The sequence below is a fragment of the Erinaceus europaeus genome, chromosome 11, assembly GCF_950295315.1.
Source record: "Erinaceus europaeus chromosome 11, mEriEur2.1, whole genome shotgun sequence".
In the NCBI taxonomy this organism is placed as follows: Eukaryota; Metazoa; Chordata; class Mammalia; order Eulipotyphla; family Erinaceidae; genus Erinaceus; species Erinaceus europaeus.
In genome coordinates this window covers 105,540,104-105,684,282 of record NC_080172.1, presented here as the reverse complement: position 1 = coordinate 105,684,282, position 144,179 = coordinate 105,540,104, and the positions used below count along the sequence as shown (strand labels likewise).

Genomic DNA, 144,179 nt, shown 5'->3' with positions numbered 1-144,179 from the left:
ATTATCTAACTCATATGTATTAACAAGAAATATATTAGTCAAATTTTCATACCCAATTGCACATCAGCATCATCAAACTTTTTCTGCAAAGTTTTGTTCTTTCTCTTCTTTTTTCCCTCTTTTCCTTTCCCCTCCCTCCTCTTCCCTCTCCTCCCCCTCTGTCCATTGTGCCATGCCCCCAGCTGCACCCCCACTCCAGATGAGGTTTCTAAGAAATGGAATCAAGTTGTAGTCTAACCTAATAGTTCTCTGAACACCTTGGTTTTTTTATATACAAGTTAACAGGAGTGCACATCAACACCATTTCCACCACCAAAGTGAATGTTCAGCTTCACTGTTGTTTTTGACACAAATTATCCCAAAGCAAATGCTGTATCAGTGAATAGTTTGATTCTACCGCATGACTCTGAGACTCCCCCAGATCAACTGAACTGAGTAAGAAGTCACAAAACTGTCCCCCTGTCTTCCCTTTCTGTGCCGGTTTCTCTCTGTCCTATCCAACAACAAGACAGCAATAACAACAACAAACAACAAGGGCAACAAAAAGCCTCTGGGAACAATGATTCATAGTGCAGGCACTGAGCTCCAGCAATAACCCTGGCGGCAAAGAAGAAGTCACACAGCACACATCCTCAGACACCCCACCTATCTACTGGCTACCTCGGTTTCTCAGGAGTGAAAAAATGCCCATCCCTAGATGGCAGCATAGCTTCCCCTTCAGATAAATCTTCTGCCCCTTGCAACACCTCAAAGACTGCAACCTCCCAACACCCACTTTTTTTTTTTAATTTTGAATTATTTATAAAATGGAAACACTGACAAGACCATAGGATAAGAGGGATACAATTCCACACACTTCCCACCACCAGAACTCCGTATCCCATCCCCTCTCCTGATAGCTTTCCTATTCTTTAACCCTCTGGGAGTATGGACCCAGGGTCATTATGGGGTGCAGAGGGTGGAAGGTCTGGCTTCTGGAATTGCTTCCCCGATGATCATGGGCGTTGGCAGGTTGATCCATACTCTCAGCCTATCTCTCTCTCTTTCCCCAGTAGGGCAGAGCTCTGAGGAAGCAGAGCGCCAGGACACATTGGTGGGGATCATCTGCACAGAGAAGTCCGGTTGGCATCATGGTAGCATCTGGAACCTGGTGGCTGAAAAAGATTTAACATATAAAGCCATACAAATTGTTGATTAATTATGAACCTAAAGGCTGGAATATTGCAGATGAAGATTTGGGGTCTCCATTTTGGAAATAGCTAATAGGTCTATTTTAGATATATTCCAAAGGGCCCATGACTTTACTAGTTTTTGCCTGAGCCTGGCCTCTGATATGCAGGTGGATGAAGGTTATTGTCTATCTGGGGAGATGATGTCATGGCTGGAAAAGGGGTTAGAAAGCTGGATCAGGGAAGATAGTAGCTCCCAAATATGGAGAAAATGTATAAATATTGTTGACTATAGACCCTAACGATTTGATCTGGGCCCATAGACAGCACAGGAGCCTATGTAACCTCTGCATCCCTGTAGGTCCAAACCAACACCCACTTTCTCACGCCAGTTCTCTCTCCCTTCCCTTTTTCCCTTTCTTCCTCTTTCTGTCACTGAGGCTTCACTACTCTGGGCTGACTTTTCCAAGTAGAAAGAGAGACGGTGAGACTGCACAGTATGAAGTCTCTCCCAGCAGTGTAGTTCTCCCAGGAGGTGTACTAGGGGCTTGAACCTGGGCCACATCACACAGAATTGCAGACATCCTACAAGCTGAGCTATCACTCCCACCTCCAATCCGGGTCTTTCCGCAAAGTTAAAGGTAGTGTTTACAGTAGTGTTTATGTCCGTCTTCGCTTGACGTGTACAAAATTGTGCTAGAGGTGTTACGTCTTTTTTATTTTATTTTATTTTTAATGTAGTGCCTCTCTCTTCCCCTTGCATTTTTTCATGGTGCCTATTAAAGCAATCCTGCACCAAATGGTGATTTGGTAATTTTCCCGCAGTGCATGTAGATAGAGTGAAAGCAGAGCACATGATAAAGAGCAGCCTGCCTGCTGGCTAGCCTCCCCAGACAGACTCCACTTCACACACCACACTTCTATAACAGAAACTGAAATTTTAGGGACCAAAACTCCACATTCCACACAGCTAACTAAAATGCATGGTGTCTTGCTGGATGCCAGGCACCGCGCCAAGCCATAATGGGCAAAATGTTGCTTCTTCCAACAATTATCTAGGTAGAAGCTGTTGTTATACTCATTTTTTTTTAATAATTATTTATTTATTCCCTTTTGTTGCCCTTGTTGTTTTATTGTTGTAGTTATTATTGTTGTTGTCATTGTTGGATAGGACAGAGAGAGATGGAGAGAGGAGGGGAAGACAGAGAGGAGGAGAGAAAGATAGACACCTGCAGATCTGCTTCACCGCCTGTGAAGCGACTCCCCTGCAGGTGGGGAGCCGGGGTTCGAACCGGGATCCTTATGCGGGTCCTTGTGCTTTGCGCCACCTGCGCTTAACCTACTGCGCTACAGCCCGACTCCCTGTTATACTCATTTTACAGATGAGGAAAACTAATGAAACTGACATTTGAATGCAAGAATCCTTAAAATGATTGTTTGACACATGCTTTCAACCCGGAACCCCTAGAGTCTTATTAAATGTTAACTTCTGCAAAGCTTCCCCCGGTTTTATATGTAAGCAGGCAGTCACATCTTTGCCATTGGATTAAAGTTTCTTGGTGCTACAGCTGGAGCATTGGAAGTAACTTGGATTTTTTTTTTTTTCTTCTTTTTAAAAACCTCAGTCAACTGAACATGAGTAAATGAACAACATAAGGCAGCTGGGTAGGTTCTGGGATAAGAGGTGTCGAGTGCAGAGGAGGAAAGGCAGCAGGGGCAGGCAGGGGAACAGAGAGCTTGCTCAGATAAGTAGTCCAGGGAAGGGAAGGGAAACAGGACGATCAAGGTCAGGGGGTCAGGCAGTTAAGCACATATAATATAAAGTGCAAAGACTGGCACAAGGATCTGGGTTTGAGCCCCGTGCTCTTTACCCGCAGTCTGGAAGCTTCACGCATGGTGAAGCCGGTCTGCAAGTGTCTATCTTTCTCCCTCTCTACCTTCCCCTCCTCTCTGTTACTCTTTGTCCTATCCAATAAAAACAGGGAAATGGCTGTTAAGAACAGTGGATTCATAGTGCAGACACAGAGACCCAGTGATAACCCTGGAAGCAAAACAAAACAAAACACACCTATGGACATCTAATCTTTGACAAAGGGGCTCAGACTACTAACTGGGGAAAGCAGAGTCTCTTCAACAAATGGTGTTGGAAACAGTGGGTTGAAACATGCAGAAGAATGAAACTGAACCACTGTATTTCACCAAATACAAAAGTAAATTGCAAGTGGATCAAGGACTTGGATGTTAGACCACATATTGGCAGAACTCTTTTCCGAATAAATTTTAAAGACATCTTCAATGAAACGAATCCAATTACAAAGAAGACTAAGGCAAGTATAAACCTATGGGACTACATCAAGTTAAAAGGCTTCTTCACAGCAAAAGAAACCACTACCCAAACCAAGAGACACCTCACAGAATGCGAGAAGATCTTTACATGCCATACATCAGACAAGAGTTTAATGACCAACATATATAAAGAGCTTGCCAAACTCAACAACAAGACAACAAATAACCCCATCCAAAAATGGGGGGAGGACATGGACAGAATATTCACCACAGAAGAGGTCCAAAAGGCCGAGAAACACATGAAAAAATGCTCCAAGTCTCTGTCAGAGAAATGCAAATCAAGACAACAATGAGATACCACTTCACTCCTGTGAGAATGTCATACATCAGAAAAGCTAACAGCAGCAAATGCTGGAGAGGGTGTGGGGTCAAAGGAATCCTCCTACACTGCTGGTGGGAATGTCAATTGGTCCAACCTCTGTGGAGAACAGTCTGGAGAACTCTCAGAAGGCTAGAAATGGACCTCCCCTATGATCCTGCAGTTCCTCTCCTGGGGATATAGCCTAAGGAACCCAACATATCCATCCAAAAAGATCTGTGTACACATATGTTCTTGGCAGCACAATTTGTAATAGCCAAAACCTGGAAGCAACCCAGGTGTCCAACAACAGATGAATGGCTGAGCAAGTTGTGGAATGCTACTCAGCTGTAAAAAATGGTGACTTCACCGTTTTCAGCCGATCTTGGATGAACCTTGAAAATTTCATGTTAAGTGAAATAAGTCAGAAACAGAAGGATGAATATGGGATGATCTCACTCTTAGACTGAAACTGAAAAACAAGATCAGAAAAGAAAACACAAATAGAACCTGAAATGGAATTGGCTTATCGCACCAAAGTAAAAGACTCTGGGGTGGGTGGGTGGGGAGAATACAGGTCCAAGAAGGATTCAGAGGACCTAGTGGGGATTGTATTGTTATATGGGAAACTGGGGAATGTTATGCATATACAAACTATTGTACTTACTGTTGAATGTAAAACATTAATTCCCCAATAAAAAAAAAATGGAGCTCTGGTGGTGGGAATTGTACCCCTCTTATCCTATGGTCTCATCAATGTTTCCATTTTATAAATAAATAATTAAAAAAAAAAAAACCCAAACAAACAAACACCATCAAGGACAGAGGTATGAAACTGCGTGATCATTTTTTTTATAACTTTTGTTATTAATAGTATTTACAAGATTGTAAATTTACACCACACCCACCACCAAATTTCTGTATTCTCATCTTCCCAAAGATAACCATCATAGTTCTTGTAAGTCTTACAGTTTGCTTGCTTTTGTTTTGTTTGAATGCTTTGGTTTTTTTTTTTTTTTTTGCAAGTTGCATGATCTTTAAATAAACTATAAATGTCGCTTCTTGGACTGCATGGAGTAGGAGACCAGTGGGTGGGAGCAGCAGAGGTCAGGTTGTAAGAGTCTCAGGTATAAGACATCTTAAATTTATTCTGCAGAGTTGGTGTTTAAATAACTCAAACACAAATGTAACATAAGAAAACTGATGCCCCCACCCCCATGTCATAGCGTTGTCAGCATTCACCATTAAAGTACATACTGTAAAACATTAATTCCCCAATAAAGAAATTAAAAAAAAAAAAAGCACATACTACAAGTGCCTTAACTGTGCATTCTTCTGTCATGGCATTTACCACAGTTCTCACTCCCAGATGGGAGCAGTATGTAGAACTGTTGGAAGATGAGAGCCAGATTCAGATATGCCAGTGAGAAGTGCTTGAGAAGGAGGGGCTGGACTTGGGGAGAAACTGCTTGGATGTTAGAGTTGAGTGAAACAAATGCACCAGGTTGACTTCTGGCTCAGGTAATGGTGGATAATGGCATTTTTTTTTAATTTTTTAAAAATATTTATTCCCGGGAGTCGGGCTGTAGCACAGCGGGTTAAGCGCAGGTGGCGCAAAGCACAAGGACCGGCATAAGGACCCCGGTTCGAGCCCCAGCTCCCCACCTGCAGGGGAGTCGCTTCACAGGCGGTGAAGCAGGTCTGCAGGTGTCTTTCTCTCCTCCTCTCTGTCTTCCCCTCCTCTCTCCATTTCTCTCTGTCCTATCCAACAACGACAACAACAATAATAACTACAACAATAAAACAAGGGCAACAAAAGGGAATAAATAAATAAAATAAAAAATAAATAAATAAATAAATAAAAATTTATTCCCTTTTTGTTGCCCTTTTTTTATTGTTGTAGTTATTATTGTTGTCATCGTTGTTGGATAGGACAAAGAGAAATGGAAAGAGGAAGGGAAGACAGAGAAGGAGAGAGAAAGATAGACAGACACCTGCAGACCTGCTCCACTGCCTGTAAAGCGACTCCCCTGCAGGTGGGGAGCCGGGGGCTGGAACCGGGATCCTTAGGCCGGTCTTTGAGCTTTGCGCCATGTGCGCCTAACCCGCTGCGCTACCGTCCGACTCCCCAGATGACCGCATTTGAGGAATAATAATCTTTGAAGATGGTACAGGAAAGGGGTTAACCTGGGTCGCCTGCACATTACTCCCAAGAAAGTTCTGCCTGTAAGATTAGACCTTGTCTTGACTCCTGGAGAAGAACGTCGGAGTCCCAGTTATGTTCTTACCAGTGAGAGTTTTGTATGCCTGAGGCCATGGGGCATGCTGGACCCAGGTGGTTGTGATTTAGGGCAAACACCTACTTTTCCCCTGTGCTGAGGGCATCTGAGCAGCTAGGGTCAATCACCTGCGTGTATCTACCTGACTCCCAGTGAAAACCTCATGTGAGTGTCTCTGGTTGGCGGGTGTGTCACTGTTACAGATTTTCTGACTCTCTACTGAGTGAAGGTACATGGACACCTGGTTTCTTCTGTGCTTGTAGGTTTTGCCTATGGGCTTTATCCTTTTGCTATAATTGATACAGTCATGAACAGCAGCTTTTCTGAGCCTCTTGAGTCCTAGAGAATCATCAAACCTTGAATTGGAACAAGAGGTTGTTCAAAATCTTGGTCTCTGAAGCCCCCACATTTATGTGTTCAGTAGGCAGTTGGAAATATGTATTTAGAAATTAACAGACGGGGAGTTGGGCGGTATCACAGTGGGTTAAGTGCACACTGTGCAAAGTGCAAGGACCGGTTAGGATCCCGGTTCAAGCCTCCGGCTCCCCACCTGCAGGGAAGTCGCTTCACAGGCGGTGAAACAGGTCTACAGGTGTCTCTCTGTCTCTCTTCCTCTCTATCTCCCCCTTCTCTTTCAATTTATCTCTGTCTCTAGCCAATAACAAATAATAGAAAAGGAAATTAACAGACAAATCTGGGCTCATTATGAGAGCTGAAAATTAATACGTGAGGACTTCTGAAGATACAGAGAGAGACCTGCAATTCTGACTACACAGAATGCAAAGACTCTGAGCTAAAAGGCCAGGGAGTTAAAAGTAATTATCAAGGGGGTCCAGGCAAATGCATTTCCAGTTGAGTGAACACATTACCATGAACAAGGACCCAAGTTCAAGCTCCTACTCTATACCTGTGGGGGAGGGGGGGGGGCGGCAGGCTTCACAAACGGTCAAGCAGGGCTCTCCTCTCCCCCTCCCTTCTCAATTTCTCTCCCCCATGAAATAAAAATAGTAAGAGGGAAAAAATAGCCATCAGGAGCTGTGACTTCATTCTGCAGGTACAGAGCCCCAGTGATAACTCTGGTACCAATAATTTTTTAAAAATTAATTAGCAGGGGCCAGGTGGTGGTGCATCTGGCTGAGTGCACATCTAACAATGCTCAAGGACCTGGGTTCAATCCCCTTATTCCTAGCTGAAGGAGGAAAGCTTCACCAGTGGTGAAGCAGGGTTGGAGGTGTCACTCTCTCTTCTCCCTTCCCTCTTAATTCCTCTCTGTCGCTATCCAATAATAAGTAAACAGGAATTAGAAGCTGCCATCGCTCATCCTTAGGAAGGAGAGAATTTCAAGGAAGAGCAGGCAAAGATTGAATTTATTAAGAAACATCAAGTTTGCAACCTGTCAACACGCATGTCTATTGGAGAAGCAATTATAGAAGCCAGGCCTTTTACCTTCTGCACCTCACAAAGGATTTTGATCCATACTCCCAAAGACAAAGAATAGGAATTCTTCCAATGGAGAGGATGGGACACAGAACTCTGGTCTGTGGGAACTGTGTGGAATTGTACCCCTGTTATCTGCACACCAGGTCTATAGCATAGCTCATTTACAAAGCTGTTCAGTATTCAATAATGGCTGAGAATGATTTCTCTTCCTTTGAAAAATTTCACTCTTGGCCTTGAACTTTAAAACAGTTGAAACAAAACTTTACTCCTGCCAAGCCATCTTGCTGCTACGTGGCTAGGAAAGTTGGGCCACTCATCCACTGCTGACAAACTGGTACAGGACTGACAAGGGCTAAGTATGACCATGTGAATGAAGGAAATTCACCACTGAGACCACTGGTTCAGTAACATACAACTAGAGTGCCACTTCACAGTGAACTCAAACAGATTGAAATCTCTCTGCTGTTCTGTGCATTAGAACCACTGAGTTATAACACCTGCTGGCTGATTCTGCATCATTGTACAGGATAGTGTCCTTGGACATATTCACTTCTATAGTTGCTTCATAGCTACTCATAAAGACTAATTCCACCACTCCCGTAGTATTACTGACTACTTGGATAAATAGCTGGGTAGTATCTGTAATGCATCAAAAAGTAAGCAAAATTACTTGCTGCTTTTTTTTTAAATAATTGATTATTGATGTTCTCAGAGTCCTCAAATCTTTGAGTAAATATTTTTGCCGGGTAGTCTTATAATAGTCTTAAGCAAGTTTGTTTCGTCCGAGTGCATTTCTTCAGTTGTAGCAATAGAATACTCCCCCCACCCTTTATATTGCATAGAGACAGAGAGAAGTTGAGAAGGAAGGAGGAGATGGAGATAGAGGTAGGTAGATAGAGACCTGCAGCCCTGCTTCACCGCTCATGAAGGTTTCTCCCTGCAGGTGGGGACCAGCGGCTTGAACTGGGGTCCATGGGTGCTCAACCAGGTGCTCTACCACCTGCCCCCATCAATGGCAAACTATTTAATTAACTAGCCCCTGGTAAACAGCCCCCTGGGAAACTTAGTTAGGGTGCAGCCTCATTTCCCTTTGTGTGTGTAAAGAACAGTTCTGCCATGACATCCAGGAGGTGGCATAGTGGTGGAGCTCAGGACTTGCAGGGGTGAAGTTTCAATTTTGATCTCCAGCACTGAATATTCCAGAGGGATGCTCTGGATCTCTATCCCACTAATAAATATTTATTTTTTAAATCTTCCATAATAATATTCTCATTTTAACTTCTCTGGTCACTGCTCGGCCATACACTGGAAATACTGTGAGAAGTACTGATCTAAAAACAACAACAAAAAAAAACAATACATTGTATTCTTTCAATAAGAAACTAGTTACAGTCAAGTCTTAATGCTTGCAAATGAATTCCTTTTAAGATGTTATTTAGAGCAAATTCAATCTTGTCATTCCCACACACTTACATTCGTTTTCCTGAGAGCATTAGAAAGGTGTGTACAGTGCACGTGAATGCCATCAGATTCAACATTGGTTTTAAAAAAAGGACCAGAAACCTGGATCTGGGAAGAGAGTAGCTCCCAAATATGGGGAACGTGTATAAATGCTGTTGACTGTAAACCCATCGATTTGATCTGATCTGGGGCCCATATTGAGCTTCCTGCCCCACTAGGGAAAAAGAGATACAGGCTAGAAGTATGGATTGACCTGTCCAGCGGGGAAGCAATTCTAGAAGCCAGACCTTCCACCTTCTGCATCCCACAATGACATTGGGTCCATACTCCCAGAGGGTTAAAGAATAGGAAAGCTATTGGGGAGGGGGATGGGATACAGAGTTCTGGTGGTGGGAATTGTGTGGAGTTGTACCCCTCTTATCCTATGGTTAAGTCAGTGTTTCCTTTTTATAAATAAATAATAATAAAAACATTAACATAATTGGAAGAACAAAAAAAACCCTTCAGATTAGGGCAGCAAGATTGTTTTCAGACAAAGAACCACTGTTGTAGCTCTGTGGAGCCCTGAGACAAGGACCTACTCTAGACCTCACACATCCCTGGACCCCAGGCCGCCAGTGGGCTGCTGATGGCAGTCCATTTTGCTCCAGAATTAGGTGGCTCTCAATCTGTGGGTTGAAGTTTATTGTTTCTGCTTCAGGGTCACAGGATAGACATCCCATTGAGGTTTGAACGTTGTTAACACTTTTCTATGACCTGAATGAACTTCTCTGCCTGACTTACTGCTCCTGAGTCCTGGATAGGGGAAAGAAGTCAGCATGAAGTTCTCAAAGCCAAGAAGTCAGATGTGCACTGGATTTATACTTTATACTAGAGGCAAGCCGTGCATGCCAACTTCTTGGGAGATACTCCTTCATGCTACAGTGGGGAGTATGGGGCTGTGGTGATGACGGTTATAGTGTCAAAAGCAACCCTGCCAATACAGCTTCCAAACCCTTCGCCCTGCCTACATACAGAGGGGACTGGAGGGGCATTTTCTTATTCACCAGCACAGAATCCACAGAATCATATTCAAGCTGATAGCAGTGATGTGCAGTTGCAAGTGTGAGTTTCCAAGGTTGAGCTCTGCCACTGATATTGCCAGAGTGACGCTCTGGTTCTCTTTCCTGCTCATAACTAAACCTTAATATACACACACACATATATATATGCAAGGGGGCCAGGTGTAGTCATGGGCCCGCTCTTTGGAATATCATTAAAACAGGCCTACTAGCTATCTCCAAAATGGAGACCCCAAATCTTCATCTGTAATTTACCAACCTTTAGGTTCATGATTAGTCAACAATTTGTTTGACTTTGTATGTTAACTCTCTTTTCAGCCACCAGGTGCCAGATGCTACCATGATGCCAATCAGACTTCCCTGGGCAGACAACCACCAATGTGTCCTGGAGCCCTGCCCCACTAGGGAAAGAGAGAGACAAGCTGGGAGTATGGATCGACCTGTTAACGCCATGTTCAGTGGGGAAGCAATTCCAGAAGCCAGACCTCCCACCTTCTGCACCGTAAAATGACCCTGAGTCCATACTCCCAGAGGGTTAAAGAATAGGAAAGCTATCAGGAAAGGGAATGGGATACGGAGTTCTGGTGGTGAGAATTTTGTGGAGTTGTACCCCTCTTATCCTATGGTTTTGTCAGTGTTTCCTTTTTATGAATAAACATATATATATATATAGGTGATGGCACACCTGATTGAGCCATGTTACCATTCACAAGGACCTGGGTTCAAGCCCCTGCTCACCACTTACAGGAGAGAAGCTTCTCACAAGTGGTGAAGCAGGTCTGCAGGTGTCACTCTGTCTTGTTCCCTATTTCCCCCTCCCCTCACAATTTCTCACTGTCCTATAAAATAAAAATAAAGATGGGTGGGGGTAAATAGCATAGTGGTTATACAGAGACTCTCATGTCCAAGGCTCCAAAATCCCAGGTTCAGTCCCCCCGTACCACCATAAACCAGAGCTGAGCAGTGTTCTGGTAAAATTAAATTATTAAATTAAATATTATCACGAAAGCAGTGGATCCATTATGCACATACTGAGCCCCCCGGCAATAATCCTAGGAACAATAAAAAAAAAATGTTTTTAAATGTAAAAGAAAAAGAAATCATGGGTGGGGCAGGGAGACAGCATTATGGTTATACAAAAAGACTTTAAGCCTGAGGTTCTAAAGTCTCGGGTTCAATTCCCCACACTACCCTAAGCCAGAGCTATGCAGTGCTCTTGTAAATTAAAAAATTATAAAAAATCATATTCTAACTGAATAAATTTTCAGGAGATGAACTATTTATTGTATGTCAACTTGATGTCTTGTTGGGAAATAGGAGTTAGCTCTGATTCAGTTTTGTGGAATTTTTCTAAGTGTGCTATTCTTCTTCTCTCCCCAAAAGCGAGTTAATATATTGTGCCATCTGGATTCTCTCTCCTGTCACTATCATTAGAGAGGGAACTTGGGGGGCCAGGTGGTGACACACCTGGCTAGGTGCACACATTACACGGCATAAGGACCCAGGTTCAAGCCCCTGGTCCCCACCTGCAGGGGGGAAAGCTTCATGAGTGGTGAAGCAGGGCTGCAGGGGTCTCTCTGTCTCTCTCTTTGCTTTTTTCCTCTTCTTTAATCTTTCTTTCTTTGCCTCCAGGGTTATCGCTGGGGTTCAGTGCCAACACTAGGAATCCACTATGCCTGGCAGCCTGTTTTTTTCCATTTTATTGGCTAGGACAGAGAGAAATTGAGGGGGGAGAGGAAGATTGAGGGCTTGAACCTGAATTCTTACTCGAGTCCTTGAGCTGAACAAGGTGTGCCACCACCAGATCTGTCTCTTTCCTTCTCTATCTTAAACTCCTCTCTCAAGTTCTCTTTGTCTCTATCCAATAATAAATAAATAAAATTATTTAAAAATAAAAAAATCTAAAAAAAAAGAGCAGGAACTCGGTGGGCACTGGGGGGTTTGAACCTTGCTCGTTGCAATGTGTACACTCAGCTGGGTGAGCCATTGCCTGGCCACAGCACCTTTTTTAATTGCTAGTAGTATTTCATAGAGTATATTTCACATCACTTCCGTGTCCAATCACCTGTTATACTTCTTGGCTATTGTGAATAAGGTAGCTGTGTCCCACTGAATTAGTATTTTCATGTTCTTTGGATTTATGTCTAACAGTGGTATGATGGGATCATAAAGTATTTCCATTTTTATTTAAGACTTTTCCAGTAGTCCGGGAGGTGGGACAGTGGATAAAGCATTGGACTCTTAAGCTTGAGGTCCTGAGTTCAATCCCCAACAGCACATGTACCAGAGTTATGTCTGATTCTTTCTCTCTCCTATCCTACTCATTAATAAATAAAATACTTAAAAAATACAGGAGGTGCAGTTGTTTCATACAGAGAAGTTGAATTCTCATCTAATGCGTTTTCCACCAAGGCTAGTGCTACTGTGTTTAATGTCAACAACAGTTGGGTTCATGAGCTTAAACAGGGCCTTTCACGAGTCATAAGAAAAGTCTCATTTCAAGTGAGTATCTGAAATAAGGAGGAAAAATAAAACCAACAATATTTACAAAGAGTTCATATCTAGAATTTTTTTTGCCCCTGGCTATTGCATGTCACCTTAACCCACCTGCTCCCCCGTTAGTCATCTTCAAATATTCCTGGTTGTTGTTTTCAAATTTGGAGAACTATCTCCTCCTGCCCATGTGAACTCCTGGAGAAAACAGGTTGGGGAGGGGGCAAGGGCACAGAGAACTGATGCCCTGGTCCTTCAATTGGACCCATCAAAAAGGTTGGTCTGTCTTTTAGGAGACTATGAATTAAATGATTCAGTACTCTTATGTCTGAGTATGGGTAGGAGAAGCTAAGGTGCACAAAAAAGATAAGAGAGAGGAAGAGAGAACAAAAGAAAGGAAGGAAATGGAGGAAGGAAAGAAGGGAGGGAGGAAGGGAAGAAGGAAGGAAGGAAGGAAGGAAGGAAGGAAGGAAGGAAGGAAATGAGGGAGGGAGGGAAAAAGAGAGGGAGGAAGGGAGGAAGGAAGGAAGAAAGGAAGGAAGGAAGGAAGGAAAGAGAGAGAAAAGGCATGAACTATGTGTGTTGATGACTATTTTCTTATGTACTTGCTCAGACAGGTTAAAATTGAGTGACCATTTTTTTTTTTGTGAGGTTCAAGTACAAATATCCGCTTCTTGCAGGTGACTTTTGTTCCTTAACTGGGTTCAGAAGTTAACCTTAGAAATTAATGCAGAAAGTCTGATAATTCAATATTTATAAAGGTTCAGGGCAGAATCCTTATGAATAATCCCTGAGAAAGATCATTATCCCACCAGTTCTGAGAAATATAGAGAGACTCTTAAAATCAAATGACTCCTTTGCCATAGAAGCAGCCTATTAAGTTGTCTTATTTTGAAATCCCAGTGTATAAAGTGTTCAAACCACTTCTAAAGGCATGTTCATCGCTGTGGTGGCATGTGAAGAACGTTATGAAAGAGAAACAGGTTCTAAATGTGTAAAGGATAATGGGCTCATCCTCCCACTAGAAATCAGTGAAAGCAGAGCTCTCGGCATCTCCTGCATGTGGACAGGCATGTGCTGGAATTATCCTAACAAAACCAGTCCTTTCCCACCCCCCTCTCCATTGTTACCGGTCATCTCTATCAGGAACAACAAAACAGACCCTTTTGTGGGCCCCCATAAGGCCTTGCCCTCAATTTGGATCAACAACGGTAGAGAATGTTCCATCCTCTGAAGGGAGACTGGACAACTTACACTGTGCTCCACCTGAGGATGATGGGTCCTGATATTGGGGCAGCTTGGAACGTCCCTACTCATGACCACAGAATGTGAGCTCAGATCTACAGGGATGCAGAGGTCACATAGGCTTCTAAGTTAAATATGGGTCCCAGATCACATCAGATCAATGGGGTTTATAGTCAACAATATTTATATACCTTTCCCATACTTGGAAGCTACTCTGTTCTCTGATCCAGCTTTCTGGTCCTTTTTCCAGCCATGACATCATCTCCCCAGACAATAACTTGGATCCACCTGCATATCAAATTTCAGGCTCAGGGGAAAAAAAAAAAAAAACTAGTATAGCCATAGACCCTTTGGAGTATAACTAAAATAGGCCTACTAGCTATCTACAAAATGGAGACCCCCCCCCCCCAACTCTTCATCTGCACTACTCCAGCCTTTAGGTTAATTATTAGTCAATAATTTGTTTTGCTTTATATGTTAACTCTCTTTTCAGCCACCTGGTTCCAGATGCTAGCATGATGCCAGCCAGACTTCCCTGGACAGACCTCCACCAATGTGTCCTGGAGCTCTCATTCCCCAGAACCCCGCTTCACTAGGAAAAGAGAGAGACAGGCTGTGAGTATGGATAGAACTGTCAATGCTCATGTTCAGCAGGGAAGCAATTCCAGAAGCCAGACCTCCCACCTTCTGCATCCCACAATGACCTTGGGTCCATACTCCCAGAGGGTTAAAGAATAGGAAAGCTATCAGAGGAGGGGATGGGATATGGAGTTCTGGTGGTGGGAACTGTGTGGAGTTGTACCCCTCTTATCCTATGGTTTAGTTAATGTTCCCTTTTTATAAAAAAAAATAAAATAAAATAATAAAAAATAAGCAATACCAAACTTAAAAAAAAAATAAAGAAAATAACAGTCCTTTCCCATCTCCTGTTAGACATGGTGCAGGACAGTTTGCTGACAAAGTCTAGTGAACAACATTTCAGCCCTAACCCTGTCATGGTCAAAGCTGTGCTACCATAGAATACATTGTCTGACTTTTCTAAGCCTTGGGTCTCACTTATTCAGAAGACCATCCCAACTCAAAGTTTTGAGACACTGTCATTACCTGGGCGAAGGACCATCTGGTTCAGTGCTGAGTCGTGTCGTCACTGAGCGGCCAATATTAATAGCTCAGAGACATCATCACTGGCTCAGGAGACTCAAAACTGCTCCCTCAGAATAGGGCTTTCATAGTTAGGCAAGTTGTCAATGAATCCTGGCCCCACCACACTGGAAAGCTTTAGTGGAATGGTATGCTTCCTTCTTTCTGTCTATTTATTTCTAACTGCTCCAAGCCAACTTAATATATATATATATATATTGGGTGGAGTGGGCGGTAGCACAGCGGGTTAAGCACACATGGCACCAAGTGCAAAGACCAGCGTAAGGATCCCGGTTCAAGTCCTGGCTCCATATATATATATATATATATATATATATATATATATATTATGATTCCACTCATAGACAACAATTGAAAAAACAAGAACAGAAGGGAAAACACAAAGCAGAACTTGGACTGGAGTTGTTGTACTGCACCAAAGTAAAAGACTGGGGGGAGGGGCGGTGCTTAGGTCCTGGAACATGAGGGCAGAGGAGGACCTAGTGGGGGTTGAATTATTATGTGGAAAACTGAAAAATGCTACACATGTACAGACTATTATATCTTACTGTTGACTGTAGACCACTAATTCCCCAATAAAGAAATAATTATATATATATATATATATATATAGAGAGAGAGAGAGAGAGAGAGAGAGAGAGAGAGAGAGAGATGGAGAGAGGGAGGAGAGACAGCAATTAAAATTTGGCCAGTGCCTCTGGGGTCCCAAGCTTGAACCAGGTTCATCTGCAAGACAAAGCAGAGGTCATGTCCAAGTGGGCTAACTTGTTGGCCACTGTCTCTTTCTATCTGAAGATGTTGACCAGACAGGCGAAGCCCTGGTGATGATGACAGAAGGGAAGGATGGGTGAGGGAGGGAGGAAGAAAATGAATGTTGCAAATGCTGTTTCTAAGCTCTTCTCAGTCTCCCAGCACTTACGGAAGTATAACCAGCAGGTAACATTACTGTTCTGTTAGACGTGAGCAAATCGAGATTGCACAGCCCCACAGGGTGTTGTCACCTACTTACTAGTCTAAATACGTAACTCATGTTGCACAAGAACCCAGGCCTTTAACTCTGAGTACTGGAGATTCCTACCACAAAGGAACAGAAGCAGGAGAAAGGAGGTGGAGGAGGAGAAGGAGGAGGAGGAGAAGGAAGAGCAGGAGGAGTAGGAGAAGGAAGAGAAGAAGGAGGAGCAGGAGGAGCAGGAGGAGCAGGAGGAGGAGCAGGAGGAGCAGGAGGAGCAGGAGAAGAAGGAGGAGCAGGAGGAGGAGGAGGAGCAGGTGGAGAATCAGGAGGAGAAGGAAGAGCAGGAGGAGGAGCAGGAGGAGCAGGAGGAGCAGAAGGAGGAGCAGGAGGAGGAGCAGGAGGAGCAGGAGGAGGAGGAGGAGCAGGAGGAACAGGAGGAGGAGCAGGAGGAGCAGGAGGAGGAGCAGGAGGAGGAGGAGCAGGAGAGGAGGAGCAGGTGGAGAAGGAAGAGCAGGAGGAGGAGCAGGAGGAGGAGCATGAGGAGCAGGAGGAGGAGGAGGAGCAGGAGGAGCAGGAGGAGAAGCAGGAGGAGCAGGAGGAGAAGCAGGAGGAGCAGGAGGAGCAGGAGGAGGAGCAGGAGGAGGAGGAGCAGGAGCAGGAGGAGGAAGAGCAGGAGGAGGAGTAGGAGGAGGAAGAGGAGGAAGAGGAGGAAGAGGAGCAGGAGTTCTGGTTCTAGGAGTTCTCTTCTGTTGGAAGCTTCCCTAATCATTAGCCTTCTGGGAGTATGGACCAAAGTTATTTACCGACTGCCGAAGGCGGGAGGTCCGGCTTCTGTAATTGCTTCTCCACTGGACATGGATGTTGGCAGGTGGATCCACACCCCCAGCCTGTTTCTAGCTCTCCCTAGTGGGGCAGGGCTCTAGAGAGGTGAGACTTTAGGACACATTGGTGAGGTCATCTGCCCAGAGAAGTCAGGATGGCGTCGTTGTAGAGCCTGCAACTTGGTAGCTGAAAGGAGGTAAGAAATAAAACAGGACAAATTGTTTAATAAACAGGATGCAGAGAGACTCTCTCTCATGCCTGAGGCTTCGAAATACCGGGATTAAGCTCCCGCATTACCATATGCCAGAGCTGATCAGTGCTCTAGTTTAAAAAATATCAGTAGGTCTGAATTTTGAGGGCAGGAGATCCTTGGATTTTGGTCTTCCTGTCTTTTCTTCCAAGGAGCCAATTCCAAGGGGGCTATTCCTTAAATAGCATTGCTCTGATGGCCATATACAATCCTGGGGATGGAAGAAAAAAATATTTTAGCAGGCCAGGAGATGGCGCAGTGACTAGACTTTTGGAGTTAAAAAAAAAAAAAAAAAAGAGGTTCCTAGGTTCCAATACTGCTTGTGCCAGAGTGGTACTCTCTGGTGTCCTCTCTCTCTCTCTCTCTCTCTCTCCCTCTCTCTCTCTCTCTCTCTCTCTCTCTCTCTATATATATATATATATATATATATATATATATATATATATATATATATATATATATATGTAAATAGATCTGTTAAAAATGGGGAAACACTTCAAAAGTACTTATTTCGGGTGAGATTACAGCTGTTTGTTGATGGTTTTCTTTACTTTTTTTTTTCAATGAATAAACATTACTTTGAGGACTAGAAAAAGTCGATACTAAACAATTATGAGTGACGGAAATTTGAAACTAGAGGCAATAGGTGGGTAATGAAAAGCTAAAACCCCCAAAACCATGTCAAGAGACCACCAAGGAAGACGATTCCAAGACTGACTCCCAGCTTCAGGGTCTCAGCTAAGCGCCCTGCACCTGCACAATAACCCCACGAGAGGGCGCCCGGGCACCTTGCGACTTGTTGCTTGTGCACAGAGGCGGGGCCTTCGAAGCACACCCACAACCCGACCACAGAGCACCCAGTGAACACCATTCCGCCCTGAGCACGCAGACGGGCCACCTCCTTGCAGAGGCCCCACCAGTGGTCCCACAATCGCGGGTGGTCGGACTGCCTGCGATCCCCCTGCCCGTAGCTCTGGCTTCTCCTGGGGACTCTAGCCTCCCCCCAGGTCACCTGAGTTGGGGCACGTTGCAGGGAAGGCATGAGACTCCGTCGGCCTTAGGAGTGAATGCGTCTTTTTCTGTTGTTTGTTCCTTTCAATTTGAAAAACTAGGAGAATAATATACATAGTAATATATGTCCTTGTGAACTTTCCAAACAATGCACTTTAAAAATCATCTCACCTCACCGACTTCCTCTCCTATAGCTTCTTGGGTTTTTTTGTTTGTTTGTTTGTTTTGTTTTTTGTTTTTGCCTCCAGGGTTATCTCTGGGGCTTAGGAATCCACTGCTCCTGGAGGTTATTTTTTTTCCCTTTTGTTCCCCTTGTTGTCATTATTATTGGTATTGCTGTTGTTGTTGTTGGATAGGACAGAGAGGAATCGAGAGAGAAGGGGGAAATAGAAAAGGAGAGAGAGGGGCCGGGTGGTGGCACACCTGGTTGAGCACACACGTTACAATGCGCAAGGACCCAGGTTCGAGCCCCCGGTCCCCACCTGTGGGGGAAAGGTTCACAAGTGGTGAAGCAGAGCTGCAGGTGTCTGTCTCTCACCCTCTCTATCCCTCCCTTTCTTCTCGATTTCTGACGAAAGAAAGAAAGAAAGAAAAGGAGAGAGAAAGACACCTGCAGACCTGTTTCACCTCTTAAGAAGCGACACCCCTGCAGCTGGGGAGCCAGGTACTTGAACTGGGATCCTTACTCCAGTCCTAGTGCTTCGGCCGTGTGCGCTTAACCCACTGCGCTACCACCCGCAGCTTCTATTTTTAATTTTTTTAATTATCTTTGTTTATTGGAGAGAGAGCCAGAAATTGAGAGGGAAGGGGGAGCTAGAGAGGGAGACAGAGAGAGAGAGACCTGCAGCCCTGCTTCACCACTTGTGAAAGTTTCCCCACCTACGGGGACTGGGGGCTCGAACCAGGTCCTTGCACATTGTAACATACACTCAACCAGGCACACCACCACCACCCAGCCCCTTGTATTGAGCTCTTAATTGCATACATATAGATATAAAAGGTATGGTGTAGGTATCTGTTTGTCCATCCTCTAGTCTGTCAGTGTGTATGTGTATGAATCTGTCCATCCATCCATCCATCCATCCATCCATCCATCCATCCCCCCACTCTTCTATCACAACCCTGAAAGAGTATCAATCAAAGCACAAACAGGGAGACCTTAAAAACAGATGGAATTTTCAGCAGAACATTCAGAGAAGAATTCTTCTAATACTGCCACCGCAAAAAATATCACTGTTTGTGAATGTCTCCTTGCTTAAATAAATCAATTAAAATATATATATATATATATATATATATATATATATATATGAAACAAGGAAAAAGGGGGGCACAGGGTAACATCTGAACTAGATGTGTTCTGTTGCAGCAATGCCTTCTTGGTCTCTGGGAGTGAGGGGAGGCAGGAGAGAGTTGAGAAAGGATTGGGGGGGGGGCGGTGAGTTGATTATGTGAATACCGGAAGGACAGTTCTGCAATTCGGAGCAAGCAAAACAAATATTTTAAGAGGCACATTATTATTAAGCTGCTTATTTAGTGCTGTGGCTGTGATTGTTTATTCTTCAAAGTGATTGGTTATATATAATGCTAGAATTTTTGTTAAATTACAGGAAGTTGGTTAGTAGATGCCTCTTGCCAATTTTAGGAACAGTTTAAATTTTGCTTTTGCTTTTCAGAGGCAGAAACCAGAAGTGATCCAAGTCAAGTTATTCCTGTTTGTCTTGCAAAATAAGCTAAATTAAGCTTAGCTGCTGAGAGTGAACTATTTTTTCCCCCTCTGTTCAGAGAATATTCAAGTTGAGCTCCTTTTGTGTCTAACTTTAGTGGCAATAAATGGAATAAATAAATAAGACCTCTGTATAAACCTTACTTTTCCTATGGACCAACTGTTTCCAATAAATTCATATTGAGTACCTCACTGCTCAGTATGACCAGCACAAGAAAAGAGGATAAAAGGTGGGCATCTGTAATGGTTTTTCCACTGAACATGGGAGTTGGTAGGTTGATCCATACTCCCAGCGTATCCCTATCTTCCCCTAGTGGGGCAGGGTTCTGGAGAGGTGGGGGTCCAGGGTACACTGGTGAGGTCTCTGTCTGGGGAAGTCAGGTAATAACCCAGAGTCCCTGCTCCAAGAGGGATAAAGAATAGGAAAGCTTTCAAGGGTTGGGGGGGATGGGATACGGAACTCTGGTGATGAAAATTGTGTGGAATTGTAACCCACTTATCCTGTGGTCTTGTGGATATTTTTTTATTTTATAAATAAATTAGTAACAATTAAAAAAGAAAAAGGAAAGAGGATAGAGACCAGATGGGGCCAGCTCTCAGGGAACCCAGATAACTCCAGGGACGCCCAGAGTTTTACATTTCACCTACTAATTCCATTCTGAAACTCATTTGGTGAGGGATGTGACTTTATCTTTGCCATGCACTCTTCTTTCCAGGTAAATTTCCTGAAGAGGGAAGGGGAGCATCACAGCTTCATCCTGAGGTGAGGAGGCTGGCTCAAGCCTGGCGCATGCACAGAGCAAAGCAGGAGTACTCCTGAGGTGTGTAACTTTTAATTGGGTCAAGTAAGTTCATTCAAGGAGAACCTCTCAAAGAGGGTAAGACAGTTCACTGGATAGTGAGTTTGCTTTGTCACCTGGGCCACCCAGGTTTACTGTACTGAAGGAAAGTTTTGGTTTGTGGTGTCTTTCTGTCTCTATCTGAAAAATAACTGACCTGGAGTGGTTTATGAACGCTCAGTGATGGCAAAAGCAAACACAATAAACAAACCTATCATCTATTGGCACTACCCTTTGCTCTTTATTTATTTTTTTAATTTTTTTATTATTTATTTTCCCTTTAGTTGTCCTTGTTTTATTGTTGTTGTAGTTATTATTATTGTTGTTGTTGTTGATGTCGTTGTTGTTGGATAGGACAGAGAGAAATGGAGAGAGATGGGGAAGACAGAGACGGGGAAAGAAAGATAGACCTGCTTCATCGCCTATGAAACGACTCCCTGCAGGTGAGGAGCCGGGGCTCGAACCAGGATCCTTACGCTGGTCCTTGCGCTTTGCACCACGTGTGCTACCGTCTGACCCCCCTATTTATGTATTTTCTAATTATTATTATTATTATTAGCCTCCTGTTACTAGGGCTTTGTTCTGGCACTATGAATCCACTGCTTCTGGCAGCCTTTTTTTTATTATTCAATAGGACAGAAAGAAATTGAGAGAGGAGAGTAGATAGAGAGAGAGGGGGATAAAGATAGACACCTGCAGACCTAGTTCACTAGTTGTGAAGTGGCCCCCCCTGCAGGTGGGGAACCAGGGGCTCGAACTGGGATCCTTGTGTGGGTCCTTCTACTTTGTGCACTTACTGGGATCCTTGTGTGGGTCCTTCTACTTTGTGCACTTAACCGGGTGCTCCCCTACTTGACCCCTCCTACTATTTGCTTTTTAAGGTCTTCTTTACTTTTATTTGAGAAAGAGAGAGGGAGAGAAAGAGAGAGAGGCAGACAGACATAGAGACATAGAGAGTAGAGGTCTGCTCAGCTTTGGCTTACCATGGTGCTGGGGACTGAATTTGGGACCTCAGAGTCTTAGGCATGAAAGTCTTTTGCATAACCACTATTCTGTCTTCCCAGCCCTCAGGCACTACTATTTAAAAACCGCAAAGACACATTAATAACAAAGAAAAGGACATGAGCTCAGAATAAGAAGTAGTCTTGAAAATGTATCATGAGAGGGAGGGAGAGAGCCAGACTATCACTCTGGCACATGTACTGCCGGGGATCAGGACTTCACACAGGCAAGTCTATCACTGCATCACCTAACAGTCTAAAAAAAAAAAATCAAGGGGCTGGGTGGTGGCACACCTGGCTAAATGCACACACTGTGTGTAAGGGGTTCAAGGCCCTGGTCCCCATCTGCAAGGGAAAGCTTCACAAATGACGAAGCAGGGCTGCAGGTGTCTCTCTGTCTCTCTCCCTCTCAATTTCTGGCTGTCTTTATGCAATAAATAAATAAATAAGATATTGTTTTCATTTTTTTCCTTAACTTTTGCTTTTTTCAAAGTGAAACTGCAGGTGGGGGTAGATAGCATAATGGTTATACAAAGAGACTCTCATTCCTGAGACTCTTAAGTCCTAGGTTCAACACCCCCGTACCACCATAAGTCAGAGCTGAGCAGTGCTCTGGTGTTCCTCTCTGTGTCTTTCTCGCTCTTCATCTCATTCAAAAATAAAAATAATGATAATAATAAAACACTTAAAAATTTTTTTAAGTGAAAATTGTACCAACTTATGTTTTTGACCATTTTCCTGTCTTTATTCTTTATCTACTAGAGTATGACAATGGGACTATTCTTTTTTTCTTTTTTTTTTGGATGCAAGGAATTTTTTTTAATTTTGATTTATGTAAAAGGAAACACTGACAAAAACTATAGGATAAGAGGGGTATAACCACACAATTCCTACCACTAGAACTCTGTATCCCCTCCCCTCCCCTCCCCTGATACCTTTCCTATTCTTTAACCCTCTGGGAGCATGGACCCAGGGTCGTTGTGGGTTGCAGAAGGTGGAAGGTCTGGCTTCTGTAATTGCTTCCCTGCTGAATGTGAGTGTTGGCAGGTGGGCCCATACTCCCAGCCTGTCTTTCTCTCTTTCTCTAGGGGGCAGGGCTCTGAGGAAGTGAGTCTCTAGGACACATTGATGGAGTCCTATGCTCAGGGAGGTTTGGTTGGTATCATGGTAGCACCTGGAACCTGGTGGCTGAAAAAAGAGTTAACATATAAAGTCAAACAAATTGCTGACTAATCATGAACCTAAAGGCTGGAATATTGCAGATGAAGATTTGGGGTTTCCATTTTGGTAATAGCTAGTAGGCATAGTTTAGTTATATTCCAAAGGGCCCATGACTTTACTAGTTTTTTTCCTGAGCCTGACATCTGCTATGCAGATAGACCCAAGTTATTGTCTAGGGAGATGATGTCATAGCTGGAAAAAGGGCTAGAAAGCTGCATCAGGGAAAAGAGTAGCTCCCAAATATGGGAAAGGTGTATAAATATTGTTGATTGTAGAACCCATCAATTTGATCTGGTGCCCATATTCAGCATGAGAGCCTGTGTAACCTCTATATCTCTGTAGGTCTGAGCTCACATTCTGTGGTCATGAGTAGGAACATTCCACGCTGCCCCGATTTCAAGACCCATCTTCCTCAGGTGGTAGATAGAGTATATTATCCCGCCTCCCTTCAGAGGATGGAACATCCTCTACCATTGTTAATGAACTATTCTTACATTGTGTTAAAGTCATCATGCTGAATGTTAACTGACATTGTCAAATGCTCAGAGCTAAATTTACACTAATCCTGTATTTATATATCCTAGGGTTCTATCCTAACCTTGGACATACTTTCCACTTGAGAAAAGTATATGTATTTGTCATTTCTGCTGGTCTGGAGTTTTGAGTACATTCTTTTTTTTTTTTTACTGTTTATTTTATTTTATTTTTTAATTTTATTTTAGAAAGGAGACATTAACAAAACCATAGGACAAGAGGAGTACAGTTCCACACAATTCCCACCACCCGATCTCCATATCCCATCCCCTCCCCTGATAGCTTTTCCATTCTCTATCCCTCTGGGAGCATGGACCCAGGGTCGTTGTGTGTTGCAGAAGGTGGAAGGTCTGGCTTCTGTAATTGCTTCCCCGCTGAACACGGGCATTGACTGGTCGATCCATACTTCCAGTCTGCCTCTCTCTTTCCCTAGTAGGGTGGGTCTCTGGGAAAGTGGAGCTCCAGTACACATTGGTGGGGTCATCTGTCCAGGGAAATCTAGTCGGCATCGTGCTGGCATCCGGAACCTGGTGGCGCCTTGGTCTCACGTTTAGAACACCTCCTTCCTTGTCCCGCTAAAGGCCAGGATCTCTAAGGCTTTCTAGCAGTTGTTGTCAGAGCTCATGCTGGCAGCTGCTTTCCAGTCACCATCTTGGCTCCGCCCCTCGAGTACATTCTAGATCACTGAAGATCCTTTTTCTTGCATTTTTTGTTAGCTGAAGGCAGTCTGCTAGTGACCATACAGAAAACTGAGAGTTTAGGTGGCATATTTTTTGGTCTAGCTTATTTTCCAAATTATAATAGTTAAATTTGAAGAAAACTATGTTTTAAAGGTGGGTCCTACTAGCCAACAGGTTCAAAGGAGGGGCAGGTACAGACAGAGAAACAGTAGAAACACAAGGGGAGGAGAGAAACAGTAAGAATCCAGTGCCAAGACAGAGCTGCCACATACACACTGTCTTTAGCCTTTCCTACTGCTGAAGCAGATAATAAGGCCAACAATCAACTTCCTGCCTTCTGAGAGCAATCAGAAGGGCAGTAACTCACCCAGAATCTGAAGGGCTGCCTGTCTCTGCCTGTAAATGGCTCCCCATTATGAAATGCCTCGTTATAAAGATGATGAAGGAGGCAAGCGTTTATCCGAGCACCAGCTCCACTGTATAATAGAGTAATGAGAACTTCAGCCTTAAATATGATCCCCCCCCCACACACACACACTCCCCTCCCCAAACTTAACATTAACTGATGATAAAGTAATCAGCCAGGGAAAAGAAAAGCTTTTAGTTGTTTTCTCTTATCTTGAAATCAAGAGATTTGACCCAGGCCCTGGATGTCTGGGGAAAGGATACATTTGCAGCCTTGAATCTCTACAACTGCAATTTCCAAGGAGCCTCTTACCAGAATGTTCTTTGTAGAGAATGTACACATCCGTGCTTAGTCAGGCCTCATCCTCACTGGAATCTGTTTCCTCATTCTTTTCCGGTTAAGCCACCCCAAACTTGTGTCTATAGCTGTTACGTAGACTCACACTCCTGATTCGCTATCCTCAGTCTGGCCTTCTCCCCAGATCTCCAGATACATAGTTTTTGCCTAAGCACTCAGCATCTTCCACCTGACAGGCTCCTTGAACTCAGTGGATCCTGGGTAAGGGATATAGCAGAATGGCTAGGCCTGCGGCTCAGAGGTCCCACAGTCAACCCTGATGTCACCATAAACCAGAGCTGAGTGGTGCTCTGGTATCTCTCTATATGTATATATATCTTTCCTTCTATATCTCATATATATATATATACACACATATATATGTATATATATTAATGTATCTCAAATCAAATGTATCAGTTTTTATTTCTTTGCTTCACAGGGACAAAAACACTAGGTCCTCCAAATTTTGAATCTTCACTCCTGTCATAAGGGTTTATTACTGTAGCTACTTAGTCATTCAACATTTTGGTTTCAATACTTTTTTTGGTTTGTTTGTTTTTTACCAGAGCACTGCTCAGCTCTGGCTTGTGGTGGTGCTGGGGATTGAACCTGGGAACTCAGAGCCTCAAGTATAAAAACTATTTGCATAACCATTATACTGTTTGCCTTGATTTCAACGCTTTACTCTCTAGGTTACCACAAGTATTCATTTAAAGAAGTGTCTGTAACTATGACTATAGACTGGTGGTGGGTTTCGCTACATGTATCTGATGTGCAGAATCACATACAGAGTCATCTTCTAGTGAAGGAGACCCCTTGAAGATGTGCTTGTTTTTTGTTGTTGTTGTTGTTATTCTTTTCTCCCAATTCTGTAAAAAGAGACAAGTACGTGGCAAATGAGACAAAGTGAGTCAGTCCCAAGTGCCCGATACACAGTGATTTCTCATCCTAGCTCTGTGAGTCAGCTTGTCTCCCCGCAGAATTGCCAAGATGTGTGCGCCTCCTTTGCACCATTTCTCCATTTCCTTCCGCCAATCTTCTTTCTCCCTCTCTCCCTTATTTGCCTGTGAGCTCATGCTTGTCAGTCCAGACTCAAATGCAATGCCACGCTTGGCAGATCACAGCATCCTGCTTGCTCCCCGGTGTGAGGAAATGTACTGAGATGACTCATTCTTACTGAATGACATATTTCTTTTCTCTGCTAAATTCTGAGCTCCTGGAAGGCAAAGTTATCAGTGACTGCTTCTGTAAACTTTGTATTTCTTTTTGTGTTCTCACTCTGGCCCAGAGCACTCACAGAAGAAACGTTTCTTAAACTTGTGAATGTTGATAATGACTGCATACAAGTCTCTCTTCTCCTCTCTCAGACTGTAGGATTAAGAGTAGTTTCCAAGTTAAAACTGTGTCTGTGTGAATTGCTGGAGGAGAAGACAGAGAGGGGGAGAGATAAACCCCTGCAGACCTGCTTTACTGCTTGTGAAGCGACTCCCCTGCAGGTGGGGATCCGGGGTGCTCCAACAGGGATGTTTACGCTGGTCCTTGCACTTTGTGCCATGTGTGCTCAACCTGCTGTACTATTGCCCGGCCCCTACATTCCTTCTTTTTTCTATGCTTCCCCTCTCTCTCTTCATATATATATTTCTCATCACTGGGGTTTCACTACTCTGGAAGACTTTTTCAGATAAAGTCAGAAACAAAGAGGCAGAGAGAGAGAGAGAGATCCCACAACTCTGAAATTTCCTTTAATGTAGTGCAGCCTGGTTTTGAACCTGGGTCTTGCACAGTGCAGTATCCAAGCGAGCTATTTTGCCACCTCATGAGTGGTCCTTAAGAGGTGCTCCAATAAAAATAGTCAATGAACATTGAATTTGTTACAAGAGAAGTGAACTGCTAAGCCTCCAAGCCTATTTTTAAAGATTTGTCTATCATCTATCTTTATTTTGTATTTTATATGTTATCATTATTTTAGATATTTTATTTTATTTTTAATGTTTTTATCTATTATTGGGTAGAGAGAGCAGTTGGGAAGAAAGGCAGAGAGAGAAAGAGACAGAGAGACACCTACAACACTCCTTCACCACTCACAAGGTTTCCCCTCCCTGCATGTGGGGACCAGGGTCTTGAACGTGGGTCCATGTGTACTGCAATACATGTGCTTAACCAGGGGCGCCATCGCCTGGCTCCTAATTGTCTATTTGTACAGAGGGTCGGGCAAAGCATTTGCATTGCCGTATGTGGTGCCAGGGATTGAACCTGGTGCTTCACAGATACATGTCTCTCACTTCAATCCTGCATTAACCTCTCATTTTCAAAATGCTTACAGGAAACCTGTAATGGGTATACATTATTTTTCCTACCTTAGTCAACATAACTCAATTTGACTAATATGATGAACTTCAATGATGACTGTGATTATGGAAACTAAGTTCACAGAGACATAAGTTTTGTAAGCTTCTGTTATGTCTACTCCTTAGAAGCAGATTCATCTACCTTTAAATTAATTACTATAATGAAATTTCCATGAATTGTTCATCTGCTTTCTATATTAACATTTTTCAGACTGAGATGAGAAATTGGAGCATAGGAAAACCTACCCTTTTCGTTCTTTTAAAAAAATTTTTAATTAATTATTGGATAGAGACAGAGAGAAATTGAAAGGAAAGGTGGAGATAGAGAGGGAGAGAGACAGAGAGACACCTGTAGCCCTGCTTCACCACTTGTGAAGCTTTCCTCTTGCAGGTGGGGACCACAGGCTTGAACCTGGGTCCTTGTACACTGTAATGTGTGCACTCAACCAGGTGTGCCACCACCTGGCCCCTCCCTTTTCTTTTTAAATATATATATTAGTGATTTAATGATGATTAACAAGATTGTAAGATAACAAGGGTACAATTCCATACAGTTCCCACCACCAGAGTTCCATGTCTCATCCCCTCCACTGGAAGCTTCCCTATCGTTTATCCCCTGGGAGTATGGACCAAAATTGTTTTTGGGGTGCAGAAGGTGGGAGGTCTGGCTTCTGTAACAGCCTCTCCACTGGACATAGACACTGGCAGATCCATACTCTTACAGGACTTTCATTCTAATATAGTCAACAGCACGAAATATCCAGTAAGCCCCATTTATGTTCTCAGATGAATAACTGGAACTGGTTGATTTCTTGACTAGGTAATTTTCTGAGTGGTGGATTTAGTCAGAGAACTCATATTCTACTGAATCTTTTTTTTTCTTTCGGACCATTTATATTCCTATTGTAAACTGTCAATGCTGCATTTTTTTTTTCATCTTATTGGAAGGTTAATAGTTCATAGTACAGTAGTTGACAAACGGGTACAATTTCTCATCTCTCTGTGAGTGGTGTTTGCAAAACACTCTCGCTCCCAACTTGGGTCCTTTTCTACCATCATGCACCAGGACCCCAGAACTCCTCCCTTCAAACCCCCTGCCTGTCCTCCTGCAGAGTCCTTTGTCTGGGTGCAATACACCAAACCCAGTTCACGTTTTATTTTGTGTTCTCTCTGTCCTTATTTCTTCAGTTCTGCCTATGAGCGTGATCATCTAATATTCATCCTCCTCTTTCGGTCTTATTTTACTTAACATGATTCCTTTAAGCTCCCTCCAAGACACGACAAAGGGAATGACTTCATCATTCTTAACAGCTGAATTGTGTATATATACCACAAATTTCTTAGTCATTCATCTGTCATTGGACATCTGGGTTGCTTACGTCCAATCTCAAGGAAAACAAAACAAAAACAAGCAAACAGACATAAAACCAATGGGACGACATCAAACTGAAATATTTCTTTCCACATGGCAAAAGAAACCACCACACAGAGACCCCCTCACAGAATGGGAGAAGATCTTTACACGCCATACATACATCAAAAGGCTAATAACCAGAATATATAAAGAGCTCACCAAACTCAGGAAAAAAAAAAAAGGTCCCATCCAAAAGTGGGGAGAGAATATGAACATAATAATCACTAAAGAAGAGATCTAAAAGGCCAACAGACATATGAAAAAATGTTCCAAGTCATTGATTGCTAGAGAAATGCAAATAAAGACAACAGTGAGATAGCACTTCACTCCTGGGAGAATATCACACATCAGAAAAGATAGTAACAACAATTGGAGAGGTTGTTGGGGCAAAGGAACCCTCCTGTACTGCTGCTGGAAGTGTAAATTGATCCAACCCCTGTAGAGAGCAGTCTGGAGAACTCTCAGAAGGCTAGACCTTGTAATTTCTGAGGAACCAAACACACCCATCCAAAAAGATCTGTGTATATGTTTATAGCAGCACAGTTTGTAATAGCCAAAACCTGGAAGCAACCTAAGTGTCCAATAACAGATGAGTGGATTAGCAAGTTGTGGTATATATACATAATGGAATACTACTCAGTTACTAAAAATGGTAATTTCATCTTCTTTACCTCATCTCGGATGGAACTTGAAAGAATCATGTTAAGAGAGATAAGCCAAAAAGAGAAGAATGAGTATGGGATGATTCCATCCATAGGCAGAAGTTGAAAAATAGCAACAAAAGGGAAAACACAAAGCAGAACTTGGACTGGATTTGGTGTGTTGCGCTAAAGTCAAGGACTCTGGGGCAGCTTAGTATCCAGGCCCTGGAACATGACAGCCAAAGAGGACCTAGGTGGGGGGTTAGAGTGTTATGTGGACAACTGAGAAATGCTACACATGTACCAACTGCTGTATTTCACTGTCGACTGTAAACCATTAATTCCCCCAATAAAGAAATAAAAGGAAAACCAAAGAAAACCAAAAAAGCAACCCCACCAAAACAGAGAGACTCCTTATGGAATGGGAGAATGTTTTTACATGCCATACATCAAACAAAAGGCTACACAGTTTTCGCTTGTTAGTTTTATAGGACAGAGAGAAATTTCGAAGAAAGAGGGAGATGGAAGAAAGATACTCGCTGTACTTGCTTCACTGCCTGTGAAACTTCTCCCCCGCAGGTGGGGAGCAGAGGCTTAACCTGGGACCCTTGGGCAAGGCAGTGTATGTGCTTAACTGGGTGCACAACTACCCAACAGGCTACAGAGTTTTTAACAGATACCTTCCAACAGTTCAGAAGCTGAGATATCTCCCAAATGAGTCAGACAGTCCACAAAGTCATGGTAGCCAGCCAGATATTTGTTTATTATTATTATTATTATTAATTATTATTATTTTAGCAAAGCACTTTTCAGCTCGAGTTTATAGTAATGTGGTGTGGAGGATTGAACCTGGGTCTTTGGAGCCTCTGGGATGAGAGTATTTTGCATAGCTATCATGCTATCTGTCCTGCTACCAGACAGGCTCATTTGTTATCAATGCATTTATTCCGCTTAACTGTTTTATCCTACCTGTTCTTCTTGCTGTGACTTTGCAAAAATCCACAGCTTTCTCCACTGTTTATATTGTTCCCTAGATATAAACTTTAAGGGGGCAGGCAGTGGCACACCTGGTTGCTTGCATGTGCTACAATGGCCAAGGACCCAGGTTGAAGCACACAGTCTCTACCTGCAGGAGGCAAGGCTTTACAAGAGGTGAAGCCGAGCTGCAGGTGTCTCTCTATCACTCTCCCTCTCAGTCTCCCTTCTCAGTTTCATTCTGTATCTTTCCAGCAAATAAATAAAATCAAAAAACATTATTAAAGGGGATCGGGCGATAGTGCAGTTGGTTAAGCGCACGTGGCGCAAAGAGCAAGGACCGGTGTAAGGATTCCGGTTCGAGCCCCCAGCTCCCCACCTGTAGGGGGGGAGTCGCTTCACAGGCGGTGCAGCAGGTCTGCAGGTGTCTATCTTTCTCTTCCCCTCTCTGTCTTCCCCTCCTCTCTCCATTTCTCTCTGTCCTAGCCAACAACAATGACATCAATAACAACGATAATAATAACCACAACAATGGTAAAACAACCAGGGTAACAAAAGGGAAAAAATGGCCTCCAGGAGCAGTGGATTTGTGGTGCAGGCACCGAGCCCCAGCAATAACCCTGGAGGCAAAACAAAACAAAACCCAAAAAAAATTATTAAAAAGAAGCCAGACTAGTACTTTTATTTTTCTGATTAGTGAGAACACTGGCGATTCCTCCACCACTATCAAGATGTTCTAGGGCTAAGTTTTCTCACGTTTTACAGTATGCAGTGTCTTATTTGAAAATACTATTCTGAGTCCATTCACTTCACTTGATCAGGAAGCACAGATCTTGTGATCTTAATGCCCCTGCTCCCTTCCCCCTCACTCCGTAACAGGCTCACATTGGGGTAACACATCCTCAAGGGGGCATAGAGCTGAGCCTTTGAGTGTGCTGAAGGGGAGGAGACCCCCAAAAGTCTAGTGAGATGGAGTTAGGGGGAGGTGGGGAGGCAGAGCATTCTTTCTTTCTGCAACACTCCCCCCCCCATCTCAAAATGAAAAGAGGAAATTAACCAATTTACTTTGCACTGAGGCAATTCAGTGAAATTCAAGTGTTTATCTTGCCAATTTAGTTGCTCTCTTGTACAAAATACTTTCTAGGTCATTTCTAAACTGTCTGGAGATTGTCTTCTTTATGCTGTTTTTTGCCAATTTAATTTGAAATTCTCTCTCTCAGTTGTCCCCCTTCTCGTCAGGAAGAAACCTTTACAGATTTCTCTCTGCGGAAGATAGTGTCTACACTATTCCTTTTTCTTCTCCTCTGAGTGAAGAGGCTCACTCAAAATAACAATGGTGACTAGTGGGTTGAAACTAGGAATTCTCCCAAAAGGCTATTCGGCAGTTACCCAGGTCCGTTTCCCGGAAGGCTTGTAGTTTTTCAGAAATGTAGTAAGAGGAGAAAATTGGGAGAAATTATAGTCAGTGGAGTCCTAAAATACCCTGGAATATCTTCAGGCATGATATCATGGAAATTTTTCCAGCTCTTTGAAATTTATCCCAAAGTTCTATATATTATAGTGTCTGGCACAAAGCATATACTTGATATTTATAGGATGAATGAATAAACAGACTTCTAGAATGAAATAAACAGTCGATAGATACAAGAGATAGTCGCTGTACTTTATTCCCCAATGTTTTGATTTGAAAAGTGTCTTTATTTGGGTGATAGTTTCTTCTGCTGGGCAAAAGCTTTACAATTTAATGTCATCCCGTTGGTTTATTTTTGTTTGAATCTTCTTTACAATGAGATTTATATCATTAAAGATGCTTATAAAATTTAGATGGAAAAGAATGCTGCTGGGGCCAGGCAGTGGTGCACCTGGTTAAGTAGACACATTGCAATGCACAAGGACCCAGGTTCAAGACCCTGCTCCCCACCTACAGGAAGAAAGCCTTAGAAGTGGTGAAGCAGGGCTGCAGGTGTCACCCTGTTTCTTTCCCTCTGTCTCCTCCTCCTCTCTCAATTTCACTCTCCATCCAGTAATAAAAATATAAGAAAGTAAAAAAGAAGAGTGCTGTCAATATTTTCCTCTAAGTATTTGATAGTTTCTGGTCTAACATCCAAGTCCTTGATCCACTTGGTGCTTACTTACTATGTGGTAGTTCAGTTTCACTCTTCCATTTGTTTCAACTCAGTTTTCCCAACACTACTTATTGAAAATATTCTCCTTTCTCCACTTAATAATTTGAACTCTCTTGTAGAAAATCAGATGTCCATAGTGTGGGGCTTATTTCTGGCCTCTCAAGTCTATTCCACTTGTCACTGTGTCTGTTTTTGTTCCAGTACCAGACAAAGAGACTTCTTACAGAACGGGAGAAGATTTTTACATGCCACATATCAGAAAACAGGCTAATAACAAAAATATATAGAGTTCACACCAAACTCAGCAAAACAAAACAAAAGACAAAAACAAACAAACAAAATTACCCTATCCAAAAATGGGGAGAGAATAGTCTCCAAAGAAAAGATCCAAAAGGTCCAACAAACATGGAAAAATGTCTCTCTCTCTCTCTCTCTCTTTCTTTCTCTCTCTCTTTCTTTCTTTCATTTCCACCAGGGTTATCACTGTGGCTCAGTACAAGCACTATGAATCCACAGACCCTGAAAGCTATTTTTTCATTTCTCTTTCATTTTCACTTGACAGGAAAAATAAAAACTGAAAGGGAAAGGGAGATAGAGAGGAAGATAGACACCTGGAGACTTGCTTCACAATTCGCAAAGCATCCTCCCTGCAGGTAGGGAGTGGGGTCTAAAACCCAGTTCCTTGCGGTTGGTGATACATGCACTTAACAGCACTAACTACCAAAAAAGTATATTTCTGTGATTGCTGCCAGAGGTTGTGTGGTGCTCTTCCATCTGAGATAATGGTGACTTGCTAAGCCAGTGAAGGGTGAGATTCCCTAACCAGCGAGATCTTTTTTTTTTTTTTTCTCTCCAGCTGTGAGACACAAACTACATCACATACTTGTTCAGATCATGAACTTTGGGAGTCCCACTGCCTAAATTCAGATACTAGTTCGCATCATGCCTTAGTGTGTGTATTTAATCAACCTGGCCTGTTTCTTTGTAAACTAGAGATGATAATAACTGAGATTATCTGTTGCACAGGTTATTATGAGAGTTACATGAACAAGATGATTAACATACGCTGAACAGAGTCCACAGCTGCAAACTTTCTAGTACATTTAATGAGTCTGTCCCCCAGCTGACGTAAGTATTACAAATGTTTTCTCCAACTAGCCTATAAAATGATTCCAATCCATTGGGAAAGCCATCTAAATTTAAAGTAGCATACCACTAAATTATCAACCATGTTGAAAAAAAAAGAAAGAAACCTGATTTTAGATGGAAAACCATTCAGCTACTTGTATTTTAATTAGATGTTGGGAAATTGTGCAGATGTGGTTGAGTTAGGCAGGGCCCACAAACCACCCTCTGCTAGTGTGTCCAGTCCCTTTATCTACATACCAATCTTCTGCTTTGTCTTATAAATGACTAAAGGTCTTCTCCCCACCACGTTATCCCCTCAGGGTATTGTTAATTCCCGCCAGCTAAAACCATAGCAACAGTAGCTAAGGAAGTTCCCAGCATGCCTTTTTCTTTTCTCCAACCCCTTTCCTAACCATCTCTGTTCTGACTTGCCACTTCCAGTTTTATCCCATAAAACCCACTTCTGTTTGTGGTTTCACTCTCTCTTTTCTCTCCCTCATCCTGACCTGGAGAAGGGCTGGCATGCAGAGTGGGAGGCAGCCATTGTGGTTTGGTGCCATGTGGCTTAACCCGCTGTGCTCACACCGGACTCTGGGACGCTCCTGTGCGAATGAAGAATTGTATTACCATGCTGCCACAAGTTCCTGGATTCTCTCTCCCGCCCACAAAGCTAGCCTGGCAATTAGAAATGTCTACAGAGGCAAATTAAACTCCTTAGCAATATTATCCTAGATTGGCTGTGTCAATAGCACCTGGTGCCTTTAATCCCTTTGGGTTATTATAACCAAAACAACATGTTCTGGCTGGCTTAAACAATAAACACTTATTTCTCAATAAACACTTAGTTCCATCACACTGGCAAATAGGATTTCAGCACTCACATATTTGGTAGAGATGCAAACTCTCAGTTCATTGCACTTGGGTACTTGTAAGGGTAGACACAGATATCACCTGCAGGTGATTCTGATGCAGGAGTGAGTTTGAGAGTTTCTTGAGTTGTTCTAGGGTAAGGTCTTAGAACATGTGTTCCTAACTAGCCCCCAGCTGATGCTTCAGTGTGAAGATCACGTGTGTATTTCTCTCTATGTAGGCTATAAGCCTCTTCTACAGGGGAGAGGAGCTAAGACTGACAGCTTAGAGATCAGTTACCTCTTTTAACCAGTGTGCCTGAGTACAGGAGGAGAGAAAATTAAAATGGCTAAAATCAGGGAGCCGGACTGTGGTGCACCCAGTTAAGTGCACACAGTAATAATGGCAAGGACCCCACAAAGATCCCAGTGAGAACCCCTGCTGCCTACCTGTAGGGAGACATTTCACAAGTGATGAAGCAGATTCAGCTGTCTCACTTTTCCTCTCTTCCTATCTCTCCCTCTTCTCTCAATTTCTTCCTGTTGTACTGAAAAAAATTTAAAATTGGATGGGAGGGGGATGGCCACTGGAAGCAGTGGAACTGCATTGCAGACACACCGGCCCCAGCCATAATCCTGGAAGCAATAAATAAATAAATAAACTAAAATGAGAGTGAAAAGAAAGAGACTGAATGGAGAGGGAGTCTTGTGAGCAGAAGCCCCCACAGGCAGGATCGGTGGTCGTCACTGGCCAGAGAGAAGGGCAAAGATTGACTAGTTCAGATTAAGTCAGATCATGGAGAAGCTACTTCAGAAGAGAAATGTCGACTTGGTTCAGGAGAAGGACAAGAGGCCACAAGCTAGTAATAAGGTTAGTTTGGCCAGATCTAAGGAGGGACAGACCGAGAGGAGACTGCCACTGGGAATATTACATAGGTACCAACTAGTGTATTTTACTGTCGGCTGTAAACCATTAATCCTCCCATAAAGAAAAAAAAAGTATTTGTGTAGGAGTGGGGAGGGGAGGAGAATCAGAGCAACTCTGGCACATGCAACACAGAGTTCAAACACAGGACTCATGCTTTTAAGACCAGTGCTCTAGCCACTGCACCACCCATCCTGGACTGCCACCCATAAAATCACAAATGACGTAAATTTCTTTTTTAGAACCAAGATAGTGTCTAAGCAGTGATCTCAATCCAGCTTTTTTTTTTTTTTTTAAGAAAAATAATGTTTTCACTAACTAGAAACAATATACATGCTTCTACTTAAAATAAAAAGCTTAGTTTGAAACATTTCTGATAGGAAACCAGATTCACTTTCCTCTTTTTTAAGTCTCTTTTTTGATACTTTTCCTATTGTCTTTTTGTTGTTGTTAATTCTTCCATGTTCAAAATTTTGGGAGGAGATTGTTTTGTTATTAGAAAAAAATTCTCTCCAAAATCTACTAACTTACCAATTCAGATCTTGTTCTAAGACCACAGTGAGTGCCATGCAAGCCAAGGGTGTCTTTTCACAGATAAAATAAAACTAAGATAGTTAACTTACATAAGTGATGGGATTAATTGGGCATCAGTCCCTAGCTGTCTGGCTGGCTATATCAGTTCTTGTCACCATATCCTGACTGTAATTTTAACTTACTTTAATTTAGCATCTCTCTCTAGAAAGTCCCACATTTTTCTACATAGAGGCTTTGAATCTTGCAAATAAATTGTTGGATGTACTTGTATATAATTAATATATTGCTATGCTAAATTTTCTTTCTGCTCTTTGCTCTATGGCCTGCAACTATAGATGAACAGATCAAATTGATGGCTATGCAATGCCAGAATTGTGAATGGATTTGTTTTATTTACATTTGTTATTGTTTTTCCAGAGTACTATTCAGCTCTGGCTTATGGTGTTGTGGGGGATCGAACCTGAGACTTTGAAGCCTCAGGCATTAGATCTCTTTGCATAATGCCCCACCCATGAATTTATTTTAATAAAAATATTTAACCAGTGAGTCCGGCGGTAGAGCAGTGGGTTAAGCACACGTGGTGCAAAGTGCAAGGACCCGCACAAGGATCCCAGTTCCAGCCCCCCAGATCCCCATCTGCAGGGGAGTTGCTTCACAGGCGGTGAAGCAGGTCTGCAGGTGTCTGTCTTTCTTTCCCCCTCTCTGTCTTCTCCTCCTCTCTCCATTTCTCTCTGTCCTATCCAACGACGACATCAATAATAACTACAACAATAAAACAACAAGGGCACCAAAAAGGAATGAATAAATAAATAAATACAAAAAAATTTAAATATATATATTTAACCAGACTTAGTTTAACTGCCAGAAGTAAATAAAAATCTCTGCTTTGTGCTTACAACTATTACAAAGCAAAAACTTACACAGTGGGGCACAGTCTAGAGGAAACCAAATGTAGGCTTCTCATATTTCTTTTCCTATGGAATAACAACGGGAATGATTAATTACTCCAGCATCCAAATTATGACAGTGTGTGTGAACATTTTTTTCTACCATGGTGGTTCATTAAAGATTCAAGTAAGGGTAGGAATCCACTGAAATTCAAGCTAGTAGATGCCAGCCAGCAAGTAAGTCCCAATGATATCATACTTAGGTCTGTTTATTCAACTCTTCTGCATCATTCAAATAAATTATTCTATGTGTAAAGAATATGTATAAATACTTGTTATAAAAGTGGTCTGGGAGCTGTGAAGTCACCCATGTGCAAGACCCTAACTACACACACACACACACGCACACACGCACACACACACACACACACACACCACACCACACCACATTAGGTAAAATGCAAATATTTAAGAAGATTTTAGTTCTTTAATAAGTTTCCTCTCTTTAATCACTCCTTTCACGCCACTGGTTTTTCTTGTTTGCTGTCCTTGATTACAAGTAAAAAGAAAAGGCAGACAAGATAGCTCAGCTGGGGGAGTGCCTGTTTTGCCATCCACCTGACCTAGCCTGGCTCCCTCCTGTCTGTACTGGGTGGGGGTGGGGGGACTTTAGTGCTCTGGTCTTTTGCTCTCTCCTTCTGTCGATGTCTCTCTGTCTCTCTGAAGAAGAAAAAAAAAAAAGTCCCAGGTAGTGAAGCACCCACAGTAACCAAAAAGAAAAAACAAACAAAAAAGCAACAAAGAAAAATCAGAGGAAGCACAGAACGGGTTGCTTGATGTTTGTGATCTAAAGATTCTACTTTAGAGTAATATGAATGTATGGTTCGTTCAGAAAAGCCCTGAGGGGATGGGTGGTGGCATACCTGGTTGAGCACACATGTTACATGCTCAAGGACCAGGGTTCAAGCCCCTGGTTCCCACCTGCAGGGGAAAAGCTTCACAAGTGAAGCAGGTCTCTCTCTCTCTCTCTCTCCCTCGCTCTCGCTCTCTTCCTATTTCCTCACTCCCCTCTCAATTTCTGTCTCTACCCAAATAAATAAATAATATAAAAATATATTTTAAAAAGAAAAACCCAGATATCAATCAGTATCTTCAGTTAGGCGCCAACACACTACCTTCCTTTCCCATTTAGGTGTAATACTTAAGCACAACCCGGAAAATCGCCTCTTTGCAGAGAGAATTGACTCAGTTGCTCAGAAAAATAAAAGAGGAGGACCTCTAGGGAAGACCCCGCTGCGATACAGGCCCCGCCCCGATTCCGGCCTCGTCCTAGGTAAGCCCCGCCCCGTGCAGGCTTCACCCCGAGAGAGGCCCCGCCTCTATTCAGGCACCGCCCACATACAGACCACGCCCCCGGACAGGCCCCGCCCCGCTGCAGGCCCCGCCCCTGACCGGAGGGCTGGGCTCCTTAGTGCTGGAGCTACCCGCTGACATGTCTTGGCCGCAGCTCGGACTCTTCCAGCCTGGCGGCGCCCCCGGGCTCGCTCGGCTGCTTCCGTGGTTGCTGCTGGCCGTGCAGGGCCTGGCCCAGGCCGACTGCCCGTGCGGGAAGCCAGAGCTGTGCCGCCCGATCCGCCACCGCCCAGACTTTGAGGTCAGCGGCTGTCCCCGCCCCTCCCGGGAGCTTAAGTCCTCCAGCCCGGGCCGGGAGGGAGAAGCTGGAGTGACATCAAACCCTGCAAGAGCGCCTGTGGGGGCCAACTCTGATCATTCTTAATCGGTTTATGTACTCCCTTAATGTTTTAGCTGAGGAAACTCGAGTTCAGAGAGGTTGAGGAATCCTCCCAGGTCTCACAGGGAGGCAGGCAAATATTCAGGTCCAGGCTTCACTCCCAAAGCAAACTCCTTTTAAGAATCTGCTGTGCCCCCTTCCCAGAGGGTGCTGGGTGTACACAGCAAAGGAGTGAAAACAGTGGATATTCGGGAGATTCCCTAAGCAGCAAGATCCACTGATTCCATGGGAGTGAGGATTTAGTTTGAAAGACTGTCAGCATTTCAAAAGTAATTTGGCTGAATGTTGCAATTTCTTCTTTTTTTTTTTATTTTTATATTTATTTCCCCTTTTGTTGCCCTTTTTTATTGTTGTTGTAATTATTATTGTTGTTGTTATTGATGTCGTCGTTGTTGGATAGGACAGAGAAATGGAGAGAGGAGGGGAAGACAGAGGGGGAGAGAAAGACAGACACCTGCAGACCTGCTCCACTGCTTGTGAAGGGACAGCCCTGCAGGTGGGGAGCCGGGGGCTCGAACCGTGATCCTTATGCCTGGCCTTGCACTTCACTCCACCTGCGCTTAACCTGCTGGGCTGCCACCCGACTCCCATATTTGCTTTTCTGTACCAACCCTCAAGGCACATCAAAATTACCAAAAACTACGTGTGTGTGTGTGTGTGTGTGTGTGTGTGTGTGTGTGTGTGTGTATTGTATAAAGTCTTTGACTTTAGTCAAATACCCATTCAGAGGCAATATGAAAACTGTGTTCAAGGTCAAGAGTTTGATAACTGCAGCAGTAATTAGAGGCCTTCAAGGATGTCAAAAGATAGTAGTCCAAAGAGTAGTTCTTTGGCAAACATAGGCACAGTTGCCAGTTCTTAATCTAGTTGATTAGCTTTGATACAGGAGGTACTTAAATACTCATAAACACACACACACACACACATGCACATATATGCATTGCTTAGGAGAAGTAAAAGTGTTCATGGAGATCGTGTCTAGTGTGGAGACTTGACAGACGTCCGAAAGCCTGTAGCACCCTCTCAGTCAGTACCTCTTAGTGGGTTAGGCAGGAGCTGTGCTGTTGTGAAAACTGATTGTGCAGAGAAGCACCATTTCATTCATTAGTATGTTCGCATTCTTTTTCTTTCTTCTTCCTATATTTTTCTAACACAGAGTCTAGAGCACATTCCTTTCCCCCTTATATTTTTTCAGTTGGTTCATCCAGCTGCTTTTTTAGGGCTGCTATTATATAATAAGCTCTCAGTTCTTTTTTTTTTGTAACAAATTCAGTTTTAATATTAGAATTATAACAGGAGACAAGACTTGTGACAGAAATATGAATCTAAAAGTAATGGATCTTCCCATCTGTAATTTTTACAATTTCAGTGGGCAGTTTGGATACTTAGGAGAAAAATGAGTCATGCATTGTTAATTCAGAAATGTTTAAAAAAAAAAGGAGATTGAGGAAATTAAGAAATTTCTGGGTCCACTTTTATTGCAACCCCTCTCACTGCCACATCCATTTTCTATCCAGTGGCCCAGTGATAGGGCTCTATCCTCATTTTTATTTATTTATTTACTTTTGTTGCCCTTGTTTTATTGTTGTAGTTATACTGTTGTCACTGTTGGATAGGACAGAGAGAAATGGACAAGAGGAGGGGAAGACAGAGAGGGGGAGAGAAAGACACCTGCAGACCTGCTTTTCACCGCTTGTGAAGCAACCCCCCTGCAGGTGGGGAGCTGGTGTCTCGAACCAGGATCCTTATGCCAGTCCTTGCGCTTTGCACCACGTGTGCTTAACCCACTGTGCTACCACCCGACTCTCACTATCCTCATTTTTAAGGCAGACTGTATACCACAATCTTACTTCAAACACTACTGGCTTCTCATTGATATGCAAAGTTCTCTATGATCATGCTATCCATTACCTTACTATTACATTTTTTATCTGATTCCACATCCTTTCAGGATTTTCTATGCTTCAGCCAGATAGCCAGATTATTTTGTTGTTGTTCCAGAAATTCAGAATTCTCCTGAAATATTGAGACTTGCCCTTTTCTGTTCCTTCTGCTGATGTCTCTCTCATACTCACATACACACACACACACGCACACGCACACACACAGTTTTGTATACAATGGTATCCCTCCCCATCTTGACCAGATCTTTTTCCAGATTTAGTCTTCATGTGAATTTTCATGCCCTAGCAGACCTACCAGGACCCAATCGCCATACTCTGCACTTCTACACAGCCCCTTACTGTGATTAACTCACTTCTCTTTTAACCCATGTGTTCCTAGTGTACAGAAATAGACCACCAGGGCCAGACAGTAGTGCACCTGGTAAGCGCGCATAGTACTAAGCACAAGGACCTGTACAAGGATCCAGGGTACTCTTCACAATTGGTGAAGCAGGTCTGCAGGTGTCTATCTTCTTCCTCCTCTGTCTCCTCTTTCCCTCTCAATTTTTCTCTGTCTTATCCAATAGAAAATTTTTTAAAAGGTCACCAGGAGTATTGGATTCATAGTGCCTACACCAAACCCCAACAACTGGAGGCAAAAAAAAAAAAAGTATACCACCCTCACACTTTATGGAATTCAGTGAATATTTGCTGAATCAATGAATTGACACCTTATCTGGACTAGAATTAAAGTGATGTGCCACCTTAAAGTCTAACTGAAGTCTTACTCTAAGAAGTCAGGTTCACCAAAATTCACTCATAGTTAATGAAGTATTCACAACTCCACCTGTAGTGAGTAGACATTTGAGAATTATCAGCTTTGCCCCTTGTTCTAAACCTTACACTGTCGATCACAAAGTCCTGTGACTTTGGTCTTTTTGGTATCTTCCAGATCTTTTCACTTATTTCACTTACTTTTGCTTCTCTAACTTTACTTGATGTCACCATTATTTCTTAACTGGATTCTTCTTCTTTTTTTAAAAGTGTTATTTGCATTTTAAATATTTGATAATTAAGATGAAAGGTAAAGACAGAGAGGAAGAGGGTGGGAGAGAGAGAGACTTACAGCCCTGCTTCACCCCTTGTGAAACTTTCCCCCCCCAGGTAGGGACTGGAGGCTTGAACCTGGGTCCTTGCGCATTGTTAACATGTGTGATCAACCAGACGCGCCACCACCCAGCCCTTAACTGGATTCTTCCAACAGCTTCTTTGTTATATATTCTGTCACCAGCACAGGTCTCTCTTTAATCCATTTCCCACTTCAGCTGAAGGGACTTTTCTAAAACATTCCTAAATGTGTACTTCAAATGTATACTTTATTCTTTTAAAATACTTTCCTTCAGGGTAAAGTACTGCTTTATCAGGAGGGCTTACAAGGTCTTTAATGATTTAACCTGGCCGACCACTCTTGTGGTCTGTCCACTGCTCTCTTCCCTCAATCCCTAGGTGTCGTCCGTCTGCAGGATTCAGTCACAACTGTCAGTTCTCTCTGCTTCCAAACTTTGGTTCTTGCCACTATTTCTTCCTAGCTGACCTTTCCCTGTTTTCCAGGTCTGGTTAATTTTCCTTGTCACCAACTATACGGGCGACTCTTATGTCTTATTTACTGTTGTATTTTGAGTAGCTGGCATGACATCAGTGTTTGATGTCATTTTCTTTGGTAAGCATGATATTCTTAAGTGATGGTCCTTATTCCTGTTGCTCTGGCAGGTTTTTGTGTTCGATGTTGGACAGAAAACTTGGAAATCTTATGATTGGTCACAAATTACAACTGTGGCAGTTTTTGGAAAATATGACTCAGAACTCATGTGCTATGCTCATTCGAAAGGAGCAAGAGTAGTGCTAAAAGGTGAGTTACAATTTTTACCAGATGTGTCCAGCTAGTTGGCAAGTTTACTTGCACTGTTTGTTATCCTGACTTTCCAAAGTTACCTTTTCGTAGTTTTTCGACATCCTAAAATTAACTTTTGATAATGCGTCATACATTCTGCAGTTACCAGTTTGTTTTCGCAGAACCTTGCACACATGTAGTTCCACTTCTCCTCAGCCCTTTTAGGCAGAGAGGCAGAGAGGGAAAGACACCACAGGACCATTTCACCATCCATGACACTTTTTTTTTTTTTTTTTTTTTTGGTGCCATGGTGCTCCCATGTGCTACCAGAGCTTCAGCCTGGAGTTTTGGTTTTTTTTTTTTTTTTCTTTAAAGATTTTATTTATTTATGAGAAAGACAGGAGGAAAGAGAAAGAACCAGACATCACTCTTGCACATGTGCTGCTAGGAATCGAACTCAGGACCTCATGCTTGAGAGTCCAAAGCTTTGCCACTGCGCCACCTCCCAGACCACCAGCCTGGAGTTTTACACGTGGTAATGTAAACACTTTGCCAGGTAAGTATTCTCTTAGCCCAGGTATACATGTGTTTAAAAAGAAATTAACCCACTATCAATTTTTTTTTTTTAGCAAAATGTGACTCCTATGTAGGATAAAGATCTTTATCTACTCATAGTCTACGATTTATACTTTCTAATTTGGAAACGGTTGTTTTAGACACTAATAAGTAGTGGACTTGTTTTTGGCATATTAGTTTTCCACATGATAAACAAATTAGAGGTGTAGGAATCATAAATAATGATATGCTTTAAAGATATTTTGATTTCTTTGGGATAGTTTGTGAAGTAATGTCATTAAACTATGAAAGACATATATGCACAAAAGATTACATTTCTTCCATAGGAGATGTATCCTTAAAGGATATCGTTGATCCTACTTTCAGAGCATCCTGGATAGCTCAAAAAGTGAAGTTGGCTAAAACACAATATATGGATGGAATTAATATAGATATAGAGCAAGAAGTTAACTACTCATCGCCTGAATATGATGCGTTAACTGCCTTAGTAAAAGAAACCACAGACTCTTTCCATCGTGAAATTGAAGGATCACAGGTAAAAATTCACATTATTTTTTAAAGGTTTGTTTTGTTATCTAAATCATAGGCGAGTGAGTTACATGTGAGAGAGAGGGAGAGGGAAGAGAAGGTAGGGTACCACTGTGCCAGGAATTAAACCCAGAGCCTCAGGCATGTAGACTTAGGCTATTTCCCCACTAGCTTGTTTGTTACTATTATTATTTTTCTGAAACCCCTATTTTCACGGTCAAAATCTGTTTATCAAAGTGTTACTAACTGAATCTCAGTTTTATTAATTGGAAAGAAATTTCAGTACAGAGATCCTAGAAAAGAAGTTAGAGAACTTTTGAGGCTTTTGTTGGAGACCATTTGAGGAATTTAATTGTGCTAAATCTGTCTTCTGGCCACACCAAAATATAATACTGTGAGTCAGGAGGCCTTAGGAAACCAGGCTCTGCTTTCACCAATATAGGACAGAAGCAGCTCTGCCTAGTGGTAGAGATAGTTCTGGAATCTTGCCAGGCAACATATGGATAACAAGGGATAATGTGGTCTCAAATCAGTGATTTTAAATCTACGAGTCTTTTTTGGAAGGGGAGATAGAGAAGGAGAAAGATAGATACCTACAGACCTGCTTCACTGCTCATGAAGCATCCTCCCTGCAGGTGGGGAACAGGGTCTTGAACCCGGATCCTTGCACACAGTGATATCAAATCTAGAACTCTAACTCTCTCTCTGTCTCTCTTTTAAACACACACTCGAGTGAACTCAGTCCATATTTTTAAAAAGTGTTATAGTTCATTATGTTGAAGAAACTAAATTAGAATAGGAGATTCTCAACCTATGGAGACAAAGGAGTCTCCTGAATTTCTCTGATTCCATAGACTCACAGAATGCACAGCTCTACAAGGAGCAGTTTCCTGAGAGAAATCCTAAAGGAGAAATCTAAACAATAACTGAGTTACTCTTACCCATCAAAGGACTAGGAAAAGAAACACTCAAAATAGGTAGTAAAGTCTGAGATACAATCTTAACATAAAAACCCCAGCCCCATGCACAATGCTGTACAGGTGAGAACAGACCTCTCTAATTCTTAGCTCAATGACTCTCATCAGTGACTCTCAATCTCTTTCTTATGCAAATACACAAAAATCAACTCAAAATGCATTTGAACAGTTAAAACACAGGGCCTGAAATCACAAAAACTCCTAAAGAAAACAGGGAGTTGGTTAGCTCTACATTTTAGTTCTTGCAAGGAATTTTTTGGTGGCAAAACAATTTTAACAGAAGCAAAAATGAAACTGAAAAGCTTTACAACAGAAACCATTCACAAAATGAAAAGAGAACCTATGCAATGGGAGTAAATATTCACAAGCCCCCTATCTGACATGGGCTCATATACAAAATATATAGGCAAGAAGTGCACCAACACCATCTACTAGTACAGGAAATGCACCAACACCACCTACTTGTACAGGAAGTGCACCAACACCATCTAAAAAAAATATATATATATACATACATATATATATGATATAACAACTTGTAAACCATTAATCCCCCCAATAAAAAAAAGATATAACTTTGATGACCCAACTGATAAGAGCAAACACCCAAATAAACAAACAAACAAAAAATGCATACAAATTACCCATAAAGCCATAAAAAGGTCCTCATATTATTGAGGTCACTATAATTCTCTTCTCACACATTGTAGTAGTACGTGCATAAAGTGTTTGGGGAAGATTATTACATAGTAGTATATAAAATAGTCTGAAGCAGAAAGGAAGGCCAGCAAAAGATACCTCAGGAATCCAGTACTTTGGAATACGCGGTTTGGATTGTGATGATAGTATTTGGTATGTGGTTATTGTTTAATTAATTAATGGAAAGAAAGTGGAGAACAATTATGAAAGGTCACCCAATGGAAAAATGTGTATTCAGTTCCAGGGTATGAGTTAAGAAGACTCAGAAAATGGCCCAGAGGTTGGTTCTTAAATTGGTGACCAAAAAAAAAAAAAAAAAAGGCTAGAATTTAGAGCAAGAACTGATTTGGAGGGAATATATAATTTTACTTTACAGAAGTGCCACAGAAGTAAAGCCCTAGATATGCATTTGAAGAGTTCTTTTTATATCAGAGTGTTTACTTATAGGAGCAGTTTCAGATGTGTTAAGTGATGCTAACTTAGTTATAGCAGAGCCAAGATTACCACCGGTCTTTTGATTTCTTACCTAATATACTAACACTGCCTTCTCAACATATGAGATTAACTGTGCCAAGAAATCAAGGTGAGAATATTGTTATTGTCCAGGAGAGAGGTAAGAACTTACAAATGGATTTGAAACTTACCTGCTTAGTTTGTAGATTACTGTAATATAGTTCCCTTTTGTAATAGGAGACAGTGATAAAATGGGAACCAATAATTAAAATTTTACTTTGTATCCCAGTTTTGCTTGAGAGTCACTACAGAAAGCCTAGATTTATAAAGAAGAACCTATATATATATATATATATATATATATATATATATATATTTTAATATACTCAGAAAATTTTAGTTGAGAAAGTTCTAAACAAAGTTATAGTAGAATTGATCAAAGTGTAAAATATTTCAACTAAAGTGCCTCAATTTTTGTAATAACTAGTGTACTTATTGAATTCCTAGTTAAGAAGAAAACTACCTTTAAGAAGTAGAACATTTACATAAATATAAAATTAGCTTAATATTTGGTTAAGGAAATACATATTTTAAAAATATTCATTCTTGTTTAAGACTGATTTCACTGTTCAAAGTGCAAGGCAATTTATTACCTCAGTTGTATTTGACTATCTCAACAAAATAAGAAAATTTAAGTGATCTGTGTAACATTTCAAGTTCTTAAATCTATACCAATAGTAATAGAACACTACTCTTTTTTAACTGTAGTATTGAACTAAATCTACCATGTAACATGAATTCAAACTCCCAATACAGGCCAGCCAGCTTATGCCAAAGACGGTTTATTAAGCCTTCAAAAAAAAATGTTTTTTTAACTTCTGCATTTGAGTTTCTTTTTTAAGTGTGATTTTACTTTCCAATTAAGAACACCCCCCAAATATACTGTTGTCACTCCCATTTCTTTCAATTAGTTTCTAGTCTAGCCCCATATTTAAACTCTTATCTGAGCCTAAAATTTCTCTTCTACACAAACTCTGGTCACCGCATATGTCCAGATACCTTTGGGTACAAACATTGTCCAAATATAGATGTGGGTCAATTCCTGTAGTCAGAAAATATATTTTTAAAAATTGTTTAGTTCTATACATGTCACATGTACATACAGTCATGCATTAAGTAGTCATTTTATCTCAGTATGGGGCAAAATAATATATCATCAAAACGAAACATCTGTTATAATATAGAGCTTGGGTCATGTTACATAAGATACTATGTGTTTTTCCATAGGTGACCTTTGATGTAGCTTGGTCTCCAAGGTGCATAGACAGAAGGTGCTATAATTACACTGGAATTGCAGATGCTTGTGACTTTCTTTTTGTCATGTCTTACGATGAACAAAGTCAAGTCTGGTCAGAATGTATTGCAGCAGCCAATGCTCCCTATAATCAGACATTAACTGGTAAGAATTCACAAAAATGCTCATTTATTAGTAATATCACTTCCAGAACCTTTTAAAGCACTCAAGACATAGTTAAATATTTCTAAGTAATTTGTATGCCGTTACCATTTCTAAAGCTTTCTTGAAACATAAAAATCAATTAATTTGGAGAACTTTATAAAAAGTGTTCAAGTTTTTAAACTTTCACTTAATTCTTCTAGAAAAATCTGTGGTAGGTATATCAGTATCTCCCCCCCCCCTTCTATCAATGAGATGAAGGGAGTTAAAGTCTTAGGTTGTATTGCACCAAAGTAAAAGACTCTGGGGTGGGGGGTGGGGTTCAATAAAAGGAAGGAAGGAAAAAAGGAAGGAAGGATTTTCTTATGGTTTCACAGGTATAACTGTGGCTCAGGCAGGTGTTCAACTAAGTCAACACTCTTATCACAAAATTACCCAAAAGATGAATTTGAAAGGTTCTTTTTAGTAATCAATGACAATAACAACAAAGATATTTAAGATGCAAATACTTAGTATACATGATTGATAGGAATAGCTTTATCTTATTTGGCAACTATCAATAATATTAGTACCTATGCTATAATGAAGATTGATGTTCCTGTTAGAATTAAGAGTTGATTTGACCTCTCATTCATATACTGTGACTTTTGCTTTTTGCTTTTCCAAACTTTTGACTGGTTTTTATCTCATCAATTGATTGAATAAAGGACTACTTGCTATATGGTGCACTCAGCTGAGACTTCTGGGATAATTGGTATTGGTTTGTTGATCAATCAATAAATAAAAGTTTCTTTTCATACACGGGTAAAATCTTTTAAAAAAATTTTGTATTTATTTATTTATTTTTGCTTTTGTTGCCCTTGTTGTAGCTATTACTGTTGTAGTTATTGATGTCGTCATTGTTGTATAGGGCAGAGAGAAATGGAGAGAGGAGGGGAAGACAGAGAGGGGGAGAGAAAGACAGACACCTACAGATCTACTTCACTGCCTGTGAACCGACTACCCTGCAGGTGGGGAGCCGGGGCCTCAAACCAGGATTCTTACGCCAGGTGCTTGTGCTTTGCCCCATGTGTGCTTAGCCTGCTGCGCTTACTCAAGACTCCCACACGGGTAAAATTTTAAAATCTCGTCTCACTTTGCCCAAAAGTAATGGATGAAACGATACAAAACAGTTATACAACAGGATCTGAGACACCTGGCATCACCATAGGCCAGAGCTGAGCAGTGCTCAGGTTGAGAGAGAGAGAGAGAGAGAGAGAGAGACAGAGAGAGAGAGAATGAATATGAATAGTACCATAGATTTGTTCATTTCCCTCTTTGTTTTATATAACTAGAGATTTGCTACTACATGTAAAGGGGGAGGCATTCCTTATTGTTAGCTATAATATATTTACAGGGTATTTATTTATAATACAGGGGACATTTATTTTTTTTTATAAGAAACTGACATGTTCCTGCCAGAAAACTTAGGATTTATAGAATCTATTGAAACTTTAGAACCTAGAAGCTAATGCTTCAGAATTTGATAGAGGTAACATGCTTCTTTGAAAGATGTCTTCCTAAAATAACATTCTGTGAACTTCTGACTTCCATCTGAGATTAATGGTTTCAAATAATTCCTATTATTTAGAGAAAAGTGATTTTAAAAAGTGCTGTTGAATTTACAGTTCTTTTAAAAACAATATTCTATTTATTTGTTGGTTAAAATTGAGACGGATGGGGGAGGTAGAGAGGGAAAAAGAAAGAGAGACACTTGTAACACTATTTCACTGCTCATAAAGCTTTTTCCCTTGCAGGCAAGGACCCATGACTTGAGCCCAGGGCTTGTATTATAACGCATATGCTTTATGGGAAGCACCATTACTAGGCTCTAAATTTATAGTTTAAGATATGGCATTTATACATTACAGAAACACTGTAGTAGTATTCTACATAAATATATTGAATTTAATAGGCATGAATTCTGAATATGAATTCATGAGATATCTGGTTTGAAGACTCATAGTCACAAAGGAATAAGATGTGACATGCTTGAGTAGAATATACTCATTATCTACCTGGTTACCTCACACAGTATGTTAGAGTCCACACTTGTAAATATTTAGGCAACTTTCAGAGTCTATAGCTAAATACAGAAAGATTGATCTTTGAAGAGTTGCAACCCAAAAACATATACACCATCTTTGAAGAGTTGGCAACCCAAAGACATATACACCTTTAATCCTGTACTCTAGGTATAACTTTGAACTTTTTTTATGTTGTTAAGAAGTTACACATGCCTCAAAATAATGAAGGTTCAACAGTCAAAAAGTAAAACATATATAAGGTTTTACTTATGAACATATGAACAGAGAAAAAATAAGCAAACAAAAAAACCCATGCATTTCTGCCCCTATTTGATTAGGATATGATGACTACATCAAGATGGGCATTGATCCTAAAAAACTTGTTATGGGAATCCCCTGGTATGGTTATGATTACACCTGTCTGAATCTATCAGAGGTAAGAACAGATAATTCATTGTGCCCTTTTCTCTTTCCTATTATATATTTCAGAATCTGTTCTATTTCATACATGCAAGCTTATTTTGGAATTTATAAGCTTTTATTTGTATGTAGAACATACAGACTTTGAGAAATTAGTTTGAGGGGCCAAGTACTGGCACACCTTCTTAAGCACTCACATCATAGTGGAGAAAGACCTAGGTTCAAGCCCCTGATTCCCACCTACGGGGGTGGGGGGGCTTCACGTGTGGTGAAACAAGGCTGCTGGTGTCTTTCTCCCTATCTTCTCTCTATCTTTCTCTCTCTTCTCAATTTCTCTCTATCTCTATCCAATAATAAACAAATAAACTAAAAAATTTGTTTGAAAGTAGAGTTTATTTCCAATTATGTAATCCCATGAGAGTTTCTGAATATTATGTTTTATTTAATAATGGAATTTGATTGGACTTTTATTCTGCATAGTCAGAATATCTACTTCTAGTATCTACTGTGTTTCTAATAAACAGATGTTATTGTGTTTTCTAGTTTGGCTCTTATGGCCACCTATAACGTGAACATTTTTGCATTTCTAGGATCATGTTTGTACCATTGCAAAAGTCCCTTTCCGGGGAGCTCCCTGTAGTGATGCTGCAGGACGTCAAGTGCCCTATAAAGTGATGATGAAGCAAATAAACAGTTCTATTTCCGGAAGTCAGTGGGATAACGAGCAGCAAGCTCCTTATTATAATTATAAAGTAAGGTTTTCACAAATTGTGAACATTTATTCTGTCCATATTTATAATTGCACATATTTATGATTTTATATTTGACATTATGAACTTTTCCAGTTTTCTTTTACGGTTCAACATACAGACTTTTGTTTACAAGAGTTGACTTTCTGTTTTTTTAAAATTTTTTATTTCCTTTTGTGGCCCTTGTTGTTTTATTGTTGTAGTTATTATTGTTGTTGTTGTTATTTATGTCATCATTGTTGGATAGGACAGAGAGAAATGGAAAGAGGAGGGGAAGACAGAGAGGGAGAGAGAAAGATAGATGCCTGCAGACCTGCTTCACCGCTTGTGAAGCGACTCCCCTGCAGGTGGGGAGCCGGGGGCTTGAACCAGGATCCTTCTGCCTGTCCTTGCAAACTTTCTGTTTTTGTTTTTTTGTTTTCTGCCTCCAGGGTTAGCGCTGGGGCTCGGTATGAATCCACTGCTCCTGGTGTCCAGTTTTTGCACTTTTTATTGGATAGCTCAGAAAGAGAGGGCGGGGAGATAGAGAGGGAGAGAGAAAAATGCATACCTGCTTCACCTCTAGTGTAGCATGTCCCCCGCACCCACCCACAAGTGGAGAGCGGGGACTTGAACACGGATCCTTATGCAGGTCCTTGCACTTAGTACTACGTGCACTTAACCGGGGCGTCACTGCCCTGGCCCCGTGACTTGTCTCTAAATCTGTGTAAATCAGGGAGTTTATTTTTCTGGAGAGGAAATTCAGGCTCTGCTAATAGTGGAATTGCTCTGCATGAGTCGTCTGACACTGTATACCGTGTTACAAAAACATGCATGTCACACATGGGATTGCTTTAATAGCTCACAGTTGTGTATGATGACACTTTAGAGCATGTTGAGCTAGACAGGTGACTTCATCTCATACTTGATATTCTGAAAGGCATATATGCCACAGTCATGCATATACCAACCTTGTATATGTTTTACTTTTTGACTGTTGAACCTTCATTATTTTGAGGCATGTGTAACTTCTTAACAACACTAAAAAAGTTCAAAGTTATACCTAGAGTGCTGACAGGATTAAAGATATATATATATATATATATATATATATATATATATATATATATATATATATATATATATATATGTGTGTGTGTGTGTGTGTGTGTGTGTGTGTGTGTCTTCGGGTTGCCAAGTCTTCAAAGATCAATCTTTCTGTGTTTAGCTATAGACTCTGAAAGTTGCCTAAATATTTATAAGCGTGGACTCTAACATACTGTGTGAGGTAACTAGGTAGATAATGAGTATATTCTACTCAAGCATGTCACATCTTATTCCTTTGTGACTATGAGTCTTCAAACCAGATATCTCAGGTAACTTCTTTTTTTTAATTTTTAAAGTTTTTTTATCTTTATTTATTGGATAGACACAGTCAGAAATTGAGAGGGAAGGTGGTTATGGAGAGGGAGGGAGAGAGACAGAGAAACACCTGCAGCACTGCTTCACCACTCGTGAAGCTTTCCCTTTGCAGGTGGGGACCGGGTACTTGAACCTGGTTCCTTGCGCACTTAACATGTGCGCTTAACCAGGTGTGCCACCACCTGGCCCCCTCAGGTAACTTCTAATTTGTGAGGTGTCAATAAATAATTGCTGGCATTCATTGAGAATGGCCTTTAAAGAGTTTTCTTGATATTATCAGTAAATTATTTTTTAATATTTTATCTATTTAATGATGAAGATACGGGGTGGGGGGCGAGACACCATAGCACTGCCCAGCTGTGAGGACTGAACATGGGACCTAAGAGTCTCGGCATGAAAATCTTTTACATGATCATTGTACTTTCTTCCTAGCTCCTAGGAAATTGTTTTAAATCACGAGTCATCCTGTTTTATCTCCTGCCTTTTCCATTTCATTCTTTGCCTGTATCTGCTCCTTTCCTATTTCCTTTATCTCTTACCCAGTATCTTATAGACCTTTTAAGACAGACTGCTAGCACTAGAGGAGGCAGGTAAATCTGGGGAGAAGGACTTTAAATCGTGGAAGGTGAACATGAGACCATTTTCTAGTTTATACTTCTGAACCAGGTCTGCGCATAAGGCACCAATGAAGTCCAGTTTTGACATGTTCTTAGAATCACTCTGTAAAACTTGGAAGATTTTTTTTTTTTTTTAATCAGAGCACTGCTCAGCTCTGGCTTATGGTGGTGTGGGGGATTGAACCTGGGACTTTGGAGTCTCAGGCATGAGAGTCTCTTTGCATAACCATTATGCTACCTACTCCCACCCGAAGAGAAAATAATCTTCCTCTATTGCTGTTACCTTTTCATTGGGTTGATTCATCATAAATAAAAATCATATGTTGAGCTCCTAGCTAGGCATATTTCCAGGAACTGTAAAGAATACAAAAAGTATATAAGATGCTTTTAGAAGACCAGAGTAATGATCCTCCCTAATCTTAGCTGTATAACAAAATTATCTAGTGGTCTCAGGATTTTTTATTTATTTATTTATTTATTTACCAGAGCACTGCTCAGCTCTGGCTTATGGTGGTGCAGGGGACTGAACCTGGGACTTTGACACCTCAGACAAGGAGAGTCTCTTTGCATAACCATTATGCTATCTACCCCACCCCCAAATTACCTAATGGAACATTAAAACCATAAGAAAGAAGCAAATATATATATATATCCAGACACTAGCCTTGAAAATTTTTCATTTTGTAATCATGTGGTAAGATGCTCAAGAATCTATTTTTAAAAGCTCCACATGCAGTTCAGATGTACATCATATGGTTAATCACCATAAGATCAGAACAACAACAACAAACGAATCTGAGACTATGAGAAGAGCTTTAAATAGAACAACCTGAGGATGTCATTTGTATATTTGCTCTTGGAAAATACCACAAGAAATGGTATCTAGAGAACATCACACAGAAAACAGTAGGATCATAGAGCTGAGAAGTCTTGCACCTTATGATTTATTTCCTAAACCCCTTTTGAATCAGTAATTTCAGAAACTTTTTCTTTCATTTTATGGGTTGTTTTGCATTTACATCTTAAATGATTTGTGTAGGATCATACTGGGCGTTTTCATCAAGTGTGGTATGATAATCCTCGGAGCATTACTGTGAAGGCGGCATATATCCAGCACCATGGTTTAAGGGGCATTGGCATGTGGAATGCAAACTGTCTTGACTACTCTGGAGATGCTGAAGCCAAGCGGCAAACCGAAGAAATGTGGAAAGTCTTAGAGCCAAAGCTACGGCACAGATGAATATCTTCTGTCAAACTACTGAGACTTCGAAGAGTTGCTTGTATAAATCTGGTTTTGTTATACTGTTTTATATTTCAGTTATTAGTACACTCAAAGCCAAATAAAGATGCTTTAATGGTCTGAATTTGAATAGATACATACATCACTTCAGTATCCAGAAACAGAATGGTATAAAAAAGTGAACTTTATGAAATGCCCTCCTATAATGCTTATATAGAATTAACATTTATTAGTTGTATATGCTGATTAATATGTATTAATTGTAAGTATTAACATATATCATTATAGAATTAGGAGTTTTATGACCACAAATTTCCTGAATGATACTTAAAATATACTTAGAGATAACTACTAATTTTTAAGATAGTGGTAATTTGGAATGAGAATTGTTTGCTTATAGTGGATTTAAAAAAATTATTTATTTATTTATTGGATAGAGACAGAAATCAAGAGGGAAGGGAGGGATAGAGAGGGTGAGAGACAGAGAGATACACCTACAGCCCTGCTTCACCACTTGTGAAGCTTTCCCCCTGCAGGTGGGGACTGGGGGCTCGAACCTGGGTCCTTGCACACAAAATGTGCGCTCAACCAGGTGTGCCACCACCTGGGCCCAGAATAGATTTTTAAACACAGTCTTTCAGACGCAGTTTGCTTGGTTTTTTTCTCTTCTTTTTCTTTCTTTCTTTCTTTCTTTCTTTTTTTTTTTTTTTTTTTTTTTTTCCTTTTTAAAACCTGCAATTTAGTGTTTCCTCTTTAGGTTCACCAGCCCAGTGTAAATAATGTTTTCTGCTCCCTGACTTCATATAGCAATCATACAATGAGAAGTACTTAAATTAAATATACTTCAGCCTCCAGAAAAAGAAGGATATAAGGGACTAAAATAATCACAAAATACAAGAAGATAAGTTGGTAATATTTAAATCAGTAGGTTAGAGCAACTTAATACTATCCAGTTAAATTATTTTTGTGAAATCATGTCTGAAATTTTAGAAGGGAGTCGGGCTGTAGCACAGTGGGTTAAGCGCAGGTGGCGCAAAGCACAAGGACCGGCATAAGGATCCCGGTTCGAACCCCGGCTCCCCACCTGCAGGGGAGTCCCTTCACAGGCGGTGAAGCAGGTCTGCAGGTGTCTATCTTTCTCTCCTCCTCTCTGTCTTCCCCTCCTCTGTCCATTTCTCTCTGTCCTATCCAACAATGACAACAACAATAATAACTACAACAATAAAAAAAAAACAAGGGCAACAAAAGGGAATAAATAAATAAAATAAGTATAAAAAAAGAAATTTTACAAGAGAAAAATAGCTGGAGGTTAAACCTGCCTCCATTCATTATCATATGTCTTTTCAATTACTAATATTCTTTCATTTATAGACATCTAGAATTCATTTATTAACTAGTATTCTTGCCAAGAGGTGTTGTTTATTTTCGGAGGCTCCAGCTGGCCAGGCTAGCATGGTGGCGGTAGACAGAGACTCGAAGACACACGGCTGGGCAGGGAAGCTGTATTTCTTTATTCAGGAACAACGATTCATAAACTAACCCAAACTAATCACTAAACAGAACTCTCCTGCCTCCTTCCCCGCAGAGGCGCCAAGAACTCTCCAACTCTGTCACTCTGGAACTCTGTGGGGGTACCTTCCTGGGGCGGGGACAAGCGGCCCGCCAAACTAGCAGGACTAAACCACAATCAACTAGAGATGGGGGGGAAGGGGACCAAGCCACTATGAAGAATACCAACAAAGAGGTTTTTTTTTTTTTTTCAATATCTGCATTTTACTTCTAGATGTCTAAAGACATATTTCTCAACTAATTTCTCTTTCTTAAAAAGAAATTTTATGCAAAGAACTTTACTGAATGTACAGAATTCGATGTTCTCTTTTTCAAGGCAGTTAAGAACAGCATATTGCAGAACAGGGAGACAGCATAATGGCTCTGCAGGAGATTTTTTTATTCCTGAGGCTCTAAGGTCACAGGTTGAATCCCCAGCAACACCATACGCCAGAGCTGAGCTCTGTCTGTCTGTCCCTCCTACCCTCCCTCCCTTTATAACTTTCTATTTGTAATTCTCTCATCAAAATAAATAAAATTATTTTTAGTGTGGGCACCGAGCCCCAGCAATGGCCCTGGAGGCAAAATAAATAAATAACAATTAAAATAAAATATTTTTAAAAGCATATTATGTTGCACTTATGTTCCTATGAGTATCTAGGTTAAATTTCTAAAACCCTGAACTTAGATGAATCCTGCCTAACCCATATATTTCTCTCCTTGAAAATTATAATAATTGATGATTTAGTCACGTTATCATAATACTTATTTTTTTTTCCCTCCAGGGTTATTGCTAGGGCTCTGTGCCAGGAACACAAATCCACTGTTCCCGGAGGCCATTCCCCCCCCCCATTTTTATCAGTTAGGGCAGAGAGAAACTGAGAGAGGAGGGGGAGATAGAGAGGGAAGAAGAGAGATAGACACCTGCAGACCTGCCTCACCGCTTATGAGTGACCCCCACTCCCCCTCCATGTGTGGAGCGAGGGCTCGAGTCTAGACACTCGTGCAGGTTCTTCGGCTTTGTCCTCTGTGCACTTAACCCGGTGCTCAACTTCCCAACACCCAAAGCCTGCCTGCCTTGATTTATTTTTCTTTTCAGCATTTCTGCTTTTTTAAAATTTTTTTTAATTTCTTTACTGGGGAATTAATGTTTTACATTCAACAGTAAATACAATAGTTTGTACATGCATAACATTCCCCAGTTTCCCATATAACAATACAACCCCCACTAGGTATTCTGAATCCTTCTTGGACCTGTATTCTCCCCACCCACCCACCCCAGAGTCTTTTACTTTGGTGCAATACAACAATTCCATTTCAGGTTCGACTTGTGTTTTCTTTTTTTTTTTCTGATCTTATTTTTCAACTTCTGCCTGAGAGTGAGATCATCCCATATTCATCCTTCTGTTTCTGAATTATTTCACTTAACATGAATTTTTCAAGGTCCAACCAAGATTGGCTGAAAACGGTGAAGTCACCATTTTTTACTGCTGAGTAGTATTCCATTGTGTATATAGACCACAACTTGCTCAGCCACTCATCTGTTGTTGAACACCTGGGTTGCTTCTAGGTTTTGGCTATTACAAATTGTGCTGCCAAGAACATATGTGTACACAGGTCTTTTTGGATGGTTGTGTTGGGTTCCTTAGGATCTATCCCCAGGAGAGGAATTGCAGGATCATAGGGGAGGTCCATTTCTAGCCTTCTGAGAGTTCTCCAGACTGTTCTCCACAGAGGCTGGACCAATTTGCATTCCCACCAGCAGTGTAGGAGGTTTCCTTTGACCCCACACCCTCTCCAGCATTTGCTGCTGTTAGATTTTCTGATGTATGACATTCTCACAGGAGTGAAGTGGTATCTCATTGTTGTCTTTATTTGCATTTCTCTGACAATCAGAGACTTGGAGCATTTTTCCATGTATTTCTTGGCCTTTTGGACCTCTTCTGTGGTGAATATTCTGTCCATGTCCTCCCCCCACTTTTGGATGGGGTTATTTGTTGTCTTGTTGTTGAGTTTGGCAAGCTCTTTATATATGTTGGTTATTAAACTCTTGTCTGATGTATGGCATGTAAAGATCTTCTCCCATTCTGTGAGGGGTCTCTTGGTTTGGGTAGTGGTTTCTTTTGCTGTGAAGAAGCTTTTTAATTTGATGTAGTCCAACAGGTTTATACTTGCCTTAGTCTTCTTTGTAATTGAATTCATTTCATTGAAGATGTCTTTGAAATTTATTCGGAAAAGAGTTCTGCCAATATTTTCCTCTAAGCATCTGATAGTTTGTGGTCTAACATCCAAGTCCTTGATTCTCTTGGAATTTACTTTTGTATTCGGTGAAATACAGTGGTTCAGTTTCATTCTTCTGCATGTTTCAACCCATTGTTTCCAACACCATTTGTTGAAGAGACTCTGCTTTCCCCATGTAATAGTCTGGGCCCCTTTGTCAAAGATTAGATGTCCATAGGTGTGGGGGCTCACTTCTGGGCTCTCAATTCTATTCCACTGGTCAGTGTGTCTATTCATGTTCCAGTACCAAGCTGTTTTGATGACAATGGCCCTATAATGCAGTTTGAGATCTGGGAGTGTGATGCCTCCGGTTATGTTATTTTTTCTCAAGATTGTTTTGGCAATTCTAGGTCTTTTCTGGTTCCAGATAAACATTTGTAGCATTTGTTCTAGTCTCCTAAAAAATGTGCTTGGGATCTTAATGGGGATAGCATTAAATTTGTAGATGGCTCTGGGTAGTATATTCATTTTGATGATGTTAATTCTTCCAACCCAGCCTTTATTTATTTTAACCAGAGCATTTCTCAGCTCTGGTTTATGGTGTTGTTGATGGTGTGTGTGTGTGTGGGGGGGTTTTGAATCTGGGACTTTGGAGCCTCTGGCATGAGAGTCTCTTTTCATAACCATTATGCTCTCTACTCCTGCCCATTAATTTCTTACTTATACTTTTATTTATGGTAGAGTAAGACCAGCCACAGTTACCAAACAGGTATGGAAATGTGATGAGCTTTTCTGACAGTTAAGGAACTCACTAAGATTAAATCAGTAATACAAGAAATACTAGAAACTTATAAATATGAAAAAACTAAACTTTCTCTCATATGGAGTCTTTATGAACAAGCAAATGTTCTGCATTTATGCAAGCTACTTTTATTTATAACTGAATTTTACAGTCATATTGGCTATATAATACTACTTAAATGAAAACAATAAAATTTAGCTCTATGACATGATCTATAACAATCTTTAAACTTAAAAATAAACAAAATATTTCCAAAAATATTTTGCAACAAAAGTGAAGAAACATAAAACACAATTTGTAGAAAGCATTGCTAGGAAGAACAACAATTAAACAAATCTAATTATATAACTATCTATTTAGGTTTTATGACAAAAGTATTAAATTAACGTACATATCTGAGACGGGAAAGATGTGGTTATTTTCTTCTGTGTCAGGTCACCTTTCAGTGTGCGTAATTCTGAGACTGCTTGTTTTCTCATCTGTAAAGAGAATTAATTCTCAAAAATCATCTTCACCTAAGCCTTCTAAAAATACACAGTTGGGCTATATACAGTGGGCTAAGTGCAGGTGGCTGAAAGCACAAGGACCGGCTCCCCACCTGCAGGGGAGTCACTTCACAGGCGGTGAAGCAGGTCTGCAGATGTCTGTCTTTCTCTCCCCCCTCTGTCTTCCCTCCTCTCTATATTTCTCTCTGTCCTATCCAACAACGACGACATCAGTAACAACAACAATAATAACTACAACAACAAGGGCAACAAAAGGGAATAAATAAATATTTTAAAAATATATAATTGTCATATAAATATGGGTTTTAGATCTACTTTAATTTGCTTCTCTCATTTGCCTTCAGTGTTTTCACTTTGAATCACTGTGGCTAATGTGTAAATCACAAGCTTCTTTAATAAGCATTCTTATTTACTTCTAGAGATGCTAGAACACATTCACTTTCATTGATACATAGACACAATAAAATTAGACTATTCTATTGAGCAAGAGTGAGATTTTTATTTTTTGCACAAGCCTCAAGATGTTTTATCTCCCTTGGCCTTCAGGGCTTAGTTGCTTTGGGCTGACAGAGTGGGAGGTAGGGGAAAGTACCACAGAGATGAAACTTCTCCCAGTGCAGGGGGCAGGGGTGTGTTCAAATACAGGCATATAGCTTAGCAAAACAAACACCCTCTCAAGTGAGCGTCTTGAAGGCCCCTAACTCTTTTGTTCTTAATTTACAAAGAAAACAAACAAGAAATACCAAATTTAATTTTGGTATTTGACTTCAAAATCGAATAAATATTTAATAAATATACTAGTATTTATCCTTCAGTGATCACTCTTCTAAGTGTATCAACTCTAGTGTAACTGCTATCTACACCTACCCATCTGTTAGGATTGAAGAATTTCATACTTCACCCCAAGCCTAATATAAGGACCTGTTAATTTTATAGGATTTTCATATTATATCACACCAGGAGCAGAACTGCCTAGGCCATACTATCTTGTGGTTGCAGGAGATTCAGGTTTGGTTTTCTGTGCCCTAATTCCAAATTTTACAATTTCAGCTAAATTGTTGGAAATCATCAATAAATATTCTTGTCTTCTACTTAGTGTGAGTAAATGTAGCATCCTCCCACCCCTCATTGTATAAGCTAAAATCGTGGTTCTTTTTGTCTCTTCTACTTTATATTTTTATTATTTTTTTTTTATTATATTTATTTATTTTCCCTTTTGTTGTCCTTGTTGTTTTATTGTTGTTGTTATTGATGTCGTTGTTGTTGGATAGGATAGAGAGAAATGGAGAGAGGAGGGGAAGACAGAGAGGGGGAGAGGAGAGAAAGATAGACACCTGCATGCTGGGAAATTGTGCAGATGCAGTCACATCTGCCATATTGTCCCCTCAGGCTACTGCTAGTTCCCTCGAGAGTTGGGACATTCTCAGAGTGCCTGTTTCGCCATGTTGTACCCTCAGGACATTGTCTATTTCCCCACGATATTTGGAGTGCTCTGGTTACTCCTCCCCCCTCCCATTCTCACGAGAGTTATCATCCTATCCTGGAGTGCTATGGTTACTCCTCCCCCTTCCCATTCTCGTGAAAGCTGCTCCTATAAAAGCCCTTCTTCTTCCTCACCTTGTTCTCTTGCCAGCGCTCCACTTCGGTGTCCAGACGCAGGAAAGGTCACTGCGTGAGGAGGCCATTTTCGCTACCTCCACGTGGCCCAACCTGCTTCTCTAGCACCCAACTCTGAGGTGTCAGTGCAAATAAAGATTTGTGTTCCCTCTTCACTCCGGACCCCCTCTCTCTCTTCTCCGTGGCACACCTGCAGACCTGCTTCACCACCTGTGAAGCGACTCCCCTGCAGGTGGAGAGCCCGGGCTCGAACCGGGATCCTTACGCGGGTCCTTGCACGTTGTGCCACCCGCTGCCACCTGACTCCCGTCTTTCCTACTTTTGTAACTGATAATCTAACTTAGGTTTAAACCATTCGTAAGTGATTTTTACGAGGGTACATGTTTTTCATAAGAAAAGAGCATTGAGAAAGCTAAAGACTGGTATTTTTATTATTCCTTTCTCTACACAGCTATGCTTAATATGTGTACAAGTTTCCATACAGGCTGTCTGCATCTTTTGAATACACAGTCTTCTTCCGTCCGTCCGTCCTTCCTTCCTTTCTCCCTCCCTCCCTCCCTTCCTTTCTAATTACTTTTTTATTAAACTCATTCTAAAACACATTTTGATTTAGCCAGAGAACACCTTCCTCCTTTCTTTCTTTCTTTCTTTCTTTCTTTCTTTCTTTCTTTCTTTCTTTCTTTCTTTCTTTCTCTCTCTCTCTCTCTCTCTCTCTCTCTGCCTCCAGGGTTATGGCTAGTGCTCAGTGCTGGCACTACAAATCCACTGCTACTTGCCACCGTTTCCCGTGCTCCACATTTTATTGGACAGGACAGAGAGAAATTGAGAGAGGAGGTGGGGGGGAGAAAAAGAGGTGGAGGGAGGAGAGAAAGACACCTGTAGACCTGCTTCGTCACTTGTGTCGCACCCCCCTGCTGGTGGCAAGCCAGGGGCTCGAACCAGGATCCTTGCATGGATCCTTGCACTTAGTGCTGTGTGTGCCACTGTCTGGCCCCCTGAATACACAGTCTTTATTCTTTGAATACATTACATTTTAAAGTCTGTCAGAACTGCATGTCAAATAAGTCATATTGTCTTATAAATATCTGTTTGTTGTTGCTTTGCCAGCAGGGTTATCATTGGGACTTGGGACTCAGTGCCTGTAGATGACTCCCCAGCTCCCCAGAGGTGTTGTTGTTTTGTTTTGTTTTTTGAGAGGATGAGACAGAGAGCTAGAGATGGAGATGGAGACAGAGAAAGAGGGACACCTGCAGCTCTACTCTGCTGCTTGTGAAGCTTCCTCTTGCAGATGGGGACCAAGGATTTGAACTCAGGTCCTTGAGCATGGCGGTACTGCATGTACTCTAGTGAGTGTGCCACCATCTGATCCCTCTCTCTTGCTTTTTTATCCTGTATTTTAAAGTTTGATCTTTTCAGTACTAAGTCAGGATTTAGTTTTGAGAATACTTCGAGTGAAAATAACTTAAGAGTTGCAGTCTAATATAGTAGCCACTTGCCACAAGTAGCTATTTAAATTAAAATTACTAACATTTAAAATTCAGTTCCTCAGTCACTACCTTTTAAATACTTGATATCCTTATGTAGCTAGAGGCTGACATATTGGGCAGTAAAGGCATGGATCATTTCCATTATTGTACAAAGTATTAAAGGAATTGATACTTCCATAAAGAATTCATTCTGAGGAACTATTTCTAATATTTCTAATAATGAAATGAGAGCATTCACACAACTATTCTTTATTCCTGTTAGTAACTCAACAGAGTATTCTCAACAAAGAGCTATTTATTGCATGTATATTTCAGAGATTATTTCAATGACCTACTAATTAGTTGCAATTTTTATCAAATAAGTATTTCTAGGACCCTTCCCATATCAGAGGTGCTATGGGATAAACTTAACTGAGTCATAATTAATGCACTAAGGCAAACAATATCTAGTAGAGGCCTATGGGTGTGTGTGTGTGTGTGTGTGTGTGTGTGTATTTTCAGAGAAAGAGAGACAACTATCCAAAAGCAGTGAGAAAGTTCAGTTGTTTGTCTTATTTATGAGTGAGTGATACAGAATTGTCTTCCTTTAAGATAGTCATTCAGACTTCATACTGACTGAAAGTCCTTTAAATTTTTAGTGAAATTTTGCCCTTTTTACAACATGGCATCTTTTCACAAAATTTAGTGCTATTTTTGCAGTTTTTAAACTCATCCTCTTTATTGTCAAGTTAACTATTTTAGAAACAGTCAATTCCTAGTACCTTTATTAATACTGCCAAATAACATGCCAAAATATTTTATTTCAGGATAAATGTTATAATTTGACTGGAAGAGATGCAAATTACCTTGACTTCTATTAAGAGTTTTATTTTGTCATTATCCAGTTTTCTCTTAAGTTGTTCAATTGCATGTTGTACCTCAGTGATCTGAATTATAAGGTAATTCTGTGTAGGACATATAAAGAGGTTTTATTTAGAATAACAATTATACATTACATATTTTAACTGCCTTATAACTATAGACTATAAAGAACAAATTATAACTATAACCTATTCCATAAAGTAAATGTAGTGTTTTGGAGTATGTTGTTATTATTATTGATTTCTTCTTACTACTGTTGTACATAGATATTTATAAAAGTTATTAATTAGTACCATAAAAGCCAACAGTTATTACTATGACAGGTATATATTACTGTGTATAGCACCAAAGCGAGAGACTCTGGGGAAGGAACAGAATAGGGGGTTTGGGGGAGTGTCTTGGCATCCCAGGATTGAAGTGAGAGAATTTTGCAGACACCTGTCACATAGAGCAGGGAAATTTTGCCCAGGTGTAGACAACAATTCTGTCAACTGTTGACCCTGCAGTAAAGTTAGGAAAAAAGTAAGGATTTTTTTTTTCAATTATCAGCTATGAACCTATTCAGATTTTACAATAAATATATCTAAAATCGCAAACTTTTTCACTTAATGACAGAGAACAAATTGATGGTTTCCAGAGATGGGGTGAGATATGGGGGAACAGATGAACTGAATCAAAATGTACCCCAAAACTTTCAGCTAAAATACAAATAAGTTCTGAGAATATACTATCCCATATAGAAATTATAATTAAGATGTTGTATTATATATTTGAAATTTGGGTGTAGATATTTTTTGTTTGCTTTTATTTTTGTGATCAGATTACCACTTAGTTCTGGCCATTGATGGTAGAGAGACTGAACTTGGGATCTCTTGAATGCAAGTCTCTTGGCAACTACTATATTATCCAAGAATGTGCATCTTGAAAGTTCTTGTTATGAGGAAAAATAATTGTAACTGTGAGGTGATGAATTTTTCATTAAAACTATTGTTATATTTACTTCACAATGCATACATTGACCAAATCATTATGCTATACACCTTAAACTAATACAATTTTTACACAATTTAATACAATTATATGCCAATTACATCTCAATTAATATGGGAGGAAAATAAAGCAATATACTATTAATTCATAGCATGTCTAACGTTAAATGCATGCTGAGTTAACTTGTAAAAATCTCTTTCCAGGAAGTCGGGTGGTAGCACAGTGGGTTAAGCACACGTGCAAAGCACAAGGACCGGCTTAAGGATCCCGGTTCAAGCCCCTGGCTCCCCACCTGCAGTGGAGTCGCTTCACAGGCGGTGAAGCAGGTCTGTAGGTATCTATCTTTCTCTCCCCCTCTCTGTCTTCCCCTTCTCTCTCCACTTCTCTCTGTCCTATCTAACAACGACGACATCAACAATAAAAACTACAACGATGAAAAACAACAAGGGCAACAAAAGGGAAAATAAATATAAAAAACAGAAATAAAATTTTTTTAAAAAATCTCTTTCCAGGGAGTCGGGCTGTAGCGCAGCGGGTTAAGCGCAGGTGGCGCAAAGCACAAGGACCGGCATAAGGATCCCAGTTCGAACCCCGGCTCCCCACCTGCAGGGGAGTCGCTTCACAGGTGGTGAAGCAGGTCTGCAGGTGTCTATCTTTCTCTCCTCCTCTCTGTCTTCCCCTCCTCTCTCCATTTCTCTCTGTCCTATCCAACAACGACAACAACAATAATAACTACAACAATAAAACAACAAGGACAACAAAAGGGAATAAATAAATAAAATTTAAAAAAAAAATCTCTTTCCAGATGTTTGAGATCAACCAACAAAAATGAAGCCAGTAAATAGCCTGTATATTTTGCTTTTTGCTAAATTATACAGTGATATTGTTCAATTAAAAATAAACTTCATGTACCTGAAAATAAACTCAATGTCTCTGATTCAAGATGATCTCAATAAAAATGTGTCAAAATTGAATATAATTTGATGATTTATTTAAAACAGCAGTATCTTCAGATTTCATGGCTGTTAATAACTGCCCGGCTCCAAATAAAATAAATTAATGTGATGAGTGAAGAGTTAGTTCCCCCTACTGTATTTCATCACAGAATCATTATTTTTCCTCAAAGAGTTGAAGAAAGTGACCATACCCTAGTTAATGAGGTAGATCCTAATTAGTCTAAATAGTTACCATACAGCCACATTGCATTTTCTGGTCATTATTATTTCAGGAGTAAGCTTGGTTGATCTCCCACCAGAAAGGAAAATGTTATATATTCCAGAAGGATGAGAGAATTCCTCTTGCTCTGGAGGTATACAGCCCTACTTGTCATTGGCAATTCTATGCCACCTCAAGAAAAATTCATCCGAAAGTGAAGCCAGCAGTGAAGTAATCAAAAGGAAATATCAGAAGCACCTTGCTCCTTAAAGACAGCATTAATGCACTGATAGAATCTCCCAAGCATTCACAAAGGAAATTCTCTTAGTGTTTAAGCCATTTTAGGTCAAGGTTTTGTTATCTGTAGCCCTAACCATCAACACACGATAACACTAATAATTACAAAGCATACGTGTTCAATGGAACATTTTGATAGAATGAATACCTTTGAGTCTGAGATGTTTGCCAGATTTCTGGGTTTCATCTTGATCTCCCTGGCTTCAAGCTGCATGAGTAATTTTTTATAGTAAAGTTCTAAGTCTTCTCGGAGTTTTGTTAAAACCTCCTCCAATGAAGCTGTGACTTTTTTTGTTTCAAAGTACTTCTTCTTCCAACCATCAGAAGCTACCCCTCCAAAAAAAAAAAAAAAGTAGTTTTGAGTCTCATGACTTTTCATTTTAGAAACAAACCTAGAGAAAAATGCATTTTCCCCAAATAGACTCTCTGCCTCCATTCTTGACCTTAGAGGTCTACCCTATATAGCAATCATCCTTCTAAAATATTTTATTACTAGTTTAAAAGTCCTTCAATGACTTCCCATCTTACTTAAGGATAAGACTCACTCTCTTTAAATTGGGATCTATCTGTTCTTTATTGAGTTTGAATTTTATTTCCCTCGACATTCTTCCTTTTGTATCATGCTCGAGTCATAAATGATCTCAGTTCAGGCCCTTAATGTCAAAATTCATTTTTATCTCTGAGCCCTGACATTTAGTGTTTCTTTTGGTCTTCTATTTTCCCCTTATCTCTTTACATGCCTACCACCTAACTGCTTAAATCTTAGTATCACTTCAAAAATGCCTTTCTTAAAAATCCTAGTTAGAGGACTGGCAAGATAGTTCACCTGAACAGTGATTACTTTGTCATGCAAGTTCGAAATTAAAAACGGGCTCCCACCACAGGGAAGGAAGCTTCTGTGTTGTGAGGTGTGGTGTCTTTCTTTCTATCTCTGTCTCTTAACTTTCTATCTGAAAAAGGAAGGAAGGAAGGAAGGAAGGAAGGAAGGAAGGAAGGAAGGAAGGAAGGAAGGAAGGAAGGAAGGAAGGAAGAAAGGAAAGAAAGAAGGGAAGGAGGGAGGGAGGGAGGGGGAGAAATGGAGGAAAAGAGAAAGGAAATCCTAACTAAAGCATCTCTCCTCTCCTGCCCCATCATTCTCTACTGTCTCTTTTTAAAAGTTGGCTTTTTAGCTCTGATTAGCAGCTGATATTGTCTTATTTATTTATTGTCTTTCTTCTCCCATTAGAAGGAAGCTTTGTAAAGGCCAGGCATGTCTTTCATCTTTACTGCTATATCCTCAGCACTTAAAATGATGCTGACAATTGAGGTATATAGTGGTATCATTAAATATTTTATGATTGGTAGTCGGTGCCTTTCATTTTGAAGCATTCTTACTGAAATAGCAAGTGAGTGGTGCTTTATAATGATGAACATCTGAAATTTATTTAACATTTAATGCACATTTACTTCAATTGACATTATAAAATACAAATAGAAGCTCATTCTTGTGAACAGAAAGAGTAAGCCACAAAGAGGAAGTATCACTTGGCTATGTACTCTAGTACAAGAATATTGGTCTTGTGATTTTAGTCTATTAGTCAAACTAGTTTGATACAATTGTTCTTTTTATAGTACAAGACTGACTCACTGACTCCACTTCCATAGCAACACTTTACTGTTATAAGCTAGGTGTGTCATAAATATCTCCTGACATTATTTATAACCTTCAGTTATAACCTATAGAACTAAAGACAAAAAAAAAAAGTTAAACCATTTACTCACTCATATACATTTAACCCTTATAATCCTTAAATACAAGACAGAGTTTGGGTTTCACAAGTGATTTAACGTTTTTAAAACCATTATGTTCTACATTCTTCAGCCTGGCTCATCTCTTCCATTTCCATCAGACACAACACTGTTTCCAATTCATTACAAAGAAACTACCTTTTGTTGTTGTTATTGTTTTTCTTTTTTCCTTTTTTTTAACCAGAGCACTCTTCAACTCTGGCTTATGGGGGTGCGGGGGACTGAGACTCTGGGACTTTGGAGCCTCAGGCATGAGAATCTGTTTGCATAACCATTAAGCTATCTACCCTCCAGGCCCAGTTTGTTTGTTTTTTGATAATACAAACTGAAAATATTATTAGGAGCAATGAATGATTTCTGTAAGTGGCAGAGTTCAAAGCAAGTATCATTTTTTTTTTTTGCATTTCTTTTTTTTCCAACTCCAGTATTACTTTATTGAGAAATTGTTGGTTTACAGGATTGTCATTGTCACAAGGTTGCATTTCTTTTTTTTTTTTTTAATTTTTTTCTTTTTTTTTTATTGGGGAATTAATGTTTTACATTCAACAGTAAGTACATTGGTTTGTACATGCATAATGTTCCCCAGTTTCCCTTATAACAATACAACCCCCACTAGGTATTCTGAATCCTTCTTGGACCTGTATTCTCCCCACCCACCCACCCCAGAGTCTTTTACTTTGGTACGATACGCCAATTCCATTTCAGGTTTTGTGTTTTCTTTTTTGATGTTGTTTTTCAACTTCAGCCTGAGAGTGAGATCATTCCATATTCATCGTTCTGTTTCTGACTTATTTCACTTAACATGAATTTTCCAAGGTCCATCCAAGATTGGCTGAAAACGGTGAAGTCACCATTTTTTACAGCTGAGTAGTATTCCATTGTGTATATAGACCACAACTTGCTCAGCCATTCATCTGTTGTTGGACACCTGGGTTGCTTCCAGGTTTTGGCTATTACAAATTGTGCTGCCAAGAACATATGTATACACAGATCTTTTTGGATGGATGTGTTGGGTTCCTTAGGATCTATCCCCAGGAGAGGAATTGCAGGATCATAGGGGAGGTCCATTTCTAGCCTTCTGAGAGTTCTCCAGACTGTTCTCCACAGAGGCTGGACCAACTGACATTCCCACCAGCAGTGTAGGAGGGTTCCTTTGACCCCACACCTCCAGCATTTGCTGCTGTTAGATTTTCTGATGTATGACATTCTCACAGGAGTGAAGTGGTATCTCGTTGTTGTCTTTATTTGCATTTCTCTGACAATCAGAGACTTGGAGCATTTTTTCATGTGTTTCTCAGCCTTTTGGACCTCTTCTGTGGTGAATATTCTGTCCATGTCCTCCCCCCACTTTTGGATGGGGTTATTTGTTGTCTTGTTGTTGAGTTTGGCAAGCTCTTTATATATGTTGGTTATTAAACTCTTGTCTGATGTATGGCATGTAAAGATCTTCTCCCATTCTGTGAGGGGTCTCTTGGTTTGGGTAGTGGTTTCTTTTGCTGTGAAGAAGCTTTTTAATTTGATGTAGTCCAATAGTTTTATACTTGCCTTAGTCTTCTTTGTAATTGAATTCATTTCATTGAAGATGTCTTTAAAATTTATTCGGAAAAGTGTTCTGCCAATATTTTCTTCTAAGTATCTGATAGTTTGTGGTCTAACATCCAAGTCCTTGATCCACTTGGAATTTACTTTTGTATTTGGTGAAATACAGTGGTTCAGTTTCATTCTTCTGCATGTTTCAACCCATTGTTTCCAACACCATTTGTTGAAGAGACTCTGCTTTCCCCATTTAATAGTCTTGAGCCCCTTTGTCAAAGATTAGATGTCCATAGGTGTGGGGCTTTTTTTTTTTTTTTTTTGCATTTCTATACACAGTGTGTTGGGGGAAAGAGAAAGTAAGGAAACAACCCAAATAAACCCTGACCCCTCCCCCCCCAAAAAAAATACCTTGGAGTAGGGCTAGAGGGATATTGTTTTTAGCTTTTGTTCTATTCTTCTAAAAAAAAGAAGTGAATGGGATATTGATGGGGAATGCATTAAAATTGTATGTGGCTCTGGGTAGTATATTCATTTTGATGATGTTAATTCTGCCAACCCATGCACATGGAATATCTTTCCACTTCTTTGTATCTTTTTCTATTTCCTTGAATCTGACTCCTAATTTTCATAAGAAGTCTTTCACTTTGGTTAGGTTTATTACTAGGTATTTTATTGTTTTTGTTGCTGCTGTAAAAGGAGCTGATTTCTGGATTTCTTCTTCTGTTACCTTAGTGTTTTCATAGAAGAATGCCCTGACTTTTGTATGTTAATTTTGTAGCCTGACACCTTACTATATTGCCTGATAATTTCCAAAAAGCTTCCTGCTGGATTCTTAGGTCTTTCAATGTATACCATCAAGTCATCTGCAAAGTGAGAGTTTAACTTCTCTTCCTATCTATAACCCTTTAATTCTTTGCTGCTGCCTGATTGCTATGGTAAGAACTTCCAACACTAAGCTGAATAATAATGGTGATAGTGGGCAGCCCTGTCTAGTACCTGATCTGAGGGGAAACTAGAGAGATATCGTAATGATTATACAAAAGACTTTCATGCCTGAGGCTCTAAGATCCCAGGCTCAATTCCTTGTACCTTATATTAAGCCAGAGTTGAGCAGTGCTTTGATTTAAAAAAAAAAAAAATCTAGAGTTGAGCAGTGCTTTGATAAAAGAAAGAAAGAGCCTTAAAATAAGTCAAATACAAGAGATCTGAGATCTTTCAATTAAAACTATAAGGCATTATTAGAAGGAAGAGTAAAATGGAAAGAAATGGGAGGATATTTCATGTACATGGTTTGGGAGAATAAACATTGTTAAAATTTCATCTTGTTTAAAGCAATTTATAAATTCAATGCAATCCTTACCAAGTCTCAGCGGTAGTTTTCAAAGTAACAGAACAATTCTAAAATGCATATAGGACCCGAAAAGATCATGATTAGTCAAAGTAATTCTGAGAGAAAAGAATAGTAAACCAGGGACCGGGTGGTGGCACATCTGGCTGAGTGGAAATATTATAGTGCCCAAGGGCTCTGGTTCAAGCTCCGGACCCTGCCTTCACCCCATCCCCCCTCCCCTGTCGCCACCTGCAAGATGAAAGCTTCGCAAGCAGTGAAGCTGGACTGCAGAGGTTTCCCTGCCTCTCTTCCTCTCTATCTTCTCCTTCCCTCTAGATTTCTCTCTGACTATCCAATAAATAAATAAATAGGGTGTTGGGCAGTAGCACATATGGTTAAGCACATATGGTGCAAAGTACAAAAACTGGCATAAGGATCTCGGTTCGAGTCCCCGGCTCCCCCCCTGCAGGGGAGTCGCTTCACAGGTCTGCAGGTGTCTATCTTTCTCTCTCCCTGTCTGTCTTCCCCTCCTCTCTTGACTTCTCTCTGTCCTATCCAACAACAACAACAATAACAACAATAATAAAAACAACAATAAATAACAAGGGCAACAAAAGGGAAAAAACAGCCTCCAGAAGCAGTGAATTTGTAGTGCAGGCACTGAGGCCCAGCCATAACCCTGGAGACAAAAAAAAAAAGGTAAATAAATAAATAAATAAAATATGAAAAACAAAAAAACAATACCAAAAGCATATAGGGGAGTCTAACGGGTTCACGGAAGGCTTCTCAAATGATTAATCTTTAAAATGAAATTAAATGACTGGAAGAAAATGGCTAGGTGAGTTTGAAAGGAGGGGAGAGAAGGAGCAGACAGATACAGAAGTAGAAGGAGCAGATACAGAAGGAGCAGATACAGCAGATACAAAAGGAGCAGATACAGAAGTAGAAAAGAAAGGTAGGGGCCTGGGGTGGCACACTCAGTTGAGATCGAATGTCACCACATGCAAGGCAAAAGCTACTTGAATGGTGAAGCATATCTCTCTTTCTCTCTCTTCCTCTACAGCTCCCCCTTCCATGTGTTTCTCTCTGTTCTTGTCCAATAAATGAATAAATAAGTAAAGAAGTGAAAAGGAAAAGAAAGGACAAACATACATGAAAACATATTATACCAAGCAGCACACTTCAGATCACAGCATATACAACATTTCCCCCTGGACTCCAATCTTCTTGACCTCTTCCATGCAGGTGTGCTGACTTTATATTTCAATACATAAGATTCCTTAATTCTTATATCAGTTTTGTCGAGATAAATCATTCCTACTTCATCTGATTATCTTTTCCTCACTGGAATATAAACTCTTTGAGGGCAGGAATAAGAGTGTATCTGTGTGCAAGTGTTTCTTCAGCCTATACAATGATAGTTAACTCGAGCAGATACTAAAAATATATTTAGTAGTGAATGTAATAAGGGGCAAAGGAGACAGCATAATCATACAAAAAGACTTTCATGCCTGAGGCGCCAGTGTCCCAGATTCAACTCCCCATACCACCATAAATCAGAGCTGAGCAGTGCTCTGGTAAACAAAACCAAAAAAAAAAAAAAAAAAAAAAACCCAGTAAATAATAAATGCATATTAGTTACAACAAATATTTATTTTGCCTCCAGGGTTATTGTTGGGGCTCAGTGCTGGCCCTACAAAACCATTGCTCCTGGTGGTCATTTTTCCCATTTTGTTGGATATGACAGAAAGAAACAGAGAGGGGAGGGAGAGAGAAAGAGACACACCTGCAGACCTACTTCCCCACTTGTGAAGTGTTCCCCCTGCAGGTGGGGAATGGAGCCTCCAACCCGGATCCTTGCACAGATCTTTGAGATTCATACTCTGTGCACTTATCCAGGTACCACTGCCTGCCCACCCCCCAAAGATTTTATAGAAACATGTATAAGCATGCTGCTTTTACTGGAGAAGTTGAAATAAGACGCTATAGTTAACTAATATCAAAGGTGTAGCACTTAAATTATAGCAGTAAAATATTAAATATAAGTTATAGTTTCATTATTTATTCTAAAAACATAAATTCTATACAGCAAGTTTTTATAGTGATAAAAGGTATGTGGTAAACTTTACCATGACATCGCTTCAACTTATTCTGTTCAAACAGCTTTTCAACTTCTTTAATTAGTTCTTCTCTAATTCTTTCCAAATACTGCCTTTCTTCCTTTACCTGTTCCATCTGTTCGATAATCTCCTCTCCTAAAATGAGTATAACCCACATTCAACTATTTCTGAAAACTAAAAGATGCTTCGTATACAGAATTTAAAGCTTAAAAGTATGTAAGACAGCAGGAATAAACTTTACCCCCAAATCTGCATTTGTTGCAGTATTGCTTTTGCCACCACTGGAAATTGAAAAATCATTTCAGTTTTTAAGAGTGAAATATAGGGGCCGGGTGATGGCGCACCTGGTTGAGCGCACACATCACAGTGCACAAGGACACAGGTTTGAGCCCCCAGTCCTCACCTGCAGGGGGGAAAGCTTCAGGAGTGGTGAAGCAGGGCTACAGGTATCTTCTCTGTCTCTCTCTTCTACCACCCCCTCCCCCCTGGATTTCTGGCTGTCTCTATCCAATAAATAAATAAATAAAGATTAAAAAATTAAAAAGAGTGAAACATAATGGAATTTATATATTTGTATAGGAGATATGTGTGTGTGTGTGTGTGTGTGTGTGTGTGTGTGTGTGTGTGTGTGTAAGTACATTTCTTCTGCATTTACACATAGCTCTAGAATTAGGTAATTTTCATGTATGTATATTTCTGGGTTGGACTTTTTAGTAAATTATCTTGGGTCCAAAGTTACTATACTTACATTTTACATGGAAAATGTATATTTCAGGGGCCAGGCAGTGGCGCACCTGGTTAAGTGCACACACTACAGTGATCAATGATGCAGGTTCAAGCCCCTGGTCCCCACCTGCAGGGGGAAAGCTTCACAACTGGTGAAGCAGAGCTGCAGGGGTCTCTCTCCTTCTCTATCTGCCCCTCCCCTCTCAATTTCCATCTGTCTTTATCCAGTAAGAGATAAATAAAAATACTTTTAAAAAGAAAAATGTATATTTCAGAGTATATAACTAAATCCAGAAATATTTTAGTGACAGTACATTCTACCATCAATATAAAATTTATAGACTTGATTTTTTTTACTTCCTGATACAATGTGCATAACATTTATCATTTCAACCACTTTCAATGCATCTTTCAACTTCTTTACTTACATTTGCAATGTTATATAATGTAACCATCACTCATCTCTCGAATTTTTGTTAGCTTTCCAAATGAACTCTCTTTCCCCAGTAAACACTGATTCCTTATTAACTTTATCTCACAGACTCATCTGTACTTACAGTGTCACCATACTTACTCTCTATTTGTAACAAAGAGATATCACTTATTCCTGGCGAAAGAACAGGATGACAAGAAGATGAAGAGTAATCAAAAAGATCTGGAAGGGTGATATACTCTTTTTTACCCATCTGTAGACAAACGTGAAAATCACTAAGATCAGTAGAGTGACACAACATTTTTCAGTAGCAGTATATTATTTTTAATTTTCCAATGTGTACATGGGAAATAAACACCCGAAACTAATAGAGTGATCTCAGGATTTCACATCTGATGGGACAGAATCAGACATGAATTATACATTTATAGAAAATAGCAAGCAACCACAGCTTAGTCTGGGAAGAGAGGTCCCTGAATGCTGCAGTGGAATAATGAAATAAGGATCAGAGATGGTAAGACAGAGCAGTCTCTATGAAGAAGCCAAGAGAAAGATATTTCTAACATGTAGGAAGACTGAGGTAGTAGTCAAGGGAACTTACAGCTTCTGAGACAGAAAAATGCTGTGGAAGCATAACAATCATGGGTATAAGGTATGTGAAAACTTGCAAGTGGCTGAAGTGAGAACTCTGCTGAATTAAGTTAGTAGAAAAGAATCTAAAGAAAGCAGATCCCATACCCAAGAGGACCCATATATTTTTAAACATTACATTTCCATTATCACAACAGGAGAGGGTGTTTCTGATCTAAGAAGCAGGAAAGCCAACAAGTAGCACTCCCTGTTCTTCCTAAAAACAAAAACAAAAACAAAAACAAAAACGGGGCCAGGCTATAGCACAGAGGCTTAATCACACGTGGCGCAAAGTGCAAGGACTGGCTAAGGGTCCTGGTTCAAGCCCCCAACTTGTGGGGAGGGGGGTCGCTTCATGAATGGTGAAGCTGGCCTGCAGGTGTCTCTTTCTCTCCCCCCTCTGTCTTCCCTTCCTCTCTCCATTTCTCTCTGTCATATCCAACAACGACGACAGCAATAACAACAATAATAGTAACAACGACGACGAAAAACAACAAGAGCAACAAAAGGAAAAAAAATGGCCTCCAGGAGCATTGGATTTATATTGCAGGCACTGAGTCCCAGCAATAACCCTGGAGGCAAAAATAAATAAATAAAATAAATTAAAAAACTGTTATTACTGGTATAAAGACCCAACACAAAACACAAATAAACATGGATAACATCTACAAAACAAACTAGCATCCAGAGTTACTTTCAAAAACCCTTCAGAATGAGAAGACAAAACAAAATAGGCAATCATGAAGCAGAGAAAAGTCTAAGAATTATAAGTATTTTTAGATATCAACAAACACCAAAAGTCAGAATTGGAAATGGAAAAATAATAGGAAGATATGAAATGAAGTTTGGTGAAACTAAAGGGCAAAATAAACTGTCTCAACAAATTAGTAGAAGTTCTTGAAAGTGAACATATGAACAAAAAAATATAGTAAGGATAAGGGAGAATAAAAAATAGCAGGAAAGTAGGAGGAAATAATAAGGTCAGGGCTGGGGAGTAACACAGTGGTTCTGCAAAAGACTGAAGCCCGAGGGAGGCTCTGAGGTACCCACATCAAGCTCCAGCACTGTCACACGCCAGAGCTGAGCAGTGCTCTGGTCTCTTTCCTTCTTGTCTCTCATTAAAATAAAATAAGGAAAATATTTAAAATAGAAACGAATAGATCAGATAGACATTGAGGATACAATAATGGCCAATATCAGATTTAAATAATATTTTAAATCATACCAGACTGCTCTCTCTTCCAGTGACAGAAACTCTATCATCTTCATCTTTCCAAAGTAATTGACTGTAAGAAATGACAGATATGATGGTCATATTAAAAGCGATCTCGTGAACACTAATTTTTCACATTTGGTCTTATTTGCTATTTTGTAAATACAAATATGACATCAAAAAACTTAAGTCAGCCTGAGATAATTATATCTTCCAAACTTATTCATGGTGAATATAAACTACATCTAGCCTGAGTAATAAAATCATGTTTCATTGTTTTACAGCTAAATCATAATCAAATATCTATGGCAAAGTAAAATAAATAGAAACATAGATGTTTATAAAATCTAACAGTTGTCTAGTAGCCAGTGGTGGTGGGCCTGGTAGAGGGCACATGTTACAATGCTGAAGGACTTTGGTTCAGGGCGCTGATCCTTACCTGCAGGGGAAGCTTCATGACAGATGAAGCAGTGCTACAAGTCTCTCTCTCTCTCTCCATCTCTCTCTTTCCCTCTCTCCCCTTCTCTTTTTTCCTCCTTCTATTTTAAGTTCTCTGTCACTATCCAATAAGTAAAAAAATATTTTTAAAAATCTGGTTGTCTTAATTTAAAAAAAAAATTTTCACAAAACTGTTAAGTATTATAACTCTGAAATAAGTTGACATAAAACTCAAACATATTGATTAGTCTACCCAAAAAAAGAATCTAAAGGGGCAGAAAAATTGATTGTTTGTAAGAAAGGCAAAATAAATAAATAAAATAAAATAAAATAAATTCTGCCTTAAGTTTTCCTCTTAGTAATAAAAAAATTTCAACAGAAATATGTTTAAGTAATAAAATATCTTTTGTACTGGAAATAAGTGTTGTCATATAACGAAGGTCAGGGACAACAAGGTAGCTTGTGCTCCTGTCTTGACTTAGCTTTGAGTCCTGCATTCACATGCTGCAGGAAACTTCAGTGCTCTGTGACTTTCTCCCTCTCGCTCTGTCCCCTCCCCCTTCTCCTGCTCCTCTTCAAATTTTGTCATCACCAGGCTTTCACTCCTCTGAGGTGACTTTTTCAGATAGAAAGAGACAGAGGAAGAGAGAGAAAGATAGCATGGCCCCAAAGCTCCCTCATGTGTGATGGGAACCAGGCCCAAACTGGCATCCTCCTCATGACAGAACAGACACACTACCAGGTGAACTTCCCTGCCAGCCCTCAGCTTCTCTCAATAACTAATATTACTGTTTCTCTCAGAGCTTAGAATGTGGCATTTGGAATACATGTCTCTGTGTGTTGACATTTTAAATATATATTCAATTACCTTTTTTTGTTGCTAGAGCGATCTTTATTTGAGTCTTCCAATGACCCGGGAAGTTCCGAATTTCCATTTTCCTTTTTACCAGCCAGGCTTTCTTTGGCAGTGGTATTCTCTTCAATGGATACTGATATCATCCATAGCAAATGAAGTGAATAATATTAAGAAAATACCAAAATAAAAGTTTACTTTTACAACATAATATACTCATTTTGTTTCAAAATTTCTATAAACGTTGACTATCACATATATATGATAGAAGGCATGCTTTGCAAACTCAATTTATTAAATATTACTTTATATAAAAGGAAAAATCATTCCTTAATTCTGTTGGGGGGAAATCAGATTAAGCAACCCCAAGCAGATACATAACTACAAACACATTTCTATTGCAGGGTTTCTGTTTTTATTTAAAGTGTGAATTGGCAAGAGGGGGCAAGTTGGACTTTACTCAGTCTTAACTGTCTTCAAAAAGTTTCTGTGAAGACATCTTTTTAAATAAATTTATTTAGTTATTACCAGATAGAGACAAAGAGAACTCTAGAGGGGATGGAGGGAGACAGAGAGGGAAAAAGACAGAGAGACACGTGCAGTGCTGCTTCATGATTCCTGAAGTTTTTTTCCCCTGCAGGTGGGGACCAGAGGCTTAAACCCAGGTCCTTGTGCATTGTAATATGTGTGCTTAACTAGGTACACCACTTCCTGGTCCCTGAAAAATATCTTTTGTAGTAGTATTTTAAGAAACTTTTGCTAGAAAATGTTGGTATAAATGCACTGCACAAAAAGTCATTTGTTATTTCACATACTTTATAAAATTTCTCTTTATGTCATTGGCGTTTTTCATATAGAAAAACTACATAATTGTGGTCCAGGACGTGCCACAGTGGATGGGGCATTGGACTCTCAAGCAGAAGGTCCCAAATTCAATCCCTGGCAGCACATGTACCAGAATGATGTCTGGTTCCTTCTCTCTCTCCTCCTGTCTTTCTCATTAATAAATAAATAAAATCTTTAAAAAAAAAAAAGTTGGGAGTCTGGCGGTAGCGCAGCTGGTTAAGCACACTTGGTGCAAAGCACAAGGATTGACGTAGATTCGACTTCCGGAGGCGGAGCTACGAGCAGCAGATCTCTTTCTCTCCTCTCCTCTCCTCTCCTCTCCTCTCCTCTCCTCTCCTCTCCTCTCCTGGATCAACTAGGAATACCAAAGGAGACCACCCGGACCAAAACAAGACAGGACTAGAATGACCACAGGAACCCAGTAAATCACCCGTGAGTACAAACACACGTGGCTGGTGACAGAGAGGAGAGAGGGGCCTAAGGAGAGATTAAGTGACTGCTAACAGTTCAACAGTTTATCAGTGGAGACACTATCTCCAGTCTGCTCCACAACAAGGGGACAGCTGAAGGGAGGAAAGGACTCCCCAGAGACTCACCAAGTGCAACTCTCAGTCTCCATTGCTACTACCCTCAGAATCTGGAGCAGCAACAGGGAGGGACACCAGGAGACAGAGATCTAACCGGGAAACTCAGGAGAAGACCTACACCTCGGTGGCATAGCTGAGGGGCTGTGAAAGTCTCTTTGCATAACCACTGGATTATCTCTGCCCACACCCTGCTTTATCTCTTGGTCAGGAGTCAATGATTAAGCTAAGAAGCCTATTGATAGTTTAAAAGCCCTCAGGCTCCCATAGCCTACAGGGAAGAAAAAAAAAAGAGGCTTTTACATCACTGAGCTCCAACTCAGGGATTGCAAAAACTGTTAACTTCCACCACGGTAAACCCTTTAATTAAATTACTTAGACACAAGTCAATCCAGGCAATAGTGATCAATAATTTGAAAAGTACTGATAAAGGGAACTCATAACATAATATATAAAATGGTTAAAACAACAAGAAAAAATATTGGAGACTCGAACCAGGACAAGAGTCCAGCAAAAAGTCCTCCAGAGGGTGAAGCACAAAACAACGAGTTCAACATCCAAACATTAGCTAAGGAAATAATAACAGGAGTGAGTAAAGAATTTGAAAAAATTGTAATCAGAAATGCAGGAACAACAAATGAGAATATGGAAGAAAATTCTAATAATCTCATGGTTATTAGAGAGCTGAAAGCTGAAATCATTGAGCTAAGAAGGCAACTAGCTGAACAAGCTAAAACAGTATCAGAGCAGGGCAACAAAATAGATGAACTCCAGAAGGCAGTAGAGGGCAGAGAGAATAGAATCTATGAGGCTGAAGACAAAATTAGCAAGATTGAGGATGAATTAGAGACAACTAAAAAAGAAGTAAGAGATCTCAAAAAGAGATTAAGAGATGCTGAAAACAACAACAGAGTCCTATGGGATGACTTCAAAAGAAACAATATACGCATTATTGGCTTACCAGAGGAAGAAAGAGAAGGAGAGGAAGAAAGCATTCTCCAGGCCATAATAGCTGAAAATTTCTCTAGTCTAGACAACACCAAAGACATAAAGATTCAAGAAGCCCAGAGGGTCCCAAACAGAATTAACCCAGACCTAAAGACACCAAGACATGTCATACTTAGAATGGAAAGGAATAAGGATAAAGAAAGGATCCTCAAGGCTGCAAGAGAAAAACAAAGAGTCACCTACAAAGGAAAACCCATAAGATTGGCAGCAGACTTATCCATACAAACACTACAGGCCAGAAGAGAATGGCAAGATATCTATCGAGTGCTCAATGAGAAAGGCTTTCAGCCAAGAATACTATATCCTGCTAGACTGTCATTCAGACTAGATGGAAGCATCAAAACCTTCTCAGACAAGCAACAGTTGAAGGAAGCAACCATCACCAAGCCTGCCCTGAAAGAAGTTCTTTTTTTTTTTATATAATTTATTTCTTTATTGGGGAATTAATGCTTTACATTCAACAGTATATACAATAGTTTGTACATGCATAACATTCCCCAGATTCCCATTTAACAATACAAGCCCCACTATGTCATTCATCATCTTTCATGGATCTGTATTCTCCCCATCCACCCACCCACCCCAGAGTCTTTTACTTTGGTGTAATACTCCAATTCCATTTCAGGTTCGACTTGTGTTTTCTTTTCTAATCTTGTTTTTCAACTTCGGCCTGAGAGTGAGATCATCCCATATTCATCCTTCAGTTTCTGACTTATTTCACTCAACATGATTTTTTCAAGGTCCATCCAAGCTGAAAGAAGTTCTGAAAGGTCTCCTATAAACAACCAGACCACCACAAATAGGACATATATCAAAACACTCTAAAACTCTACAAGAATGGCGTTAAAATATCTTCAGTCTTTGATATCAATAAATGTCAATGGCCTGAATTCACCTATTAAAAGACACAGAGTAGGAAGATGGATCAGAAAGCACAACCCAACAATATGTTGTCTACAGGAAACTCACCTAACGCAACAAGACAAACACAGACTTAAAGTGAAAGGATGGAAAACTATCATACAAGCCAATGGCCCACAAAAAAGGGCAGGAACAGCTATTCTCATATCTGACATGATAGACTTTAAAATAGATAAGATTAAAAAAGATAGGAATGGACACTACTTAATGCTCAGAGGATCAGTCAATCAAGAGGACTTAACAATTATTAATATCTATGCACCCAATGAGAAGCCATCTAAATACATCAAACTTCTACTGAAAGAGCTACAGCAATATATTAACAGTAACACAATCATAGTAGGGGACTTCAACACCCCACTATCTCAACTTGACAGATCATCCAGGAAGAAAATCAGTAAAGACATAAGGGAGCTAAACGAAGAGATAGATAAACTAGAACTATTGGACATTTTCAGAGTCATTCATCCCAAGAAACTGGAATACACATTTTACTCAAATCCACGTGGATCATTCTCAAGGATAGACCATATGTTAGGCCACAAAGACAGCATCAGCCAATTCAAGAGCACTGAAATCATCCCAAGCATCTTCTCAGACCACAGTGGAATTAAACTAACACTTAACAATCAACAAAAGATTAGTAACAGTGCCAAAATGTGGAAGCTCAACAGTACACTTCTTAGCAACTTCTGGGTCAAAGAGGAAATCAAGGAAGAAATCAAAATGTTTTGAGAGTTCAATGAAAATGAAGACACAAGCTATCAAAATATTTGGGACACAGCTAAAGCAGTCCTAAGAGGGAAGTTCATAGCTATATAAGCACACATTAGGAAACAAGAAAAAGCACAAATAAACAGCCTGATTGCACATCTTAAAGACCTAGAAGAAGAACAACAAAGGAATCCTAAAGCAGCCAGAAGGACAGAAATCACTAAAGTTAGGGCAGAAATAAATAACATTGAGAATAGGAAAACCATACAAAAGATCAATGAAAGTAAATGTTGGTTCTTTGAAAGAGTAAACAAAATCGACAAACCTTTAGCCAGACTCACAAAACAAAAAAGGGAGAAGACCCAAATAAATAGGATAGTAAATGAAAGAGGAGATATCACAACAGACACTGCAGAAATTCAACATATCATGTGAGGCTTCTATGAACAACTATATGCCACCAAGCTAGAGAACCTGGAAGAAATGAATGATTTCCTAGATACCTACCAACTTCCAAAACTAAGTAAAGAGGAAGTGGATAACATGAACAGGCCCATCACAGCTAATGAAATTGAAACAGTTATCAAAAATCTTCCCCAAAATAAAAGTCCTGGCCTAGATGGTTTTACAAATAAATTCTACAAAACTTTCAAAGAAGAACTAATACCTCTACTTTTAAAAGTCTTCCAGAAGATTGAAGACACTGGAATACTCCCTGCCAGCTTCTATGAAGCCAACATCACCCTGATACCAAAAGCAGACAGGGACACAACCAAAAAAGAAAACTACAGACCAATATCTCTGATGAACATAGATGTGAAAATATTGAACAAAATTCTAGCCAACAGGATACAGCAGTATATCAAAAAAATTGTTCATCATGACCAAGTGGGGCTTATCCCAGGCATGCAAGGTTGGTTTAATATACGTAAATCAATCAATGTGATCCACCACATCAACAAAAGCAAGACCAAAAATCACATGGTCGTATCAATAGATGCAGAGAAAGCCTTTGACAAAATCCAACATCCCTTTATGATCAAAACACTACAAAAAATGGGAATAGATGGAAAATTCCTGAAGATAGTGGAGTCTATATATAGCAAACCTACAGCCAACATCATACTCAATGGTGAAAAACTGGAAGCATTTCCCCTCAGATCAGGTACTAGACAGGGCTGCCCACTATCACCATTACTATTCAACATAGTGTTGGAAGTTCTTGCCATAGCAATCAGGCAGGAGCAAGGAATTAAAGGCATACAGATTGGAAGAGAAGAAGTCAAACTCTCCTTATTTGCAGATGACATGATAGTATACATGGAAAAACCTAAGGAATCCAGCAAGAAGCTTTTGGAAATCATCAGGCAATACAGTAATGTGTCAGGCTATAAAATTAACATTCAAAAGTCAGTGGCATTCCTTTATGCAAACACTAAGAAGAAATTGAAATCCAGAAATCAGTTCCTTTTTCTATAGCAACAGAACAATAAAATATCTAGGAGTAAACCTAACCAAAGAAGTGAAAGACTTGTATACTGAAAATTATGAGTCACTAACTCAAAGAAATTGAAAAAGACACAAAGAAGTGGAAAGATATTCCATGTTCATGGGTTGGAAGAATTAACATCATCAAAATGAATATATTACCCAGAGCCATCTACAAATTTAATGCTATCCCCATCAAGATCCCAAGCACATTTTTTAGGAGAATAGAAAAAAAGCTACAAATGTTTATCTGGAACCAGAAAAGACCTAGAATTGCCAAAACAATCTTGAGAAAAAAGAACAGAACCGGAGGCATCACACTCCCAGATCTCAAACTGTATTATAGGGCCATTGTCATCAAAACTGCTTGGTACTGGAATATGAACAGACACACTGACCAGTGGAATAGAATTGAGAGCCCAGAAATGAGGCCCCACACCTATGGACATCTAAGCTTTGACAAAGGGGCCCAGACTATTACATGGGGAAAGCAGAGTCTCTTTAACAAATGGTGTTGGAAACAATGGGTTGAAACATGCAGAAAAATGAAACTGAATCACTGTATTTCACCAAATACAAAAGTAAATTGCAAGTGGATCAAGGACTTGGATGTTAGACCAGAAACTATCAGATACTTAGAGGAAAATATTGGCATTCACTTCTTTTTTTTTAGGAGAATAGAACAAAGCTAAAAACGATATCCCTCTAGCCCTACTCCAAGGTATTTTTTTTGGGGGGAGGGGTCAGGGTTTATTTGGGTTGTTTCCTTACTTTCTCTTTCCCCCAACACACTGTGTATAGAAATGCAAAAAAAAAAAAAAAAAAAAAAAGCCCCACACCTATGGACATCTAATCTTTGACAAAGGGGCTCAAGACTATTAAATGGGGAAAGCAGAGTCTCTTCAACAAATGGTGTTGGAAACAATGGGTTGAAACATGCAGAAGAATGAAACTGAACCACTGTATTTCACTAAATAGAAAAGTAAATTCCAAGAGAACCAAGGACTTGGATGTTAGACCACAAACTATCAGATACTTAGAAGAAAATATTGGCAGAACACTTTTCCGAATAAATTTTAAAGACATCTTCAATGAAAAGAATCCAATTAGAAAGAAGACTAAGGCAAGTATAAACCTATTGGACTACATCAAATTAAAAAGCTTCTTCACAGCAAAAGAAACCACTACCCAAACCAAGAGACCCCTCACAGAATGGGAGAAGATCTTTACATGCCATACATCAGATAAGAGTTTAATGACCAACATATATAAAGAGCTTGCCAGACTCAATAACAAGACAACAAATAACCCCATCCAAAAATGGGGGGAGGACTTGGATAGAATATTCACCATAGAAGAGATCCAAAAGGCCGAGAAACACATGAAAAAATGCTCCAAGTCTCTGATTGTCAGAGAAATGCAAATCAAGACAACAATGAGATATCACTTCACTCCTGTGAAAATGTCAGACATCAGAAAAGCTAACAGCAGCAAATGCTGGAGAGGTTGTGGAGTCAAAGGAACCCTCCTGCACTGCTGGTGGGAATGTCAATTGGTCCAGCCTCTGTGGAGAACAGTCTGGAGAACTCTCAGAAGGCTAGAAATGCACCTCCCCTATGACCCTGCAATTCCCCTCCTGGGGATATATCCTAAGGAACCCAACACATCCATCCAAAAAGATCTGTGTACACACATGTTCTTGGCAGCACAATTTGTAATAGCCAAAACCTGGAAGCAACCCAGGTGTCCAACAACAGATGAGTGGCTGAGCAAGTTGTGGTATAAATACACAATGAAATACTACTCAGCTGTAAAATATGGTGACTTCACTGTTTTCAGCTGATCTTGGATGGACCTTGAAAAAAATCATGTTGAGTGAAATAAGTCAGAAACAGAAGGATGAATATGGGATGATCTCACTCTCAGGCAGAAGTTGAAAAACAAGATCAGAAGAGCAAACACAAGTCGAACCTGAAATGGAATTGGAGTATTACACCAAAGTAAAAGACTCTGGGGTGGGTGGGTGGGTGGGTGGGGAGAATACAGGTCCATGAAAGATGATGAATGACATAGTGGGGGTTGTATTGTTAAATGGGAATCTGGGGAATGTTATGCATGTACAAACTATTGTATTTACTGTTGAATGTAAAACATTAATTCCCCAATAAAGAAATAAATTATTTAAAAAAAAAGGAGAGTGCTAATTTATTCAACAAAATATTTCTTCTGATAGTATCTTCTTGTGTTATACCTAGTTAACATTTGAAAGATCACTTTAAAAAGGCACTTGAAAACTCATGTTTTCCTGATTATTCTTGGCTTGTGTTTATTTGGTTCTAAATAAACTTTCTTCTGTTGGAAAAAAAAAAAAAAGGACATAAAGATCATAAGGATCCCGGTTCGAGCCCCTGGCTTCCCACCTGCAAGGGAGTCGCTTCACAGGTGGTGAAGCAGGTCTGCAGGTGTCTATATTTCTCTCCCCCTCTGTCTTCCTCTCCTCTCTCCATTTCTCTCTGTCCTATCCAATTACAATGGCATCAATAATAACAATAATAACTACAACAATAATACAACAAGGGCAATAAAAGGGAAAATAAATATTTAAAAAAAAAATTTTAAGTCACCCAGAAGAGCTCACAGATGACTTCTCACACATACAAAACTCAGTTTTGCAATCAAGGCTCTTGCAGTTCCTCTCTGGTTGTACTTCACAAAATTCCATTTCCCTCTTCTTGTCTCTGAATTATAATACTGACAGTAGTACTTCGGTGGCTGGTACTTCTATCCACCAAAATACTAACAGGAGCTATCTCTAGATATGGTACAATTGTTATATATATGTTTATTGCTATTTTTATACTCATGGATGCTTTTAAAATAAGCACATACTGAGATCCACCCTGAATTTTTAATTTTATTTCCCAGGCAAAACCCCATTTTTCCTCCTTCACCTTAAGCTGGTACCCTGGACTGGAAAGCAGTACCTAAACTGCAGACATGACTAGAGAGAGAAGGAAGTCAAGTCTCTCACAGAGTGTGTCACTAGTGCAAGCAAAAAAGCACACGGGCCTCATTCAAAATGGCAAATAATGTCAGAATAATAACTAGTAACTGTTCCTGAGATTAGACGAAGTGCGAAAGTATCACTAAGTGTAGCATTAACTTCAGATACAGAACTACTGTAATTGGAGATGAAGAAAAATGCATCTCTTAAGAACAGGTATTTTTCTACTGTAGTGGATGTTGTCATTGGCTGGGAGGGGAGGAGAGTGTTTTGTTTTATTTGCTTTTTTATCATAAATAGCTTATTTTCTGTGTTTAACAAGGTAAAAATTACAACTGGATTTTTTCAACGAATTTCTACAGTACCAGCTTTAATAATATGTTTCATTTATTTGTTACTAGCTACTTTTGGAAGACTAATTATCAGTAAACCGATGGGTATAATTAGATAGAAATTTACATTCTTTGCTTTTTAACTTTTAGGATATTTATTTGCTAAAAAGAGAAAGGAAGACAGACTGAACTAGAGCAGAACTATAACCCACTTGATACTGGGGATCCAGGACCTAAACTAGCAGGTCTGGTGGTGTATCCTCCCAGGCTGCAGACATTTCTCATTCTTTGAAATGCAAATGTCTCCCTATATGAATGTTATTTTTACTCTAGTTTGACACTATTTTCCTAGATGAAGTCTTTATTCAGGATTTGGGATATGTTCAAAGTTCTTCTTTTGGACTTTAAGTAATATCAAGGTTTTTATGTAGTAATCAATTTCTTTGGCTTCAACTTAAATAATTTTTTTTTTTTTAATTTAGAATCATCACCAGAGTTATCACTGGATCTTAATGGCTACATGACCAACCCACAACTCCTGGTGGCCATATTTCTTTTTTTTTCTTTAAGAAATTTTCATTTATTTATTTATTTAAATGTTTATTTATTTTCCTTTTTGTTTTGCGCTTAACCCACTGCACTACTGTCCGACCCCCTCATTTATTTTTATACCAGAGCACTGCTCAGCTCTGGCTTATGGTGGTGCTAGGGATTGAACCTTTGGTGTCTCAGGCATGAAAGGCATTTTGCATACCCATTATGCTATCTGCCCAGCCCCTGCCTCCTTCCCTTTCCTCCCTCTACCACCACTTCCCTTCTTTTCCTAAGAGAGACAGAGAGAAACAGAAAAGGGAGAAAAAAAGAGTCACATGCAGTACTGCTCATTCAGCTTCTCCTCTGCAGGTGGGCGAGGGAAGGGTGGTTTGAATGTGGATCCCTGTGCATGTAAACTGTGCTCTACTAAGCACATGCCCTGCCCTCCAGCTTTCCCTGTTACCTGAAACTATTATGGAAGAAGTAGAGATGGTAGAGTTTAAATATTGTAAATATTTTGCTTTGACCTTTATTTTCAAATAGTACATATTTTTCCCCCACAAAGCAAAACAACTTTACAAATTTTCAAACTGAATTGCAGCTTTCCTTTTGCATCTGCCACATTTATGAGACTAGATTTACCCAGGAATCTGCTTATTGACGCCATCACTGAAATGTATGACAATAATTACTTTGTCTCTCCCATTCCAGTTAAAATCACCTTCATCCTCACTTGGGTTATGAAACTCTTTCAAAGTGTTTTCTGTAAGACTGGGATCTGTTTCGGTTTCATCCTTTGGCAAAAATACACTAGCTGGCCCCTGGGCTGTTCCATTTGCCTCTGCAACACCATTAATGACCTGCCTTCCATCCAAAGAAACTGCTGATGACATTGAATAAACATTTCCTAAATGATCCATTATAGGAAGCAAATATAATTCTGGCTGCAGAGCCTAAAACACAGAAAATTATAAAATATATTAGTTTGTAATTTTATAACAGTGAAGTTCAAGGTTAGTATGAGTTTAAAGTATCTTGTCACATACATATGGTGGAACAAATGATTTAAGTTTCAGTTCTGATTCTTGTTTTGTCTTCACCTAGAAATAGATGAGAAAAAAAAATTAAAGCGTTTATAACATTTTCCAATTATTTTTACGCCTACATTTTTCTTTTTGCAAAGGACACACATATGTGACCCAGAAAACTAATGTGAAAGGCAGAATCTAAAATTTAGGTTCTAGAAATTGTAATCTATATATCACAGACAACAATATTGATACAGAGATGTTAACTAAGTTGGCCAAGATTTACAATTAAAGGTTACTGTCATGTGGTTCAAAGTCAGGTAATCTGGGTCTAGTGTTCAAGCTGTTTCTGTGATTGATAATTTCATATATCATGCGGAAAAGAAACCCAAAGTTATGAGATTTTTTTTTTCTTCATTTAACTGAAATGAATTTAAAGATCATCATGCTAGCATCCTAGCAGGCTACTTGCAACTTTAATGACAAGAACTTGAACTTGAGCTGCCTATTGCAAAAATCTGTAATAATCAGTGGGGAGCAGGGGGTGCTTACTTTTCTCCATTAACCTTCATTATTTAATTTTTTCAATAAGCACTGAAATGCCTTCAAGTACTAAACATGTTGTCTTAGACACTGGTTATAAAGGCAGCAGTGAATCAAGTCCCTGCTCACAGAGCAGTTAGATAGTAAATAATCATGTGAATACATAATCATGAAACAATATTTTAACTGGAGTGGAGCAGTATAGACTGCCTGTTACTAAGTTTCAATATGGAAAGTCTTGAGTAAGGAAATGAACCTGAGGGCCTGGCCTCGGGGAGGGTGTTTCTGGTCATGAGCATGGTCCCATGTCTGAGTCCGAGTACCCCTGATACAAGAGGAGCTCCTCCATGATGGTGGAGAAGTACTGAAATAGTTACTTTTTTGTATCTATTCCCTCCTTTTTTCCCTGCTTCTTTTTTTAAAAAACACTTTCTCTATTTTTATTAGTTATTTAATATTGACTTCCAAATTGTAAGATAACAGGGGTATAATTCCATGTAGTTTCCACCACCAGAGTTCTGTATCCCATCACCTCCACTGGAAACTGCAGTAAGTTCTCTCAAGGTTACAGATATGGACTGACTCTATAGCTATCTGATATCTATATCTATGTAGATATTTCCCCATCAATTTTTTTGTTATTATCTTTGTTTATTTATTGGATAGACAGAAGAAATCAAAAGGGGAGGGGCAGATAGAGGGAGTGAAAGAGAGACACCTGCAGCCCTGATTTGTCACTCACAAAGCTTTCCCCCTGCAGGTGGGGACTGAGGATTCGAACCTGGGTCCTTGTGTACTGTAACATGTACACTCAACCAGGTGCACCACCACCCACCCCTCCTCATTTTTTTTTAAACAGTCCTATCTTCACTTCCTTTCTAGTTCACCCCTACACCTATTACTACTTCCAAGTGTCTTTCCTTTTTTCCCCTCTTCTCTCTCAGATAACTGAAACCATGCCTCGCTTCATTTGATAATGACAGAGAGAAACTGATAGGAAAAGGGGATAGAACAAAAAGACAGAATGAAAGGAAGGAAGGAAGGGAAAAAAAGAAGAAAGGAAAAGGTTGGAAGGAAGGAAGGAAGGAAAGAATGAAAGATAAAAGAAGGAAGGAAGAAAGGGACTTGTAGCCCTGCTTCACCACTTTTAAAACTTAACCCCCTGCAGATGGGGACCATGGGCTTGAACCCAGGTCCTTGAGCACTGCAGTGTGTGTTTTCAACCAGTACACCAATGCCTGGCCCCTCCCTGCTTCCAAATAAAAACAATTTAAAAACTGGGCTCAGTACACACTTCCGCATGCAAGAAAAGATTCAAGTTCCAGTTCCAGGTACCACTTGGAAGCAGCACACGTGGGTACTTGGGGAAACTCTAGGAACAGTGGGGGTGGTGTTTTGACGCTCTCTCTCTCTGTGTGTCTCTCCAATTCTCAAGTGAAATTAAAAGAAAAAAAAATCCAATGGGAACAGTGTGAGAGCCCAGAGCAAAAATCAAATAACAATAAATTGTTATTTAGAAACAGATTTTTAAAAGCTGGACTCGGGAGACCTCTGAGCAATGATGCCCCGTTCTCACCATATTGGAGGAAGCTTTAGTGCAGTAGCCTTTCCCACCCTGTCTCTCTGCTTCATCATCTCTATCTCTATCTGAGAGGGGGGAAAAAAAGCTACCCTGAGACACTCACTCTCTGAAGATGACGAGATAGAGATGGAGAAATACCACCACTAAGTCATAGAAACTACAAGCAGAAGTGCTCACAGGTAACAGCTGATACCAAATTAACAACAACGACAATTCACAGAGTCCCGATCATTTCATCACAAGTAAGGCTAAGTTATGGCTCAAAAACAGGATTTTGGGGGGGGAGGGAAACACAAATACTTGTTTAAATGCTGTCACTCCACTGACATGATCATTGGAACTCTCATGATTGAGGTTCCCAGTTCAAGCCCCAGTACTGTACATATCTCTCTCTGTATGAACCTATTTTTTTTGTAGATGTTAACGATTTCTTAAGTAAGTTCCTTGATCTCTAATAAGATACATCAACCCACAAAACAAAATACAATGAGACATACTATAAGAATTTTGATGTGAAAATATTTTTTAAAGTTACTTAATTCTTTTAATTATTATTTATTGCTATTATTGGATAGAGGCAGAAAGAAATCAAGAGAGAGAAGTACATACAGTACCCTGGCTTGAACTGGGAACCTCAAGCAGGAGAGTCTCAATGCTCTTATGAGTTGAGTGATAGCATTTTAGTAAGTATTTGTGTTCTAAAAAAAAAATCTTGTTGTTTAAGCCCCAACTTAGCCTTATTTGTGATGAAATGATCTGGAGGAGGAGAGAGAGAGGGAGAGAGAGACAGAGTGCAGTCCTGCTTCACAAGTGGTGAAGCTTTCCCTCTGCAGGTAGGGACCAGGGGCTTGAACCTGGTCCTTGTGCACTTAACCAGGTGAGCCACCACTTGGCCCCATGTGAAACAATCCTACGTGCAATAAGTAATTAAAAAAAAAAAGAAAGAAAGCTTTGAAACACTGTCATTTAAATTTTAGGTAGGACTTACATTATTACATCTTTTAATTTTTGTTTTATTATTTACTGGATATCGATACTGGAAATCAAGAGGGAAGGGGAGAGAGAGAGACACCTGCAGCACTGCTTTACCACCTGTGAGCTTTCCTTCTGTGGGCAGGGACAAGATCCCTGTGCATTGTACTATGTGCTTTCTACCAGATGCACTTAGTTACAATTTGACTTCTTCCCAAGGAAATTTACATGTAAAAATACTCCCATCATTTAGTGCTTGGAAATATACCAACTATATCCATCTTTTCTTGAAGATCTGTACTATTGGTAATAGTTGCATTAAGACTGAATCCAATAATATATCAAAGAACTGAGTAGATAAGCATTTAAGAAACACAATGTATTAAGATATACTTTAGAGCTGGGTGGTGGTGCACCTGGTTGAGCGCACATGTTACAATGCACACGGACCCAGGTTTGAGCCCCTGGTCCTCACCTGCAGAGGAGAAGCTTTGTAAGTGGTGAAGCAGGGGTGAGGGTCTCTCTGTCTCTCTGTCTCTCTCACTTCCCTCTACATTTCTGGCCATCTCTATCCAATAAATAAATATTTTTAAAGATATACTTTAATCAAATAAGACCAAAATCATCTTGTAACTTATTATTAATCACAATAAACAATGACAAAAATAACAACTTACCACAGCTAGATTATTGCCAATGCACTTCAGAAATAAAAATTTTTCTGCAACAGCATCTTCCCCAAGGAACTCACCAAGACGTTCCCTCAGGGCTTGCAAAGTAAGGTGAGGAGATACTCTGGAATATCACGACATTGTCGCACAATGTAAAATGAAATAGGCTGCAACTATACTAGACATCTAGTCATTTTAGTCACAGTCTCCAACATAAATGCTAGTTTGTTGTGTCATAGATAGCTTAATGTATTTTGCTTCTATATTTTCTGGCACTTAGCAGTCATGCAGTAAACATTTTAAACAAATGATTAAAGCTCTGACTTTAAAAATTATACAGACGGACAGTTGTACTGTAGAGGAAAAGGTTTGTCTTGTCTATTTTCCTCACTCACCGCCAAATTTTATTGGTAAAATAACACTTTGCTTCAGAGTTTATATGCTTTTATACATGCTAAAGAATGACTTATCTATAGATTGTTATTGTGCAACTTTGATATGGCTAGTTATTGATTAAATCATCTTTGATGATCAAATGTCAAGGGACACATCTATGCTCGCTAGGAATACTCCATTCTTTGATGTTTCAAATCTAAGTCATTACATTTGCTTTTGATCTTAGTTCTTGTTTTCCTAGGTCCTTATGGAAGAGATTAAATCAACAAATACTTATGAAGCACCTGCCTCAGTGTGTCCATCATAAAGGATGGGAGTACAACAGTCAATAAAACAGAAAAAAGTCAACAATAGCAGAGAAAAAAATAAATAAATAAATATGTAATGAGATCCTGCTAAGTACTACAGAGAAAAATGAAGTACAAAAGGGAGAAAGAACTTGTAGCTGCAATTAAAAATAGAGATATTAGTTTTTTTTAAAAAGAAAAAGTTGAGTAAAGACTAATGGAAACAAAAGAGCATACGTGAAGACAGAAATAACATTCTAGGTGAAAGGAACAGTAAATACAAAGATCCTCAAGTGTAACTGATGTGTTCCATAGCTGAAAGAAGGCTACTTATTGTGCTTTTAAAAAGATCAAGAAAGGGGCCAGGCAGTGGTGCACCCAGTGGCTTGCATAGGCAACCAGAGCGAGGGTATAGATTCAAGCTCCTGACTTCCATGGGGGAAGCTTCACGAGTAGTGGGACTGACTGTACGGCAGCTATCTACTCATAATCTCTCCCTCTCCTACACCTCGTACTACACCCCCTACTAGTAAAAGAAAGAAAGAAAGAAAGGAAAGAAGGAAGAAAGGGAGAAAGAAAGAAGGCACTGAGCCCCAGTGATAACTCTAGTATCAAAACAAACAAACAAACAAATAAATATTAAAAGATTTAAGTGTGCTCAGAAAGAATTAACAATAGGCAGTCTGTGACCTGAGAGATGGTGCAGAGGATAAAGCACCGGACTTTCAAGCAGGACGACCAAACTCAGTGCATGTACCAGAGCAATATCTGGTTCTTTCTCTCTCTCTCTTCCTATCTTTCTCATTAAATATTAAACAAAAATTTATTTATGTATGTTTGTATTTATTGCCTCTAGGGTTATGGCTGGGGCTCAGTGCCTGCACTATGAATCCACTGCTTCTGGAGGCCATTTTTTTCCCTTTTGTTGTCCTTGTTGCTATTATTGTTGACACTGCTGCCATTGTTATTGGATAGGACAGAGAGAAATCAAGAGAAGTGGGGAGAGAGGGGACTTTGGATAGAGAAGGGGAGAGAAAGATAAACACCTGCAGACTTGCTTCACCACTTGTGAAATGACCCACTGCAGGTAGGTAGCTGGGATCATTAAGCCAGTCCTTGAGCTTTGCGCCATGTGCGCTTAACCCACTGCGCTACCTCCTCGCCCCTAAATTAAAAAAAAAAAATGTTTTTAAAGGCAGTTTAATCACATAGTCCCATGAATTTCAGTAAATGTGAAAATATATATATACATACATGTAATTATATATCTATCATACAAATGTTTATATGTTTGTTTCTTTTTCTTTTTAGAGGCAGAGAGAGAGAGAGACAGACAGACCATAGCACTTTTTATTATCCAAGTAAGCTACTTCACCAGCTTTGTGTGTTTTTATTTTTGTACAAGTCAGGAGAAAGTCATTTTTAATATGCTGGTTTAATCACTCTTCATACTTCTTCAATAGGTTTTTAATTTTACATAATTTCTCTACTAATTCTCATTGTAATTCTCAATGAAATAGTGGGGGTTGTATTGTTAAATGGGAATCTGGGGAATGTTATGCATGTAAAAAAAAAAAAAAAGTAGAAACGCAAAGCAGAAATTGACTGAGTTTGGAGTATGGCACCAAAGTAAGAAAGCAGAAGTACACTAGAGTTTGCAGTGAGTACCTCCCTAATACTTCCTCTCCACTTTTCCAAGCTTTGGGTCCATGATTGCTCAACAATTTGTTTGGCTTTGTATGTTAACTCTCTTTTCAGTCACCAGGTTCCAGGTGTCATCAGGATGCCGGCCAGACTTCCCTGGATTGAAGACCCCACCAATGTGTCCTGGAGCTCAGCTTCCCCAGAGACCCACCCTACTAGGGAAAGAGAGAGGCAGACTGGGAGTATGGACCGACCAGTCAACGCCCATGTTCAGCGGGGAAGCAATTACAGAAGCCAGACCTTCTACCTTCTGCAACCCACAATGACCCTGGGTCCATGCTCCCAGAGGGATAGAGAATGGGAAAGCTATCGGGGGAGGGGGTGGGATATGGAGATTGGGCGGTGGGAATTGTGTGGGGTTGTACCCCTCCTACCCTATGGTTTTGTTAATTAATCCTTTCTTAAATAAAAAAAAAAAAAAAAACATACATACATACATACATACATACATACAAAAAAAAAAAAAAGAAAGAAGGAAAAAAAAAAAATTCTCATTGTGTATAACCACAATGTAATGAACTATTTTCTGGGTGGCAGTGATGTCTATTCCTATAGCACTGTTTGATTTACCTGTTACATCACATTATTTACTTGTACTATTCTTTAAGTTAGAAACCTGTTGACTGGGTTCAAGCCTCTATTCCCCACAAGCAGTGAAGAAATCTACAGGTGTCTTTCCTCCTCTTGCTCTCTCCCTCCCCTCTTCATCTCTCTCCAACTTTTTCAGTAAAAGAGAAAGAAAGAAGAAAACATGATCACCAGGAGCAATGATATGTAGTGTACCCAGCACCAATGATAACCCTCATAGAAAATAATAACATACTATGCAGCTATCAAGAACAATGAACCCACCTTCTCTGACCCATCTTGGTCAGAGCTAGAAGGAATTATGTTAAGTGAGCTAAGTCAGAAAGATAAAGATGAGTATGGGATGATCCCACTCCTCAACAGAAGTTGAGGAAGAAGATCTGAAAGGGAAACTAAAAGCAGGACCTGACTAAATTGTAAGTAGGGAACCAAAGTAAAAACCCTGTGGTGAGGGGTAGACATGCAGCTTCCTGGGCCAGTGGTGGGTGGGAGGGATGGGTCACAGTCTTTTGGTGGTGGGAATGGTGTTTATGTACACTCCTAGTAAAGTGTAGTCATATACATCACTAGTTAATTAATATGAGAGGGGGAAAATCAATTGTATGTCTCGAAGTTTTTAAAACACAGACTGAGTCTTTTTAATATATAGGCTGTGTATTTGATATGCGGATTCTCTCAAAAGCCTAGACCAAGTAGATCAGAAGCAACCAATAGCACAGCTATATACAAGATACTGGGTACTGTACAGCAAACCCTAACAAAAGGACTTTTCAAAGTTAACCCAATTACCAAATAATGTGATGATAACATTAACTATCGATTGTCTTTTTGAACCCTAAGACAGCAGGAACCTCACATCTCCACTAGAGAGCCTCTACTTCCCCCAGTCCTGGAATCTTTGGATAGGGCCCACTTTCCCATATGCCTCTCCCAATCCATATCAAATAATATTGCATCTGCCGATCGCAACCTAATCAAAGCAACGATTGCCACCTCAACATGCTTCAGCTCAGACTGTGTCCAGAGACTTCACGTGTGGAGACTTCAGCTTCATTACTTGGGTGAGACCTTTCCTTTCATGGTATTCTCTAATTCCATCCCAGGTGGTTCACTTTCTAACAAAGTCCCCAAACCTAGATATACACCAGTTTCTGTGAGAGAGAACATATGTTCACACGTATCCATAAACTAGTGCAAAATATATACCTGAAAGCAGAAGTACACTAGAGTTTGCAGTGAGTACCCCCCTTACACTTCCTCTTCACTATTCCAAGCTTTGGGTCCATGATTGCTCAACAATTTGTTTGGCTTTGTATGTTAACTCTCTTTTCAGCCACCAGGTTCCAGATGTCATCTGGATGCCGGTCAGGCTTCCCTGGACTGAAGACCCCACCAATATGTCCTGGAGCTCAGCTTTCCCAGAGACCCACCCTACTAGGGAAAAAGAGAGGCAGACTGGGAGTATGGACCGACCAGTCAATGCCCATGTTCAGTGGGGAAGCAATTACAGAAGCCAGACCTTCCACCTTCTGCAACCCACAATGACGCTGGGTCCATGCTCCCAGAGGGATAGAGAATGGGAAAGCTATCAGGGGAGGGGGTGGGATATGGAGATTGGGTGGTGGGAATTGTGTGGAGTTGTACCCCTCCTACCCTATGGATTTGTTAATTTATCCTTTCTTAAATAAAAATAAAGAAATAAATCAAAAGAAAATAATAACAATAACAGCAATATTATTATTATCATCATAGAAATAAAACTAAAAGAAACTGTTCATTAATGAATAAGGTATTTTTCACTTATAATTTCTTAAGTTTCTAGAAAATATTTTTCTCTACAGACAAAAAGGCCTACTGTTATATGACTTTTCAGTACTTGCCTTATAAATCCAGCTGAAATGAACTTGTTAACAACTTCTATTGAAATGGTATTTAACCTATAATTCCACGATCCTTCAGGAACATAAAAAACATGAAGCTCCACCAACTAAATAGAGAATAACAGCAGTTAAAATACCTGAATTGAAAAAAAAATTCCATTGATATCCTCTAGAATTTCAGGTTTGTTCAACACCTAATATATGCATTCCTTTGAACAAAAAATAAAGTGGCACAATTTTTAACTTGGCTACTTTACACTTGGAATGCATTTTACCTTGGAAGCCATGTCACAGATGTGACCACATGTTTTTCCAACACTCCTATACAAAGTGTTCTTTCTGTGGCCTAAATAAAAATTCCAGTGGAAGTCCTACCATCCATATTTCATATTTTCAGTTCCACTGGGGTACAGTTATAAATTCTCCTCTTATAGTTGTCTCCCTAACATAGTTTTGATGAGTGCCTGGAAAAACAAGCATAACGTAGTTTGGGAATATTTTTATCTTCTATAATTCCATTAAGTATCTATATAACTTGGTCGGTGATCAGGCAAAAGGGATGGTTATTCTTTTTTTTTTAATTTTCTTTTGTTGTCTTTGTTTATTGTTGTAATTGTCATTGTTGTTGGATAGGACAGAGAAAAATGGAGAGAGGAGGGGAAGAGAGAGAGGGGGAGAGAAAGAAAGACACCTACAGATCTGCTTCACCACCTATGAAGTGACTCCCCTGCAGGTGGGGAGCCAGGGACTCGAACCAGATCCTTAGGCCAGTCCTTGCGCTTCGCACAACACGTACTTAACCCGCTGCGCTACTGCCTGGCTCCCGGGATAGTTATTCTTGTAGAGGTTCTGTAAGCTTATCCATATTATCTTCACTTCTACTAATTTTTTGTAATGATATCAACTAGTCCTTGTATTTAAAAGAATATTCAGAGGGGGCTTGGTGGTAACACACCTGGTTGAATGTGTATGGCCCAGAGTTCAAGCCTCAGGTCTTTACCTTCAGGGGAAAACTTCACAAGCGGTGAATTACTGCTTCAGATATGTCTTTTTCTTTTTCTCTCTATCTTTTTTCTCCCCCTTTAGTTCTCTCTGTCTCTATCCAATCAAATAAAAAAAATGTGAGGATAGGTAGCATAATGGTTATGCAAAGAGACTTTAATGCTTGAGGCTCCAAAGTCCCAGGTTCAATCCCCCGCATCACCATAAACCAGAGCTGAGCAGTGCTCTGGTAAATAAATGAATTTATTAAAAAGTAAAAAATAAATAAAACATTTTTAAAGGATATTCAGATAACTCAAATAAATACAGAACAATTATAACGAATATAGTGTTATTTAGTAAGATTTGCCTATCACTGAATATTAATTTAAATCATTTAAATTATTATAATCTATAGCTTTAGTGTAAAATAGTACCAAATATCTGAAAAATCTTTAAAACTTTAAGGTAAATATGACCTACTATTAAGATTGATAATCCATAATTTTATAGAAAATAAAATGGTTTGAGCTGAATATTTTGCTCAATATTTTAAAGTTTTTTAATTTATTAATTTTTTTATTAAATTTTTTTATATTTATTTATTCCCTTTTGTTGCCCTTGTTGTTTTATTGTTGTAATTATTATTGTTGTTGTCGTTGTTGGATAGGACAGAGAGAAATGGAGAGAGGAGGGGAAGACAGAGAGGAGGAGAGAAAGATAGACACCTGCAGACCTGCTTCACCGCCTGTGAAGCGACTCCCCTTCAGGTGGGGAGCCAGGGTTCAAACCGGGATCCTTATGCCGGTCCTTGTGCTTTGCGCCACCTGCGCTTAACCCGCTGCGCTACAGCCCGACTCCCAAGTATTTTTTTTTTTTTTTAGATTTAGTTATTTACTGTAGACAGAGACAGAGAGGAATTGAGAGGGAAGGGGGAGGTAGAGAGGTAAAAAGAAACACCTGTAGCACTGCTTCTCTGCTTGTGAAGCTTCCTCCTTGCAGGTAGGGGCTGGAGGTTTGAATCCAGGTCTTTGTGAATGGCAACATGTCCGTGCAACGAGGCATACTACCACCTCGGTCTCCTCAAGTTGTTTTTATACATTAGGTAAATTATTTATACACTTTTGATGACAAAGTCATGAATAATTTAAGATGGTAATATAGATCTGATAATGAAGTTTGCCATCCACTATATTTTGAACAGGGAATTTAAGACTACCTTCTATAATAATAGTAAACTTACAGAACTTTGAAAATATGTCCTCATCCTTTATAGAATATATCAGTGTATTCTAGGAGAGAAGTATTTCTTGGTACAAACATTATACACTATTTTTCTTTTAAAGCCACATAGGAATGTGTTAATCTGACTGAAGCAAAGCAGGTGAGACTTGGGGTCTCCATTTTGGAAAAAATTAGTAGGTCTATTTTAGGTATATTCCAAGGGGCCCACAACTACTAATTTTTGCCTGAATCTGACAACTAACAATGCAGGTGGGCAAAAGGTATTATCTGGGTAGATGGTGTCAGGGTTGGAAATAGGACTAGAAATGGGACTGGTATCAGGGAAGAGAGTAGCTTCCAAATCTGGGAAAAGTATATAAATACCATGAACTGTATATCCCACCAATTGACCTGAGGCCCATATTTAGTGCAGGAGCCTGTGCCACCTCAGCATCCCTGTAGATCAGTGTTGATGGAATGGTATTTTCCTCCCCCTAGTCTGACTTGATTTATAGGCTGTAAGAAAACAGTGGTCAACAGTGTCAACAGCTGTGCACTATTGTGCAAAAGCAGAACAACAGATTTAGTGGTATAAAGGTAAACTTAACAACAGCAGTTTGGGCAGTGTAGTAGAATGAAAGTTTGATTTGAGCTGGTTTAAAGGGAAAATGTGGAGAAGGTTTTAGGATTTGGGGAACTGTGTGTGATGCTTCCTAAAAATGTAGCTCTTTAATCAGTGACTTGCAGGTAGATGCAAGACTAGTCATCAGAAGGGACCAGCTGAGCATCCCAAGTATGAATTTAAAGTCAGAATGCTTGTGCTGTTATATTTTGTTTTCTTAAACTATATTTGACTATAGATGAAGAATTGGATTAGGTAAGGTTTTTGCTTTGCTGTGACGCACTACTAAACCAAAGAGGGGCGAGGAATCAAAATTGTGTAGAACTAAGCAGAACTTGGACTGGAGTTGGGGTACTGCAACAAAGTAAAAGACTCTGGGGTGGGGGTGGGGAGGGGGAAGAGTACAGGTCCTGGAAAAGGATGACAGAGGACCTAGTGGGGGTTGTATTGTTATGTGGGAAACTGAGAAATGTTATGTGTGGAAAAACTATTGTATTTACTGTCAACTGTAAAACATTAATCCCCCAATAAAGGAAAAAATAAATTTAAAAAATTGTGTAGGAAAGAATGATCAAGGGGGGCAGGTGGTGACACACCCAGTAGAGTGCACTTATGACCATGTGCAAGGACCTGAGTTCAAGTCCCTGGTCCCCACCTGTATGGGGGGAAGCTTCACAAAGTGGTAAGGTGTTGGATAGTATGCCAGCTCCCCCTGGCTTCTGCTTAACCATATGCCTATATAGAGATAGGTTCAATCCCATTCAAAGCTTTGGTCTATTTACATACATCACTTTTACATTTACATAAAGCACCACACTCCCTCCAGGGCATTGGTGGTTTAGTGGTAGAATTCTCACCTGCTCCACCCCCTCTCCTTGTCACACCCTGATCCTCTCCTTGTCACACTCTGATTTTCACCAGTAACTTTTCGCTCCACCCTCTCTATGTCACATCCTGTTTCCACCCTACTTGGAGAGTATAAAAACAGCTGCTCTTCTGATTAAACACACTTGGAAATTGCTTTCTGGCTCTGAGAGTTCCAGAGTGTATCTCCTGCGAAGTTAGTGCGGCACGAGTTCCTGATCCCTCTCCCATCGGCTCCAGTTGAGTTCTCTCCAACCCAGAGAGCACTAGCTCGGGAAGAAGTACCCTCAGGCTATCCCGGCAGTAAGGTAGCACTTCAGGTGCTATGTTCTATCGCTGGGGAGCCAGAGACGACCCAAACTGCCCCTGCGGCTACAGACAGACTATGACCCACATAGTCAACAACTGCCACCTCTCCAGATTCAAAGGAGGTCTCGAAACTTTACATTAGGCTCAACCTGACACTGTTGACTGGCTATGGAAGAAGAGCAAATGCTAAAAGACCAAGAAAAAGAAGGTGTTTCTCTTTTTCCCTATTTCCCCCTCTCCCTTTTCAATCTCTCTATAAAAAAGAAAAAAGCACCGGGGGAGGGGAAGGAGAAGGAAAGGGCCACAAGAGCAGTGGATTCCTGGTGTGAGCAGTGAATCTCAACAATAACATGGTCGTAGTAATGGTAATAGTAGTGGTGGTGGTGGTAGTGGTGGTGGTGGTGGTGGTGGTGGTCGTGCTAGTGGTAGTAGTAGTAATCTGATGAAGACTGCTCTATGGGCTGGGGAGATAACACAGTGACAGTGTATAAGTCTGCATGTCCCAGGTTCAATCCCTGGCACTTTCATAAGCCAGCACTGAGTAGTGTTCTGGTCTCTGTGCCTTTGTCATGAAAATAAACCTTAAAAAAAAAAACACAAAAAACTGTTCTATGGTATTTACATCAGCTCTGGAGGGCATCACATGATGTGGAACAGTAAAGCAGAACCAGGTAACAGGATTAACACACTAGAGGCTCTAGCACAATTGGGACACTTAAAGGAAGTAATCTGGAGACACAAGAATTGTAATCAGACAACGGGATCTATGAAGTTAGACTCTTGGAGAAATATAGACCCAATACTTTATATAATTTATGTTTGCCATACCTAAACTTTCCAAAAACAATAAGACTTAAAAAAATTAAATGTTAGTATTTTCTTACCTCTGATGAGGATGGTCGACTTGGATTGAGGGGCATATTCACTTTCTGAATGGGGTAATCTTCAAATGAAATTCTACGTTCTTTTTAATCTTTCTTCATTAAAGTGGCATTTAAGAGAGATTATAATGGGTTTTGACTTTTAAAAAATAAAATTCCACTTATTTTTGGCCTCTGATTTGCTGGGGAGAAAAAGTGAAAAGAAAAAGCAAAATAATTTAAAATAAACTAAAAAAAAATTAGGGATATATATAATTTTATTTAAATTTGAACAGACATAGAACTAGTCAATAGGTGCAGTAATTATGAATATACATCTTATGCAACTATGTGATATATTACATTATAAAGGACTTCTGACCAGGTACATTTTTCTGTTCTGGACAATCCATTTTCTTTTAGTTAAAAATGTATGGTTAAATACATAGTTACACAAAGTATAAATATGCTTTTGGAAATACAAAGACTGAATCTGTATAAATGGCTGCAAGAACAAAGAAAACACAAATATTTCACCTTGGTATTTAGCTATTTCAACAATAATAAATATTAACAGTCATTCCAGATGAAAATGCCAACTTTTAAGTATATCATGCTTTTTATGTTTGTGTACATTTCTCGGTGTTTCTCTTCAGACGACTTATGGAAGTTTATAATATACAATTAACACTTTAAAACTACAAAAGCATGATCAAAACTGGAAAATAAAGTAGCTGAATTACTAACCTAAGAAGGAATTTATTAAAGTAGGATGGACAACCATGAAATTTCAAAGCATTACTCCACCTCCTATGTACTAAAATAGTAATTTACACCCAACACAATCTTAAATTCCTGTGACCTGGTACAAATGACAGCAACATGACATCCTGTTATTTATTTATTTATTTATTTATTTATACCAGAACACTATTCAGCTCTGGCTTATGATAATGCTTGGGACTGAACCTCAGACCTTGGAGTCTCAGGCATGAAAGGTTTTCACATAAACATTGTACCGTCTCCCTGGCCCTCACTAATTATTTTAATAGTATCAAATTTTAAAGATTACACCCAGGGCCATACAACCTAATAAATCGAATGAGTTTCTCACTCACTACTGAAATCAATTTCTTAAAATATTAAAATTTAGGGTAATGGAGACAGCATAATAGTTATGCAAAGAGATTCTCATGCCTGAGGCTTCGAAGTCCCAGTTTCAATCTCCTGCACTAGCATAAGCCACAGCTTTGTGGTGCTCTGGAAAAAACAACATATATATAACACATAAATATATATATTTAATATGCAATTTTCACTGTAACCATCTAGCAAACTTTTAAATTTATTACACATAGATATTCTACTTCTAGATCTAGTTAAAGGCTCTGGCATTGTACTAACATGAATTGCTTAGCAATGGACAACTTAGATACATGTATATAGACATCTATGTGCTGCAGGTAGAGTAATTTACCTATTGAATGAAAATTACTGATAATGATTTATGCTAACTACAATGAATTGGCTATTACAATAACATAATATTAAATGTATTAACTCATATGCAAATTGGGAGGCTTGAATTTTTTATTTCTGTGGATACAATAAAGTGGTATTTAAAAAAATTTTTATTTATTGAATAGAGATAGAAATCAAGAAGGTAGGGAGTCAGGCGGTAGCGCAGTGCTTTAAGCGCATATGGCGCGAAGTGCAAGGACCAAGGACCGGCATAAGGATCCGGGTTTGAGCCCCCGGCTCCCCACCTGCAGGGTAGTCGCTTCACAGGTGGTGAAGCAAGTCTGCAGGTGTCTATTTTTCTCTCCCCCCATCTTCCCTCATCTCTCCATTTCTCTCTGTCCTATCCAATAATGAGGACATCAATAACAACAATAAAAAACAAAGGCAACAAAAGGGAAAATAAATAAATTTTAAAAAAGAATCAAGAAGGGAGAGGAAGATAAAGATGCAAAGAGACAGAAAGACACCTGCAGCACTGCTTTACCATTCACAAAGCTTCTACACTGCAGGTAGAGACCTGGTTCAAGGATCCTTGAGCATGGTGCCATGAGAACTCAACCAGGTGTTCTACCACCCAGCCCCCAAATGGTAATTCAAAACAAGTGTTTAATTAAGCAAACTCAAGACAGATGAATTAAGGTTTGCTTTACTATTGTTCTAAGATAAATTGTCCCACTCTACTTTCCCTTGTGAAGGAACATCAAAAAAGCCATGTTTCAAACTATAAATCCCTTTGTAATTTTGGAATTAATGCTGAAGACAAAATTCCTCAGAAATAAATAAAATGACCTAGAATAAGAAGATGAACCCTTAGGGAGTAGAACTGTGAAAACCCAAGATTAAAATATGCAGTTAATTAATTTAGTGAGAGAGAGGAAATGTGTGTGTGTGTGTGTGTGTGTGTGTGTGTAGCCAGATGTGCAATTTCACTGCTTTGAAGAGACAGAAAGACAGACAAACAGACATCACAACGTCCATGTTTTCCTGTTGCCACAGCACTTCTTGTATAGTATTGTGGAATCAACCCTGGACCATGCATACTTCAAGTGAGCTGTTTCTCTGACTCTGTCATTGACTTTTTTTTTTAAAGATTTTATTTATTTATTAATGAGAAAGATAGGAGAAGAGAGAAAGAACCAGACATCACTTTGACACATGTGCTGCTGGGGATCGAACTCAGGACCTCATGCTTGAACAAGCAGAGTCCAAATAAAGCCTTATCACTGTGCTGCCTCCCGGACCACTCTGTCATTGACTTTAACACTACTGTTCTGATAGCTCATGTTCTCTTTTTTGTTTCCAGGACTTTAAAAAATTTCCTCTTTGATTTTTTTGTTGACTCAGTAGTTACCCAGTCACATCTTTTTCAGTCTCCCATGTGCTTGAGAGTTTTTTTCCAGCATACTTGTTTTCAGTCGACTCTTAGTTCTAATCTGTGATCTTCAAAAGAATGATTTTTCAAGCTTAACCCATTTCTCCATAGCAAGTTGAATGCTTTATATTTCTCCAGTGTCCCAACACTGCATCCCCTAAATGATTTATCTGGTAGCTCTTGTGGACTGGCACCAGTAAGTTTCTGGCTCTCATCTTGGCTTTGCAGAGAATTGTCACTTAACTGGTTTTCCCTGTTTCGGTTCCTGTTGTCGTCCTCAGATGGCACTGGGTTCACTTTTGAATATGAGTTGCAGAGGGGTGGGGAGGAGCTTTAGAGAAGCGATACAGCTATTACCTCCTTCTCTACCCAGACTGATTCCTGCAAGTAGGAAAACTGGTGTGAGGTCAGTCACTTTTCCTGCCTGATGAAGCCCTCCCCACCGGTCTCCTTGGCAGCTGCAACACTTTAGACTTAGGTGAGCTTTCCTGATGCCAAGATGAGTGTTCAGTTCTCTACTTCCTCTGAACTGTCCCTTGGGGTTGGCTCAGGAGCCTGTGGTATCTACAATTCTAAATAGAAGTCCAGAAGTCCTTCTCTTTCCCCTCCTGCTCCCGCATTCCAGGCACAATGCAATCACTCACCAATCTACAGATAGTGTTGTTCTTTCCTTTACCAGAAATTCCCAGTGTTCTCTGATAAAGTTAATTAAAATTATTGTAATATTTGCTTTCTGGGAGAGAGCCAATTCTCTGTGTCCCTGTGGGGCTTTTCCTTTTTTTATATAGGAAGTATTACTAGTCACTGACTGCTTTTTTTTTTTTTATATATAGGAAGTATTACTAGTCACTGACCGCTTTTTTTTTATATAGGAAGTATTACTAGTCACTGACCGCTTTTTTTTTTTATATAGGAAGTATTACTAGTCACTGACCGCTTTTTTTTTTATATATAGGAAGTATTACTAGTCACTGACCGCTTTTTTTTTTATATATAGGAAGTATTACTAGTCACTGACCGCTTTTTTTTAATATAGGAAGTATTACTAGTCACTGACCGCTTTTTTTTATATAGGAAGTATTACTAGTCACTGACCGCTTTTTTTATATAGGAAGTATTACTAGTCACTAACCGCTTTTTTTTTTAAATTGTTAATCATTCTGGATGCAACTGAATAAAGGACTGCAATGTTTTTTTTCTCCCCCCTCTCCTAAATTAGGTCATTTGTTATATAGTTACTAATAAGTCTAAGACACTAATCCAATCTCTGGTCTCTTTCTTTGGTAATTGGAAAAAAACAAAACAACTTTTCTGTGTCTATTTAAGCATAGAAGAATATGGGCTTTACTTATTCCTCCATAATCTTCCTCACAGGAGAGGGGACTAGAGGAATAGTATCTCTTCTAGCTCTAACATCTCATGATTCTCAGAGTTTAGAGACACACTGTACAACTACTATGAACTAGAGAATTAGCTCAGTAAAGATATCTGATTTTACAAAATTTTTCAACTATGAGTGAGACTGGTCTACAAGGTACCATCAGGAAAATAACTTATTGTAAAATACTTCTTGGGGAGAGGAAGGACGGATATTTATTGAAATAGTTGTCATATACTTTTTAAAAGAATATTTTAGGGGGCCTGGTGGTGGTGCACCTGGTTGAGTGCTCAGGTTACAAAGCTTAAGGACCTGAGTTCAAGCACCCCCGGTCCCCACCTACAGGGGGAAAGCTTTGCGAGTGGTGAAGCAGGCCTGCAGGTGTCTTCTCCTTCTCTATCTCCCCCCTTCCCTCTTGATTTCCAGCTGTCTCTATACAATAAATAAAGATAATTAAAAACAAACTTTAGAAAAATATATAAAAATATTTTAGATAGAGAGAAATTGAGGGCCACATAGAGAGGGAAACAGACATCTGCAGCACTACTTCCCCTGCAGGTGGCAGCTGGAGGCTTGAACCAGAGTCCTTACATACTATAGTGTGTGCACTCATATATTTACTTATTGGAGATACAGAGAGAGAAACTGAGCGGGAAGGGAGAAGTGGGGAGGGAGGGAGAGAGACCTGCAGCTCTAGTTTACTGCTCACAAAGCTTCCCTCCTTAGGTGGAGACCATTGCAACATGTATGCTCCCCCCCTCCCCCCCATCAAATTCTCTACCTATATATTTTCATTTCATTCTTGGAACCACTTCCAGGACGTATGCTTTACTATTTCATTTCTGAAATGAGGAAAACAGGCTCAGAAGTTTTAGAGTGGTTTGTCCAGAGACACCGAGGTGAGAGAGCCAGAATTTAATCCTCGGCTTATAACCTGTTCTAGCAACACCGCCGAACAGATTTGAGTAAAATTTGAGAGTGCAGTGAACATTTTTGTGAAAACACCTCAACTGTTTAGAAAGTCAGATTTTGTTGGCAGCAAAGTGTATGTGTATACATGGGTTTTCTCACTATCTACAAACCTTGGGATGCACTGATAAGGGAGTTTTCATGCTTATAGATAACATGAATGTGTTAGAGGTGGTGGACTATGCCAAGTGAATGGGAAATATCTATCTGATCGACTACAACATGGCATATATACATATACATACATATATGTATATATTTCCCAGGGTGAAATGTATAGCCCACTTTGTTTGGTTGGGTCCTACTATGTGTCCAGAAGACTCTCCTTTGATGATTAGTTCCAAGCAGAAGATGATACAGGACAACTTGATTTATAAACATGCCAACCTTTAAGAAACACACACACTTTTATTTTGAAAAAAAAAAGTTCAACAAGCTTCATTTCCCAAGTGAAATAGAGAATGTCACCTGCAGCCAGTATCTTTTTTTTTTTTTAATAATTTATTTCTTTATTGGGGAATTAATGTTTTACATTCAACAGTAAATACAATAGTTTGTACATGTATAACATTCCCCAGATTCCCATTTAACAATACAACCCCCACTATTTCATTCATCATCTTTCATGGACCTGTATTCTCCCCACCCACCCACCCACCCCAGAGTCTTTTACTTTGGTGTAATACTCCAATTCCATTTCAGGTTTGACTTGTGTTTTCTTTTCTAATCTTGTTTTTCAACTTCGGCCGGAGAGTGAGATCATCCCATATTCATCCTTCCATTTCTGACTTATTTCACTCAACATGATTTTTTCAAGATCCATCCAAGATTGGCTGAAAATGGTGAAGTCACCATTTTTTACAGCTGAGTAGTATTCCATTGTGTATATATACCACAACTTGCTCAGCCACTCATCTGTTGTTGGACACCTGGGTTGCTTCCAGGTTTTGGCTATTGTGTGCAGCCAGTATCTTAGCTCTGAACAACTCCCCCTCTTTTCTGAACAACTCCTCCTCTTCCTCCTTCTCCTCCTTTCTCTTTCTCCTCTTCCTTCTCTTCCTCCTTCACCTCTTCCTCCTCCTCTTCCTCCTTCTCCTCCCCTTCCTCCTTCTCTTCCTTCTCTTCCTCCTTCTTCTCTCCCTTCTTCCTCCTTCTCCTCCTCTTTCTCCTCTTCTTCCTTCCCCTCCCCCTTCTCTCTCTCTCTCTCTTTTTTTTTAAACTAATAAACCAAGAGCTTTATTGATACAAGCAAGCACTTTACAATGAACCCCAGAGAGCCTGTCTTTTCTGGGAGGTTGGGATATTGTACACAAATCCTGGGGGGCTTTTCCTCTTTACAAAAATTAAAAAAAAGATTCCCCCCTCCTTGTCACAGCCCTTAAATGACAAGTGACAGATGTCCCCTGCAGCCAGGACCTTGGCTTCTGCTCACCCTCTTTCCAGAAAACCAAGAGGCCGGAGGCAAAAGAGGACCAGCCTTGACAAGCTCCTTCTGAGCTCAACAAGCGCCCCCACCCCGGGTCCCCAGCCTCAGGGCTCCCCTGGGTGGGTGGTGGGTGGTGATAGTGGTGGTGGGTGGTGATGGTGGTGGGTGGTGATAGTGGTGGTGGTGATGGTGGTGGTGGGTGGTGATAGTGGTGGGTGGTGATAGTGGTGGTGGGTGGTGATGGTGGTGGGTGGTGATGGTGGTGGGTGGTGATAGTGGTGGGTGGTGATGGTGGTGGGTGGTGATGGTGGTGGTGGGTGGTGGGTGGTGATGGTGATGGTGGTGGTGGTGATAGTGGTGGTGGGTGGTGATAGTGGTGGTGGTGATGGTGGTGGTGGGTGGTGATAGTGGTGGGTGGTGATAGTGGTGGTGGGTGGTGATGGTGGTGGGTGGTGATGGTGGTGGGTGGTGACAGTGGTGGTGGGTGGTGATGGTGGTGGGTGGTGATAGTGGTGGGTGGTGATGGTGGTGGGTGGTGATGGTGGTGGTGGGTGGTGATAGTGGTGGTGGTGATGGTGGTGTTGGTGGTGGGTGGGGGGACAGGCTGCCAAACACTAGTGTCCAAGTGGCCCGGTGAGTGGCGCCAGGGCTCCCCCAAGTCCACTCCACCAAACCAAAACGTCCTTGTCACCCGGCCTTTTATAAACTCCCTCGAGCATCCCACTCGACTCACCGGTCCCCTTAGAGCTTCTCTCGCTCCTGCCCTGGCTAGTGACTGACCCAGGACTCTGACCTGGCCTCTCCCAAATGGCGGCCTCTACTGGTGGCGCGCTCGTCCCGCAGCCGCCGCGCCCGCCGCCCGCTCGGCTCCTTTTCGGCCTAAGCCCCGCCCACTCCAACCAACACCCCCTAAGCCCCACCCCCACCCGGCCCGCGCGCGCTCGGGAGGGGCGGGCTGCTGAAGCGGAGGGCGTGGAGGGAGGCGCGCATGCGCACTGAGGGCCCCTTGCTAGAGAAAGAACCGGAAACTTGGAGACAAAGTTCCGAGCCCCGCCCCCCTCACTCACCCCCACCCTCCCCGCAACATCACCCCGTCCCGCCGTCTAGTCCCGCCGACCCGCGCGCGACCTAGCGACCCGCGGACCGACGAACCGGTTCGGTTCTCGCCTGCGCCATGTCTGGCTCCTCCAGTGTCGCGGCTATGAGGAAGGTGGTTCAGCAGCTCCGGCTGGAAGCCGGGCTGAACCGCGTGAAGGTGAGCGGGGGCGGCCCGGGTGGTGGTGCTGGTGGAGGGGGGAGGATGGCGGAAGAGGGAGGAAGGGAGGGCGGCGGCCGGGCCGTGGGGCCCGAGGGACTCGCGCTGGCCTCGCGGGCGGGTGGGCGCGCGGCGGGTCGGGGGTCAGGGGTCAGCTGTGCTCCCTTCCGCCCCTGGACTCCCCGCGGCGGGCCGCTTCCCGGGCCGAGCGCCGGCGCTTTCCGCATTCCGGGCCGCCTGCCTCCCTCCCCGCGGGGCCGAGACGCCCTCCTCCTCCTCCGCGCGGCCCGCACCCTTCCTGGCCTCTTGTGCCACCCTCGCTTGTCTCGCGTCCGCACAGACTGGATTTATTATTATTATTAATATCAATATCTTACAACCCCCCCCCCCGTCTCTTTCCAATCCCTGCTTTTGCATTCGGAACCTATTTTTTGAGTTTTCGCGTCCCAGACTCACTCCCTTTAGGGGGCGATCAACACCCCTCTCCCTTTCCCTCGTAACTTCTCCCCACCCCAACATAGGTTTGAAGACACGTTTGTTGCAGAAATTTAAACTGTGGGTTGGAAAAGTTTTTTTTTTTTTTTTTTTTAAGCATTCTGGGTGTCCCGTTGGCACCCTTGTGCTCAGCGTCCATTTCTCGGCCCCTTGTTGGGCTGTAAGCTTGGGGGATGATGTTTGCTTGGAGTTCTCGGGCTGGAGAAAGTCCTCCCGAGAAAGTCCGCCAGTTTGTTTTGGCGTCGGGCTACTTGCATTGACCTTGTCTCGGGCTGTTTATTTGGGAGAGGAGGGGGGGAGAGGCTTTTGTGCACGTCCCAGGACAACCCGGACATTTCTAGTGCGGTGGCAGGTTTCTTGTGATTTTTAAAAATCCCAAAGAGGGAAGACCAAACAAGAAACAAACAAGTAAAAAGCAAGTGGATTGTTTTCATTTTGATACCGGACCTCGATTTACAAGGGGCAACACTTTCTGTGACTAGAGTACAGAGAGTTGAAATCATGCACTGTGTTTAATACACAGTCTCAGTCTCCCTCCCTCCCTCCATCTCGCTCGCTCCAAGATGATTTGATTCTGAGCTCACCAGGCCAGTCTTCTCCCTGCAGTGTTTTGTGGAGTTCGCCGGTCTCGGACTTCCTTAAGTAGAAAGGTCCTCACCTCAAAAAGGAAGGGACATTTTTATCTGTCTGTGTGGGATTCCCCCTCCCTTGCTGTCCTTGAGGTGTTTTAGACTCCATTGTATTTAGAAATCTCTCATCTCCAGACTTTTTTTTTTTTTTAAACCTCATCCAAATGATTTTTGGCCACTGTTGGCTTAATTTAACTCTGAATTTTTCTCTCTTTGTTTCTTTACTTCTTTCTCTCTCTTTTTCTTTCTTTTAAAAAGACTATTACTTATTAATGAGAAAGATAGGGGAGAGAAAGAAAGAACCAGGTATCACTCTGGTACATGTGCTGCCCAGGATAGAACCTGGGACCTTATGCTTGAGAGTCCAAGGCCTTATCCACTGAGCCACTTCCCGGACCACTTAACTCTGAAATTTTAAATCACATATATATGATATGCGTTATATACACACACACACACACACTTTTTTGTTTTAAGTCAACCTTTTACAACTCTCAGATGTGCCCTTATTATAGATTAGAGTGACTCCATAAAGGAAGAATGGAATGAGGAAAAAAACAAAAAACTATTTTTTTCAGGAAAAAAATGAGCTGAAGGCCTCAGACAGAATGAAGGTTTATCACCATGGGGACCATAGGCATTACACGCCAGTAACTCCCCAGCATGATATCAAGCCTGAGTTGTAGACCTAATTTAGAAGATATTTCCATGTAATTTTAAAACTCTGATCCATGAGTCATTTATAAAAGTTTAATCCTTGGGCTGTGGAAACAACATAATGGTTTCATAAAATATTTTCATACCTGAGGCTCCAAGGCCCCAAGTTCAAACCCCAGCCCCACTATAAGCCAGAATTTAGCAGTGCTCTTGTCTCAGTCTCTCTCATTAAAAATAAAATATTTTTTAAAAGTTAAAAAAAAAGATGACTTCATCTTTTACACCTCATCTTGGATGGAGCTTGAAGGAACTGTGTTAAGTCAGATCAGCCAGAAACAGAAGGATGACTATCGGATGATCTCTCATAGACAGAAGGTGAAAAACAAAGCAGAACTTGAACTGGTGTTGGTGTATTGCACCAAAGTTTAAAAAAAAAAAAAAGATTTCTGGTCAGGATCATTACAGTCTCAGGCGATTTGGTTTTATAAAGTTATTAGCTTAGGACTGTAGTAAGGGGATTCGGAAGGCTACCTACTTTACAGCATTAAGTGAACTTTTCACTGACATGATAACAAATTATTCTAAGTTGGATTTTGTTTTGTGCACCTGCTTTATTGACTTGTGCTAAATGCTGTGTGTGTGGCATTTTTCTATACACCAGCACAGGTTTACTCTTTAAAGATTTATTTTTGAGTATTTGACAACTCCCACGTGTAGGAAGATCACACACTTCATTGTCAATCGGGACACCTAATGAAAGAGGGCACTCATTATGCCCAGATGATAGGATTTCAACCTCCTGGGTGGCAATTATACAGTGCCTAGGAAGCAGACAGCTTGTCCCAGTTTCAGAGCCTTTGTCTAAACTTTGCTGGGAATTCTCAGACCAGTTTCTTACTGATGTTTGTTTGGCTCTGCCTCTTTAGTCATTGAGATCCCAGGCTTAAATGTCATCTCAGACACACTGCAAAGCATATTGTCTCTCCTCTGAACTGTTAAGCTTCTTACCTGGCTGTTCAGTATTCACAGTGCCTAAAAGTGTCTTTGGTGGGAGTGCAGTGGGTTAAGTGCAGGTTGGGCAAAGCACAAGGATGGGCATAGGGATCCGGGTTTGAGCCCCTGGCCCCCCACCTGCAGGGGAGTTGCTTCACAGGCAGTGAAGCAGGTCTGCAGGTGTCTTTCTCTCCTCCTCTCTGTCTCCTCCCTTTCTCTCTGTCCTATCCAACAACAATAATAATTACTACAATAAAATAATAAGGGCAACAAAAGGGAATAAATATGTTTTAAAAAGTGTCTTTGGCATGTAGTAATGCTGGAGACACCGTAAAGCGGAGTTAGTTGGGACCTATACTTGTACAGAAAATTAACCGATACTTTCCTGCCAACTAGTGTCACTAAAACCAAGTCTAATATTAGTGGAAAATGATGCCATCCACATCTCCACCTTCCTCTGGTGGAGAGCAGGGCATCTGATACAGTGCCTGGCACTAAGGTTTTCAAAGTACTTTACGTAGGAACTCAAGAAACTGTTGGAATTCACAAACCTGAATTGTTGTGTAAACCAACACACAGTTAGGTTTATTATTAAGTCTGGAGTATAGTTGCTGTAATCTTGTAAAGGTTTTGCTATAAGAACATTTAAGTGGCTTTTAACTTCCTTTCAAATGAAATACCCAGCTGGCCTGGATACCTCCTTGGAGATTATTAAAACTGAAAAGAAGATAAATGATTATTTGTCCCATATTCCTGTACTTAAGCTCATGACTTGTCACTTGAGACATCTTTTAGTCATTCATGTTCAACATCTGAACCATTAAGTTATTTTGGTATTAATGTGCCAGCAGCTGTTTAATCTTTAAAATTGGACAGAGGATTTCTGAGTGTCGTGTGATTGAATGTAAAGTAATGCCAACCAAAAACAACTTAAAGAACTTTTCAGTTTTCTAGTCATTTTTCTTAGATTCTGTATCACCTCACTAGAATATATACAAATAATAGATATCTAAGTGAATGAAGTCATGATGCTTTTAATCACATGTAGTTTCTGTGAAAGGGACACTAAGATTGCGGAGATTTGTGGAGCTATATATACAGTGTATTCTCTTCAAAATGTGGATTGTTAATGCTCATTTATACTATTTTTCTGGTGATGCTGCTTTTAAGACCAGTGAACAGCTTGCTAGAATTTTACTACTTCTGTTTAATATCTTAAAAGCAACCACTTATTAATACTAGTAAGTGGGAGGAGAGAATAAGTAAGACCTGCTGAATGCGCTATGGAAACATAGAACTTGCCAACTTTGAAACATTTACTTTAAAAAGAAGAGCATGTATTATGTATGTGCACATATCATTTACCCTTAAGTAAAAGCAGACTTGTCTGACTGGAATAAAAGCAAGAAACACAACTAAACTACCTCACAGGCCAAAAAGGTTCTTAGAGAATTCAGTTTCCCATTTTTTTCCATCCAAAAATCTGACTGCAAAGTGAAATTTGTTTTACTGCTCAGTATGGTCCAGAACCCTGAAACCCACCCACCCAGCCAGCCTCTGGAGTTTCCTCGATTCTATCCTAAGAGTAGGCCAGCAGGCCTTGCTTGGGCTGTTTGTCTGTCTGGCTGTCTTCAGCTGTATGCTGGGTCCTTCAGGACTCTCCGGAGCTGACAGTTGCTGCCATTGCTAGGTGAAAAGGAAACTTTCAATGTGCTGATGTGCTGCTCTGATTTAAAAAAAAATGTTTACCCTCAAGGTTGCGCTTGAACGACTTTTTTCTTTTTTCAATATAACATGCATTTATTAACCAAGTACAGATAATTACACTAATGGAATTACAAATGAGAAAGAACATACCCTCAGGATTTTACAATCATTATACCACCTTTATGGAATGAATGAATTGAATTTTTGGTACCTTATAATAACAGACGCTATACTGATACAAAATAAAGGGGGGGGGGTTCCTTCATTTTTTTTTTTAAATCTAAAGGAGATTACATGATACTCTCAAGTAAATGTATGTAGTCTTTATTTTGCAAAACACAAGAACCAGTAACCCTTCACAGCACTCTACAGGCTGTAGGTTATGTCTGTTGCTTTACTCAAGATTTATCCTGCAAAGTCTGTTGACTCTCATTAGATTTGCCAACATTCTGAAAGGTACAACTATTTTTAAGCCAGCTGCATGTGCTTTTGCTGATGATGCCTTGTTTGTACTGATTCAGTCAGCAAGTGATCCACAAGATCTTCCTCAGTTTATAATAGGGATGTTATCTGGGTAAATCCAATGTAAATATTTTAAATTAGAGCTGTTAATATAGTGAATCTGCCAAATAGATCTTAACCTAGCCCACCTTTAAATGTGCATGAACATTTGTGGCACAGTAGGGTTAAAAAAGGGGGTTGGGAGGTTTGATAGCATATGCAGAGACTCTTATGCCTGAGGCTCCAAGGTCCCAGGTTCAAAGGTTCAGTGCCCCGTACGACCATTAAGCCAGAGCTGAGTAGTGCTCTGGTTAAAAAAAAAAAAAGTCTACTGTGTTTGGGGACTGTCTGTAGTCTTATTTACAAAGTGTTAAGTACTAGAGGTTACATATATACATACACATAACACACTTATGACCCTTCACCTTCAGTTAGTATGTAATATGTTCTTGTAGTTAAGAGCAGTGTCTGTTACAGGTATTTTCAGAGTTTTGAGAAATCATTAAAACATTCTCTCCCCACCCTTCTTTTCTTGTTATGAATAGGTTTCCCAAGCAGCTGCAGACTTAAAACAGTTCTGTCTGCAGAATGCTCAGCATGACCCCTTGCTGACTGGAGTGTCTTCAAGTACGAATCCCTTCAGACCTCAGAAAGTCTGTTCCTTTTTGTAGTAAAACACATCTTTGGAAGGTAAGTCTTCTTAAATTAAGACAACCAAATTCCACATAATAGGAATAACTCGTCAAATTTCTTAGCAGCTTTCACAAGTGGACCATCTCAAACACTTTCGTATTTGGCAATCACTGTCTTTTTCAACTTAGATTGACAGTTTTGATGTCAGGAAGACTAATTGTTTCCATTTTACCATGAAGAGGGTTAAGTAGATGATTTAATAGAGGGTGAGTTATTAAAAAAAACTCCACTGCTGTTACAAGCCATGCTACATTTTGTAATAGTGTCTAAGGGTGTATTTTGGGGCACCCAGCAAATAATTGGACAGTGAAGTCTGTGGAGTTTATGGGAGTGGGCTTAAAGTACTACCACTTGTTTGGATTAAGTACCGACCTAGTGGAACCCAGAGTAGGAAAGCCTATGAAGAATTGGGAGTTGCCAATGTCGGAATCAGAAGGCAGTTGAATATCTGGCATGGTTGAGCATTGGGAGTGAAAAATAACAGCTTTTACTTTTGTTCTTGTTAGCTACAAAGAAAAACAAGAGTTCATAAAGGCAAAATGAACTTCTGAGCATTAAGAAACTAAAGTGACTGGCTGGGTTAAAGTGTGCTTTTTTTGCCAGTCTGAACCTTCCACAACAAATGTTAATGTGTGCAAAAACGAAAAGATGTGTGGCCAAAAGTATTCTGTAGATGACTTAAAATGCAATTTATTTATATTTATTTCTTATTGTTTTTATTCATTTTTAGTTTTTAATTTTACTTATTTTCCCTTTTGTTGCCCTTTTCATTGTTGTTATAGTTATTATTGTTATTGATGTCGTTGTTAGATAGGACAGAGAAATGGAGAGAAGAGGGGAAGACAGAGAGAGGGAGAGAAAGATAGACACCTGCAGACCTGCTTCACTGCTTGTGCAGCAACTCCCCTACAGGTGGGGAGCCGGGGGCTCGAACCAGGAGCCTTAGACCGGTCCCTGTGCTTTGCACCACGTGCACTTAACCCGCTGCGCTACCACCTGACTATTTTTAACCAGAGTACTGCTCAGTTCTGGATTATGATGGTGCAGGGGGATTGAACCTGGGACTTTGGAGCCTCAGGTAGGAAAGTCTGCATAACCATTATGCTTTCTACCCCCCCTTTTTTTTTAATATATATTCCTTTTTGTTGCCCTTGTTTTATTGTTGTAGTTATTATTATTGTTGAAGTTGTCATTGTTGGATAAGACAGAGAAATGGAGAGAGGAGGGGAAGACAGAGGGGGAGAGAAAGATACCTGCAGACCTGCTTCACCGCCTATGAAGCAACTCCCCTGCAGGTGGGGAAGATGGGCTCGAACTGGGATCTTTAAGCCAGTCCTTGTGCTTTGGGCCACGTGCACTTAACCAGCTGCACTACTGCCTGACTCCCTATTGTTTTGCTAATAATAAATGTGTAGCACTTTTGTCAGGGCTAGTGGAAAGTATTGGCCTGAGAAGCAATCCTAAATTAGTAATGCTTTAGGAAAGAGAGAATGACTTTGTATGGTACACACCCTTTACAAACATTCTAACTTCTCTGAGGCCAGGAAATGGCTTCCTAAAATACCATGTTACATAGTTGTGCCCTTCCCAATTAAAATCTGTAGATTTGGGAATGTCTAGGATTTCAGTAAAATAGAATGGTTAAAATTGGTTAGGATTTTCAAGTGTGTGTGTGTGTGTGTGTGTGTGTGTGTGTGTGTGTGTGTGTGTATGAATAAGAGAGAATAGATGCCTTCGTATCTATCAGTAGTTCCTTGGCAAACGCTAGAAGAAGTAGTAGTTCCTGGCTTTTGCTAGGACTCTTCATGGTGTTCTCATTTTTTTTCCACCCGTGTTTTTTGCTGGGGCTTCCATCCCTGCACAATCTCACCATTCCCTAGATTTTTAAAACAAGTTTGAGAAGGATAGGCATGGCAACTTTTCAGATTTTATATTTGTATTATTTATTAAAAATATAATAGACTGTTAAGTTTGGGTGGCTGATAATAGTTTGGTTCTGCAGTAGTCTAAGATAAATGTTTAAACAAGATGCCTAAGGTTATATGACTGGGATGTGAGCCCATATTTAAAAGTAAAATTGGGGGTCGGGCGGTGGCACAGTGGGTTAAGCGCACGTGGCGCTAAGCGCAGGGACCGGCATAAGGATCCCGGTTCGAGCCCCCCGGCTCGAGCCCCCGCCTCCCCACCTGCAGGGGAGTCGCTTCATGGGCGGTGAAGCAGGTCTGCAGGTGTCTATCTTTCTCTCCCCCTCTCTCTCTGTCTTCCCCTCCTCTCTCCATTTCTCTCTGTCCTATCCAACAACAAAGCAACGTCAACAGTGGCAATAATAACCGCAACGAGGCTGCAACAACTAGGGCAACAAAAAAAAGGGGGCAAAATGGCCTCCAGGAGCGGTGGATTCATGGTGCAGGCACCGAGCCCAGCAATAACCCTGGAGGGGAAAAAAAAAAAGAGTAAAATTATGACTAGTTCAGTAGTAAAATAAAATGCCTTTGTGACTATGACTTGAAGCACTTTAAACTAGGGAAAGAATATTGGCTATAAAAGCATTTCTTAAAAACATTTATTAGAGAAGTAGAGAGAGCCAGAGTACATATATGCAGTGCAGTGGGTAGAACTTGGGAACTCACTCGAGAGAGTTCAACACTTGCCAACTGTACCACCTCCCTGGCTACAAAGATTTTTTTTTTTCTTTCAAACCTGAGTGTTTCTGTAAATTATGTTAGGATGTAAATTTTAATTCAGTAGGACTGGGGTAGGCTATAATGTTGTTGGTAGTCCCAAGCCCAAACTATGTGGCACGAATACAAAGGCTTTTTTAATAGTGTTTTTATGTACATAATTTAAAAATATATAGTTTTCAGGGCCTGCCAGGCACACTCAGTTGAGTAGCTGAATTACCATATCCAAGAACACAGGTTCAAGCCTCCTGGCCTTCACATGAGTGAAGGAGCAATGCTACAGGTGTCTCTTTCTCCCTATCTTCCCCCTTTCAAAAATAAATTTTCAATATTTTATTATCTTGGATGGAGATAGAAACTGAGATGGAAGGGAGAGATGTGTTCATTTATCCAAGCGTGCCACCACCCTGCCCCACACCCCCCTTCTCAATTTTCTTCTATCTGGTCAAAAAGTAATTAAAGAAATAATGGTTTTCATAAAAAAAAAAAAAAAAGCCCAGCATAGATAATTTAGTAACTACTACAAGTAGAAAGTATTTAGATCTAGAAAGGTCCACTGTTTCAGTAGACTGCATTTCAAGAGAATATTAAAAGATGACAAAAACAAGGATATTGTGTTTAATTTTTCATTCTGCCTTTTTAAAATAATTGAGTTATTTTCAGTGGTTCTACTGTAACTTAACGTTTAATATTTGACTATGTCACTATCTTGGTGCCTGTATGTATGTATTACCTAGTTATTTTTTTAATGTAAATTTCTGGAAGTAATGATAAACTTTGGTGATATTTGATAATCATCATCAGTATTATACTTTGCTCCTTCACTTGGAATCTGAGAACTTTTCTTTTTTTCCCTTGCTGAACACTTGCCTATGGTTTTATCGTTACTGAGATTAAGTTCAGGGTCTCACATATTCTCACTCCTGCCTATCCTCATCCCTGCCACCTTTGCCGCGCAAGTGCGGAACTGAAGTTTGAACCCAGGTCCTCGTGGATAATTTTAAATATAGGGTCCACAACCCAGGAGATGGTGTATAGTGTTTGGACTCTGGACTCTCAAGTTGGATCCCGGGCATTGAATATGCCAGAGTGACTCTCTTTAATTCTTTGTTTCCTCACTAATAAAAATGGAATGTGACCTGTTACTTTCAATGTATCCACAGTACTTTAGGTCAGAGCATGTACAAATAAGAAGAAGACAGGCTTAGTTTAATTAAAAACTGATAGTCATTCAGTGGTAGCTTCGTAGGCAAAAACAAAAACCCTGATACTCAAATAATATGCTATTCAGGGAAAAAAAATAACTATGGTCCTTTGAAATATCTTATGCTAACTCATTCTTCTTTTTTTCCATTTCAGGTTTTCTGATCCTACTTTTCATGACCCAGTCAATATTCAAAAGGAGCTAAATTGGAAGCCTCTATAGCTTATCCCTATAACAAGTGCCATACTATGTAAACTTCTGTCAGTTCTTAACATCTACCTCTCTGAATTTTCATGGATTTCTATTTCACAAGGGTAATTATTTTATATAGACTGGTGGCAGACACAATAAAATACTTAGTATAAAAATTAATGTTTTCTGTTTAATGATTGCTAAATACACTATGTATCAATGGTAATTAGTAGTTTTGAACACTACAAGTGGCAATTTCCCAGTTAAATTTTTACAGTTCTACCACCTCTTGTCCCATACACTTATACTGTATCATTTTCACTTTTTTTTTTTTTTTTGGTCTCCAGGGTTATTGCTGGGGCCCAGTGCCTGCACCATGAATCCACTGCTCCTTTTTTTCCCCGTTTTGTTGTCCTTGTTGTGGTTATTATTGTTATGTTGATGTCATTCCTTGTTGGAAAGGACAGAGAGAGAGAAATGGAGAGAGGAGGGGAAGATGGGGAGAAAAGAAAAGACAGATACTTGCAGACCTACTTCACTGCCTGTGAAGCGACTCCCCTGCAGGTGGGGAGCCGGAGGCTCCAACCAGGATCCTTACTCGGATCCTTGCACTTGGCACCACGTGCGCTTAACCTGCAGTGCTATCGCCTGACCCCCTCATTTTCACTCTTGAGGTAAACTGCACACGAGAGGCTACTAAATTATAGTTTGTTTATAAATCATTATAGGGTTAACTCTTTATTGTGTGCTACTATTATACCTAAAAGCTATTTACTTCTTGACAGGGAGCTCCTTACAGGACAGTAGTAAATTTAAGACTGGTTGTAAGCATTCCATTAGAAGATAAAAGACCTCAGAACTTGAGATGATTCCTGGAGTGTTGTAGTCTAAGTTACAAAGCAGTAACACAGGAATTACAGACTAGTTTCAGTAACTTGTAGCTTTGTTTCAAGTCCTTAATTCCCTTAAAAAAGTTTACCCTTTTGGAAGGCCTATAGAAATGATAAGGCATCCCAACAACCTTGTCCCTAATCCACTGCATTCAAGGAAGTTAACATTGCGTGCCAAATCCAAGACCAGCCAGATATAAAATGAGTGGGTTACACAGTATCGATCATAAATACTGTAAATCTTTCCAACACAAATGTTGGCTGAAAATGTAAGTTGAGAAAATTAGTTTGAATCTCAAATTATGACATAACTACCTCAAAGTGAGGGAAGAATTAAATTTAAAAAAAAACTAAATTGCAACTTCTAGAGCCTCACCAAAGACTTTTATTTGTTGTGTAAACACCGGCAATGCATTGCACTGATGATTTTTCCTGACCTGAAAAGTTTATATAAAACCTATAAATGCTTCTTCGGAAAGAACCTTCGGCCATAAATTTAAAGTAGATCTCTTCAGCAAAATCCAGTTGTTTCCCCAGTACTTCACAAGTGGAATTTTCTTCTACTTGTATCCATTTCTCGAGGCTGAAAGGGGAAAGTTAATAGTCTTTAGGAAATACAATAAAAACCAAAGTGAAATAATGCCTGCTGGATAAGAGGACAACTGAAGCTTTCGTTTGCTATTGTAAAATAATTTCCAAAGTTGTTCAGAACCCAAGGTTATCAGCTTTAGAGGCAGCTTGCTGGGCCCTATCTGCTCATTTGCTGATTGAAGTTGGTCTGTGTCTTAAACCCCCCCCCCCCAGGCTGTTACTGGAGTTTGGTGCCTAGCCTACATGATTCCACCATCTTGGTGGCCATTTTCAAGACAGAAGATCCCATGTTTGATCCCCTAAGCCAGAGATGAGCAATGCCATGGTCTCACGGTCGCTTTTTCTCTTATCTCAATAAAAAATAAAAAAACAAAAAAGAACAAGAGACACACAGCACTGTCTAAGTCCCTGTGAAGCTCTCCTGGCTCCCTCCCCCCTCGTGTATCTAGGGGCATGTGCGTCAGCCACCCCACACCCCAACAGGTTCCTGCGTGGGCTACTGGCCCCATTTGCAGGCTCATTCATCTTAAGGATATTCAAGAAAACCTGGCCTGATCAGTGTCCTATCAGACTGGTCCCTTCTGATTTGGGTGGGGAGACATTCAGAAACGCAACATTTTCTTTTTGCTAGGAGATACTCAATGAGAAGAGGGGAGGAGACAACCAGAGCATCACTCTGGCATGGGATCATGGGATCGTAGGGACTGAACTCAGGATCTCACGTTTTACCCACTGCCATATCCCATGCCACTATAACTTTTTTTTTTTTTTTTACATGTTATACTTTAATGAGGGAGACACCAGAACACTGCTCAGTTCTGGATGATGGTAGAATGAGGGAGTTGGATCTGGAGCCTTAGGAATGAAAGTCTTATTGCATGAGAAACATACTGTAAACATCTAAACAAAGTACACAGTCTTGTACCATACAATTTAATGAAGTTAAATAGCTTTTCAAATAGTAATAAACACATACCTTATGGACCCATTCATATTCTCCATATTTAGAATCAAAGGTCCCTTTCTGAAGAGATCTTAATTTTAAGGTGAAACGTGGTCCAAGTTCTTGAATTCCCACTTTCTTCTCACTCCTGAATATATATCTTCAAAGATAAAATAAGAAGGAAATTAGTCCACATAAAACACTTAGTGTTCTGACAGCATTCAAAAGAAAATTTATCTTTCAATTACATTCAAAGGAAAATTTATCTTGCTGTTACATATCACAACAGATTAGAAAACAGGTTCATGTTGAAAATGTATTTCACAAAGTTGAAGTCTACAGAGTTAAGAAAGTACCTTTCTCACCTGTGAAATCTGAAGAAGATATAATCACGCTGATTGTGAAATGTAGCAACCTGCCTTCCAATAAACTGAGGGTTATGGGGAAATAGGGATGCAAACATACGTCCAACAGAATGACCAAGCCGTGTTGTAAAATTATTCAGAATGATTTCAGGTATGTGTTCTGTGGGATCCTTGCCTCTCCTCTGGAAAAAATTATGAAAAAAATCATAATGAATTAAACAAAAGGAATTGTACCTCATTATGATTTCAAATTTCAGAATATACACAACAAATTTGAACCTTTAGAAATTGCTTGGAAAATCTAGATATTAAATGGAGGGGCTGGATGGTGGTATACCTGCTTGAGCGCACATATTACAGAGTGCAAGGACCCAGGTTCAAGACCCCCAGTCCCCACCTATAGGGGGAAGGCTTCACTAGTGGTGAAGCAGGGCTGCAGTTGTCTCTATCTCCCCATTCCCCCTTAATTCCTGGCTGTCTGTCTCTAATAAACAAAGATAAAAAATTCTTAAAAAAAGATTTAACAATTAGAAAGTTAACATGGTTTATCAAGCTTATGCAGTAAGAAGTATATAAAGGGAGTCGGGCTGTAGCACAGCAGGTTAAGCGCAGGCGGCGCAAAGCACAAGGACCAGCATGAGGATCCCGGTTCGAGCCCTGACTCCCCACCTGCAGGGGAGTCGCTTCACAAGCGGTGAAGCAGGTCTGCAGGTGTCTATCTTTCTCTCCCCCTCTCTGTCTTCCCCTCCTCTCTCCATTTCTCTCTGTCCTATCCAACAACTACGACAACAATAATAACTACAACAATAAAATAACAAGGGCAGCAAAAGGGGATAAATAAAATAAATATTTAAATAAATAAATAAAAAGTATATAAAAGCATTTAAAAATACAGTGAGTGCATCAAAATAAAAGTACTGTTAGGAAAGGACTATGTGCAATCTGCCATAACTAAAAGTACAGTTCTGCACAAGAAAATTCTAAGTAGAGGGCCGGAAAAATAGTTCATAGAGTAGGATGCCTGTCTTGCCATGCATGCAGGCAGGATCAAGACTTGGAACCCTGTGGAGAGTGCTACAGTGGTCCTGGGGACTGGTCACTCTGAAAAAATCAGCTGGAGCAGCAAACTCTCATGAGTGAAGTCCCAGCAATATGCACCCCCCCATCCCCAAAGAAAACTCAGCAGAGAAAATCATTGCTTTACTTAGGGAATAAATGCCATTATTACAAGACTATGATCTATAAGCTACAACATTTACTATGCTAAAGCTATGAATAAGCAAATACCAGTCATCAAAAGCATAAAATTTACCTTAATCTCTTTACGCAGACGGACACTGCTCATCTTAAAATGAGCAGTTGGGCCATTTGGTAAGTGACTCAAAATTAATCCATCTGTTCATAAAGTTAAGGACATAATTCAGCATTATAAACCTTAAATTACTTAAATGAATGGTACTGTACTAGATGCTCAAAGACTCAAAAATCTATAGCTAAGTGTATGTATAGTCTACTATCCCCAAAACTCAGTTGAGCAAGATCTTAGAGATGCAACTATCATGATCTTACAGTTTCTTTCACCCTCAACAAAGTATGCTGGTATTCAATTAAAGCATTAAAATCTACTACTCCTGGAGGGTGGGGTTGGTGTACTTGGTAGAGTGCACACATTGCAACGTGCAAGGACCCATGTTCAAGCTCCCAATCCCTACCTGCAGAGGAAAGCTTCATGAGCGGTGAAACTGTGCAACAGGTGTCTCTCTCCCCCTTCACTCTCAGCCTGTGTCCTCATCCAAAATAAATACAATCTACTACTCTTAACAGGAATTCTAGGATGACTGTAGCTGTACAAATAGAATGTATTTAAGTTTCACATTCACAGGCCTTATAACCTTAAAAAAAACTTTATATTTTTATAAATGCATGATGTACTATAATTTTGATTATTATCCCTCAAAAGACTCCTATGTTTTCTTGAAATCAAGCTGACCTGCCCTTCTCTAGTGACAAGCTGCTACTTTTGGGATAGCTATCATAAATTAAAAACAATCAACTAACTACCAGTTATTTACTATGAGCAGAAAATTATGCTAGACTCTATCTAAATGAAGTAGGTATCTTAAGCCAAAACAGGGCTTTTGAAAACATTTTAAGTCCCAGATGTAGCAAACTATGATTACTCCTTACACAACATTCATCAAGTCTTTGTGGCATGACTTGATTTTTTTCAAATATTAAGCCTAAAAAAGGAAGTCAGAATAAGACAGAGTTTTGTAAAAACAGATACTGCCATTTTTCTATAATGGCATGGATATTTTCATAGTGGTCTAGATTCGAAGCTGTGTTAATCTTCGACTTCCTGCCCTTTCACCAAGTCCTATTTACTGTGTTTACTCTCCTCACTGTAGCCCTTCTAAAGTCCCCCATTTTACCTTTACTGTTATTGGTAGTAGCTCAGCTCTTGAAAGACAGGTTTCTGACAGACATTTGAATTCTTTTCTAAGATTCAGCAAAAACCCAACCCCATGAGGTACAGTCAAACTGTGTGTATCCTTTGCTCACCGGAAAAAGAAAAAAAAAAAATGGTCCAGGAGATGGCACAGTGATAAAGCTTTGGACTCTCAAGTATGAGGTTCTGAGTTTGATCCCCAGCAGCACATGTGCCAGAGTGATGTCTGGTTATTTTTTTCTTCTATCTTTCTCATAAATAAATAAAATCTTTAAAAAATAAAAACACATCGTAGAATCCTAACTGGCCTAGGTAAGTCATTTCATTAAATCAAAGCTTGAATCCTGTCTGGGAAATTCCCACTAAATCTTGGCTGTGTCAAAAGCAAACTGCAAAATCTAAGCTTATTGAATCTTAAGAACGTACACTGGTCTATGGCCATACCACCTTGAACAAGCCTGATCTCGTCAGAACCTATACTGAACAAAAAGTATTATGATACTGCTAATCCTTAATGCAAATTAGGTAAAATAAGGGCTGGGAAGTGGAGACATGAGACTGAGAAGGCTCAGGTAAATGAGATCTAAATCAGAGTTGGCATTAGATCTCCACCATTGCTTCTGTGCCTAACTAAGCCCTTGATAGGCAGTTACCTGGATTTGGAAATGCACAGAGGCATTTTGTCACAACAGCTGAGGCTCAAACTGGCTTCTGGTACTCAATGGTTAGGAACAGAAAACACTACATGCTGCTAAGAGTACAGTATAGTCAATTATCCTGCCTCCAGTTTCCATTTTAAAAACTGCAGAGGATGTAGGTCTGTCTGGAAAAAGCTGTCATGCCTCCTAATACACTGCAGTATTTACAAAAATACTCACTACAGGTCAGAGTTACTTCCTAAATTGAAACTAGGAGGAATCTGAAGTCTAAAAAACTTGACTAAAGTCATAAATTTAGGAAGGAATGGAGTTTGTACTCTACATTCTCTGACCCCAAAGCAGTAGGCAATAGTTTAGAAACTGACCGAGGTTCTTTGGATAAGCCTGATATTTACATCAACATATAGTTCCACCAATTGGCACTACTATTTCACATAGCAGTAGTCTTTCCAGTATCTTTAGCCACTGTGGTTACGACCCCAGATTCTAACCTCCAAATCCTTAGTTCTTGTGGATAAGATAGTACTTACTACTATCTCAAGAAATCTAGTAACATTAAAACTGTTTGCAGAACTATAACCAGGGCAAATCTTTCATTGATCCTCTTTCCAAATGGTAATTTATTTACACTACTTTTAACTTTTCTTTTGCCTCCTTCACTTCATTTACCTCTACTCACTTAGACTGAACTTAACTATCTTTTCTTCTCAAGACCTTCTTCTCAGGCCCTGGGAAGATTTTTCCTGAGTCTGTACCGCTTCTGTATTTCTCTTTATACAATTCAAACTCTGTTTCTTGTCAGTTTGTCTATTTCTTCTACTAGATTATGACCTCCACAATGCTGTCTCATTTATGTTTGAGTCTCTTACTAGAGACTAAACTAAAACTACACTAAAAAACTATGTTCTGGGAATTATGGGGGTCATTTTCTTAGTTTTAAAAATATATTTTAAAGCAGGGTGAAAGTGAGAAAGGAAAGCTTCTTTAAAGAGGAAAGGGGAGTCGGGCTGTAGTGCAGCGGGCTAAGCGCAGGTGGCGCAAAGCACAAGGACCGGCACAAGGATCCCGGTTTGAACCCCGGCTCCCCACCTGCAGGGGAGTCGCTTCACAGGCGATAGGCAGGTGTCTATCTTTCTCTCCTCCTCTCTGTCTTCCCCTCCCTCTCTCCATTTCTCTCTGTCCTATCCAACAATGACAACAACAATAATAACTACAACAATAAAATAAGGGCAACAAAAGGGAATAAATAAATAAAATAAATATTAAAAAAAAAGAAAAAAAAGAGGAAAGGATACTTGGTGTTTTACGATCTTCATTAATAACAATGAGATCTGTGAAATCTCTTGAGATGCACTGTGGAATAATTTTCTTGAGAGCCAGTCCTCTTCGATAATAAACATGTGAGTTCGGTATGACTGTGGAGAGCTGATTACAAAGCCTTACAGTTCTCTGTAAAACAAAATAACAAAGTTACTCAAAAGCGAAGGGAAAAAAACCCCTCATGTGGTACATAATTTTAAGGGAAAGAGTAATTATAATAAGACAAGTGTTAAAGACAGCAATGTCAAATAAAGAATGAAATCTCAATGTTTTTCATTCTTTATCGTGGCTCAACGTTCTCAAGCAGTGGTTTTTACTATGTGCACTTAACCTGGTGCACCACCACCCAGCCCCCAGCGGTGGTTTTTAATGATGAGTTTTACCCTATGAGAGTTCATTTAACAAGGACCGGAAACATTTCTGTTGGTTTTTTGACTGGTGGCTGTGGTGGGGTTGAGGAGACAGGTGCTACTTGTATGTAGTATACAGATGTCAAGGATACTGCTAAACATGCTCTAATGAATGAGATAGCCCACTACCAGAAGTTATCCAGCCTAATATTTAGTAGTGCTAAGGTTAGGAAATCCTATCCTAAAGAAAATCATGCTTATTCACAGCAATTCTATAAGGCAATATGTGTGTGTGTGTGTGTGTGTGTGTGTGTGTGTGTATACATATATATATATATATATATACACACACATACATACATACATATATATATATATTTGCCTGCACCATGAATCCACTGCTCCTGGAGGCTATTTTTTCCCCTTTTATGCCCTTGTTGTGGTTATTATTATTGTTGTTGCTGTCGCTGGATAGGACAGAGAGACATGGAGAGAGGAGGGGAGACAGAGAGGGGGAGAGAAAGACAGACACCTGCAGACCTGCTTCACTGCCTGTGAAGCGACTCCCCTGCAGGTGGGGAGCTGGGGGCTCAAACAGGGATCCTCATGCCAGTCCTTGTGCTTCGCGCCACGTGCGCTTAACCTGTTGAGCTACTGCCCAACTCCTGGCAAATAATATTTTAACTTACCTGAAATGCAATTTTAAATAGCCTGCATAATACAAGTAAGAATTCATGAACTAATAGAAGCTCTTACCCCGTGAGGTCTATCTGATGTTGTGATAAGAATCTTGGGAGAAGTCTCTCTGTTGAAGTAAGAAGCAAATTCATCTGTAGCTTCATCATAGGCAACCTGAGAACAAGAAAGGAGACAATTATACATCAAACACTCTACTAGATCAACATTTTAATAGAGCATCAACAGAAGTCTATGAAACTAACTAGCCAGCTGGTAGGAGATTTAAAGAAAGTCTAAAAAAAAACTCACATTAATTGGAAACACAGAGGTTGTGCAATTTCCTTTACGTAGACTACAAATACAAATAAAGCTAAAAGAAAGAAAGAAATGAGAAAGATTGAAACCAAACTAAAGTACATTTATTAGAGTATCAGGTATCTTGTCTGTCTCCATCCCATTTCTAGCAACCTGGCTGATGAAAAAAGGAGCCTTACCAACTTCAGATCTATCTGATGGAAGTCCAGGACCAGCAATACTGAATCCAAAAGCAGTGGGCTGGATTCAGGACAAGTGGTGTGTGTGAAAGCCCTAGCTTTACAGGACTAGCATAGGACAAGTGTGAGTGAGTCAAAAATTTAAAGGAGAGTCCCAGAAGTGAAAGAACCATGTAGGAATTGATAGCATCCCTACACAACCCTCTGGCTAACAAACTACACATAAGAGACCAGAGAATTTAATGTGCATAAAATGCAAGAATTGAGAAGGGGCTCCAAAATTCAGAGCATTCCTCAGGCAACGCACAGCTCAGCTGGTAGGAGAAATGAATGTCTTTGAGGTTCAAGGTATTCAAAAAACTGTCAAAGTCTGACAATGTTTAGGGAAGCAGGTTTAACAAAAAAAAAAATCTCACACACAAAATCAATAACAACAACAACAAAATAGTGAGCGATGGACATAGTTTAGTAGTAGAGTACATTAAGTTTGTGTTTTTCTTTTCCTTTAGTATATGGATGATAACTGCTTTGAATTCAACATCTCAGTTCACTTATTGGTTGCTTTTTAAAATTATTATTACATCTGATTTCTCTACCATTTGTGTTTGTGTGTTGTTGTTGTTGTTGTTGGAAATTGGACCCTTTAAATGATACTGCAATAATTCTGGTAAATTTCAGTTTAAGGGTCATTGCTTTTCCTGTGTGTCATAACCTGTCTGAACACCTCTTTAGTAGTGACACTCCATCTCTACTCTGTATTTAGAGGAGACTGTATTATTCAGGCAAAATGGATGGAACAGAAAGGGATTATGCTAAATGAAATAAATAAAGAGATGAAAGGGAGCTACTGCAATGGTTTCATTCATGTGGTACAAGGGTAACTAAAGCAAAGAAGCTTAAAAACAACAATAACAACAACAACAAAAGAATCAGTATCTCTTAGATCTTGTGAGAACTATCATGGTTATGAACTCTGGTGGGAGACACAAAGACTTATACACATATATACACAGGTCTGCCTTTATACTCCTGTTAAATCACAAGTAATAAAACAATAACTACCAAAAATGAAGGAGAACAAAGGCACATTTGGTCTGGGGAGACAGCAGAATGGTTATGTTAGGAACATTCATGTAAGGAGCTTTGGGCCCACAGGTTCAAAGCTCACTATTATTGTAAGTGAGAGTTGAACAGTGCTCCTATTAAAATAATAACAAGGTGCATTTTCAGAGAAACAAAAACAGAAGTGCATTATAAATAATAAATATTACAGTGAACTCAATATTGTATGTGTGTGTACACAAAATCAAAGTTGTATGTTGTAATTCCAAGAGCAGCGACTAAAAAACAAACAAAAAACTTTCAAGTATAGTTTAAAAGGTCAAGAGGGATTAAAGTAGCACAGTGAAAATATCTGCATAATAAAAAAGAAAGTACTCAAAGAAGAACAGGAGAAATAGAAGCTGCCAAATAAAAAAGGCAAAATGGCAGCTATCAATTTAACTATGTCAAGAACTGGTACTAAATGTCAAACTAAATAAAAAAAAAAAGAACAGTCACACACATGCTGTCTATAACTGACAACTTAAACCCAAAGGCACCAACAAGCTGAAAGAAAAAGCATGATTAAAGAAATAAGCCACGTGAGCTGGTGAGATGGCTCCTGTGGACAGTGTGCTGCTTTGCCAAGGGTGGAACCCAGGTTTGAGCCTGGCTCTCCCTACACTGTGGGAAGCTTTGGTGCAGTGGTTTCTTTCCCTCCCTCTCTGCCGGTCTTTATCTAATAAAGAAATACTATGTATATTATAGTATGTATATATTCCATGCAAAAGAGCTGAAGTGGCTAGATATATATAAGAAAAAAAATAGATTAAGGAAATATTGCTAGTCAGCACTGAAAGGGACACTTGTAACTGATTTAACTGGATTATGGGTCAGTACATCAGTAAGATATAATAAATATAAATATTTATGTATCTAACAAAAGATTCCTTATACGGACATAAAGCAAAACTAAGACAAATGAAACAGTCAACAAATTGGCTACTATAATTGGAGATGACAATATCCTTCTCTGGGTCACTGACATAAAACAAGCCATTAAGTAAGAGGTTCGAAGATACGAACACCACAGTCAAACAACTACACAGAATTCCTATGAACTCTGTGGGACTGTACTCAGGAGTTTCCCAGCTACCCTCTAAAGATGGGCCCCAGATACAAAGGAGAGGGAAAGATCAAAGAAAAAGATGAACCACTTCAGAGTGGTAGGTGGGAATTTTAATAAGCAAGGCAAGTTAATCATGAGACGCATAGTCTTGGGTGGTCACAAGATGAGAGAGATTTCCTCAGGCTCCACCAAATCTCAGAAGTTTATATAGACTTTAATTGGGTCCAGTCATGTATGCAGCTCAGTTAGTCTCAAACATTCACTTCTGACCTTACATGATTTAATAAAGGTAATACATTAACTTTAGACTTATGAGGTATGAATATATAACAATCTGTTTAAATAATGGCAGAAGCCTCCTTGCAAAGCAGTAGTCCTGTCCAAGGCCATTTTATTTTGGCATATAGTTCTTCTCATAAGAGACACTGCAGTGTTGATTAAACAGGACAGTACATACAGCATTAATGACCCCTCTTAAAAACTAGGGTTTTTTTTTTTTTGACAAAAAAAAAGTAGGAAAGAAGCAGTCTAATTTTTAAACTTTTTTTGTTAAAACAAAAGTCTGAGGTTTTAGCAGTTCAAGATAGGATCTTTACAGGGTGGCCCAAATTGGTTTAGGTAATTAAACACAAAAGAGGGATAATAGTAGAAAACTTGTTTCACTACTTCAGAAGACATATTTTGTACAATAAAGAGATAACATAATATTTATGCAAAACACTTTCATGCCTGAGGCTCCAAGGTCCCAGGCTCAATTTCCAGCACCACCCTAAGCCAGAGCCCAGCAGTGCAGTAGTAATACAAAATAAAACCCATCTCATTTACTACATTAGTACAACAAAGCAGAAAAACCTCAGACTCATTTCAGTGTTTGCAGAGAAAGTGCCTTATTTGCAGAACATTCTCCAACATAAAATAAATCCCCATCCTCTCCAACTAAGAACTAATAACGTTTTGGGAGTCGGGCAATAGCGCAGCGGGTTAAGTGAAGGTGGCACAAAGCGCAAGGACCAGCATAAGGATCCTGAAGCTGCCAGCTCCCCACCTGCAGGGGAGTCGCTTCACAGGTGGTGAAGCAGGTCTGCAGGTATCTGTCTTTCTCCCTCTCTGTCTTCCCCTCCTCTCTCCATTTCTCTCTGTCCTATCCAACAATAACTGTCGGGCAGCCGCCTGCTCTGATGCTGTGGTCTATTTACATAATCATTGTTTTGCCTGAGACCCGCCCTGCCTGCAGGGTATTGGTTAATCTCAATGGTTAGAACCTTTGCAACAGCTGCTATGGAAGCTTTCTACCTTCATGCTCTTTTCTCCACCCCTCTCCTAGCCATTTCCTTTTCCCACTTGCCACTTCCCCGGTTAAAGATATGTGTAAAGGCGTTGTCTCTGATCAATAAAGGCATGGCACCGCGTTCCCACTCCGCCACGAGTTCCTCATCTCTCTCTCTCCAGCGAAGCTAGCCTGGCAAATAACGACATCAATAACAACAACTACAACAATAAAACAGTAAGGGCAACAAAAGGGAATAAATAAGTAAATATTTTTAAAAAGAATAATAATGTTTTGTTTTTCTTTCTGCTGCCAAGCTTCACTGGGGTCTCAGGCCTGCTTTATTCTAACATACCACTTCTGGTAAACTATTGCTTATGCAGCTTCCTCTTACTATGGTGCTCCAGCATAAAGGCTGGGTCCTTAAAGTATGTATAGAAAGTATTTGTTTCGTTTTATATGTTAACTTTTTTTTCAGACACCAAGTTCTAGATGCTACCATGATGCCAACTGGACCTCCCTGCGCAGATGACCCCACCAATGTATCCTGGAGTCCCACTTCCCCAGAGCCCCACCCTGCTAGGGAAAGAGAAAGACAGGCTGGGAGTATGGATCAACCTGTCAATGCCCATGTTCAGCGGGGAAGCAATTACAGATGCCAGACCTTCCACCTTCTGCATCCCACAATGACCTTGGGTCCATATTCCCAGAGGGATAAAGAATAGGAAAGCTATCAGGGGAGGGGATAGAGTACAGAGCTCTGGTGGTGGTTACTGTGTGGAACTGTACCCCTCTTATCCTATGGTTTTGTCAGTGTTTCCTTTTTCATTAATAAAAATAAAAAAAAGAATGAATTTGTAATGTTCGGAAAGAATGGATATTGCCAGGAAAGTTATCTCCTACTATCCTCCTCCCCAAGACAGAATTCCTTCACTCCATATGCAGTCTACCATTTATGACACAAACAATATGACTGATGAGAAGTATCCTCCTAGGGTGGGGGTAGATAGCATAATGGTTATGCAAAGAAAGAGACTCTTATGCCTGAGGCTCCAAAGTCCCAGGTTCAATCCCCTGTACCACAACAGACTAGAGCTGATCAGCACTCTGGTGAAAAAAAAATTCTTTTTAAAATGCAAAAATATGGCAAAGATGCCAATATTTACTTTTCTGCTTATTTGACATTATGCTGGAGGGTCCAGTCAGCACAAGATTTACTGTCAGTAAACAGAAAGAAAGAAAACTCCTCTGTAGAAATGAGTATATAAACATGAAAATGGAAACAGTGTTCAAATTAAAATGAATTTATGTGTACTAGAAGAGCACGGGACAAAAATCAATTCCATTTGTATCAATCAGTAAATACAACAATTTTCAAAGAGGTGTCCCTTACATGATATAAATACTATGTTCAAGCACAACTCTAACAGGACTTAATGTGTAAAATGTGTCTGAAAAAAAATTAGGGGACTCATTGATACACATTCATGTCTCTATCATAAACACAGTAAGTACATGCACAGAAAAAAGCTGCTCAAACCACATTAGCGATCAGGGCAAAGCAACCTCCAAACTCAAAATATGAGAAGCCTTCCTATATAATATGAATATAACACTGGTCAGAGTATAGATGAACAAGACTATTACTGCTCATAAACTATGGAAGTGCAGAATGTTTCTAGCACCACATTTGTCTGTTTGCTTTGAGAGACTACAGCACTGCTTATATAAGGCAGTGCTGATGATCAAACCTAGTTGAGCTATTTTCCCAGTATACGCACTATGTTTGGATAACATTTTCGCATTCCTTGAAGTTGCAAACTAATACACACTATGACTCAACTCACTCCCCCTTAGGTAATAATTCTGGGAAGTCTTCATGTATCTAGCCTCCATATTCCCATGATCCCTGATTTATCTCCAGTCAAGAAACTTCTTCCATGTCTTAGGGTATTATTGTTATTTGATGCCTCAGGCTGTAAAAACTTCAACTCCATCTTTGAATCCTTTTTTCTCATACCCCAAATCCAATGATCAAGAAGTTCCAATGATTCTAATTTTTTTATAATGATTTTCTTTCTTTCTTTTTTTTTTTAAAGATTTTATTTATTTATTAATGAGAAGATAGGAGGAGAGAGAAAGAACTAGACATCACTCTGGCACATGTGCTGCCGGGGATCGAACTCAGGACCTCATGCTTGAGAGTCCAGTTTTATCACTGTGCCACCTCCCAGATCACCAATGATACTAATTTTAATATATACTCAGGAGGATAAGAGAAACAAACCTCAGAATCAGACTAATTTTCTCTATTCATTATAATTATACCTATCTGATATAACACCTCTTCCCTTGAATACTTCAGTAATTCCCAAACTAATCTTAACTTTCTCATTACATTTTCAATATGGCAACCAATTACTTTGGAAAATTCAGTCCAACATTATTTCTCTGCTCAAAAGCATGCAATTTCACTAAGTATAAAAGCCAAAGCCTTCACAGTGGCCAACAGTCACTGATCTGACTGCTCTTTCTCCATACTTCCCTGGCACTTCTACACGTCTCCCTTTGTTCATTTACAAACAGTAAGACTGGCACTCTTGGTGTTCCTTCAAAAGTAGACTAGCCACACACTCTTGCCTTAGTACTGACTGTTCTTGCATTCTTTCTCATGCCTTTTAAAACTCTTTTCTAAGAAGTCATTTTCTGATCAACATATAATATCTCCAAAAGAAACAGAAAAATTAGCGAGACATCAACATCTAGTTTAAAACAATAAAAAGAAAGTCTATCCTCATTCATAATAAGACAACAGCAAATCAAACCTAGAAATGCAATATTTTGTCCATCAAATTAAGAGGAAAATGTTTAAACTGCGAATTCATGAGTTAAAGCTTGAATGAAGAGTAACGTATTTATGTAATTTGTCCATTACTTTCCTCTCCTAATATGTACCGTCAAAAGTATATAAACTGAATATAATCAAGGTAACATCAAACTTATGTGACACTACAGAATAACTACACTTTTCAAAAGCATCACAGAAAGTTCAAGAACTGTTTCAAATTAATGATGATTAAGAGTCATTACTATAGGATGAAAATAACTGGCATTTTTCTTTTGCTCAAAATGACATTATTGGGACAACTGGCAACATCTGAGTAAACTATAGATTAGGTAATATTCTGTATCCTTGCTAATTGTCTGATTGTAGTAACTGTAACTGCTTACTTAAAAATATACTTGTATAGATGGATCCAAGATGGCGGCCTGAAGATAACACTTGGCATACGCTCTGCAAGGAAGCTGCTTTAAACTTGGGAATTTTGGGTGAGGGCAGGATTCCCAGGCCAGTGGTGGAGGAAGCATGTAGGAGAGGTCAAAGTGAAACCAAGATAGAGCCATGTAAGCCACCCTTAGGCTGGCAAGTGGAGGCCGAAAAGGACAAAGGAGGCATGGAGTTCCAGCAAGTGGCAGTTCTACCATGATGGACACCTGACTTCACTGGACAGATGACCTCACCCATGTGCCCTGGAACCCCACTTCTCCAGACACCTGCTCCACTAGGCAAAGCTACAAACAGGCTGGAAGCACAGACCGACCTGCCAATGCCCATGTCCAGGGGTGAAGCAGTTACAGAAGTCAGACCTTCCACCTTGTGCACCCCATAATCATCCTGGGTCCATGCTTCCAGGATGGAATAGGAAAGTTTTCAAGAGAAGGGATGGGATATGGAGTTCTGGTGGTGGGAATTATACCCCTCTTATCCTATAGTCTTGTTGACCATTATTAAATCAATTTTAAAAGACAGATATAACATTCTAAGGTATTTTAAGAGTAAAGTATCCTATATCGGTCACTTATATTCAAGTATTTCAGGTAACAGTCACATAGCAATCAATCATTTAACATTTAGGACATCTGAGTAAAAAGCCCTATTTTACTATAAAGCTTGAAAATGGGTCAAAGTAGTACCTAGGTTCAAGCCTCAGACCACCAGACAAGAGCACTTACAGAGGGTAAGCTTCACAAATGGTGGAGTAGTGCAGCAATAATCTTGGGAGGGGAGGAGGCCTTCTCAGAAGTGTAACTTAAGATGCAATGACAATAAGGGAAAACATAAGGTGAAACTTGGACTAGGTATGAAGTATGGCACCAAAGCAAAGGATGATGGGGAAGAAGAGAAGGGATGGGATGGAAGGGCTCTGGGGTCCCAGTGTATGATGGTGGAAAAGTATTTAGACTGAGGGAGAATGTCTTTCAGAGATGAGAGGTTGTACCTATGTATCAAGAAGTATACTGTAAACCATTAATCTCCCAATAAAGTGAAAAGAAAACAAAAAATCCATATATATGTATAGTCACCGAATGAACATAAAATTTCATACTCCAGAAGTCCCCTAAGTCTCTTTTACTCACTGTTTCCTCTTAACCTCAAATCTACTAATATATTTATTTATGGTGTCTCTTGCTAGACTGTGTGCTCTTGGAACACTGAAATTATGTGCTTGTAAATATGTTTTGTGCACAGACAGATTACAATCAAATCCCTAAACAAGACTCAAATGTACAACAGGCAACTAACAAACATTTTCTAGAAGACTGACTGGACTACACAAGGTGACCTATGAAAGAGCACTGATAACAGCACTGTTTGAACACAAGCAAACATAATATACAACTTTTTAAAATATAAAATGTAAAAACTTGACCTCATTATTTAAAAGTGAAAAATAGGAGAAAATGTGGAAAAACAAACAAACAAACAAACAAAAAACAGGTTATCTTGAAGCCAAGAGCTTTGTGAGGTCATAAAGATACCATCCATCAAGTGCTATCCTTATATACTCAAATGTCAATGTGGAGAATGACTTTTAGTGACCAAATAAATAAAAATAGAAGTACTGTTCACAGACTGACAATATTAACATTTATCTAGATAGAAAAATATATTTCTAAAAAGTTATTACTGCCTTTTTATAGAGCACTATTGGGAAACTGAATTACGAAGTAACCTATAATAAACTAGAAGGTAACATTATAGCAGAATCAGTCCATAAATTCACCAGCCAGCACTGTAAACACAAGTTTATGGAAAAAAGTACTTTTTAAGACTTCTAATATTACCTCTTCATCATTAGGGTCTACCACAGTTTCATCATACACTCGCTGGTTGTCAATAGTCTTGGGGACAGGCTTTGGTGGAGCCTAAATAAAAGAAAAAAGGCAAACTTAAAGCATTTACATTAATCATTTTACATTATGGTTGGGGGAATAACAAAAACCTGCACGTAAATCCAGAAATTCAATCTGTTCTCCACTTCAACCCACTGCCACATCAATCCTAGTAATAAATAAGAGGGCTTTGAACTCTATGAGGAGAAACAGACATTGGAAGAACTGTTAAATATTGAGTAAAACAGCTAAATGCTAGGTGAGTAGTCAGGAGAAGAAACTGACAACATATTTATCCACAAAGGGGAAAAATACCAACGACAAGAGCTACAAATCTGCTTTTATCTACTGAACTAGTAACTCTAGTTTGGAGAGTTTATGGTATGGAGTGAAAGAAAGGGATAATTTATACAAAGAGATATACATCATATCATGAACAGAAATAACAAATAACACAAATGTTCAACAGTATTGTAATAAATGAACGTATAATGGCAAATTAACATGGGGTACTAGTAGAATCAGTAATGATAAAATAATTGTGTAAACGAAATGTTATGAAACAGAATCAAAATATTATATGCACATATTTGTAATAATTAAAATGAATTCAAAATAACTGTGTACTAGCAGAGATAATGACAAATATGAATGGGAGGAGGGCTGGGTAGCAGCCACCTGGCAGAGTGCACACAGCACCAAGTACAAGGACCAGGGTTGCAGCCCCACTCCCCACCTGCAGGGGAGAAGCTTCATGAGAGGTGAAGCAGGTCTGCAGGTGTCTTTCTCCTCTCTCCTCTTCTCTCTCTCTCTCTACTTATATCTTACCCTTCCTCTCAATTTATCTATCCCATTAAAAAATAAAATAGCAAGAAAAAAAGGAGAAAATGACCACTGGGAGCAGTAGATTGATAGTGCAGGCATCGAGCCCCACGCTAATCCTGCCAGGAAAAAAAAAAATTTTTTTTTAAGAAAAATATGAACGAACAAGCTACTCAGGATTTCCCCCCCATTATTCTCAGTAATAAAAAGTTTAATATTATCCTGAAATACTGTTTTAAGTATTTTTTTTAAATACAGTTCTAGAAGTCATCTTTTAATCCAAGAAACAAGCATTGTTGCCAGTTTCAAATAGTGATCTGTATACTAATTTGCTGCAATTGAGTACTGAGAGTTAAAGAGTTCAATGTTGCTTAACATATTGGGATTCTGCAGGCTGAAACAGTCTAACACTGGAAATTTCATATGATTTAACCTCTATTACCAAGAGGATGCATGGTAAAGCAAAGTATTTAGCTTAAGTCAAGTCTCCCTATTGTTCCTTTTTCCTGAAAAACTTAGCCTTACTTGGTACCTCATTCTAAGAGATGAGAGGAGGGAAGAGTTGAAGAATAAATAGTCTGTGTATATAAACCATCATCTAGAGTCAACTATAAATTAATGGAAAGCTTAATCAAATACTAATAACTTAGCTGTGCTAAAATGTTTAGAGATCTTTCTATCCTTTTCAGTAGAATGATTTCACTTGTCAATACCCCCAAAACAGTCAAAATCTTTTCTTTTCTTCTCTGTTCTCTCCTTTAACTCAATCCATCTCACCTTCCTCCCACTTCCCATTTTTCTCAACACAAATTCTTATCTCAAGCTAGGGGGAGAGGATAATAGTTTCTCAAACAGATTCTCATGCCTGAGGCTCCGAGGCCTCAGGTTCAATCCCCTGCACCATCCATCATAAGCCAGAGCCGAGTAGTGCTCTGATAAAAACAAACAAACAAACAAACAACAAAGTTCAAGGTCCTATGTCAGTTTTTAATTGTTATACACTTTTTCCTTTTCCCCATCACTGACTGCCTTATCAAAAATCTTTTGCTGAAAGTTGCATATATAGCTACAGGCCCTTCCTCATTCTTAAAGTCAGAGAAAATGATCTCAGTGTCCCAAAACATAAGATGAAGTAAAGCAAATCAGGTAGGCAAATGTACTATTTACAAGAAATTCTGAAAAAATGCAAAACATCACCATTGCATTTTACTATTTAGGGACACAAACTTACATAGGAAAGGAAGGCACTAAAGAAGTTGTGAATTGTATAATGAGTATTTTATAATAAAGCCCATCACTTCCCAATGATAATGAAGTGTTTATCACTGAAAAATAAAGCCATCAGGAATAGGCACCCAAGGGGCTCTGAACAGTACTTGATAATGCACTATTTCTTAAACTGGGTAAGACACAAAATGGTTTGTCATATTATTCTTATATTCTTTCACACATGAAATATATCATAATAAATGCTTAACTAATAAATATATCACAATAAAAGTGGCTTTACATAAATACAAATATAATAACAATATATAGGTAGTAGAATATAAGGTAAAAAGCAGATAAGTAAAATTTTACTTACTTTATCACCAAGAGCCTCTCTCTCTTTTTTAAGTTTCTTCTTAGCTGCCAGCTTTTCCTAAAAGGGTTTAAGAGAGAATATTGCAAGTGTTAGGAAATCACATTCCGCAATCAAAAATTAGTAATGCAATGGAATTTTAAACTGAGCAGTTTACAATCTATTTTTTAAATATTTATTTATTCCCTTTTGTTGCCCTTGTTTTTTTTTAAATTGTTGTAGTTATTATAGTTGTCGTTGTTGGATAGGACAGAGAGAAATGGAGAGAGGAGGGGAAGACAGAGAGGAGGAGAGAAAGATAGACACTTCCAGACCTGCTTCACCGCCTGTGAAGCAATTTCCCTAGAGGTGGGGAGCCGGAGCTCAAACCGGTATCCTTTTGCCAGTCCTTGTGCTTTGCGCCACATGCGCTTAACCCGCTGCGCTACCACCTGACTCCCTTTATAATCTATTTTTTAAAATATTCTAACATAGACTTTCATGTACAAGTTACTGTAAATCAAATTAGTAGGCCAACCAACAGATTTCTAACAAAGATCTTCCTTCAAAAAATCTAAATTGGCTTCCTGTTCTTTATCATGGCGCAAGACCAGGGTGAAAAGGAGAACCCGATGCGGGAGCTTCGCATCCGCAAGCTCTGCCTCAACATCTGCGTGGGGGAGAGTGGAGACAGGCTGACGCGGGCGGCCAAGGTGCTGGAGCAGCTCACCGGTCAGACCCCTGTGTTCTCCAAAGCTAGATACACAGTGAGATCCTTTGGCATCAGGCGAAATGAAAAGATAGCCGTCCATTGCACAGTCCGGGGAGCGAAGGCAGAAGAAATCCTGGAGAAAGGTCTAAAGGTGCGAGAATATGAATTAAGGAAAAACAACTTCTCAGACACTGGAAACTTTGGCTTTGGGATCCAGGAACATATCGATCTGGGAATCAAATACGACCCAAGCATTGGTATCTATGGCCTGGACTTCTATGTGGTGCTGGGTAGGCCAGGTTTCAGCATCGCAGACAAGAAGCGCAGAACAGGCTGCATTGGGGCCAAACACAGAATCAGCAAAGAGGAAGCCATGCGCTGGTTCCAACAGAAGTATGATGGGATCATCCTTCCTGGCAAATAAATTCCTGTTTTTATTCAAAAGATCAATAAAAGGTTTTAAGTGAAAAAAAAAAAAAAAAAAAAAAATCTAAATTGGCCAACTTTCAACATTAAAAATTTCACAAGCATTAACTTTTACAATAACGCCTTGATTACATGAAACTGCAAAACAGAGTATATACTAAGTCATATTAATACTCTGTACTAAGTCAACAAGGTTTTGCTGTTTTGTGTTCCCAACAAGTTACTCTTTTTTAATTTAATTTTTATTTTTTACATATTTATTTATGTACTGGATAGAGACAACCAGAAATCAAGAGGGAAGGGGGAGATAGACGCCCGCAACACTGCTTCACCACTAGTAAAGCTTTCCCCCTGCAGGTAGGGGACTGGGATCAAACCCAGGTCCTTGAGCATTGTAACATGTGCGCTCAACCCGGTGCACCACCACCCAGCCTCTCCAAAAAGTTACTGAGCACTGGCTATGCTCACTATTAAAAAAACAAAAAACAAACAAACAAAAAAAAACAAATGGAAATGAGAACTGCGTCCTCAGGTTGGTCCAATAAATTACCATCACTGGTCAGCCACATGTTCTACATTTTATGCGTTTAAAATGTATTACCATATTTATGTGAAATTAAGAATTCGCAAGGAGCTAGGATTGTTTGTACTGTAAACCTGTATACTCTGAAGACTTCTAAGCAGAATGTTTGAACGACAGAAAAAATGAACTACCCCCTTCCCCCAGCACCTATTCCACTTCAATCAGGTCTCATACTAAAATCTATGGGCTCAAGAAGTCATTCAGAACACCCTTCCCTCTATAAGGATTTTATGTACTCCAACAGAATTTGGGTATTTAAGATACCACAGTCCACATCCTCAAAAAAAAAAAAGTTACAGTAGACAGGCCAATAAAAACCTTGCCCTGTATATGAACTTTTCCAATATGCAACAGGAAGTGTTTGTTTACAAATACCAGTAAACACAAATGAGTACTGGACCTTGACTAAAGTCATTTAAACTGCTCCGTTGCAGGTAATCAATCACTTGTTTACCTCCCAGGACAGTATTCAGATGCTGCTGTGAAAAAGCTCCTCACTTAGGCTTTTATGTACTTATTGACTGCATGAGCGTAGTTTATTCACTAACATTAGGTGGGCGAAGAAAGGTGGAGGGACAGAAACTTTTCTGGGTTGCAAAGAGTCTCCTTGCCACCAGGAGAGCAGGGCTCTTTACTGTATCATTATTATCATTATTATTATTCTCAGCCGGGGAACTCAAGTAACAAACTTGTAAGGACAGGATTTCTAGGTGCCCAGGCCACAGGAGCGGCGACCTCCAAACTTTCCCAATCAATCAGATCCGGACTGGAGCCCACGCAGCGGTGACCCTCCCCCCTCCCAGGCCCCGCCCCCTGTGCGCAGCCGACAACGCGCATGCGCGCAGCCCCTCTTTCACTCGCATACTTTCCGCTGTTGCTGTTTCCACCGCGTGAACATCAAGTGCCGTCGCTGTTTGTTCTTAATCTCCGAAATACTGAAGCCTGGCGGGAAGGAAGCCGCTTTCGGGGGTTGAACCCCGCTTTCCGTCGCTCCATCCTCAGCGACGGCAGCCTCCTGTGGTTCTTCGCTAGCAGCTTTCCGTTTCAGCCCTTTCTTGGAGCTCCCACCGCTCTTCTCCCGGGCTTTAGCCATGGTGCGTGTGCGCCTGGGCTCCCGGGCGGAAACGGAAACAGCTTCCTCCTCTGACCCCGTTGCCTGAAATGTTTACTTCCGGGGTCGGAGAGGTCTGGAGGGATGGCTAAAGGACTTGAGCAGTTTGGGAGATAGTTACTGAGTGGTGCGCGGGCTTGAGCCAAGGTTAGGATGTTCACCCGGTTGTCTGAAATAATGAGTTTGTGTAATATTTTTCTGACCGTCCATTACAGACCACACCCTTAAAAATGCTGGGAGAGTTTAGGATAGGGACCTAAAATGAGCCCACTAATAAAATAGTGAGGTTAACTTATCAAAATAAATCCATCAGCATACAAACAATAGAACAATCAGAAAGAAGATGGGGCAGTCATAGACGAGCGGCTTTTAAGTAGGATTCTCAGCAGAGGCTTTGTAGTAAAAAGCCACATTTAACAGATTTGAAAGAGGGGACGGGGATTGCTAATCAGAGAAGCTGGTTAGTAGAAGTGTTTGCAGACAGGAAACAGCAGCTCCTAGACTTAGGGTGGTGAGCCTGGCAAATTTGAAAAATGAATACCAGGACTCAGAGGAGAGAGGAGTAGATTGTGAAGGGGTTAAAGAGTTACAGGTCAAGCAAATTTTTATTTTGATTTTATGTAGATCACTGGGATTCCAAAATATGTATTTTATTTATTATTAGAGACAGAGAAACCACAGCACCAAAAGCTTCATTCAAGGCAGTGGGGGCCCCAACTTTAACTTGGCTTGAACATATGGTAAAAACAGCACACTATCCACATGAGCTATTTTGCCAGCCAAGGGGATGTGTGTGTGTGTTTGTGTGTGTGTGTGTGTGTGTTTTATGGAGTCCAGAGGGTTAAGCACACATGGCCCAACACCCAAGGACCAGAGTAAGGATCCACAAGCGGTGAGGCAGGTCTGTAGGCGTCTTTCTCTCTCTCTGTGTGTCTTCCACTGTTCTCTCAGTTTCTCTCTGTTCTATGCAATAACAAGGGCAACAAAATGGGCAGGAAAAAGATGATTTTATTTATATTTATTTATAGATAGCAAAACATCACTCTGGCACATGCGATGCTGAGAATGGAACTCCAGGCAGCTAGAATTTTTTTAACTTTTTTTTTTTTTTATTATTTATAAAAAGGAAACATTGACTAAACCATAGGATAAGAGGGGTACAACTTCACACAATTCTTACCACCAGATCTCCGTATCCCATCCCCTCCCCTGACAGCTTTCCTATTCTTTATTCCTCTGGGAGTATGGATCCAAGGTCATTGTGGGATGCAGAAGGTGGAAGGTCTGGCTTCTGTAATTGCTTCCCCGCTGAACATGGGTGTTGACAGGTCGATCCATACTCCCAGTCTGTCTCTCTCTTTCCCTAGTGGGGCAGGACTCTGGAGAATTGGGGCTCCAGGACACATTGGTGGGCTCATCTGCCCAGGGAAGTCTGGTCAGCAGCATGCTGCAGCTAGAGTGTTTTAACTTTGCTTTTGTATTTATGTTGCACTAGAACATGCATGAATCCTCACCACACTGGCTAACTTTTTTTTTTTCCTTTTCCATTATTTCCCCACTCCAATATCCATCGAGTTTCCCCAAGCATAATAAAAGCAATTGTTCCATGGTTTAACTTATATCTCAGTCATTTACTGGGGAGGGCAGCAGAAACAAGGACATTCTGAGAGAAGGAATGAGTGACATGATCTGACTTACTTTTTTTCCCCCTTCAAGGCTTCAGTGGGACTTTGTGTCTGCATAATGATGTCAGTCCTAGTGGACTTTTTTTGTTTTTCTTTGATAAAAGTTGAAAAGCAGGAAGGGAGGGAGGGAGAGAGAGAGAAAGAGGGAGAAAGGAAGAAGAGAAGAGACATCACAGCACTATCCCACAACCTGTGAACCTTTCCCTTTGTGTTGTGTTTGCATGTGGCACCTGGAGTACTGAACCCAGGTTCTCACGCACAGTTGGTGAGTCATTCTCCCCTCACCCCACCTTATTACATTTTTTTAAAAAGCATCATTCAAACTCTTAAGAATAGATTTAAGGGAGAAAATAAAAGGAAGGCAGAAGTGATAGTAACTTAAGAAGCTTAGTTTTGGCTGACTGTGGTGCTGGGGATTGAACCTGGAACTTTGGAGCCTCAGGCATGAGAGTTTCCTAGCATAACCATTATGCTATTTCTCCTTACCACTCTCCTCCCTCTATGTCTTAACCTCCTATATGGGCACAATGAAAAGGGCGGAGGGTTCCCTGTAACCTTTGTGGGAAAAAAATTTCCTTAATGGTTAATTTTTTGTTATATTCTTTATTTTAATTATATGAAAATATTCTCCTAACTTAAGACAAAAGAATTACTTTGAATTAATTTTGGTTTTTTTTTAAGACAGGAAAATTCAATTACATTTAATATAGAATACTACAATTTAACATGCTAACATTTACATATACTTACATATTAGTATGCATGTAACATGCTAATATTTAATATAGCATTTAGTACTAAACATAACACTAGAATTTGATATACTAATACTAGTAATACTAGAATTAAAATACCAAGAAATTAGTTTACAAATAATTTAAAGTTAAGTCATAAACTAGGAAAATTAATTGCAATACAATTATTTTTACTAATTGTAAAACAATTAGTATATAAAACATAAAAATGATTATGAAGAAGATAGTATAAAAACATACTAAAAAGCAAACAAATAAAGAAAAAAACAAATTCAGAAGAGGAAAAAATTAAATAGCCTAAAACTTGCAGAAAGGTTTTTAACTGCATAAACAATCAGAGAAATAACAAATAAAATGATATACCATTTTAATCAAAATGTTATCAAGAAAAATTTTTGAAAGATTTATTTATTACCCTCCTCAATCACTATCGAACAGGCCATGGCCTGTGTGCCGCTATGTTCCATCGCTGGAGAGCCAGAGATGACCCGAATTGCCCCTGCAGCTCCAGACAGACAGACTATGACCCACATAGTCAACGACTGCCACCTCTCCAGATTCAAAGGAGGTCTCGAAACTTTACATCAGGCTCAACCTGACGCTGTTGACTGGCTGCGGAAGAAGGGAAAACGCTAGAAGAAGAATTATCCTAAGGGCGAGGGGGGAGTGAGAAAGAGAGAGATAGAAAACAAACCAGATCATCATTCTGGCACATGCACTGCTAGGTTCAATTCTGGGACTTTATGTTTGAGAGTCTAGTATTCTAGCCATTACTCCACCTCTTTAGCCATACAAACAACTGTTTTTTTTTTTTTTTTTTCTTTTTTATCAGAGCACTGTTCAGCTCTGGCTTATGGTGGTGCACGAGATTGAACCTGGGATGGTAGAGCCTCAGGCATGAGAGTCTGTTTGCATAATCATTACACTATCTCCCCTCCACACAAAGAACAGTTTTAAGCTAATACTACTAATTCTTTGATACAGATAAGCAGAGAAAAAAGAAAAAGGGGGTGTGTGTGCATTGAAGAAGTGGAAATTACGGTTCAGGAAGATATTAATAAATAAGTCTATTAATATGTTAACTTTATTACTGAAAACCAACGCAGTTTAAATTTACCAATTTTAGAAAGTTATTATGACAAAATCAGGAAAATGAAAAAACAAAAGGTTCTAACCATCATACCAGAGCCATGAGAATGTCCATGACCTTCATGCTTGAAAACAAATATTCCCGCCAGGCTCAAGACAAACCCAAGAGTAGAAACAAGAAGCAGTCGCTCATGGTGCACATTTAGCCAGGCTAATGGTCTCTCAGCTCCTTCGGAGAAAATCAAGAAAGCAGTGAAGATCAAAAACAGGCCATTGACAAAGCCAGCCAAAACTTCTGCTCTAACATACCCATAAGAAAAAGCATCATCGTCTCTCCATTTTGAAATAATAGATGCTGCCAGTGCAGCCACAATAGCAGTACTATCAAAAAACATGTGAAAAGAGTCGGAAATCAAGCCTAAGCAGCTGCTCCAGATGCTGTGGAGCAGTTCCACAAAAGCGAAAGAAAGGTTCAGACACAGGAAGAAAAAGAGGTTCTGGGACATCTTGTCCGACAGAATAGACCTAAACTTGTTGCTATGTTTCATATTGGTTTGTTCCCCTTCCCCCCAACTCTGAGAGAATTGGTTTGGCCCTTGCTAGTTTCGAGG

At 40.0% G+C, this 144,179-nt stretch overlaps 5 protein-coding genes across 5 annotated transcripts; 3 read left to right on the top strand and 2 right to left on the bottom strand.

Moving 5' to 3' along the window:
• Positions 1-38,010: 38,010 nt before the first annotated feature.
• Positions 38,011-54,304, top strand: CTBS (chitobiase). Its single transcript, XM_007524734.3, has 7 exons — positions 38,011-38,214; positions 42,006-42,144; positions 43,029-43,237; positions 46,647-46,818; positions 49,220-49,317; positions 49,892-50,053; positions 53,108-54,304. The coding sequence occupies exons 1-7, from the start codon at positions 38,053-38,055 to the stop codon at positions 53,306-53,308; spliced, it is 1,143 nt and encodes a 380-aa protein (XP_007524796.2). The 5' UTR covers positions 38,011-38,052; the 3' UTR covers positions 53,309-54,304.
• SPATA1 (spermatogenesis associated 1) lies at positions 46,182-100,003 on the bottom strand. Its single transcript, XM_060202258.1, has 13 exons — positions 99,825-100,003; positions 94,941-95,047; positions 90,092-90,209; positions 86,336-86,389; positions 86,011-86,242; positions 75,874-75,994; positions 74,580-74,640; positions 72,866-72,977; positions 71,575-71,700; positions 64,940-65,118; positions 62,334-62,432; positions 58,270-58,357; positions 46,182-46,798 (listed from the first exon to the last, which is right to left on the bottom strand). Exons 1-13 carry the CDS (start codon positions 99,858-99,860, stop codon positions 46,770-46,772), a joined length of 1,362 nt encoding a protein of 453 aa, XP_060058241.1. The 5' UTR covers positions 99,861-100,003; the 3' UTR covers positions 46,182-46,769.
• A 7,503-nt stretch (positions 100,004-107,506) lies between these two features.
• On the top strand, positions 107,507-117,653 carry GNG5 (G protein subunit gamma 5). Its single transcript, XM_007524733.3, has 3 exons — positions 107,507-107,721; positions 113,249-113,393; positions 117,437-117,653. The coding sequence occupies exons 1-2, from the start codon at positions 107,641-107,643 to the stop codon at positions 113,372-113,374; spliced, it is 207 nt and encodes a 68-aa protein (XP_007524795.1). The 5' UTR covers positions 107,507-107,640; the 3' UTR covers positions 113,375-113,393; positions 117,437-117,653.
• A 1,072-nt stretch (positions 117,654-118,725) lies between these two features.
• Positions 118,726-140,055, bottom strand: RPF1 (ribosome production factor 1 homolog). The gene is made up of 9 exons (XM_007524732.3): positions 139,794-140,055; positions 137,232-137,288; positions 134,777-134,857; positions 125,797-125,892; positions 124,666-124,819; positions 121,575-121,657; positions 120,263-120,444; positions 119,931-120,057; positions 118,726-118,946 (listed from the first exon to the last, which is right to left on the bottom strand). The coding sequence occupies exons 1-9, from the start codon at positions 140,019-140,021 to the stop codon at positions 118,905-118,907; spliced, it is 1,050 nt and encodes a 349-aa protein (XP_007524794.2). The 5' UTR covers positions 140,022-140,055; the 3' UTR covers positions 118,726-118,904.
• Positions 137,788-138,374, top strand: LOC103114989 (large ribosomal subunit protein uL5). Its single transcript, XM_007524731.3, has one exon. It carries the CDS (start codon positions 137,807-137,809, stop codon positions 138,341-138,343), a length of 537 nt encoding a protein of 178 aa, XP_007524793.1. The 5' UTR covers positions 137,788-137,806; the 3' UTR covers positions 138,344-138,374.
• Positions 140,056-144,179: the final 4,124 nt, after the last annotated feature.

Bases quoted from the DNA above. Each gene is read 5' to 3' on its own strand.
- CTBS (XM_007524734.3), top strand. From the start codon at position 38,053: ATGTCTTGGCCGCAGCTCGGACTCTTCCAGCCTGGCGGCGCCCCCGGG. The intron at 43,238-46,646 runs GTAAAAATTCAC...GTTTTTCCATAG, and splicing joins GTGAAATTGAAGGATCACAG to GTGACCTTTGATGTAGCTTG. The intron at 49,318-49,891 runs GTAAGAACAGAT...TTGCATTTCTAG, and splicing joins CCTGTCTGAATCTATCAGAG to GATCATGTTTGTACCATTGC.
- SPATA1 (XM_060202258.1), bottom strand. From the start codon at position 99,860: ATGCCCCTCAATCCAAGTCGACCATCCTCATCAGAG. The intron at 75,995-86,010 runs GTGATTTTAACT...GGATGATATCAG, and splicing joins TAACCCAAGTGAGGATGAAG to TATCCATTGAAGAGAATACC. The intron at 71,701-72,865 runs GTAAGTATGGTG...TACTCATTTTAG, and splicing joins CTCTTTGTTACAAATAGAGA to GAGAGGAGATTATCGAACAG.
- GNG5 (XM_007524733.3), top strand. From the start codon at position 107,641: ATGTCTGGCTCCTCCAGTGTCGCGGCTATGAGGAAGGTGGTTCAGCAG. The intron at 107,722-113,248 runs GTGAGCGGGGGC...TGTTATGAATAG, and splicing joins CCGGGCTGAACCGCGTGAAG to GTTTCCCAAGCAGCTGCAGA.
- LOC103114989 (XM_007524731.3), top strand. From the start codon at position 137,807: ATGGCGCAAGACCAGGGTGAAAAGGAGAACCCGATGCGGGAGCTTCGC.
- RPF1 (XM_007524732.3), bottom strand. From the start codon at position 140,021: ATGGCTAAAGCCCGGGAGAAGAGCGGTGGGAGCTCCAAGAAAGGGCTG. The intron at 121,658-124,665 runs GTATCCTTTCCT...CTTTATGAACAG, and splicing joins TGAAGATCGTAAAACACCAA to ATGGATTAATTTTGAGTCAC. The intron at 120,445-121,574 runs GTAAATTTTATG...AATTTTTTCCAG, and splicing joins GTCTGCGTAAAGAGATTAAG to AGGAGAGGCAAGGATCCCAC.